The following is a 120,564-nucleotide window of genomic DNA, read 5'->3' on the forward strand; positions in this document are numbered from 1 at the left end:
GCGAGGGAAATGCCATTTCGGTTACGAGGAACTGAAGTTTCTCGGTCACGTCGTGAGCGCGGCAGGTGTTTGGCCCGATCCCGAGAAGACTGCTGCCGTAGCTGCTTTTCCAGCTCCAACAGACAAGAAAAGTGTCAGACGATTTTTGGGCTTGTGCGCATATTATCGACGCTTCATTGAAAATTTTTCGAAGATTGCAGAGCCGCTATTTCGCCTTACGCGTGACGACGCGCCATTCCGCTGGGCTGATGAACAACAGACCGCCTTTGCCGAGCTACAACGTCGATTGTCTTCTCCTCCCGTGCTCGGTCATTTCGATGAGGACGCTGACACAGAAGTACGCACTGACGCCAGCAATATCAGTCTCGGAGCTATCCTGGTGCAAAGGCAAGACGGGACTGAACGAGTTATAGCCTACGCGAGCCGCACTCTGTCACGCGCCGAGTACAATTATTCCACCACAGAGAAGGAGTGCCTCGCGGTCATTTGGGCTACTACAAAGTTTAGGCCGTATCTCTATGGGCGGCCATTTAAAGTTGTGACCGATCATCACTCTTTGTGCTGGTTGGCCACCCTCTGAGACCCTTCTGGACGATTAGCACGTTGGAGTCTGCGACTCCAGGAATGTAACATCACCATCGTATACAAGTCTAGCCTCATATTAGGCGACTTCAACGCGGCGCACGAGGCGTGGGGGTACGTCAGACATACGAAAAAGGGAACAACCTTGTACAACGTCATACAACACCACCAACTTACGATAGTGACGGATCCGACATATCCAACGAGAGTAGGCAACAGCACGGCCCGCGACACCTGTGCCGATCTTGCGCTCGCGTCCAGACTTCACAGAACGTCGAGTGGGAAAACACTAACGAGACGCTAGGGAGCGACCACTTCATACTCGACATCTCGGTACACCTGGGAACTTCCCAAGGAGAAAGATACGCTCCACCAAAATCACGGACTGGGCAAACTTCTGCAGCGAAAGAGAAACTCAAGAATCCCAAGCGATAACCGATCTAGAGGCCTGGATTAGAGAACTGCAGGAATCGGTAGCCAAACACTCCAAGGAGGTTGCACTCACCACGGACAATCCGGCAGTGGATCCGCGCCTCTTACACATGTGGGAAGCGCGCCACAGTCTGCTTAGAAGATGGCGAAGGCAACGGCACAACCGTAAGCTAAAAATACGCATCGCGAAACTAACGGACGAGGCAGAGCGCTACGCAGAGCAACTTGCACGACAGAACTGGGACCAGTTCTGTAACTCCCTCCAAGGAACGCTGGCCACTGCGAAGACGTGGACCATACTCAGACACCTCCTAGATCCGACCCAGAGCAAGAGAGAAAGCAAGCACACGATGAGCCGAGTACTACACAACTTCGGAGGCACAGACGATCAGCTATTGTGTGCCTTACAAAGCAGATATATTGGCCAGCCGATACTTGGTGCAAAGCCAGCGGCTGACTACGCCGGACTGGAAAACAGCGAGCTCGACCGGAACATAACGCGTTCCGAGCTGACACAAGCGATCGCAAGACTCACTCGAAACACCACTCCTGGCAAGGACGGAATCACCAACAAGTTGCTACGTAACCTGGACGATTCAACCGTGCAGGCAATACTGGAACTCTTAAATGCACACTGGAGCAGAGGGACCTTACCCCCGGAATTCAAGCATGCGGAGATTACACTGATACCAAAGCCAGGAAAAACGCCCTGCCTGGAGAACCTAAGACCCATTTCGCTTACGTCTTGCCTCGGTAAATTGATGGAACGTGTTATCTTAGACAGGCTACAGACGCATCTCGAAGAACGTCAACTGATGCCGAACACGATGTTTGGTTTTCGGCCCAACTTGTCAACGCAAGACCTGCTTCTGCAGCTCAAAGAGGAAGTACTGACTGCAGCAACGCCGTGCTGCCCAAAAGCAATTCTCGCACTAGACCTAAAGGGAGCCTTTGACAACGTGGGGCACGAAGCCATACTATCCAATCTCAGTGACACGAATTGCGGCCGACGAACGTACAGCTACGTGAGGGCTTTTCTCACTGATCGCACAGCCACAATAGGGCTGGGAAATGTGAGGTCACAGCGAACAGACACACCTAACAGATGAACGCCACAAGGAGCAGTGCTGTCACCGACACTTTTCAATGTGGCCATGATGAAACTCCCAGGCCTACTCGAGAAAATACCGGGGATCAGACATGCCTTGTATGCAGACGACATCACGATATGGACGGTCGGAGGGTCCATAGGAGAACAACAAGAGGCATTACAGGAGGCAGTAGACGTCGTAGCAAGCTATGCGGAGACATGCAGACTGCAATGCGCGCCGGAGAAGTCGGAGCTCCTCATAATCGAGAAGCGCTCACGAGGACGATCAACAGCCCCGGCACCAACCATCCACCTGCGAATAGGTCCTAGAGAGATTACCAAGGTAGACAGACTTCGGATCCTCGGCTTACACTTACAAAAGGACGGGGGCGGAGGATACGCCATACAGAAGCTACAACACACGACCACGCAGATCTTGCGCATGATTCAACGAATCACTAGCAGGAAGAGGGGACTCAAGGAACAGGACCTAATTCGATTAGTGCAGGCTCTGATTGTGGGCCGCATTGCGTACTCGGCACCATATTTAAATTTAAGGAACGCGGAAGTGGAGGTACTCGACCGGCTGATACGCAAGGCGTATAAGCAAGCGCTCGGACTCCCACCCGGAACGGCTACTTTTCGCCTCGAGGAGACAGGGGTGTACAACAACGCACGGGAAATCATAGAGGCCCACCTGGTAAGCCAGAAGGAAAGACTACTACGCACAATAGCGGGACGCTGCGTCTTGGAACGTCTTGGATATTCCGTACGGAAGACCAGCGCACTGACCAAAATCCCAACACGAATACAAGAAACTATGTACGTCTCACCGATTCCCAGGAACATGCACCCAAACTTCCACATCGGACGGAGACAAGCCCGAGCGCAGGCGCTCGCGAGAAAGTATGGAAACCACCCCAATGTCTTGTACATAGACGCGGCCAGCACTGCAAGAAGCACCGCATTCGTCACCAGCGTAGTCGACAATCACGGGACCGAAATAAATGCATCGTCGGTTTCCAGAGTGAGCGCTGCGGAGGCAGAGGAACTAGCGATAGCGTTAGCCATCACGACGAGACCGCAGTGGGATTGCGTCATAGTTCTGACGGACTCTCAGACGGCATGCAGAAATTACTCCAGGGCCAAAATTTCCAGGGCTGCACATCGCATTCTGAATGGAGCGCACCAGCTGCCACCATACATACAAATCGTGTGGACTCCGGGGCATGAGTCCTTACGCGGCAATCAGCAGGCACACGCCTACGCCCGAGCGCATGCACACCGGGAGCCGCGAGATAACCGCGCCGAGCAGTTCCAACCAGAGCCCATACCATTAACCTACACTCACATCCTACAACACTATCGCCTTTCACGAAGAACACTACCCCCACCTGATAATTCTCTGACGCGAGAGGAGGCCGTAATATGGCGAAAACTCCAAACAAACACATATCCACATTTGAGTCTTTACCACGCCATACACCCTGCGCTGTATTCCTATAAATGTCCACACTGTGATCAATGTGCAACACTTTACCACATGGTATGGGCTTGCGCAAACACACCACAGCTAACACCCATAACACACCCCACCACACGGCAATGGGAGGCAGCGCTGTCCAGCTCCGACTCGACGGACCAGCTCAACCTGGTCAACCGAGCGAGAAGGGCAGCTAAGGCCGCTGGACTCCTGGACTGAGGGGACCACCCACTGCAGAGCGAGGGAGCTACCTACGCTCGCGTGCTCTTTTCATTAAAGTTTATTCTCTCTCTCTCTCTCTCTTTCTCTCTACAAGTCAGGCAGAAAACATGAAGATGCTGACACGCTATCACGAGCACCTGTTGGATCCCAGAATTCTGACGAGGAAGATGACAGCGCCTTCCTGGGAGTCCTCAGCGGGCCGGATCTGCTCGCTAAACAGCGATCGAACACTGCGTTAAGACCCATCATCGATCACTTAGAAGGCGGCATCGCGTCCATTCCTCGCTCTATTTCGCGACGGTTGTCGTCATTTTGCCTACGAGAGGGCATCTTATACAAAAGAAACACAGATGCTGGCGACAAACCACATCTTCTAGTAGTGCCAGTAGTGCCTCAAGCCCTTCGCGACGACATTCTATTAGCCTGCCACGACGAGCCGACATCTGGTCACTTGGGCTACTCAAGGACTCTGGACAGGGTACGACAACTGTACTACTGGCCTAGACTGACTGCTTGCGTCAAACGCTACGTCAAAAGATGTCGTGAATGCCAGCGCCGCAAGTCACCCCCCTTCAAGCCTGCAGGCCTTCTACAACCTATCGCCACCACGGACCTGAGCACTCGAGGGTTGGACCCTCCCACGTTTAACCGTGCGTGGCTTAGCCGTGTCCGGGGGAAAGAGGATCCTGGGGGTTGAGCCGATCCCGGGTGTTCGGACCTTTATGGCCCCCCGGCGGAGGCAACACACCCCTTTGGCCTCGGCTTCACGTAGACGGCACCCCCGGACTGACCCACCCGGGGGAAATCCGTAGTTGCCTTTTCCTGTCTCTCTCTCCAATCTTCGTCTTTCTCTCTCGCCTCTTCATCTCTCCTGTCTTCTACTCACTTCCATATTACTTCCGATCTTCTTGGCAGCGAGGGTTAACCCTGTGTGAGTAACCAACCTAGGTTATTTCATATTCGGTTATAGTTGTGACGTACAGCTGGCGTCTGCGGGACCTGTGTTTACAGGCCCTGCAGCGTCCTCTTGTTGGGCTCCATGGTGGGTGGCTGGCGTTGCTGCCGAAAATTCCATATATCCTTATGGCTAGTTCCTTCCCATCACTCCCTGATCGCCGTCTGAAACGAGGGCGCACCAAGACGTGTTCCAGTTCTTTGGACATCAAAAACAAAACTTTCCACGATTCCATGTAATTCACTCGGAAAAAGCAGGAAAACAAGTACGAACAATCTCCCCTTTTCTAGTCTCTAAATCCCTTACTGATGCTCTTGGGCCAGGTTATAAGGCATCGAGGATGGCCAGTGGTGATCTCCTCTTGGAGCTCCATGATCAGAAGCAATATGAAAAGCTGCCTAATCTAGTCTCCTTTGGGGACATCCAAATAACTGTAACCCCGCACCGCACCATGAACACCACCGGTGGCGTTGTCTCAGACGACGATTTGTTGGAACTCACTGAAGCTGAACTCTTGGAGGGCTTCAGTGAACAGAATGTTATCAACGTTAAGCGAATTAAGATGAGGCGTGACGGAAAAGAAATCCAGACCAAGCACCTGATACTCACTTTCAATTCAAGTGTTCTGCCCGAGTCCATCGAGGCCGGGTACATCAAACTTCGTGTGAGGCCATACGTGCCAAATCCTCTGAGATGTTTTAAGTGCCAGCGATTTGGGCACAGTTCACAGAACTGCCGAGGGCGGCAAACTTGTGCGAAATGCAGTAATCATGAACATAACTCTGAATCCTGTGAAAACTCTCTTCACTGTGCGAACTGTAATTTGGAGCATGCCGCGTACTCGCGGTCCTGCCCATGGTGGAAGAAAGAAAAGGAAATTGTTACAATTAAAGTAAAACAAGACATTTCATTTAAGGAGGCACGTCGGCAGGTGTCCTACCTGCCAAAAACCAGCTTCGCCGAAGTGGTGCGTCAGGGGGCTGCACCACAACGGCCTTCGGCGGCTGCCTGGCACACGCGTAGTGAGCCAGCGGTGACGCCATCCGCCCCCTTGGCGGGTGCAGCCAGTACTGCTCCGCCATCCAAAGAGGGCCCATCAACCTCCGGGCTGGTGGGCTCCAAGGCCCCGTCTTTCGAGGCGAGGCTTTCAAGGCAACCACATCGCTCGAAAGAGCGCGTGTCCAGCGCCTCGCAAGAGGCCATGGACACAACACCGAGCGTGAGGGCGCAGTCAGCGCCTAAGGAGCGGCGCGATTCCATCGACCGCTCCAAAAAAGAAAAATCTCGTGTCACGGCGCCTGGAAAGGGCCCGTGAGCTAACTCTATATTCTTGAACACACAGCATAAAAATCTATCAAAACGAACACACAAATCCTACAATGGAATGTGAGAGGACTTCTCCGTAATCTCGATGATATCACAGAACTCCTCCATAAATATACGCCAAAAGTGCTGTGTGTTCAGGAAACACATTTAAAACCTACACAAACAAACTTCCTCAGACAATATGCTATATTCCGTAAAGACCGTGATGATGCTGTTGCCTCGTCCGGAGGTGTAGCAATAATTGCAGATCAATGTGTTGCATGCCAGAATCTCTCTCTTCAGACACCACTGGAGGCGGTGTCTGTGCGAGCAATACTTTTCAACAGGTCGGTAACAATCTGTTGTATTTACGTACCGCCAAACTATAAACTCGGCAAAACGGAATTTTACGCGCTAATTGACCAGCTCCCGGAACCATACATAATTGCCGGTGATTTTAATGCCCACAGCACTCTGTGGGGAGACTCCCGGTGTGACGCCCGTGGTCGGCTTATAGAGAACTTTTTATTAACCTCTGGTGCGTGTCTCTTTAACAAAAAAAAGCCCACCTATTATAACCTCCACCATAATTCATTTTCTTCTATAGATCTAGCGATTGGCTCTGCTACCCTCCTGCCTTATATAGAATGGAATGTCATTAAGAATCCATTTAGCAGCGACCACTTCCCTGTGACGTTGACCTTGATAGAGGAACATGACAGTCCTCCCCACGCGCCCCGTTGGAAAATAAAATCAGCTGACTGGAAAGGTTTTAAAGAGTCAACCTACTTATCACCAGATTTTATCAACGATTTTAGTATTGACGACGCAGTAGCATATTTTACTAGTTTTATACTCCACGCAGCTGAAAAATTCATTCCACAAACAAAAGGCCTCTCATGTAAAAGACGGGTTCCCTGGTGGAATGACGAGTGCAGGCTGGCACGAAAGAAACAGAACAAAGCCTGGGGCGCACTGCGTCGCTCCTCGACTGCGGAAAATCTTATGGAATTCAAACTGGCAAAATCCCAGGGACGGCGTACGCGGCATCAGGCAAGGAGGGCTAGCTGGGAGAGGTTCCTCTGTGGCATAACATCCTACACCCAAGAGTCCAAAGTATGGAATGGCCTAAGAAAGCTAAAGGGGCAGGAAATCCACCCATTGCCTTTAGTTGACGACCAAGGGAATACCTTGGAAGACCAGGCCAACGCTCTGGGCGAGCACTTCGAGCGTGTGTCAAGCTCCATGCATTACTCAGAAGCATTCATAAAATATAAACAAGTAGCTGAACTTAAGTCACTGGATCGTAAATGCCGACCGAATGAACCATACAACCGTCCATTTAATATTGCCGAGCTGAGAGCTGCCTTGAGCGTATGCAGGAGCTCTACACCGGGAGCTGATAGAATCATGTATGACATGATCAAAAACTTACACACTGACACGCAGATGACACTTCTGGGCCTTTTCAACTCTATCTGGGCTGCCGGATACATCCCATCCTCATGGAAGCAAGCTATTGTTATTCCAGTTTTGAAGCTGGGTAAAGACCCTTCCTTGGCGGCAAGTTACCGCCCGATAGCTCTCACAAGCTGCCTGTGTAAGCTTTTTGAAAAAATGATTAATGGCCGACTTATACATTTCCTTGAACTGAACAATATGCTTGATCCCTATCAGTGTGGCTTCAGAGAAGGGCGGTCCACAACTGATCATCTTGTGCGAATTGAAGGACATATCCGTGATGCATTTCTACACAAACAGTTTTTCTTGTCGACATTTCTTGATATGGAAAAGGCGTACGACACAACTTGGCGTTACGGAATTTTACGAGACTTGTCGGGAATGGGCATCCGTGGAAATATGCTAAACGTAATATAAAGCTATTTGTCTAAACGTACCTTCCGTGTGAAAATCGGCAATGTTCTATCACGTGAATTCATACAGGAAACTGGTGTACCCCAAGGAGGTGTGCTCAGCTGCACACTGTTTATCGTGAAGATGAACACGCTTCGTGCTTCACTACCGCCAGCTATTTTTTATTCTGTCTACGTAGACGACATACAAATAGGTTTCAAATCCTGCAACCTCACAGTCTGTGAGAGACAAGTACAACAGGGCTTGAACAAAGTGTCCAAGTGGGCAGACGAAAACGGATTCAAGGTGAACCCCCACAAAAGCTCTTGTGTTCTTTTCACCAGGAAGAAAGGGCTTGTTGCAGATCCCACTATCGAAATGTATGGACAACGAATACCTGTCAACAAAGAGCACAAGTTCCTAGGCATCATACTTGATTCTAAACTTACTTTCATTCCACATATAAAATATCTCAAGGTGAAATGTCTAAAAACAATGAACTTACTAAAAATTCTATCTCACACATCCTGGGGTAGTGACAGGAAGTGTTTAATGAATCTTCACAAGAGTCTCATTTCATCACGACTGGACTACGGTAGCGTGGTATATCACTCTGCCGCCCCTAGTGCGCTGAAGATGCTGGATCCCGTCCACCATCAAGGTGGACGCCTGGCCACTGGCGCTTTCAGAACAAGTCCCATTGAAAGTTTATACGTCGAATCAAATGAGTGGTCACTCCATCTGCAGAGAACATACACTAGCCTCACATATTTCCTTAAAGTCCGCTCTAATCATCAGCATCCATGTTTTAATACCGTTAACGATATGACGTGTGCTACACTTTTTGGTAATCGTCCCTCTATAAGACAGCCTTTCTCACTGCGTGTCAGGGAGCTTAGCGAAGAAATGGATATCCCAATTCACGAACATCGCTTAATGCATTCAGCCAAGCTGTTACCACCTTGGGAGTGGCAGGTGGTAGCATGTGATATGTCGTTTGTAGAGGTTACAAAGCACGCTTCAGAGGTTGAAATCCGAATGCATTTCCTAGAATTATAGTCCAAGTACCCGTGCGCAGAATTTTACACAGACGCTTCTAAATCACATGCCGGAGTATCCTATGCAGCCGTTGGCCCGTCCTTCTCGGAATCCGGCGTGCTTCACCAAGAAACACCCCGCAGGGGCGTCTGCGTCAGCAGGCGTTTGGTGTGTTGCGACACCACGGACCCGAGCACACGAGGGTTGGACCCTCCCGCGTCTAACCGTGCGCGGCTTAGCCGTGTCCGGGGAAAGGGGGATCCTGGGGGTTGAGCCAACGCTGAGTGTTTGGACCTTTAAGGCTCCTCGGCGGAGGCAACACACCCCTTTGGCCTCGGCTTCACGTAGACGGCACCCCCGGACTGACCCACCCGGGGGAAATCGGTAGTTGCCTTTTCCTGTCTCTCTCTCCAATCTTCGTCTTTCTCTCTCGCCTTTTTATCTTTCCTGTCGTCTACTCTCTTCTATATTACTTCCGACCTTCTTGGCAGCGAGGGTTAACCCTGTGTGAGGAGCCAACCTAGGTTACTTCATATTCGGTTATAGTGGTGACTTACAGTTGGCGTCCGCAGGACTTGTTTTCTATAAGACCTGTGGCGTCCCCTTGTTGGGCTCCATGGTGGGCGGCTGGCGTTACTGCCGAAAACTGCAAATTTGGATGGATAGATCCTTTCCCAAACTCCCTGATCGCCCTCAGAAACGAGGGCGCACCGAAGAAGTATTTAAATTTTTTGGCCGTAACACCGAGAACTTCCCCCGCTATCAAGTAATTCACTGTGAGAAACCAGGAAAGACAACGAGAATGATCTCGCCTTTCCTCGTTTCCAAATGTCTAACTCAGACAATTGGCCCAGGCTATCAGGCATCCAGACTAGCAAGTGGGGACCTTCTTTTGGAACTTCACGACAAAAAGCAACATGAAAAACTATCTAACCTAGTGTCTCTTGGGGACATACCCGTTTCAGTGACCCCACACCGCACCATGAACACCATCCGCGGTGTAGTTTCCGATGTTGATCTCATGGAGCTTACCGAGATTGAACTTCTGGAAGAATGGAAAGAACAGAATGTAATCAACGTAAAACGGATCAGAATGAGGCGTGATGGTAAAGAAATTGACACTAAGCATCTAATACTCACATTCGGTTCCAGTGTGCTGCCAGAAACCATCGAGGCAGGTTACATTAAAATCAGAGTAAGGCCGTACATCCCCAACCCTCTCCGTTGCTTCAAATGCCAAAGATTTGGCCACAGTTCACAGAACTGCCGAGGCCGTCAGACTTGTGCGAAATGCAGTGCGAACGAACACCTCTCTGAATCATGTGAAAACTCTCTCCACTGTGTAAACTGTGATGGGGAGCACGCCGCATACTCGCGGTCGTGCCCTACCTGGAAAAGAGAAAAAGAAATTGTATCAATCAAAGTAAAGGAGAACATATCATTCAAGGAGGCACGTAGGCGGGTATCATACCTGCCCAAAAACACCTTTGCCGATGTGACGCGTCAGGGGGCAGCGACACAACGGTTTCCGGCGGCTGTCCGGCTCACACGCAGTGAGCCGCCAGCGACGCCATCCGCCCCCTCGGCGGCTGCAGCTCAGGCTGCTCCGCCATCTCAGAACACGGGGCCATCGACCTCAGGGCTGGTGGCCTCCAAGGTCTCGTCCCTCGAGACGAGGCCTTCACGTCAAACTAACCGCTCGCAAGAGCGCGTGTCCAGCGCCTCGCAAGATGCGATGGACACAACAACCGGCCAGACGGCGCCACCAGCGCCTAAGGAGCGGCGAGAATCTCTCGACCGCTCCAGAAAAGAAAAATCTCGTATCACGGCGCCTGCAAAGGGCCCCGTGAGCTAATCCTCACCTCTTAAACACACAGCACAAACACATCTGTCATTATGGAGACACAAATACTTCAGTGGAATGTCAGAGGACTTCTTCACAACCTCGACGACATTACAGAACTCCTACACAAACATAATCCTAAGTTGCTGTGTGTTCGAGAGACACATCTGAAACCTACAAACACAAACTTCCTTCGTCAATACACCATCTTCCGAAAAGACCGTAACGAGGCTAACGCCTCCGGCGGTGTAGCAATAGTTGCCGACAAGTCCGTAGCTTGTCGACACGTCGCCCTTCGGACGCCCCTTGAGGCAGTGTCTGTTCGGGCTATCCTATTTAACAAATTGGTCACGGTAGGTTCTATTTACATACCCCCAAATCATCACCTCGAGAAAACAGACTTTTATAATCTTATCTATCAACTTCCCGAGCCCTACATACTCGTGGGAGATTTTAACGCCCACAATACATTGTGGGGAGACTCACGATGCGACGCGAGAGGCCGTTTGGTAGAAAACTTTTTAGTAAACTCCGGTGCATGCCTCTTTAATAAGAAGGAGCCAACATATTATAATCCTCACCACAATTCCTATTCATCGATAGACTTGGCGATTGGATCTGCTTCCCTATTTCCTGACTTAGAATGGAATGTAATCAAAAACCCATTCGGAAGTGACCACTTTCCATTAACTCTAAGCCTAGTAACGCAAGGTGACTCCCCTCCACATGTACCTAGATGGAAACTAGCCTCTGCTGATTGGAAACGTTTTAAGGAATCGACTTTTATATCCCGTGATTTTATCAGCGAATTTAGTATAGATGACGCGACAGCGTATTTTACCGATTTTATCATCGAGGCAGCAAAGAAGTTCATTCCACAATCAAGCGGTCGCTCATCCCGAAGACGAGTTCCATGGTGGAATGATGAGTGCAAGGAGGCGCGTAAAAAACAAAATAAAGCGTGGGGCATACTTCGCCGATTCCCAACTGCAGAAAATTTGATGGAATTTAAAAACATAAAATCACAAGGAAGGCGAACGCGACGGCAAGCTAAAAGGGCAAGCTGGGAGAAGTTCCTGTCCGGCATCAATTCATACACACAGGAGGCAAAAGTATGGAGCGGACTAAGGAGGCTTAAGGGACAACAAGTTCATCCGTTGCCCGTGGTGGATAAAGAAGGAAACACGTTGGAAGACCAGGCCAACGCACTTGGTCAACACTTCGAGCATGTGTCTAGCTCCACCCACTACTCAGCGAGCTTCCTGAAGTGCAAAACAATAGAAGAATGTAAGCCACTAAACCGAAAATGCAGCCCAAATAACCCTTATAATCGTCCTTTTGGCGTTGCCGAACTTAAAGCTGCCTTGTCAGCATGTCAGAGCTCTGCACCGGGTCCGGATCTAATCATGTACGATATGATTAAGCACTTGCACCCCGACACGCAAATCACACTACTCACACTTCTTAATACTATCTGGGCCGCTGGGTATCTGCCAGCTAAATGGAAAGAAGCTATTGTCATCCCAATTTTAAAGCACGGTAATGATACATCATTGGTGACCAGCTACCGGCCTATAGCACTTACGAGCTGCCTTTGCAAACTTTTTGAGAAAATGATCAATCGCCGTCTTGTACATTTCTTAGAGTCTAACAAAATGCTTGACCCATTTCAATGTGGCTTTAGGGAAGGCCGATCTACAACCGACCACCTCGTTCGCATCGAAGCAAACATCCGTGATGCTTTTGTACACAATCAGTATTTCTTGTCTATATTTCTCGATATGGCAAAGGCGTACGATACGACATGGCGGTACGGTATCTTACGAGACCTGTCCCATATGGGCATTCGAGGTAATATGCTTAGCACTATAGAAAGCTACCTGTCTAACCGTACTTTTCGAGTCAGAATTGGCAACGTATTGTCCCGCCCATTTACACAAGAAACTGGTGTACCTCAAGGAGGGGTGCTCAGTTGCACGCTGTTCATTGTTAAGATGACCTCGCTCCGTGCATCACTACCTCCAGCAATCATCTATTCTGTCTATGTAGACGATGTGCAATTAGGCTTTAAATCCTGTAACCTCGCAGTTTGTGAACGACAGATACAGCAAGGCCTAAACAAAGTGTCTAAATGGGCAGACGAAAACGGATTTAACCTTAACCCCCAGAAAAGTTCCTGTGTCCTTTTCACAAGAAAGCGAGGACTAGTCCCCGATCCCAGTATCGAAGTGTCTGGGCAACGAATACCTGTGAACAAGGAGCACAAGTTTTTAGGTATTGCACTTGATGCAAAACTGACCTTCATTCCGCACATCAAATATCTGAAGGCAAAATGCCTAAAAACAATGAACTTAATGAAAATTCTCTCTCATTCAACATGGGGAAGTGATAGGAAGTGCCTAATTAACCTCTATAAGAGCCTTGTTCGATCACGTTTGGATTATGGTGCCATGGTATACCACTCAGCCGCGCCAAGCGCGCTAAAAATACTGGATCCCGTCCACCATCTGGGTATCCGATTAGCCACAGGCGCCTTCAGAACAAGCCCTATTGAGAGTCTATACGTAGAATCAAATGAGTGGTCCCTTCACCTACAAAGAACATACACCAGTTTCACATATTTCTTCAAAGTACAGTCTAACCCTCGACATCCTTGCTACAAACATCTTAACGATATGGCATCTGCTGCACTATTCCATAATCGACCCTCAGTGAGAGAGCCTTTCTCAATGCGGGTCAGAAAACTTTTCGATGAAATGAATGTCCCAATCCTCGAAAATTGCCTGATGGCTCCAGTAGAGCTGTTGCCGCCGTGGCAATGGCAAATCGTTGAATGCGACACATCATTTGTAGATGTAACAAAACACGCCCCAGAGGCGCACATACATATGCACTTTCGAGAGCTTCAGTCGAAGTACACCTGCCCAGAGTTTTACACGGATGCGTCGAAATCACAAGGCGGCGTCTCTTACGCGGCTGTTGGCCCATCGTTTTCTGAATCTGACGTTTTACATCCTGAAACCAGTATCTTCACGGCAGAGGCCTATGCCTTACTGTCGGCTACTAAACACATCAAGAAAGCCAAGCTCCCAAAGGCCATTATATTCACAGATTCCTTAAGTGTCGTGAAATCTTTGAAATCTCTACGAAAACAGAAAAATCCTGTTATTAATAACATCTATTCATTACTCTGCAATATGTATGCTTCTAATCAACACGTTGTAATATGTTGGGTGCCTGGGCACAGGTATATAGAGGGTAACGAGCTTGCCGACAAAATGGCAACTTCCATAGCAACAAAACCTAGCAATTTTTCCATACCCGTTCCTGCCACAGACTTAAAGCCATTTCTACGCAAAAAACTCAGAAACTATTGGCAACACTTATTGGATGAACAAACACTGAACAAACTCCATGTAATTAAGCCCCTTTTGGGCAACTGGCCATCATTAACAAAGTCACGACACACTGAAGTTCTCTTTTGCCGCCTTAGAATAGGACATACATATGGTACACATTCATATATTTTAACTGGTGCTGAACCTCCCCTCTGTGGCAGATGTGGGGAAAGGCTGACCGTACTCCACGTCTTACTGGAGTGTCGGGAAGCCGAAACAGAGAGAAGGAAACATTTCCCTGTAGCATACCACTATCATATCCCTCTTCATCCTACGATGTTTATTGGTGAAGAACCTCTTTTTAACGCCAAAGCAGTTCTCCGTTTCTTGAACGATGTTGTACTACACGTTATTAGCCCAATAAGTTCATAGCGCATCCTCTCTCCAGAGGATGCTGCTGTGATAGTTTATTTTTATAGCACGTGCCTTCAGGCCCTTGTGTTTCAAGGGCTTTGTTTAGGCAATTGTGCTTCTGGCCAATTCTTGCATCTGTTATATTTTGTAAATCGTATCATTCTCCCTCAATGCATTCTTCATTTTCATAGCACACCTCATTAGCCATTGCCATGATCTTAATACATGTATGTTTTACGCACTTTACAGCGACTATTTTAGGCCTCTTTACAGCCACGCCTCATCTATTTCTCAGAATTCATCGCTCCACTGCAAACTCACAAACACTGGCATGGCGCTCTTTGGCCATACTTGGCCCTTGCGCCATTAAACACCATACATCATCATCATCATCACCAAGAAACAAGTATCTTTACGGCTGAGGCCTACGCAATATTGTCAGCTGTAAAGCATATAAAGAAATCAAAACTTCAAAAAACTATTATATTTACAGACTCTCAAAGCGTCGTAAAAGCCTTGAAGTCACCCTGTAAACAGAAAAACCCTATTCTCATTGAGCTCTATTCTGTTCTTTGTAGAGCATACGCAGCTAACCAACATGTCATTATATGCTGGGTGCCTGGGCATCGAGGCATCGAGGGCAATGTTCTTGCCGACCAAATGGCCACATCAGTCACAACACCCGCCTAACCCTACAGCTGCTGTTCCTGCAACAGATTTGAACCTTTCTTGCGAAAGAAACTGCGAAGCCACTGGCAACGCTTGTGGGGCGCAGAAACAAGTAATAAGCTTCATTTGATTAAGCCACAGTTAGGTTACTGGCCCTCCGTAACACAAACACGACGAACTGATGTCCTATTCTGTCGTCTCAGAATAGGACACACCTACGGCACCCACAATTTTTTATTGAATGGTCATGATCCTCCAACCTGTGGTAGATGTGGCGACAGGCTCACCGTCCTCCACGTCCTCCTGGAGTGTCGGGAAGCCGAAAGAGAAAGAAAGAAACACTTTCCTCTAGCATATCGCTATTGTGTCCCTCTGCATCCCGCCATGTTTCTTGGTAAAGAACCACTCTTTAACACCAAAGCAGTCCTCGCATACTTGAAAGATGATGTGCTACATGTTATTAGCCCAGTAAGTTCGTAGCGCATCCTCTCTCAAGAGGATGTTGCTGTGATAGTGTTTTTACAGCACATGCCTACAAGCTCTTGTGTCTCAAGGGCTCTGTTTAGGCACTTGTGCTTCTGGCCAATTCTTGTACCTTTAATCTTATTGCGATAGCAATTATATGGACACTCCAAAGCAGATTTCTGCCGTCGGCGTCGCCGTCGCCGTTGCCGTCGCCGTCGCCGTCGCCGTGAGGTTCCGTATGACGTCAATGGAGATGAAATCGTCGCCGCGCGCCGCCGAACGCTGTATGTGCAAGTGAACGGATGCGAGGGACGCGCGCTTTCACGGGGAGTGAACGCACGGCGGAAAACAAACGCGCGTTCTGTGCCGTGCTCCCTTAAGGGCTGCAGAAGTAGGCGTCTCTTTCCTCCTTTACAATCACCATATATGTAGAGCAAACGCGCCTTCTTCTGACGCACGAAAGGCCGTAGGGGGGGGGGGGGGGGGGGGGCAGGGAAGGGAGGCGACGTTTAGCTTCGGCACCAAGTGCCTATTTATATCAGAGGCTCCGGCAACAGTCAACAACGCCGCACGCATTTTGTGCGAACGCGGGCAAAACGCCGACGGCGTCGACAACAGTGCTGTGTGTTGCCGGTGCTGCTGCATGTCCAAGTTTGTACAGTGGATAAAACTACTATCCTTACTCCGTATAGCTCTCTACTGAGTTGCTATCGCAATTGATGCTTCGCCTTTCGGGTGAAACTGCGACAATTTTTTGTAACTCGTATCATTCTTTCGCAATGCATTGTTCATGTCCATAGTACACATAATCACTCATTGCCATAATCTTATTACTTATAAGTTTTACGCACTTTACAGCGACTGATTTTAGGCCCCTTTACAGCCATGCCACATCTAATGTTCATGTAATTGACTATTCATATACCACTAACAAGTCATTACCATCGTCTTGGCGCTCTTTGGCCACATCTGGTCCTTGCGCCAATAAACCACAATAATAATAATCATCATCATCATCTACAACCTATCGACCCTCCGCGTACGCCGTTTGATCAAGTTGGAATGGTCCTTCTTGGACCATTTCCCTTGTCTTTCTCCGGCAATAAGTGGATCATTGTCGCAACCGATTACTTGACGCGTTACGCTGAGACGAAGACGGGACAGCATCTGAGGTTGCCCAGTTTTTATGCATCACATTGTGCTCCGGCATGGCGCACCGTCATTCATAATCACTGACCGAGGCACGGCATTTACGGCGAAGCTCCTGGACGACATCTTCAAGTTGAGTTACACGAGTCATCGAAAGGCTACTGCATACCACCCTCAGACTAACGGCTTGACCGAAAGACTAAACAAAACACTGGCAGACATGATATCTATGTACGTGGATGTGCAGCACAAAACATGGGACGAAATCCCGCCGTACGTAACCTTTGCGTACAACACTGCCACGCAGGAAACTACACGGTTCACGCCGTTTCGCCTCGTTTATGGTCGAGATGTTCAAACTATGCTCGACGCCATGATTCCGTATGACGACATCGATCAGCTCGACCAGTTAGCTCCTGACGTCGAGGAGTACATTCAGCGCGCCGAGGAAGCACGTCAACTGACCCGTGTGCACATAAGACAGCAGCAGTGTACAGATGCAATAAGGTACAATCTCCACCATCGACAAGTTACCTATGAGCCCGGTGACCAAGTTTGGGTTTGGACCCCCATTAGACGGCGAGGCCTCAGCGAGAAACTCCTGAGCAAGTACTTCGGACCGTACACAGTGCTAAGGCGTGTCAGCGACGTGAACTATGAAGTGATTCCTGACGGAGACCTGCCATCGTCCAAGCGCCGATTACCACGTGCAGAGATTGTACATGTCGTCCGCCTCAAGCCGTATTTTATACGGTGATGTTCATATAGTGTACTGGTGAACAAACTTTTCTTTTTGCTGTAGTCGCGTCGTCCTCCGAAGAACTGCGAAGCGATTTTCTTTTCCGCGACCACAGAACGCATTTTTTGCCTCGTGTGCTTGTCCGTATGTGGGCTAGCGCGTTTACATTTTTTGTGTGTGTCTGTCTTACCTAATTTGTGTACTTTCCGTGTACGTCTTGTGTTTGAGCATCGAGTCGATGCTTCATTGGGAGGGGGAATAATGCCACCTGGTGTTTTGAGCCCGCAAACAATCATCATTGGGTGCCCAGCAAGAACGGAGAAGACGACGAAGTCGAAGATCCCGCGCCAGCTGGAGAACCGTTCCTTCGTGTCTGGCATTCTTCGTGTCTGGCTACTCGTACTGTTGCTTACGCTTGCCTTAGCGCGTGACAATATGGTGCTTCTTCTAAAAGCGGGGCGAAATATGCATTCCAAGCTTTCCGATTATGAATTCAGTCAGGATTAGTGTGTTTTGCTCTTTGTTCTTTATTCGGCAAATATTTTGAAGCAGTGGCTTGTCAGTTTCTGACTCAGTGAAGTTCATCGGTGCCGCCACTATCTGATTATTTTCTGCCTAATCACTCGCTGGTGTGCTCAGTTCCGAATCCGATAGATTTGTTCTTGCTGCGCACAAAGCTTGAAACGTAGCTGTTTTGTACATTGTAATACCTTGTAGCAAATATATATTACAGCTAGTAACTTGCTTAATCTTGTGGACCGTCACGAAACATTCAGCTTCGACCATTGGTGCGCCATAGGTGTAGTCCGTCATTTATTGCGTCTATACAGTGCGCATATATTCAACTGTGCGTCCATTCGCTTATTCTTGATACGTCGGCGATAGAGTGGGCGTAAGTTTTCCTGCCATTTGGACAGATGTGTATAGATAACGTGCGTGAAACTTACTATGACAGGAAGCGGCGCCACTCCCTTTGTCATTGTTTAACGAGTGGTACTCACTCTTGCCGACGTTCTGGGGATGAAGCCCTTTCTTTGAAGGTTAGCGATACAAGGCTGGCGGATGAGCAAATTTATGTATCCTCGAGGAAATCCGTACATCACGAAGTGCCGGTAACACGTTCGGACAGTTGCAGCAGCGGTCCGCGAACTTCGCCACACAGATTCATTCTATTGCTTAACATGCCAGTCACTATTTTTTGCAGCCAACTACTGCACACGTCTTCAATCCACATTATTCAATCTAGCAAGATTGGAGCACAGTGTGGTAGGGAAAACTCAGTTGCATTTCCGACAGCTGATAGCACAGAAGCAAGGTAGAAGCGGTAATGGTTTCGTATTCGTGCGCGGTCGCTGAGGAGAGGTATGGCGCGCCGCCGTGAGCGCCATCTCGTTTCTCTTAAACAAACTGCTCCGCGAAAAGGGTCAATAGTTCTAAAGTTCATGTGATGTTTTGTTTACTTATTAATTAGACCAAAAAAAACGCGGAAGCATTGATATCAGTTATTTCTGCCACAATTTTTGGGGCATACGAATATATTCTTTTATGAAAACATACATATTTTAATGGACAGTGCATAGCGTTCAATAATTCGCTTGCAGCATCTAATATACAATGGAATTGGCAATGCAGTTATTATTCATGCATTTGATCCCTCGACAAATTCTATAAGGAGGAGGCCGCGCTGCAGCCTGAGCCCTCCTCCCCCCCCCCCTCCCCCAACAAAATTGCTGGCTACGCCACTGTTGTGAGGGTAATCTTTTACGACATTACGTTAAAACAAAAGAACATGAGGTTGTTCGAATTCAGAAGGGCGAAGCTTACACAGATCCACGTACTACACATCATGCCAATACTGGATGAAGCTCTGTGTCGGCGCCGTGCGCCAACACTAGCGCCACATTTTCCTCTAGTATATTTATTATGAAACTCTGCAACAGGGGAGCCTCATCGAAAGCGGGAATATGTTCAAAATGGCAGCCTAGCGTACGCGATGCTGCTAATAAGCATGTCACCATAACCCCGTAGGCTAGTTACTACACTTAACGATCTTATGAGGCATATCCAATGATTTAATGGCGAAGACGGCGTCCAAAGCGGGAACCAAGAAAAACGACAAGCTATGAAGCGAGATCAAGCATATATAACTCCTGCTCCCGACCCTTCTCAGCCCCATGAACATCAGCAATGACCACTGCCTTTTATCGACGAACTGTGAAGCAGGAACCCGAACGGGACAAGAAAGTGCTGATAAGCCATGTAACTGCTACGCAACCATACCAAAGTACATTCGATCTTCGAGTAAGAAATACTCCTGAATAGAATATGTTACTGGGCTAGTTGGTTCATTCTTGCGTGGAATAATAAGTGCATACTTTGGATGTGTCAGTGAGACAGCGCCTGTCCCTTGTCAGTCTCACTGTACCGTCTAACGTTTGCGCTTATTATCCCACGCAAGCAGACTCCTCCGTTGATTCGTGCCTTCAAAAAATGCTCCGCCGTCAGCAGCAGCAACTCATGGAGAATCTTCTCGCCGCAAAGGGATATCAGAGATGATAAAGCGTGATCCATTTGTTGGGGGAAAGCTCAAGCAAGAATACTTTGATCCAATTCTACAGTCGTTGTCATACATTCGTCGTCAACTCATTGCCCTCATGAAGTCATCGTCACGCTGCCGTCATTATACCATCGTCATCCCATTGTCATTACGCCATCGTCGTCATACCGCCTTTGTCATGGCCGACCCTGGCGAGCGAGTGTCATAGCAAAGGGGGCCGATCTCGGAGACAGTGTGAGTCGCACATCGCCAAAGCGATGGAAATCTCAAAATGACTACTACAGATTCCAAATAAAGGTGTCATCAGCAATACGCTGTGTCACTACTTGGCTTGAATGCTAATCGAATCAATGTCGGCAGTCATCGTGAGATGGGCTGTGCGCCGGAATTTCGTTTTATACATATACATTTACGAAGTCTGAACAAAACTACAGTAAAACAGTGGAGGCAGTGGCGGTTGTGCTAGCGATTAGGCATCTTTTTTTTTTTCGAACTAGTCACTGGCCATCAGGCGCTTACCCATTTGCTGAATATTTCTCAACCAAAAGGGGGAGTTGCTGGTTGGATTAGTGAAATTGAGCTGTTTGACTCTGAAGTGCCACACAGCAGTGGACAAGAGTTGTCGTGTGCTGACGCACTTTCCTAGCTCCCCATTATGAGTAGCTGTGGTGAAGAAGGACGTTTGAAGTCGTTGGAAATGTGGAAAAGCACAGAGCTGTTGCTGTACATACAGTCGAACGCCTCTGGAATGAACGGCTCTGCAACGAAATGACCTGTATAATGATGCATTCATTATGTCCAGGGGGAATTCCTATCTTTCATATGTATTGTGAACGCCTCTAAAACAACGACCACTACAACGAATTTGCCTGTACAACGAAGGGATTTAGGCTGATTTGTTGATCTCAGCGAAGGCAACAGTGATGAAGCGCCTGTAAACGAACACAAAATTGTAATGTAAAGAGAGGCGATAGTGGCATTTAACCATCTGCAGTTCTACCTTGCGTCGCTCCCGCGTTTGCCGCGGAGCATGCCGTGCACCTCGGCGCAATCAGATCGGCTGCAGTCGTACATTCCGTTAGACGAAGTGGCAAAAAAATCGACTTACTTCACTAAGTCGCTGGAATTTATGTTACATGAAGGCTTTCCTCTTGTTGCTTAGCCGGGTCTACTGCGAGCGGAACAATGCGCGATCTTTACAACGAAGTAACCTATATAGCGAAAGATTTTGGTGGTCTCAAGCACTTCGATGTAAAGCCCGTTTGACTGCAATCGGAAAGTTCCAGCTACGCTGGTTATAAATGTTCTTGAGCTATACTATAACACGATGGTTTCTGGCGATCCTACTATAAATTGGGGAGAAGATTTACATGGGCCAGAATGAAGGAAGATAGCGATGATCACATCAGCTTTTTCCATGAATGTCAACTCAACAAGGCCAAGTATAAGCAAAAGGCAAGCTGGCTGACATTTTCTTAGAACGATAGAAAGTTGGTATGGATTCATATTAGAAAAAAAAAGTTACGCGTATAGGCACGGGCGCAAGAAGAGGAAAACGAACCGGGCGTTGTCTGCGTTGTCTGTTTCCCTATTTTTGTATTAGTGTATACAAGCCAAACTTTTTCCTAACATGAATGACGTTGCCACCTCATTCAAATTTGCCATTTGAGACAGACCATGTTGACTTCATCGAGCTAAAGAAAAAAAAAGCGAAATTGTAAAGAAAACCCAGCATTTTCTGGTGTCCATTGCTCAATGCTCCAGGATCGTAGCTGCAAAGCCACGAAGGGATAATGCTCAAACTAACCCTTCTGAATATAGACATAATTATAGACAGTACCATAGACAGTACCTGACAATGGGTCTGTATTCAAGAACCACGCACTTATACAGCGGGCACAAGAAAGGAACATTACAGTCAAGTTTGCAACCCCATACCATCCATCAGCCAATGGGCTCGCAGAACGGGTCATACCAAAAAATAAAGCAATATACAAGCACGTACACAGTATTCAGAGGGGGTGGAAGTGTTGTCTACAAGCAGTAATGTCGCACCACTACAGCTGTCATACGAGTGCGTTGGGACGCGATACTCCAGCTTCGGTCAGCCGGCGTACCTGCCTTCATACCGCATACTGTCTTACAGAGAAGCTTGAGTAGATCAAGAAAAGTGGAGAGAAGCAAACGAAGCCTAGGGAGGCGCGTAAGCGATCATTTGACTAGCATCATAGCGATTTCATTCTAGCACGGAAATATTTTCGCGATCCCAGCACGAAATTTACGGGGCCATTTAAACTAATGAAAACAGCTACAAAAGACCGAATACTCTAGACCATCGTCTACATGACAGCAAACGGTGCAATGGTATTGGCAGCCATCATCAATGCGATTCCTTATGTCAAGCGGAGGGTTCAAGCCCAGGGGAGTGTAGTGAGCCAAAAACAAAGAATTGGTTCATTGAGAATGGGGGCAGGCGAGCCCTATTTTCTTCCCTAGTGTGCCCGAATGGTGGCTCCTATAGACGCCCTGCTTGGCGCCAACAGTTACCAAGCGCTTCAGTGGACTGATGAGGCTGCTCAAGCTTTCACATGTTTTTCACAAGTGTCAAGTCCGCCCTCGCCGCCACCACGCTTCTCAGACACCCAAAACCTGGCGCACCTACCGCCATCATGACTGACACTTCCAACACCACTGTCGGCTCCGTTCTGCAGCAGTTCATCAGCGATGCGTCGCAGCCACTCGCTTTCTTCTCCAAGAAGCCGAAGCCTGCGCAGACCCACTACAGCGTGTTTGGCCGCGAGTTACTCGCTGTGCGCCACTTTCGTCATTTTCTGGAGGGCCGCCCATATACATACAGCCTTTACAGACCACAAGCCCCTTGTGCACGCCACGAGCAGCTCCACGGCCTTTTACACACCACGAGAGAGCGCCGTCCCCTTTCCTACATCTCCTAATTTACAACCACATTCCGCCACGTCAAAGCCACTGACAACATCCCAGTCAATGTCCTGAGTGGGGTTGAGGCAGTTTTAACGCGATCGTTAAGGGCCCCGTGTCGCAGAAAATCTGGAATCGGCGTCCGTTGTGGAAAGAATCATCCTCAACCACCCCGAACTGCGCAGGCGCTCCACGTGGCGCAAGGTGTTAGCGGAGAAAATTATCCCGAACCACCCCGACCGCGCAGGCCCTCCACGTGGTGCAGGGTTTTGGTGAACAGATTGAATTTCTCACAGTGCAATCCGTCAGAAAAAATGGTAAAGTACGACTTAACCACAACCTACAGACATGGTGGCGTCGGATTGTAATTTGAATGTACGAGAAAACATGATTCTGTTACGAGGGAACTCATACACAAACCCCTTTTTCAGCATTTCTACAAATCCAACCCGGCGTGCTCGGGTAATATATTTGTGAAAATGCTATCCAGATGGCGCTCGCATCCTCGGTAGGTCAAGGGATTTTACGGCAGGTCAAATTGGGACTTCGCCTGCCTAATCCGTTTTGGACACGCGCGCGCGTCGGCGCAATAGTAAAGAATTGGTAAAATAATAAAAAAGGTTTCACATTTTAATATAAGACGACTTATATTGCCCTTCAAAAAACGTCTTCCCTTTTTCTCTTTAAAAGTGAAGCCGACTTTAAGGGGATCGGTGTAACTTGGTCTTTGTGAGCTGACTTTCCCACGTTCTGTGTTGCGGTGGAGCTCACTGAAACAAAAATGCGATGCCCTATAACGCTATCGCGTTCCACTCTTAAAGGCTAAGCTTAAGCGTCCCCCAATTTTTTTCAACCAACTGGAAGAGCCTTTTGTTATCGAAGTCGATCCACTTGCCAGTCACCAGCACAGCGACGTTGAACTTCGTGGCCTCCGGAGCTCGTCAACATCCCTGCGATTAGAGGACGTCTTTCTGACTCCAGGTGGTACACTTGTTGTCTGCGACACTTCTACCTGGACTGTTCATTCAGGCATTACTTTCCCGACGTCTGTAAGAGAGGGTCCCCAATCTGTCGCATCCTGGAATCCGCGCTACGCAAAAATTTCTTCCCAGTCGCTTTGTATGGCCTCGGCTAAACACACAAGTTTGTGTTTGGGTTCCCTGCTGCTGCTTACCGTGTCAACGCTCCAAGATTCAGCGCCACCTCGTACCTCATCCAAGTCTTTTCTTCCACCGGATGCCTGTTTTCATACTGTGCACTTAGACCTTGGCGCCCACAGTTGCCTTTGTGTCCACATGGATTGTCCGGTTCTGCTGCCTATCAACGATTGTTACGGATCGCGGTTGGCAGTTCGATTCTGTCCTTTACCAAGAGCTGCTAATGCTTCTGGGAACTACGCGACTCTGGGGAGCTTTGTAGCAACAGCAACACTGGCGTCGCAGGAATAAAATAGACGCTCGCATTCTGACGAGCGCGGGTGCGGCGCTCGGCACGCGCCAGCACCGGCTAGCGTTCGGCAGAGACGTCGCTGCTGACGTGTCCTGTCGGCTCTCTTCGGAGGCCTGTCGAGACCTACGGGTTTGCACTGTCGCCCGTCACCACAATATTGTTACGTAAAGTGGTCGTCTTCTGACGCGCCACTCCTGGTTGCGCCGTAACATAACCGGCGCGTTTGCAGACAGGGGTTATGTTACGGGGCAACCAAGAGTGACGCCAGTCAGAAGACGACGATTTGACGTATAGAGGTGGAATCGGTCTCTACAGCCATCTTGTTTATGTATCGTTGTCTATCTTGTAAATATTGTAAATACATATTTGTGGGACTTCCGCATCGCAACAATATCAAGGAATAAGTAATCACAGTATTTTGCTTAAAAATTGATGAATGAGTCTATTTCACTTCATTCGGAACAGCTTCATTTGGCTGATGTTAAATGCGGTTTAATGAGGCATTAAGACTTACTGCGCTCGTTAAGAATAAATATACATGAAAAAAGGCGGCACCCATACAGCAATATGGCACTAGAGTAGGCGAAGCTCTTTAATAAAAATTCAGAGCCCTTCCCCTGTCGAGAAAATGGGGGTAATCGAAGCTTGTACAAGACGACGCTATCGCGGGCGTTCCGCTTCGTTTGCCCTAAACTCAGGGTCGGCGGCTCTTCGCTGACGTTTGGCCTCACCATCGCGCTCCCGCAACTCGGCGTCCCCGGCTCTTCGCTGACTTTGCGCCTGGGCTTCGAAAGCTCTCACGCTAGAATCGGCACGTCGACGACGAGCCCTTTCCCGAGCGAGTCCGCGGCGCCGTTGCTCAAACGCAATCTGCTCCTCGGCGGAACGCACCACGCTAGGCCGTCCCATCCATCGCCGAAACTGATCCGAGGCGAGGGAAGCTAAGCGGAGTGCGCGTTAACCCCCTTTCCTTCTCTCTTCCTCCCCGCAACACACTAAACTCTGTCTGGTCGCGCGCGTCACGTGATCCAGCGCCGGCGCATCTTTCCCCGCGCCTGCTTTACTCGGGAGCGGCCGGGTTTTCTTCCTTTCTTGTCCGTGGCTCATACCCGCAATCCAATGCGGATATGCACCACGCGTGATTTATTATTGCGAAAGCAATTATATGGACACTTCAACCGGATTTCTGCCGTCGGCGTCGCCGTGAGGTTCCGTATAGATTCCAAGGGCGAATCGTCGCCGCGCGCCGTATGCGCGAGCGAAAGCGCGCGGGGTACGCGCTCTATCACGGAGGGCGAACTCCCCCGCGACCGTCGCCCAAAAGGCCGTGGGGGTATGGGAGGGAGGGAGGGAGGGAGGGAGGCGGGGCGGCGCTGTGCTCCGGCACCAAAGGCGTATCTTGCCACTCAATCTCCCACGCGAAAGCAAGAAACGGGAAGAGGGGGGGGGGGGGCAGCTTCTCTTCTGCCAACCAATTCTCCTTTGCCCGGCGGTGCCGGTCGCCCGCACGGTCTCTTATCTCCCCACGGCTCTGACCTTTGTATGTGCTGTGCATTCGACACTCAGTTTCCGTTGAAGCGATAGACCGCGCGAATCTGCGCTTGCTGCCAGCGTTTTAACAGTCGTTGGCTGCGGTCATTCCGTGTGATCTATTCATGTTTGCTTGGGCGCGCTGACACCACGATTGTTAATTCAGTTAGTAAGCCAATGTGTCCAAGTTTATGCAGCCAATAAAACTACTATCCCTACTCCGAATAGCTCTCTACTAATTTGCTATCGCAATCGATGCTTCGGGCGAAACTGCGACATTTTTTTTTTCATTCTCTATTTCTTCCTTTCTTTTCTTGCTTGTCCCTGGCTCGTACCCGCATATCCCTGGCTCATACCCGCATATCCAATGCGGGTATGCGCCACCCGTGATTTTATTATCGTTAATCGTGACGTAACTGACACGCATGTGCTGTTATTGATGGCATGACCTATCAGTCATGTTAGTCACACATTCGTACCCTTTCATACCAATTTTGGTAGATACCAAGTGAACGAGACGCGAGTTTTCGACAGGTTTTCCATAGGGTTTTAGCGTGACACCACCACCGCCGCCGCCAACACTTGTGAGGCAATACAAGCTTCGCTTGAAAAACTGAAGAGCTTCTCTTAGCGGTACGTCTTGCGTAACACTCCAACTGAATGCGATAAATGAAATTACACACACAGGACATACTACCGACACATGACGCACGCAAAACAGCCAGCCTGCGTAGACTACAGTGGACTTGTGTTAATTTTATCCGGCTAATTCGATTTTTCGGTTAATTCGATCGCGAGCGAAGATCCCGACCTGCGCCCATCCATCCTATGGGCCCAAAGTATCGTTATTTCGATCCAAAAATTGGACTTCGCCGGATACTTTGAAATTGACCAGTCAGTACGCACGCGCCTGACCCCTAGAGGTGCCCCGATAGCGACCCCTGTAGCGGCAGCCTCTGTCTCGGTGGAGCTTAGGGGACAGTGAATGCGTTGAACACGTCATCTCTAGTCAAAAACGCTTATTTTCGGCCCTCCCTAAAAATATCTGCAAGCAATAACCGTAGCTAAAAATGTGTGGTTACGGTATTTCCCTAATTCTAACGCGCGCCTTTCTTTTTAAGTAAATTGGGCTGAAAATTGCAAGCGCGGTGCTATCGGACACAAAACCGAAACCGCCTTCGCAACGGTTGTATGCTTTACTGCATGACACAGATGTATGGCGGTGTAGCTGAACTTAAAAAACCGTGTGGCGCAACTGGCTTTAGGAAACCACTGCCACTGTGCAAAAAATTTTTTAGCCAGACAGTCGGTGCGCGTTAGATTTCAACGTCTTTTAGGAGCTTTAATGTCATTCCTACGTTTGTTTTCTACGTTGTATACATAGAAAGTGGGCGCGCATTCGATTCGGGGGCGTGTTAGAATAGTGCAAATATTGCCCAATGTATCAGTGGTGTGTTGCGTTTTTCAAGCAAAGCTTGTATTGCCTCACAAGTGTCGGCGGTGGTGGTGGTGCTGGTAGTAGTGGTGGTGTCACGCTAAAACCCTATCGAAAACCTATCGAAATCTCGCATCTCGTTCACTTGGTGGATACCAAAATTGGGGTAAGAATGTATGGCTAACATGGGTGATAGGTCATGATATTAATAAGAGCATTGTTGTCAGTTACGTCACGATTAACGATAATAAAATCACGCGTGGCGCATGCCCGCATTGGATATGCGGGTACGAGATAGGTACAAGAGGGTAGGAAAGAAAATCACGTGTGGCGCATACTCGCATTGGATATGCGGGTATGAGCCACGGTCAAGAAAAGAAAGAGAAGGAAAGAAAACCCGGCTGCCCCTAAGCAGATGCGGGGAAAGCTGCGCCGGATCACGTGACGCCCGCGACCAGTGAGGGTCGTTTGGTGTGTTGCGGGGAGGGAAAGGGGTTTGGTGCGCGCTCCGGCGGGCTTCCCTCGCCTCAGATCAGTTTTGGCATCCGGATGGGGTGGCCTCACGTGGTGCGTTCCGCCGAGGAGCAGGCTATATTTGAGCAACGGCGCCGCGGACTCACTAGGGAAAGGGCTCGTCGTCGACGTGCCGATTCTAGCGTGAGGGCTTCCAAAGCCCAGGCGAAACGTCAGCGAAGAGCCGCGGACCCCGAGTTACGGGATCGCGATGTTGAGGCCAAACATCAGCGAAGAGCCGCCGACCCTAAATTTAGGGCAAACGAAGCGTAACGCCTGCGACTGCGTCGTCTTGCCACAAGCTTCGCTTACCCCTATTTTCTCGACAGGGGAAGGGCTCTGAATTTTTATTCGTCTTATTTATTTCGACCTGCCGGATAATTCAGTCAATTTCGTCGGTCCCGTCAGGGTCAAATTAAAGTATTGCATCGAGACCAATGTACCGCAGAAAACGTATAAGCGCTTCGGTAGCGCGGGGCGTACAGGGGGCACTACACTAGCCCATAGACCGAGTGCATTCCTGAGCTCAATGCGCGATGCCTAAGCCACATTCAATTCAGAGCTCAGAAAGATGATTTGAAATGTGAATAGGCTGCAATTGTGTATAAGTTTGCTACATTCTCTAGTACATCACATGCAGTGCACAATGGTAATCGTAACCATTTTCGTGTAAGAACTATTCAGTATTGGCTACGTTCAGACGAATACGATGCAGATCTGCACGGTCACGCCTCTCAAGGTTGCACGGCATGCGGGAATCGCACATTGGGGTGTATGTGCAAACAGGTGTGTACTGCTGCTCTGTATCGGTCCACTAGCATGTTGAGAGCACAAGGGAAAAGGAGGCACTAAATAGGCATATGGCACTGAATGTGGTCGTTTCATAACACTACAATGGAACTGTCTCTTCTATAAAAAGGTATTGTGATTTGCTCTTTGTTTTTAAGCTGTACCATAAGCGCAGTCAGCGTGTGTATTGTCCACTTTGCCTCAGTGGCCCTCACTGAAGCATAGTTGTACTGCAGGGGCTGCTCTAGCCCCGGCAGTACAATGCTGTGCAGCCACTCACAGGCCTTAGTGCACACACACTTTATAAAGTTCATAATCTGGCCACTAGCGCACGACAGCTTTAGGAAAAATACTAAGTAAAATACTTCAGGAAAAATATAGATGTTCGGCCATAAAGGTGGCCGAGCTATATGCTAGCTCCTTCAAGATGTAGTGGAAAGCATCATGCAGCAGTGGGGAAAGCTCCATCGCAGTGGAAGGATGAGGCTGAACCCTTTAAATCGAGTGGTGGCACATGCCATGCCACCTAGCCGTGACTTGTGTGCTTAACGTTCTGTGGCTCCGCCTAGCGGAAACTATTAGTACCAGTTGATAGAACCCACACAGCTAAAGCTGATGAACCAGGTGCCACAGAGCCGTCAATGTAGATATGATGTCGTCGTTCATAGCAACACGAGATGTGTTGAGTGAAATACTTTTGTTGGCTCAGAGTTTTTGATTTGCTCTTTATGCCTGGAACAGTGGCAATGTATCACTAACATAAAAAGCCAAACTTCGACACTGGGGACACAGTGTATTGTACACAAGGATCGGCCAGAGCACTCCAGAGCGCTCGAATGCGACGAGCGTAATGCGCCCCAAGTACACACAAACTCGCCCAAAACACCGCTCTTTTCTAAACTGTGATAGAGTTGCGCCACCTAACGACGCCATTCGACAACCCAGCCTGTGCGGTCTCGTGCAGGCTCGACCGTGCAAAGTCTGCCAAGGAGCGCCTGCTAGTGGCCGATCTATTTGCCCTCGACGTCGCATTGGAAGCCATGAGGGCAAGTTTGTTGCAGGACCCCACCGAGCCACCGCTGCGACTGAAGTCGCTCGAGAGACTGACCGAGGTGCAGACGTTCTACGTCAGCTACTGCAGTCACTTCTGCGGAGAGCCCCGCGGCCTAGTGATGTGCAACCTGGCCAGGAACGGCTCTGAATTCGGCAGCGCATTCGGCTGCCGGCCGAGACCGCAGACGGGGCCGACTTGTCTGTTTGTGTAGACGGGCAAGTCGTGGAACGTACAACGCAGCTGGGTGTCTGATGTCGATAAGTCAAGTGCGCCTTCACTTAAAAGGCTCTCGTGCACCCTTCAGATGTACTTGACTATTTACCGAAGAAAACGGGGAGTTGACGCATGTGAATCATCCGAAATACATCAATGCACAGTGCAGCGTAAAAAGGCACTTTGTTTGGATTTACCTAATATGTAGCCAATCATGAAATTATGCTTCAAACATAACTTAGGTACTTCGATTTGTTGCGATCGCGATAAGAACATTGCAAAATAATAAACAGCATTCTGCTTCATTGAGGCTTACGAGTCCAAAACGCTTAAATTGCATAAGAGTAATTAAGCATAGCATAGCCAGCCTGCAGTAGACAGATACGTAGTAATATTATTACTGGTTTAAATTTGATGTTATTTTAAGTTTAATGGTAGTGCATTTCTTTCTGGCATGTCTTACCGTGCTTTATTAGAGCACCGTAAAAATACGGAACACGAGCGGAGCGTGTGTTTTTTACCAATACACTGAAGTTTGGAGCAGTTATTTTTCGTTAGAATGCTTACGAATTCGTTCGCCTTGCAATTACACCAGCACACAGCGGAACGACCGTCCGAGCTTTCGTCGTCTTTTTTTTAAAGGTGGTGGCCAAGCTGCAGCAAAGTGTTCCCTGCTATCGCACGCAATGTGAACCCATTGGACCTAACATGAAAATAACAGAAAACAAGTGTTTTGAGTCCACTACAGTTAGAGCATATAGGAGCAACAGTGAGCTTTGGTTGAAATGGCGGTAAAAGTAAAAAAAAGAACAAGGTCACACGCAGGCGCACTGCTTTTACAAGGCGTTTTACAGCATTGTTACACATGGCTAAGTTACTGCATTTAAAGCTCAGCGCTAAAGCTTATATGGAACGAAAGACACAAAACAACGGACAATGCGCTGACTTTCCATTCACAGATTTTATTAGGTAGAAGTTCATGTAGGTCGCATGCTAATCACACGACTCACTAGGACAGGAAGCAAGATTGGCATAACACTCGAGTCCACTGGCAGCAAACAGCGGCACTTTCACTGAAGCAGCATCCAACCAACGTTGTATACGTCGTCTTCTATAATGCCAATATTCCGAAATTGGGCATCCGCTATGGTGATGGTGATTAAGGGTTGAGCATGTAAAACACGGTGGGAATATACAACAATACTGTGTAGAATGAATCGGATACATGGGATGCTTTTTCGATAATTAAGTTCTGCAGGGAGTCTTATACGAGAAAGCCGTCCACTTGTAACATCCTGGTAGAAAAAAGCCATCTTCACGTTTTCATATTTTTCACCCAAGACGTGCGTCTAATGGCAAATCCAGGGGCTTTGGCGAAGGGAGCAGCACTTCACCCCTATGCGAGCAAGCTAGCAGTTGGGTCGCGGGCAACGTTTATTCGAGATACCGAAGGAATATACCTTATAAGTAGACATCTCTGGCTCAACAGATTGTGCGCAGATTATGCCGGATCACGTGACGTAACGATTACTCGGCTCTGCTGCAGTATTTTACTATGAGACAATAAAGGAGCAGGAAAGGAGGAAATTGCTGCTGACTGCGTGATATGAGATATCTGTACAACCTTGAGGATGACACTTGAACAGCGGCCAGAAGGTGTGAAAAAAACAGGTGTAAAGAAAGACAAGATGTAAAAATTTGTAGAAATATGCATAATGTGTACAACAAACATGCAGATGTGTGAATTATTCAGTAGTTCGCGTGTGATGCCACTTTCGTTGATGGACGCGGTTGGCATCACAGTTCGGGCACAAAAAAAGGAATGAACCACACGGCGTTGCGGCATATCGACCAGCGGACTGCGATGGAACTTTCTGTGTTACACATTTGAGCTTTTTAATACGAAAGCATTATATGCCCCATAACGCGAAGATCCGGTGTCATTGGCGGCGGCGCAACCGAGCGATGCTACCAAAAATGGCCCACGGCGCAAAGTAAGAACATGTCAAAAAATGCTCGGACTGACGTCAAATTTCTCAGGGAGGTTCCTCCAAACAAAGCAAATAGATGGCTTTGAAAAGAAAATTTGGTACATTTCGCTCTGGGTGGGAATCAAACCCGGGCCTCCGGGGTGCGAGACAAGCATGCCTCCCCGACGTCACGGTGGTTTCACAGTTCTGGCTGACTAAAGTTGTGCCTAGTGCGTGCGTGAATGCACACGTCACGTCACAGCTATCTGGCCCATTAAAGGTTTCACCAAAGGGACTAGCACAATACTTTCGCATTCCCACACTTAAGCAGTCAAGTGTCTGCCGAATGTTTTTATTTGTCAATCATTCCGTCTGTACGTGCGCGTGCACGATCGGGGAGGTGGAGCAGTGGACACAGCCTGCGTGACAAGTTGAGTGTGTGGCGTCCACATTGACTTAGCAACTTTTCCACAATGCAATCATCCGAGAGAGACAAGCACTTCTCCCGCATATTGTTGCGCATAGTCATGCGAGCCTCCTGTGTCACTTCCAGCAGTCTCGAAATTGATTTCTCAAAAAAAATATTGGTGATGCGAAATTTCTGTTGTGCTTTTATTACTTTATTCAATAGCCGTTGACCCACAAATTATGTTACGGAGCCTCAAATAATCAGAGAGCACGACACACAATTATGTTCCCGTTCAAATGCCACCAATTCAAAAAAACGCGGGTCAAGTGCAGCGCAGCTTTGGATGCAAAAAAAAAAAAAAAAACGCAAGTCAAGTGCAGCACAGCTTTGGACTTCCAAAAAAGGAGACGTCATCGAAACCTGTTGTGGCGGTCTGGTGGTACGAGATACCACTGACGCGTCACACACACACACACACACACACACACACACACACACACACACACACACACACACACACTTGTGGCCATGCTACTAAAAAGCTGAGATCCACTCTGCACTCGACGGGAGGAGAAGGAAGACAGCAGGTCCCCTCCGCGTTTCAAAACAGAAGCAAACAATTGGAAGGACCAGTTTTTAACTTTTTCAGCGACACAGTAAGTACCAGACACGTAAGTACCAGCACGTAGCCTCTGAGGCCATGCCGAGGAGCCTCGCGTTTTAGGTCATGCGTCACTTCCAGCAAGTAGCCGTAATGGCATATCAAAAACGGTATTTTCGGTATCAAAAACAGGCAAGAACAGCGTGTAAACATAAAATTCTTTGTGAAGCTTGGCAAGACAGCCACACAGACGTGTGAGCTTCTTCGCGACGCTTACGCCAACGAGACATTATTGCGGGCGCGAGTTTTCAAGTGGCATAAGGGGTTCGTTTCGGGGAGAACGTCGGTGGAAGACGACACAAGGCAGGGGCGCCCTGCAACCTTACGGAATGAAAACAACATGGCTCGGATCAGGGAGATCGTACAGCAAGACCGCACCATTACAGTCCGCATGCTATCGGATGCTCTCGACATCAATAAGACAACATGCCTCCAAATTTTGCATGAGAACTTGGGGAAACGAAAGCTGAATGCCAGACTTGTGCCACACTCCCTCACACAGGACCAGGAGGACATGCGGGCATCAGTGAGCGCTGATTTGCTCTCCGAGGCAGAGAAGGATGCTGCATTCGTCGACAGCATCATTGCTGAAGACGAAACATGGTGTTTTCAATACGATCCTCAAACAAAGAGGCAGAGCACCGAATGGCGGTCCAGAAGCTCTCTGGCGTCGAGAAAGGTGCGGCGACAGAAGACCAAAACAAAGACGATGCTGATAGTTTTTTTTCGACGCCAGAGGTGTCATACACCACGAGTTCGTCCCACAAGGGCAGACGGTGAATCGGGAGTTTTATATCCGCGTGCTCCAACACATGCGTGATGCACTGAGACGCCGTCGCCCTGACTTATAGGCATCTGGACAATGGAGCCTTGTCCACGATAACGCAAGGCCGCACACTGCTCTCAGCGTGACAAAATTTCTCGCCAAGCACAGCATTACTGTACTTCCCCAGCCATACTTGTCTCACCTCTCCCCATGTGATTTTTTCCTGTTTCCTCGTGTGAAGGGAGCCCTAAAAGGTCACTGGATGGGGAGCGTGGAGGCCATTCACGACGCTACGACAAAGGAGCTGACAGCCCTGCCAAAATAAGCGTCTGGCAACTGTTTCCGAGACCTCTAGAAACGATGGAAGCTGTGTATAGACTGCAAGGGAGACTATTTCGAAGGGGTGCTGCACAAATGATTTCAATGTTAAACACACTTTTTTTAATGGACTCAGTCTTGGGAACTTTACGAACAAAGGTTGTATATGCAGAAATTTGCGCTTACGGGACGCCGACGCCAACAGTGGATTTTTCTGCGACGCAGGGACCTTGCTATCACGTTAATAAAGCCATTAATTTCAGAGAACATACCCGCGCAAAGGCAGATGCGTTAAATTTTGCCTACGCCATAAATCGCCCGTACACTACATAGCACATGGCGTCGCCTGCACTAACTAGTTATACCAGGTAGATGTACAGGGTGTCCCTACTATCATGCACCAAGATTTAAAGTTCAGAACTGGTTTTGGCACGTAAAACACCAGAAAGAAGAAGATTTAAGGTGGCGGTCCCACTCCGGCGGCACGCGCTCGGCATTTTAGTCATTGTTTGCGGACGCACTGTGCTTCCTGCGTTCATTGGACAAATGTGAACTTTATTGCGTTATAAAGCTTACTTTCTGCGCTTTCCAATGATACCTAGTATTATCGCCTAGCCTGAAGCGTCACCTAACGGCAGTCAAAACAGTGGGAGCAAAAAACGGCGTTTTTGCTGTACTAGTCTCCGCTGTACTGCCATTCCGACTAAACTGTTCAACATAACAAAATGAAATTTGCTGTGTCTTTAAATGAAATGTTATACAAGGTTTCTATGAAAAGAAATTGCGTGTAAAGCAATTAGAAATTATATAGGCGCCAATAAAAATGGGCAAAACTACAAAAGTTTATGAATGAATATCTTTTTTCCTTTTAAACTCAGGACAATATTTAGTGGTTTTCTAGGCTACAGTGTACTTATCATCTATGCAAAGTTGTTTTGTGTTCTAATGAACAGTTTGTGAGGTATTATTACTTACATTTGACAATTTATGACTATGCTTGGTCACGCATTACCGGCGACGGGACAAAACTATTCGAGGTGAAACTCTGAAATTTTCAATAATCAAGCAGCAAGCCCTTATCTCCATTTCTATGAAGAGAAAATTTGCTTATGTTAATTAGGGAATCTAGAGGGGAGTAGTGAATTTAGCTAATTTATCTGCTTACCAGGTCCGTGCAAATTGACATTCTTTTTCATGTAAACGCTAATTCACAACAATTGTTGCACATTACTATAACCATACAGTGTCATGCAATTACTAGCACTCACGAGTTTTACTAAGCAGTGCTTGAAACAGAAGATTTTAAATAAATAATAAATCTCACAGGCGATTTTCGGTGGTGGCGCCATCTGTGCAAAAAGATATCAATCTGTTTCACGTGAGTTCCAACGTTTGTCAAATGTGGCGCCACTAAACATTACAAAGCGGGCAAAACGCGGAGGGAATTCTTTCTCCAGGTTTGAGTGTTTGGCTCAGTCTAGTCACGGCGCCTCCCCCACTTCCTTCAAGCACACGTGTCTGCAACCACGCCTTCAATATAGTCCTACACGAGTTCACTAACTTGTGGCTGCGGGGAGAAAAAGAAAGAAAGAAAGCGCCCTGCACGGTACATCATGAGTGCATGCCAGATCGCCAGCAGGTTAGGCCATTGTGCCAAGGAGAATTGCAAATTGCCCTCGCCCCCTCTATTTTGCACGCTTGTACGACGATATCGGGAAACTTGCTTTCCCATGCGATGAGGTGCGACGTGTGTGGCAGGGTGCTGTGTTTGACTATTGTACGCGACGCCGGTGGAACGATAGCATTAGAAGCAAACAATGAGCGAGCCTTACAGACTGCAGCGAAAAGTGCTGATGGGTGCGTGACATGCTGCATTCCAAGCCACGTGCTACTAAACAAATGTCACGTGTTCAGACGCCTAGTGAAGTTTTGAAACACGTGATTACCACTAGTTGGTTTTCTCGTTGAAAGGTATATCGTATTTATCCGCGTAATCATCGCACTCGCATAGTGGTCCCACCCCCACTTACTTTTTTGAGTGATCATCGTACCTTTGAAAATCACTGTAGTGACTGCAGTTTGCTTGTTGTGGCGCATGGCAGCCGACCGAGCAGAGTTTTCCGCCATTGCATGCACAACAGTGTGCACAACAGAATACAATCTCACATGCGCGCGAAAGTCTCCGAATTCAGCACACAAAATTTGAGAGAGAGAGATAAATGAAAGCATGGACAGCGCGAGAAAGGCAGACAACACGTGCACAATTTACACTATATATAGTTCGATGACTATTATAAGAAGTACTTCTCGCAAATAATTTGTTTATGCAGTCCCTGCTTGTGTAGATCATGTGATCTTATGCCATAGGCTAATGTGAGGACTTGGTATTGAACGCCTGTGTCACGAAAACGGCTGTCGGTGAAACATGCACAACTTCTGAGGGCTGCGCGCAAGGCTGTGCGCGAGTGCTTGCGATGGCCATCGTAATCATAACGCTGGCGCGATGAGCGCTAGCAGCGGTGAGCGCGTGTGAATTTCGTAAAGCAAACGTTCTGTGCAACCGCTTCATTTACCATTCCACTGTACTGTGGCTCTGGAACTCGAATGACGTGATCTCCAAAACTATTCGCGCGGAATCTATCGGGTGCGCCACCGAACCCGTGACCGCGCGATTATGCACGTAATTTCTACCCCAATAAAGCAGGCTAGCCACGTGTACTATGCTGTCGATTTGATAGGGGCCCTGGAATAATAACTTTTGTCACCGAATCGAATACAGTCAAAGAAAAATCGAATCGAAGAATGACTATGCGATTCGAAAACCGAATTGAACAATACATCATTTGATTCGTCCAAAGTAATGAATATGCGCACACCCCTACTAGTATTTCCTTTCTGGAAAACTTATCTCCACTGTGCACCTGCAACTTAGAAATTTATAGCTGCTGTCCCATGACAGAGTTGTAACGACTACCAGGCCCGTAGCCGGGGGGGAAGGGGGGGGGGGGGAGTGAGGAGCCCTAGCCCCCCCCCCCTCCCCGCAATTTTCATCTTTACCAAACATAATTACTGCAAAATATGTGCTTTCCTCAAATAGTCAAGGCCATCAGCAAGTCTCCCCCCCCCCCCCCTCTCCCGAAAAAAATGCTTGGCTACGGGCTTGATGACTACAGTATATTTGGGGAAACAACCAAACAAGAGGACATCAGCAACTGACAGATGGCAAGCGTTGCAACAAGCCCATATAATAAAAAAAAAACATTTTATGTACGCACATACGCATATTCATCGTGTCACTGAATGGCAGTTATCAGTCCAATCATAATGCCTTGTTTTACTCCTGTGTTTACTCCTGCAGAGAATACCTTTTTGCTCCTGCAGAGGTGACACCCAAGCAGTATTAATATACTTCGGGTTGCATTGATTGCTTCGTGTTCGCTTGTCGAATTCTTCATGAATTAGAATTGCATGTTGCTTAGGCGGTAGGTGCACATGAAACGCTGATTTCACTTTTATGCGGGACGCATACTTGTGCAAAGGGGTACACAAGAAAGTGCCTCATAGGGGCATCGATATGAAGACTCGCGTGAAAGAGCGCGTTCTCAAGTTTCACACCCCATCCCACACCAAGTGAGCTAAAAGGGTGCCCGCACATGGACGAAGGAATGGGAAATTATTCTGCACCATTGCTGCCTGAGGTAATCGGGCTGCTTAGACTTGAAGTCTATTCGGCACTTGCGGCCTTCTCTGAGAAAAGAGAAAAACCAGCAAATTTTGTGGTATTGCTGCAGCACTGAGTAATATGCATCCCAAGAAGACGGCGAAATAGGATGCAGCGGAAACCGCCCCCTCTAGCAGCAAGAAAGCTAGCAAAAAGAACGGTCCTTGTCAGGACCAACCTTATTGATACCTCGGTGGAGCTTTTACACTGAATGCGTTCTTCCATTCCCGTCACTCTCTGTGTTTTGTTTTATTTCTTTATTATTTTACATGTCAGCTATGTGGACAGCTGAAAATAATGCACGCATTACGCCTACGACACAACGGGAAATCTTGTGCGGCACTGAAAGTACAAGCATGCATCGAGTTCTGCACCAGAACTAAATACTTAGCTTCTGCACATCACGTTGCGCTTCTTTGTCAATGCACCCTGTGAGGAAGAAATTCCAAACTAGTACAAAAAAATTCAGAGCCCTTCCACTACTGTGAAGATGGAAGCCCGCGAAGCTGTGACAATGGTGGGTCTGCTGTAGTGAATGTTGCTATAGTGAATTCATATATTATCATTATTGAAAACATTGAGCGTCCTCGGTATGTTCGTCAAAAATCAAGAAAACCAGCATCTTGTTTTCGCCCGGCGCGATGGTCAAGTAGTGCATTTGCTGCGCCAAGTCCGCCCACGATACGCTCCGCATCGCGGGCCCGATCTTCTGCCGAGGCGTTGGCGCGACGCCGACGAGATCTCTGCCGCTCCTGCTCTCGGAGGATCATACCCCCCTATCCAACACGGGTATGAGCCATACGTGATTTCTTTCTTACTTTCCTTCTTTCTCTCTTTCCTTGCTAATTTTGGTACATACCAAGTGAACGAGACTCCACAAAATAGTTGCCTACTTCCGGTGTACACGGACGCGGAACCTAGCATGCAACAGCTTCGCTGTAACACAGTCACTTCTATGTGCCTTCTCGGTGGGCCTCTTGCAAAAGCTGGGCCGGTATTTTGTAGCGATGCCTTTCCGGTAATAATGCCTTCTCGCGCTTATCGCGCTTTGTCAGTGGTCAGCGCGATGGTCCGCTCGCGTTATCAACGGGATCAGCCGGCCGTAAGCGGTGGATGATAAGACTGGTATAGAATAAGTCATGAGGCATCGCTACAAACTACCGGCCCTGAGCTAGTGTTCGGATGTCGGTTCCCCATGCGCGCGGTCACGAAATGCGCAGAAGCTGTCGGAGAGCAACGCCACCCCTTTCCCATCCTCGCACGGCCTTTCGCGCAACGGAAGGCGGCTTCCTCTTAGCTTCCCTCTTTTGCGGGCGTCAGATTGAGCCGTGATCGTCGGCTCCCCTCGCGCGCTTTCACTTTCTATGCTGTATGTGCGAGTGAAAGCTAAATGTTTCGTTGTTACTCTATACTAACCTTTACTCTACTCTTCTACCGCCACCTCTCCTCCGCTGCTGACCGCCGTTCAGGCGTCAGCAGAAGCCCCGTTTACATGAATGCGAAAGTGGCGCATCGCATTTCCAAGCGCATTTGGGAAAGGCGATGCGACACCGTTTACATAAGCGCAGAGAACGTAGCGCCACATGAATGACTAGAGCGGCTACAGCCGTGGAGAGAGCGCAGTGGCCACTGTCGGGTCGGTGACACGGGGCACGGTGGTATTTAGAGGCCCCCCTCGGCTCTCGCTTGTTTCTCGGTAGCGTCTTCGCGGTTGTCATCGAAGGTATTGTTAGGCGCCCTCGCCTCCGTTCTCCCCTCTCAGTAGCGTCGCCTCTCAGTAGCTTCACGGTTGTCATCGAAGGTCTTGTTAGGCGCCCTGCGTTTACATGCTCCGCGAGAGTCGACTAGCGCCCGTAAATCTACCCTCGCCTGGCGCATTGCATTACCGCTGTTTACATGAATGCGATGCGCTAGAAATGCGATGCGATGCGACACTGTCGCATTCATGTAAACGGGGCTTACGCTAGACAGTTACTGCGGTCCGTAGCAATTTCCTTCCCTTTCCTTTATTTATCTTTATAGGCAAAAAGCAACAGTGACCATTTCAAGCCTAGAGCCTTCGTTTAGCGGGTCCGCACTTTGAAAAATGCTAAAGAAATACACTTGGAAGAGAAAGAAACAAAACTTGTTGACGATCAACGACACTCAAGGTTCTGCAGTGAGCACTGGTCTGCAGGCCATCTGCCGGGACGGCTTTTGAAGCAGCGGCCTGCACTCACCTGACGGCCACGTCAAAAGTGGCAGTGGCGAACCACTAATTGCCACCATCATCGGCACTGAAGATTTTACAAAGTTTGAGCGAGCTATTGTTGAAAGTATCAGTGGGGGGAAAGCCACCACGCGCAGCAACAAAACAACAATGGGGCGAGGGACAACTCGTGAAAAGAAGGGGGGAGGGGGACTTTTCCTCAATTCGGCGAATCACCTGTCGCCGCGTCGCAAGAGGGCCATCTCGGGGCATGCTGCGGCGGTGAAGGGCAGATTTTTTTTTTTTTTTCGCTTTTTCCATGATGATGATGATGATTTATTGGCATCCCCTTTGAAACGGGGCGGGGACAAATAGTCACCTAGCCTGCTTGATTTAATCAGGTATATTATACATGTTCTTTATCCATCATTTTTGTATACCCTCTCATTATTTTTATTTTTCAAAAATTTACCTTGTACCGCTGCCTATGATTTTAAGAGATCAGGTCGTATCCATCTTTTCCCTGCTTTTTTTCCACCAGTACTCTAATCGTCTCTTGCTGATCTCTACGGCTGATCTGTTTATGTTTCCTTCCACTTTAAACCCAAGCGCTTCTGGGAGTTGCACGTTACCTACGGTTCTCGCTGGGTGGATCCCGTCGCATTCCATTAGGATGTGCTGAGTGGTCTCTGGATCTTTACTGCAGCATACACATGTCTCATCTAGTTCCGAATATTTGTTCCGATATGTTTTGGTCCTTAGGCAACCGGCTCGAGCCTCAAATAGCAAGGCACTGCCCTTTGTGTTATCGTACAAATTTTCCCTTCTAATTTCTTTCTTCTCATTCTTGTAAATCTCCATTGTCCTTTTTATTTCCATTCTTTGCATCCAATTCACGGTCTCTATTTCTCTCACTTTCTTTCTGATGACCCCTGGTTGTCTATTTACAAACATGACTGAGTGGCGTCGCCTGGTGGGAGAATCTGAACTACACGCAAGATGGCGACAGTGATACCTCCACCTTAAAGCATGCGAATACATGTACACGCGAAGTGCCTCGAGCAGCCAGTCGCGCGGCAATTTCGCGTGTATTTGCGGGCTTTTACACTCGGAAAAATACTTTGATGTAGCTCGTATTGAGCAACAGAAAGCTGCATTGCGAGTTCTTCATGTTGCTCTACAATTTACTCATTCACACTTTTCACATTATAATATTGTAATGTTAATTAAGACTGGTTTTGTAATTCCAGGCGGAATGCAAAAAAGAATAATCCGAGTATCTCCAAGCGATGGCAACACAACATTGCCTTGGTTTTATCCAGCTACATGGCATCTGCGTATCTTTAAATCTTGGTGCATGATAGTTGGGACACCCTGTGTATACTCTTAGCGTAACACATGCATACTGAACCTGGCCGCTGAGGTTCAACGGATAAACTGTGCATGGCAGTGTACCGTGATTATGGGGAGCGCCATGTCCCAGGTACAGAAGTATATATATATATATATATATATATATATATATATATATATATATATATATATATATTACACTTGTGTTAGGCAGTTTCCCCCATCTTGTGTTTGGTTTTTGTGATGGAAACTAAGTCATATTACCGTTACCGCCTGGTGATACTACCCGTGCTACATAACAGGATACACTAAGCTCTTTCTCACTCGCGTATCTATCAAGTTTTGAAATTATCACATGAGGACTTATCACATTCATTTACGGCAACCCTAACAGTACAGAGAAAGAAAATTCTACGCACCCGTGGTGAAAGCCCGATTCGGCTCTTATATAGATACTGCACTCACATGCACGCACGAAAACACACCCGTTCCATAGCTACATTCAGGCACTCGTGTTCACATGTAATGTACACTTCATCCGCAGACTTCTCTTCACACGTTACGGGTAATAAATCGAGAAATCATCCACAAGTACATATCTGTGGATAACGACACGGCTGGCAGGCAGGCCACCCTGATATCGCCAGCGCCGTATTGCAAAATGACTGGCGAGCCATTTTGCTTCAATAAATTCTACCTCCATTCCACCCAGTAAAAGTGATGTACAGCGAAGCTCTTGCCGACAATACACAAGCGCCACCACAAGGCATCGCACCGTCTAGATCTATGTAACATCCCCAAACTCCTTCGTGCCCTTTCCGTTGGTGCTTCGACGTCGCGGCGCACTATAATTTTTTAAGTCTTGCTATCATGTCGATTACCGTCACAGCACACTGTGCGCGACCAACGCAACGGACAGGGCGCCCACTCATCAAGGACACATACAATGTCTACACACATACCTCTCGCACGCACACAGCTGTGCAGGACTGCACCATATATCCTCAGCCTGGCGCAAGTGCATTATTGAACTACAGTGGAATCTCGATGATACGATCACGGCTAATACGAATTTCCGGATGATACGAATTTTTCTGTGGTCCCGGCCGAGCCCCATTACTTTGCAACGTGCTAGAGAACGGTTGTTACAAATCAATTTTCGACCTGCGTCGGTTGATACGAATAAACTCCGCCCCACCGACAGCTGCGAAAGAGAACAGCACGCAGTCACGCGCTTTCTCCCTTTCTCTTTTGGTGCGGAGGTGCGGACGCGGCACTGGACAGCGCGGAGGCCGCGAGGAGTTTGAAGCGGTGGCGCTTTTGTTGCTTTTGTGCTTTCCCTCCTTTTCCGCGTGCCATCGGCCGGGCGGAGTGGCTGCTGTGCTTCGGGCCACGTTCTTTGTGTTTGCGCCATTTTGCCTAGTCGCAGCGAGCTATGTCTACCGAGATACGATCTCGGCTGATTCGCGCGGCCGTACGCCGAGGAGCGGGAGCCTCCGTTGGTGTGTCTTCCGTCAACTGCGTTATCGGTGCCGATGGCACAGGGCGATTGTCTGTTTCGCTGCCGGAGTCACATGGTGCAAGATAGCGCGGCACGTAATCCACGGTGCGAGGTAGCGCGGCACGTTCAGTCAAGTGCTCCGCTGCTTCTCCCACTAATCGCCGTATTTTTCTTGCCGTAGGAGGCTTGCGCTTCTGTATTCCGAAGGCGTGCTTCGTCCAAAATTTCTTCTCCAACAAGCGACGATCCATCACTAACCTGGGAGCTCTCAGTAATCCGAATTCTGCGTGTCAAGTGAAGACGCCGGCGACAAAGCAGACAACTGCGGTTACCATCTTGCCCCTGTCACAGCAGCAACCAATAGAGAGACGCCTTTCAGTACGGCAGCCAATCGGAGGCCCGCTTTCATCGGAGGGCCCGTGTGACTACCTGTCGCAGACCCACACTTCTTTTGTGTTTGTGCGTTTGTTACAAGATGGCGACTACGGACGAATTGAGAAGCGAAACGACGCAACTTTGAGCTTTCGAACGATACCAAGGTGGCGGCGCTCGATGGCTGGAAATACGAGAAATGTCTCCGTGAACTGCGGTGATTTTGCACGATTTAAAGCTGTTTTCTCACCCTGCGCACTGACGAATTCATCTTTTTCGGGCACATTTAGTGCGTTTTCAGCCAAACCATTTTGATACAGCGTAGATTAGGCATTGCAGATACCGAAACGCGTGGTTTTCAAAAATCAATTTTTCTCGCGATTTTCGCGATCTGATCCCTGCGTCCCCCCTTAATTTGGCTAGTTTTAATTGCATTTTGATACGAATTTCGGCTAATACGAATATTTTTCGTGACCTCGTGAGATTCGTATCATCGAGATTCCACTGTAATTCAATTTCTCAATGTAAAGTGCGTCACCAAATTTGTAAAGTATGACTTACACACAACCTGCAGACATGATAGCATCGGACTGTAATTTGAACATATGAGAAAACATAATTCTGTTACGCAGAAACTCAAAATTACACTAGCTCTGGAGAAAATTTTTCTTTGTCGACGCGACAGTGTACATGCACGGTCGCAGAAAATTTGCTGGGGTAGCCATATGCAGCTTCGCTCTAAAACAGGACAATGTTTACAAGCGCCATAACCAAAGCTTTGTCGCCGATGCGGATTCCTCCAACGCACACAAAAGAAAATTACACGTGTGAACACGCCACGTTCCCTGAACGTAATTTCCGATAATATGGCGTCATTTCGGCATCTGTTCCAGCTCTTTAAAAGGTGGTTTTGAGGTTGCAAATTATAATAAACTTGTGAAAGAACGCACATCTTTTTGTGCAATGAAGGAGTTTGTAATGTATTAAATCCTTGACCAACTAACTTTACTGCCTTTGCATGTGCAGTCATATTGCCATTACCGCCTCGTAACAATGCCGCCTCGTGACACTACCCGTGCTACGTAAGAAGATACACTAAGCTCTTACTCGCATATCTATCAAGTTTTGAAATTATCACATGTGGACTTATCACATTCATTCTTAGCGAGAAAATCTATAATTTTGCCCGTTTCAGAGTACAATTTCCTAGAAAAATTACTAGCAGGAACTCTGGGGATGAGATCATTCAGCTGTCATTGTGATGATTCGCGTTTGTGGTTTCACACTTTCTTCGTGGCGTTATTTGTTACGCTTTACCTTACTATATTTCGGAAAAAATTCTAAGCACACAAAGGCATTGTTTATTCGAACATGCATAATCATTACAAATACCTGCACACACAATGCAGTGTTTTCTTGAAAATGGTGCATTCGCAAAATCATAAAGCCATTGAAAGCTAGAAGGACAAATTGTGGGCAAACCCCATGTACTAACCCATGCTGCCAAACCGCCACACTCGTAGTTCTTGTAGGCTATAGCAACAGAGTTCCCACGAGTAATTTTACAGCGAAGCTGCTACAGGCCAAGTTCCAGGAGATTGCGTCCGGCAACGGAAGTAGATAGACTGAATTTTGATCAACTATTTCAGACGTGTCACACCACCATGTGGCGTCGTATGAAAACGTCGGGATGGCGGCATTTTTAAACTTCAGGATCATAAAAACTTCTGCACCACACCACGCATTTCGCAGGAACTTATGTTTGCTTCATTACGTGATGTAGCTCAACCTGGCAGCCACGTGAGCGCATCAGTGGTACGTAGTACGCGCGTTGGTATTTGCGTATCTGTAAGTTATAGTCTCTCCTATATCGTGTGTGTGCATCGCCCCAAAGCGTAGCGCCACCTTGTGGTGCCTACAGAAACCTCTGGTGGTTTCGCGGAGAAAAGGGAATGGGCACAGTAGCGGTGCAAAGAGACTGCCGACGATGAGCGAGCCGCGAACGCCAAGCGTGCTGCCCGCCAGGACCGCGAGGTTGAAAGAAATCCCAACCGTCCACGTGGCCCCGATCCCGCAAATTTGGAACGTTTCACCGCAGCAACGGCCAATCACCATGACGCTGTGTAGCTTCGCTGGTCATCCACCTTCACAGAGTGGAATGGCACTGAATTTTTTTGTCGAAACCTCCATGCTTCAACTACACATAGACTATAAGTACGAAGAATGGCTGCGAATGTGTCGATTATAGGAGCTGCAGTCGGAAAACGCCATCGGGCACAGGTGACACGCATATGGCTTTTCTCCCGTGTGAATCCGCTTGTGTCGCACGAAATTGGACTTATGCCACGTCTGGTACGAACACTGGCGGCAGATGAGCGGCTCGTCTCTCTTCTGGAACTGAATCCCCTGCTTGATTCTGCCACCGGCACTCCGCAAGCTCGAATGGGAACGCCTCCAAGAAAGGTACGTACTGCCCGCTGCCACAGCATCTGCAAATTGATAAGGCACAGGATTAATAAGGCACAGGATAAGGTGCAGATAACCGAAAAAAGTTCGGTTATCTGCAGAAATAACCGAACTTTTTTCTTAAGCAACGCCTTATTCTGCGCTAGTTCATCGTGGCTCTGACGAATACGTGGGTGTAAGACACACGTGACGCTTTATGTGCGTGTTCTAAAGTTATTGGCCTAACCGGTCCACTCTGCTACACTTTATAGATATGTGACATACTTCCCTGTCTCTCTCATCACCATTATTTCATCGACAAGCATTAAACCCCCCCGAGACATTGCAGCGTCGACGCTTCACACTGTGCATCTGCCTAAATTGCGCGGGATTACGCGTTGCATAGGATTAAAATTAAGACAGCTGTACGCATCGCATTTGAACGTGCGGAATTATCCGCTTCACGAAAGCTTTGCTTCACAGATTTCAAGATGTGCATTGGACCTTCGTAATTTCTATTTCCACCTTATACCACTGTCCTGGTTTTTCTTCGCGATGCTGACATATTCGTAGAATTTTAGCCTGGTATTATACGAAGCACCGTGTACGGAAGACCGGAGAAGTTGGCGGCACGATAATGGTGATTTATATTGTCATCCCCTTCGAAGTGGGGCGGCGACAGTCAGCTAGTCTGCATGAACTATTGCAGCCTAGCATTTTGCGTCTACTTTATATTCTTTCTCTTCATTAAAACCCATATACCTATACGATAAAGTTACTATGCCTGTAACGGCTCTACTTCCATCAATCTTTTCCCAACTTTTTTCACCCTAATTCTCTAAAAGCATCTTGCTTACCTCGACTGCTGACCAGTTAACGCTCTCTAAAGATCTGAACCCCAGCTCTTCTGGAAGGTAAACATTCTATACAGTTCTAGCTAGGTGAATATCTTGGAATGCCATTACAATGTGCACAGTCGTCTCCGTTTTATTTTATTTTTTTCTGCAGCTGACACATGCCTCATCATGTTGCGAATATTTACTCCTGTGAGTGTTCGTTCTCAGGCTGCCAGATTGGAACTCAAATATGAAGGCACTGTCCTTTCTGTTATCATGCAAATTTTCTTTTCAGATTTCTTGCTCTCCGTTTTTGCAAGTTGCCTTGTTCCATCCTTTGCACTTAATTTACAGTCTCTCTTTCACTTTCTTTTTAATGACTCTGGGTTGTCTATTTACACATTCACTTTGTACCTCGGTCCATAACTTTTCCTACCTTTTTCTCCGCTCCGTGTTCACGTTTTCGAGATAGAGATACTTGTGCATTTATTACTATTGCAGTGACGGCTTATGTACTTACTTAGTTGGCTGAGTAAGGGCATCGCTAGCATAATGAGATAAGAACAGTCACGCAAAGAAATAAAACACTTCTAACGCGTTTCAGTAGATAAAAATTCCATAAGGTATCGCTACCAGCACTGTCGCTCCGTCTACAGCTCGCTTTAGATATTTTGTAAATAGCATACCAATAGAATAAAGCTCTCTAATGTGCTGAGTGACATGCAGTTGTCATTTTCGCTCTAGGTCTTCCTCGACTGAATAAGTATCCTATTAAATCCGCATAAACACTGCTCAGGTATTTGAGACCCACACTGCTGAAATACGAAAGACACCAAAATAAAATTGTAGTCTATAACAAGTGTAAACAACTTATCCTTTATAAATCGCCTTGTTTAATGAGCACTGCAGCAGTCTTTCAATGGTGAAAAATTGTTAAGCAACTATCAAAGAGACATTAACATAGAGAATAGATTATGCTTCGAATATAAATGAAGCATTTATCGCATTCAAACGGCATTTATGCAAGCCTTCGTGTTCAAGTTGCCTCATCCTCAAGTAGTCGTGGCAAGCCAGAAACAAGATTACTTTGTACAATTGGTGCGGGTTGTTTGACCATATTCTGTCCTTTGCGTGAAGCACTAAGGGCGATGTTGAAAAAGACCTGTTTCAACTAAGAATAGCATTATTTGCACACTATTCGATGTAAGCGGTACTAGTGAGTCTATTTAGAATGCCCCAGAATTCAAATGTCTTCTTGCGCGAAAGAAAGTATCAGGAAAAAACTTGCAACGCGAAACTTTGCCATCTTTCATAATTATGCTATAGTCAGTGATAAGAGCGCACAAAATAGCTACTTCCATAAAGGAGTTATGCGCCCAACATTCGTCTCTCCACACTGCAAGAACAGAGGGAGGACCACCAATGACACCAATGAGCGCACCAGCGCCCAGAAGATGTGGCACGACAGGCCGAATGGCCGCTTTCATCCCGTTACAAGTGGCATCATTCGTGTGTACTCCACGAAGAAAGTGCTCACCCATGACATCGACACAAATCATCAAACCAGCAAATCCCCATTCGTTGGCGCACATATCCATGTTCCATTTCAATAGAACTCGCTGCTGCATTTGTGACGTGTCAGCAACTCCCCAGAGGAAACGCGGGTGCTAGTGTGTGCGTACGTCGACAGCATGGCTGTTCAGCCCGCATAAAAATGATGGGGTAGTTTGTTTCGTTTGTTTGTTTATCGATAAACATTTTCAGTTTCGTGCTTCCAAGAACAAAAGGCGCTCACCACACCTGACTAGGTGTGGTGAGTGCATTCCTGACCTTATGCTTCCCACACATGAAGAGAACAGCAGCAAACAGTACATATATACAGAATATTCTAGCCTGCGCATTATACAAGAACACTCAGAATTCATTTGGTGTCAACAAGAGAGAACACACGAACTTTCCAAGATTTTCAACATTCTGGACCTTGCAAATGCTTCCGTCAACATTTTTGAGGCTCACATTTATCGCAAGATAGTCACATGGTGGGAATTATAATTATATAGTTCATAATTTCTACCATTCTTTGTTTTCAAAATATTTCAAAAAAATTTATTGCTTAGAATGTGCAAATATACTACGCATAATGGAAGAGGTGCTGTGAAATTTTAAAAATTGCCTGTGGCAGATAGCACAATGCTACCTCTTGTTATTAATTACTCGGTGAGTCGGCCATTACTTCTACAAAAATTGAAATACTTAATTGAATAGTTAACAAAATTACGTTAACTTATTGATTACTTGATTTACGGCACATATTTCAATCTACGAATTATAGCTAGCGAATACGCAAGGCATATCAACTTAGAACAAATTCTCAGGACTACGCCAGGTTCAAAATATTAATGTTCAAGGTGTCCGACGGAATGCATTAGCATTCCACTTACTTTTGTGCTTCAATGCAAAAACGGCGCTTTCTTAAAAAAGTAAGTGGAACAACAGTGCAGTGTTACTGCAAGTTTGATGGCGTATATCTCGATACAGGTGCCATCCTCAGAATTCCCATTCTATGTCGATATGCCTTGCATACTCACTAGCTACAATTCGTATATTGTATGTGTCATAAAGTAATTAATTAAACGTTAATAATCTAATTATGTTATTTAATTAAACATTTCAATTTTTCGTGGGAGTAATGGCCATCTCATCAAGTAATTAAGAACAAGGTTGCCATCTTGTGCCATCTGCCACAGGCAATCTTTTAAATTTTGGTGCAGCTACAGAACACACCTGTATGTCATGAGAGTACTCAAGAAAAAGAAGTTTCTTTGAGGTAACAACTTAAAAAAGCAACACACACCCACTATATTATCCAAAAAGGAAACAACTGAATCAGTTGCCACACTGCTTACGTTTGTGAAGGAGACAAAACAATTTTTTTTTTCAGAAAAATGTGCGAACGTCAAGACAATTGTCACTTCTTATGGACGGTGACTGCAGATGCTGACAGATATTTGAGCTTTTGGCACCAAAGAACTTCATTGCTACATGCCTGCCTGGAAAAGCTGTTGGCAAACTTTCACTGGTAATAAAACAGAAAAGACGCTCGCCTGAACTTAACATGAATGAGCAAACTTAATTCCCAGTAATACAAAAAGCTTTTCACAGTGGCACAATGGTTTTTCCATCGAAGCTGCGCAGCGTGGCATTGCGTGCCAGCCCTGAAAGAGAAAGGAGAAAGAAAAATGTAAACAAACGAAACCATTGCAGACGCTAAAGTTAAATGACGTGACGATGGCATCAAGTTTACTCGCGTAAGGCAGCTCGTGTGGTTCGTCTGGCTACGCTTATCATTAAACCAGTGCAGTGTGCCCAAAGCTACGGGTCACTAGAGCCAATAAGAAACATTAACATGCTGGGTGTGTTGAACAATGCACAAACGCTTTCCACAAATCTGTGCCTGAGTAATCCTTCCGTGATCTTTCCGATTAACCTGTCTGACATATAAGAGGATTAGCCACAGCAAAAGGCGAAGCCCTTCTTGCAGATATGTTTTTTTTTTTTTAGCTGCACCAATTTTTTAAGAATTTCCTAGGGCAGATAGCACAATTATAACCCTTGTTCTGAATTACTTGTTCAGTCAGCCATTACTTCTACGAAAAATCTGAATGCTTTGTTGAAGAAATGACATAATAATCTAATTTACCTTTTAATTAATTACTTTATGGCACATATTTCAATCTACGAATTGTAGCTAGTGAGTATGCAAGGCATATCGACTTAGAAAGAATGCTGAGGATGGCACCGGTTTCGAGATATGCGCCGTCAAACTTGCAGTAAACATTCACTGCTGTTTCACTTACTTTTTTTTTAAGAAAGCACTGTTTTATGCATTGAAGCACAAAAGTGAGTGGAACACCAATGCATTTCGTCGGACCCTTTAAAGGTTCATATTTCGAAACTGGTGTAGTCCTGAGAATTCATGACAGAAATCAAGGGCGTCCAGAATAGCGCCCCTGGTTCATTCTCTGAACTGGCTCATTCGACTTGCAGCTTTCGCAGCACGAGCCGAAGTTGTTCACCGGGAGCAAAGGTTTGAGGCATTCTAAGAAAGTAGTTCAGAACCTGTAAGAGTGATTGCAAAAACAAAAACAGCGGTAAACACGACAAACAATGTGACCACGGGACTTGCTGAAACTTGCAACTTGAATTTATGGCAGTAGAAAGACAAAAAACTTAGGAGACGCTTAGGCTTTGCTTTTAAGAGTAGAATGCAATAGCATTAAAGCACAAAATACAATTACAGCCCAAATTGCAGCAAGCATTCGATCACACATTATCGATCATGAATGACCAATTGCTACCGATCAGTAATCACCAATTAAAAATAAATCACGAATTACTGCTATACTCATGTATACTGAATCATGGGACACTTCTCCATTTTCACAATCACATCAACTCAAATTAGGTGAAGCATACAAATACATAACACCTGTAATTAAGGTACTAATTACCATACACACTCATTAACAGTACCAGATACTCCAACCACAACCTTCGCATTGATACACCACACATACACATGCATCCAGTCGTTTAAGTTCAATGAAACACCACACACCTTTACTTCAATTCAATTACCTCATTCTAATTAGCATACTCACAATTACCATGTATGCGTCAGTACGTTTCTCTTGACACTTTTACAAGTCAGAACAAGTCTACATCACACATACACACACATTCATTTGTTTAAATACAATGAACCACCTAACACTAGCATTCACTTTAGTCTATTGGCCCCCTATTCTGAATTACCGTACTCATAATTACCATGCACCCAACAATACATTTCTCCAAGACTTTACTAAGTCAAAGACCACAAAGCATTTACTACGACCCCCTCTGACACGCTTGAACCAAAGAGCTTTCGCGGCCTTTTTGCATTCCGAAGGTCCCGAATTCGAGTTCCACCTAAACCTCTTTCAACCCAGCTAAATGACTTTCCTTTGGTTACAGGAACCTCCCTGAGAAACTTGGCATCAATGAGAACATTCTTTGACCTGTTCTTAAATGTTTACTTCCATCGGTATTTTTTGCTCACGTCCAACGCACGTCAACGCATGGTTACTCAATTTTTGCGTAATGGGGCTCTTAAAGCTTTCACTTTAATACAACCTCCGGCAGGCCTCCTGGCACATGCGCAAGCAACCATCGCGAATAAAAAACAAACATTGCTTAATCTATTTACAATCGCACAGTGCGGATAAGGAAACTCATTTTTTTATCAGTGAGGCTCAGAGAAATGTCACTAGCGCAAGTGTTGTTCTGCGTAATGTTCTGGAAGGCCTCCGACCAGCTTGGCTGACGTACGCTTTCCCACAAGGTGAACGAACGCAGTAGATTATTTATGTGACGCAAGGGCACAAATTTGACAACGTATTTCGCACCGCATGAGCCACTTTTTCGACCTCGCTGGCTAATGCAGCTACACAACCCCCTTTGTTTTTGCGGAGCCGAGAACAGAGTGCGCATACCTTATCAGCGCTCGCCATTTTCTTAATGTTGCGCGGCACACAAAAAACATTCTGGGGCTTACCAGGATATGATTATGAGGCACGCCGTAGAGGAGGTATCCGGGATAATTTTGACCTCCTGGGGTTCTTTAACGTGCACCCAATGCACGGGCGTTCTTGCATTTCGTCGCCATCAAAACGCGGCTGCCGTGGCCGGGACATCCCCCTCCGTCAGGCTTAGCAGCGCAACACCAAAGACACTACACCAGCATGACTGGTTATGCGACAACTTCTGCATAAATGGCAAACCTACCATTTTTATTTTAACTGCTGTCGCCTGTGGTCCCCCCTTCATTTGCTTATTCATTTTCTTTTCCCCCTCCGCGACAACTCCAGCTGTTTCAGCAGGGCCCCGGCAACTGTTTGTTATGTGCTCTGGAAAATCAGTCGACCTTAGTCTTCCTGCCTGCTTTTGGAAACTGGCCGGAATTGTGTGAAAACAGCTATTCTGCAGCCCATCCTAGAAACACAGCCTGACTATGCCCCTCTTTGTTAGTTTTGAGTGGCACGAGATGTCTGACTAGAGCTCCTTCCTTCACCGCGCTGCACACAACCAGCAAAACGTGTGCATATGCATTGAAAGCTAGTTCTTACAGTTAGTTAGACCAGAATAACTAAGCCGGGCATCAGAACTCTCGTTCTGTAGACATTAGAGTCCGGTCTCAAGATGCACGAAACAAGGCCCGGCCCATGGGCACCCGCCCCATTGGTTTGTCAAGCTGCGCTGGTAGTTTTGGGCACGATCGGTCGAATTCCGACCGCACAAGCAACTGAAGCAGCTCGCTTCTTCCCTGTGTCCCTTCCGTTGTAACCATGTGACACCAAAGGCACCCTCCGTGAGCAGCAACAAATGAGTCAAGCATTCCAGGACAATAAAGAGCGCCCATGGTTGATTCGTCGGCTCATTTCCTGAGTTATGGTCAGGCAAAGCACCCATTAAAGCAGGGGTTCCCAAATTGAGTTCCGCAAACAGCATCTTATGGTTCCGCGAATCCAAACGAATCTGACGCCATCCCTCCTTCGATGAGTTTTTACATTAGAGTTCAATTTAACAATTAAACCCATCAGAATATTGGTGGGGAAAGGAGGGGGGGGGGGGGGCAGGATATCCGCGGCACTCTGGGAAGGCAGGTGAGGTTTCCACAGGTCTGATAGTTTGGAACCCCTGCATTAAAGAATGACTATTTTTCTACTTCTCTATGCAACTTGACTTGAACGACACCACCATAAGGCACTAAAAGCCCATGAAGCAAAAAAAAAGGCTTCATTGGAAAATTACCTTCAAAGAAATTACCTGTATTTAACTGTCAATTTATTATTAATAATCACTCAATCAATCACTCAATCAAACTTTTATTTCTCCATGAGACATACTGGGATGAGGGGGAAAAAAAAGCTGCAAATTTCAGCTCTTATAAGGCTCCGGTCCTTTACAGAGTTCGACAACAACTGAGCCGTGATAAATGACGAAATATTATAAACGATCGCTTTATGGTTCAATTTACTACAAAACTTATACTGCCAATGAAAAGGCAAATGAATGTGGAAAGACAACTTTCTTACACTGACACAGATGTTCAATGATGCTGCCAGGCGTTGTCTCCTGTGCTACAGCTAAGACACCAAAACTGTAAATGCCACAGCCTACTAAAGTGTCGTCGCAATTCTGATCACACGCACGTGCATGCATGCATCTCATACAGGTCAGCGATTAGACGGACCGACCGCATCCTGGCTAGTCATGGCTACACGCTTAAACTAACAGTGCCAAGGATAGCTCACAGGATCTCAATGCAGCAAACTCACCAACTGGACTTTCAAAATGCGTGATTAAATGTTCACCCCACTTCTTGCTGAGGTGTCCTACAAGGTTCTCAATGAGGATGGCGAGCCTGTGCGTTTATGTTGGACGACAGGCGACATATCGGTGGCTGACTGCTCAGCCGCCGATATGTCACTGCAGACACTGACTGCTCTTAGAGCGACACTAGAAAGATACACACACGTCTGGTTAAGACATTCCTTCAAACCTCTATTTTCTTTAATTTCGCATTATTACATTTATTTTATTACAATACAAAATGAAACCCAGTCTCTCGTTTTAATTTCGCACCGAAACCCTAGTCAGGTAGCCAGTGTGATGTCACAGATTTGAAAGCATTCTTTCCGTACTGGGGATGTTTCAAGAACTTTTACTCAACCACAACACTCCTATGTTCAGCCTGTGGCTCTTATAAAATAGAATGTAGCGCATGTTTACCAATAAAAATATTAGCTAGACCCAAGCAGACACCGTCAAGCTGGTGCGGGAAATTCACGGTGTAGTCGCCACCGGTCCTTAGTTTTTGTGCCTTTTCCGGCTTAGCAAGCCTCCTCTTGAGCCGAGAATGATATTTTCAGTATTGCACAAGGACAGCGTACTAGTGCAGCTCGGAGTACATTCTCTGTAGTGTCCAGAAGAATTTCAAAGGTTGGAACTTCTTGCCTTCGAATATATATTAATACATATTCGGCTCCGGCCTTCGTTAATTACACTCAGACCATTGCTTACGGTCAGTAGGGTTGGAATTATCCCCAGAAAATAACAAATTACAACTGAATAAAAGCCAAGTTGGCTTGGCTGCCTGTCTGATCTCACGGAGCAAATCCGAGGGAAGTGCCACAACGCTGTGCAGACAGCAGAGTCCCCTTCGTGCACCATACTTCATTGAAGACAACCATAATGGAACGTATCGCATCAGACACTGCAAGTTGTGTTGTGAAGAATCTTGGAATTTTCTCACGTATGTTGCAACAATCTTTACTTGACGTATTTCAACAGCTGCCCCACGTGTTTATGGATTTCTCTAGTAGATAAGTAGAAAACGCGGTGTTAAGTACGACGGAAGAGCCACGTCGCTAAAGAAATACACGTGCATTCCACACGAGTAACCTGGTATTTTGTACAAGATGTGAGAGCAACAGAGCGAGAAGGACCAACGGTGTGAGCTGGTTAAAACACGACAGCATAGTGTACGATAATGCTTCAAAATTTCTCTTGCTATACAGTCGAACCCACTTATAACAATAATCAAGTACCAAGAAAATTCCATTGTTATAACCGGGTTGCATGAAAAAATATATATATAGGGGAATGGCAGAGCTGTAGTGAGAAAACTACAATGGCGGGGAGGCCAGTGCCCCTCCCCACCACCTTCATCCATCCGGCTGCTAATTGTGTTGACTTGTTTAACTGCTTAACTCTGCTTCCTGCATGCTCTGATCGCTTGCAACAAGTCGTGGCTCTCGACGTTCAAGAATGGCACTGCTATAGTCATCATCATCAGCATATATTTATGTCCACTGCAGGACGAAGGCCTCTCCCTGCGATCTCCGACCGGTTATCCATCCTATGCGTTACATGGTCTGCCCAGCTCCATTTTTTCCTCTCAATGTCCACTAGAATATCGGCTATCCCCATTTTCTCTCTGATCCACACCGCTCTCTTTTTGTCTCTTAACATTAGGCCTACCATTTTCCGTTCCATCACTCTTTGTGTGGTCCTTAAATTGTTCTCGAGCCCTGGCTGTGGTGAAACACGTTTCTAGTCTGAGTTTTGCGTCGATTCGCACTTTTTTTTTTTGCCCTGTTGCGAGTGCGAAAAGGCTCGTCACTTCTCACAGACCACGCTGCGAGCTGGCCGCAGCCTAGTTGAACGCAAATGGGCTCTCCGTGTGCCGTGGGACGTAATGCTGGAAGCAGAAGGAATCGGCGATGCCTCAAAAAAGCGTCACCGTCATTAATGCAGCATCGTGAGCTGCCACGAGCAAGAAGGCCTTAATCCCAACTTCAGATTCTACCGTTTTCCTTCAAGGCCTCACGAAGCGGAGCGTCGGGCGCGATGGGTAACTTTATTATCCAACTACGAGCAGCACAGGTTTAAGAGTTAAATGTGCTCATCTTTGACCTCAAGCCAGCACGTTGAGGCAGTGCAGCAAGGCAGTATTGATTACAGCACATCAATGTTCGAGCGCTGTCATTAAAAGCTACATCAAGCGAGCAGCACACGAGCTTGCACTGCAGCTCGATTCGCACATAGTACGTTACTGCGAGCTCATATGCATTGCATCAGTTATTTATCAGTTGCTAAAGGGACAGATGGCTGCTACTACAGCGCAGGCATAACTACTTGTCTAGCGGCATGCAGTCAACAAAGATTGCAGGAGCCCCGCCGTTTCGCGGCATGCTGAAAGACTGCTGCCATCGCAGCGCGTACGATCGTGCGCTCGAGCAGTTCGTACATCGCGACATGCTAAAAGACCGCTGCCGTCGCGGCGCATACCGTCGTGCGCTCGAATAGTTCCGTACACATGATGTCTGCTTATCGCTGCGGTGAATTAATTTATAGCAAGCATTTCCTTGCGTTTGTGCGCCTGAATCTAGCAGCATGCAAACCTTACCTGAAGTTCAACTTCATACACGACTCGCTTCACTTGCGATGGACACCACGTTAAAACTTCGCCGCTTATTTCTTGAACGGCATACACCCATTCGGCGTTGCACAATTTCTTGCCTTTTCGCAGCGTGCCACCGCTGAAAAAATATTCGGCGCCCGATATTCGCTGCAGGCCGTAGTACAGCACAACCGAAAGTGGTGGCTCCATATTGTAAATGTGCTTTCCGAAGCAGACAACCAAGCTTGGTACTACCCAGTTCAGGACAGAGGGCGCTCTTTAGCACCATTTTCGCAGCGCCCCCTGGGCAAAACAGGAGCCCCATCGGCACGATCATAGATGGCGACTACGCAGTTTTTTAGGCACGTGGATGACGTGCGTACCGAATCCAAACGAAACTACTGTTTGCCGCAACCGCTGCGGAAGAAATCATGGCTGCTATCGACGCGATCATGGATGGCAACTACACAGTCATGAAAGCACGCGGCCAACGCGGTACTATGCGTGGCGGTAAATGCAAGAACAAAGGCTTTAAATGCACAAATAGGCACGAAGCATTCCGGCATTGCTGTCATTCCAGTACGATATTCACTGATGACTATGGCAATGCGAACTCCGTCGCTTCGTTTCGGTGGACGCTAATGCCGTTTAGGCTCTGTTGCGTCGCAGATTTGCAGCCCAGCATTATCAGCGCAGTTGGCGTGGTCCATTTGTGTTTCAGAGGGTGGCGCGGCGTAGAGCTATGGGCGCAGCCCATTCCTGTTCAGAGGGGTGGAACGGAAACAAGACAGAGGCGTGCGAGGCTGGCGGTGCGGAGAAGGATGAAAAACAGCACGCAGCAGCGTGAAACGGCTCAAATTTCTTTTTTTCTTTTCAATGAGCGCGCATTCCACTCCCTTTCGGCTCGACACCCAGTAGCCAGACTTCATCATTATGACCAATAACACGGCATGGGGGCATTGTAGTAAGCGGGTTATTTCACCATAGAAAACATACAAAAGTTGACGGTGCAGCAGCTTCTCATTGTTACAACCGATTTTGTTATAAGTGGGTTAGACTGTATTTACACTGCGGCAAAGGAGCATTTTAACAACCTTTTTGCAGCAATAGGAATGGCACAAGGGCTCGTTTCAATTGGCTAGCTTATACACTCACCACAACCATTCATTAAAAGTTCCTCCCCCACCCCCCGTTTTTAATAGAATTTGCCGTCTGCTGCTGGTTCTTTGTAATTCCATAATGGCTTGGCACAAGGGTGAAACATTATTATTCATTCGCACGGATAACAAATGAAGGTCCAGAGAATACAAACTTATCTAGGCTCTCTTGTACGGAATAAATGTGAACACGTACTCATGACGTGTGGAGAGCTTTGATTTGTGCATGGATTAAATCAAGTGAAGTTCACAATAGGTTCACTGGCAGCTGGATTCTCCTTGTTGTCGCCTGCAATTAACACTGGCACTAGAACAAAGTTTAGAGAGACAAGAGTGTAGCAATGCGCACAAAAATTTTCTTGATTACGTCATGACCCGCGACTCACGCGTATTCGACCAGGCTTTCTGGGGTCAGCAACGCACTACTACAGAGAGTCGGGATTTCGCAATGGTGTGGTTCCGAAAGCCGCCATGCAGACACAACATGTCTGATATGTTAGAGTGGACTGAGCCGTGGTGCAGCCTATAGTCGGTGACAGCGTAAAAATGCAATGGCTAATAGACCAACTCAAAGCGAGTGTATAAATGCGCAAGCCGATTCCGTTCACCCACGAGCTTTTTTTCAAGTATCTGCATCGCTCGGGGTTCATGTTTTCGAGCGTGGCGCCACATAGGACAGGCGCAGTGTGGTTTTGTATGCGGAACGGGTACTGAATTCTTAGGTTGGTCACCGTGTATAGATATAAATTAGAATAAACAGAACAATTCTACTGTAAATAAATGTGGGTCATCAAGAATTATCACACAAAACACGTCCTTGTTTCATTATCGCCACACGTAACAATATCATGGGCCTACAGGGACACTACAAAAGCATCACAAAATCAATCTGGGGTGGTAAATTATTCTTTGAACTATTTCTGTTTGTTGAGCAGCAAAAGATTGATTATTACGACTCCGGAAAACGAAGGCTCCAAAGTGTCCTTTTTCTTTATATCCAGGCCTAAACCTCACTGGAAGTACGTCAGTCTGACTTCACGGATGCCGTTCTGCAGTAGCACAAAGAATAAGTTCTAAGGTAGATGAAAACGAACACATGTGGGCGAATAGTACAGCTTCCCAGGTTTAAGCACTCACTGACAAGTCGATCAGCCAATAGTGAAAACAAATGTCGACGCAACAGTACGCTGTATAAGCACACCCACTCACCGTAACGTGGCACAGATGTCCAGCAAGTGCTTGAAACAGTTGCCTAAAAACACACAGCTGCAGTTCGTCATGACAAATCACCAAATCTTGGTCGACGGTCATCAATAATGTGTGAGGAGGTGGCAGCATCGCAGAGCTCCTCGTCAGACCATCGAGGCCGCCACATACATGGCCGTGGAGAATGCAGCGTCTAAGCTTCTCCTGCCCTTTCATGATAAGATGGCACTCTCTCGAAGCAGGGCACATCTTCACGTGTGTATTGGTGAGCTCCACTTACAAACGCGTGGGCGGGCGCAAATTCAGTGTTTCCAACGATGCATCATTGAAATCCGCAGTACCATATTTCAGCTCTCTACTTTGCTACTCACTCGAAAAGTCTTTTTTCGCCTGAGTGCTGGCTGCCACAGTGAGGCTCATCTTGGTCAAGATATTCACCCTATGTGGTAGGCGCAGGCGCTAAAAATCTGAGAACCGCTGAGCGGACGCATGCGACGAGGTACATCTCTCGCCGGGTTGCCCGTCTGTTGTCTCACAAATCGTGTCTCCCACATGGCGATGTCTAATACGGGCCGCATCTGAATGACCCAGGCAGAGCACTTGTTTCATCGATGTGTACCCGCAAGTGACGAGTGTAGGCGCTGGGATCCGAAAATGACACCTGGCAAAGCTGGCACGCGTAGGGTTTCTCTCCCGTGTGAGTCCGAATGTGTCTTTCTAGGTGGGACTTATAATACGTCCTGTACGGGCAGTAGTCGCAGCTGTGCGGACGAACTCCGGTCCGTTTAGTATTGTACCTCTGCCCAATGGCCTTCCTCGAGTTCCACATCAGAGCTGTCACAGAAGCTTGGGTGCTGCGTGCTGTTGCCGCATCTGCATTTGATAGGGGAGAGAATTATTAGCGTGTGCACACTGTACACCGTTTGTAGCTGTGCTTGTTAGCGCCATGCCAATTTGTGGCTCTTAGCTGTCTCCGACGCAATCATAGTGCCTAGCTCTAAAAAAACAGTGTCCTTAGCAAAGTCGCCAGTAATGACGTAGCCGAAAGTTTTTTTTTTTTTTCCGGGGGGAGGGGGGGGGGGCTGGTAAGGCCACATACCAACACAAATTTTGAGAGGGGGGGATGGGGGCTGCCCGGTGTGCGACCCCCCTGGCTACGCCACTGGTTGCCAGGGCCCAAAGTGAAATAGTAGCCATGAAAGTAGCCGAAAAGTAGGTAGCCTAGATTACGAATGAGTAAAGTCGCCATGCTGCGACTAAATGACCACTAGAGTGCACAATGATGCTGGTCAATGCTGGCATGAAAGACGACTTCAGTTGCTCACTCTAGTGCGAATGTACATTTTGAACTCAGAGACACAGATACTTGGTATGGCGGAAGGTGCAGCTGATCAGTAGCTCTGATTAAGGCCAAAGCTAGCTATAATCTGAAGGCTAAAGTGCAAACCATTTGCTATCATTAACTGTCCGCTATACGCATACGCACTAAGAATTGCCGGCAATATTCTGAAAATTTACATTGCTACTCTGATTAGCCAAAAGTATCTAAGGAATCAACAACATCAATGTTGCTAAAGATATGATCCAAAAGTTGCCAATATGGTGCAATGTAGCCGTGCCCAACTTTATGCACTTAAGGAACAACATATAAGATACAAAAATGCAAATGACCGAAAATACACGAGACAAACAATTATGAATATGAAAGTGATCTTCAGGTATAGCAAAGTGTACACAAAATCAACACCACATGAAAAAAAAGGGAGCAAGAGACATTTGCGCACAACTGGAACGGCACGAAGACAAACATTATCATCAGGAGATTACGATCATGCACATTACGCAAGAAGAGCGATTCTCAACATTCTCTCACCAGCACAGGCACAGGAGCACTAAATAATCAACTATTCGTCTGAATAAGCACTGCTCCAACCATGTGTAGAGTGACATCATCCTGACAGCAAACAATCTTCGGAGCAATCTTCAGCAACAGTCTTGCAACCGAGTGGCTCTTGGCGTCCAAGAGAATGCGCTGGATGTTATCGTCAAGCAAGTCCTTCTTACAGGAGCAGCTGTGGTGTGTTATTCAAGAGCAGTGTTATCTGATGAAGGGCGTTGCTGTACCCCACACAGCGGAGACAATGTCGAGCTACTTCGCTTGACAATACTTCCGTTAGCACTCAACTACGCTCTGTGTTTAGACACACATTTGCGATAAAAAATGCCTGGATACACAATGATGGTGGCGTAGACCGTCACGTTTACATGCACTCGCGGCATGTTAAACACATCCAGTATTTACTAAATAATGTCTCTTTTTCGTTACAACCCAGAAATACTACTATCTACAAATCACAAATGATGTTCGTTACAAAATACAATGGCAACTGCTAGTCTGAGCTCAATATGGTTTCGGAAAACCTGAGAGTTTCACCCGAAGGGTGTAACACTGACAGTGATAGCAAGCTTCAGCGCTGGGCCTGCACTTCTCGGATGGTGTTCCGATTATACCTGAATGCAACTACATGCGAATGCGATATACACGGATGCAACATACGCGGGTGGCGCCAAATTTCTGTTAAAGGCGTTAAGTGTAGAACCGTGTAGGGCCTGTAATGGCACCACATAGATGCCATTGGCCACCCATAAAGAGTGGCACCAGTGAAATTACATCAATTTCAGATTTAGAACACTAATATTAATTGTTTTGCAATTTTTAACACTCTGACAAGATTCAGGATAAAAGGCGTGTGCTGTGAGTGAAAGGTTTCGTGACTTTTGTCTGTGCACTGTAATTCTAAAAAATTTGAAGGAATAATTCAGTCAAGTGCATAAGACCTCGTTTGAGCAACTTTGGTGGTTGAATAGTATAGGGGCTGCACCTTGCATATACGGTATAAACATAACATATACATAAATATATATCGAACATCATGGCGACGCTGACGGCGAAAATTTACCCGGAGAATCTATATAATTGGTATCGCAATGAAGCAGAAAGCTGTCAGGGATTTATAATTTGGAAAGTTGAGGTGTTAACGCTAAACAGGGACAAAAAGTTGTGTTCTTCTCGTTCACTGTGCTTTCAACGCCTAACTTGCCAAACCATGAACCGATGTCGTTGGTACAATTTCACACAATGTAGAAAAACTACTTTTGCAAAAGCAGGGCAGGCTCCCACACAAAGCTTAATGCAAGGCAGGATTCGTAGCTGTTTCCACTAATAATCAAGTATTTTAAAAGACTTGAAAGGTCCTCACAAAGCATTCTGAAAGACCAAAGCACCAGCACAGCTTCAAAGGAATACACAATTTTTTTTTTTTACAATGAGCAGCTGTTTTCCGTGTACAAAGACGAGAGACGGCGGTAGACTTGGGTAGCCAACAGGTGCTACCACAGAGCTACTAAAAGGACAGGACTTTTGGTTTTACACCAACTTTGTGGCCTGAATTTTAAACGAAGTCTGCTAAGCTTGTCAGAAAACAAATGGGAGGACTTTTTATGCATCTGACGAAACTTGAGAATTTTGAAGGCCTGGAAAATGGCTTGCAAATGCTTGAGAGCTTCCAATAGTTTCAAGGACAGCTACGAAAGCCCGCGAACGCCACAACAAAACTTCGGCGCGTGCCGAAGATCTACGCTAAGCAAAAAGTGGTCCACATAAGCGTATAGCGCATCTTTTCAAAACTCCCTGGAGTCTCGTGCTGTCATCCATGTCGGCTCTACAGTGCCAATGTACCGTCTTCCAGCATGTATCCTGAAAATGAAACAGAAGTCATATTACATGGAGCAACAATGTATAATATTACACGGAGCATATTGCATGGGGAAATAAAACCTGCAGCGAGCACGACGAGCTTCATGATATGCGGCCGCAAACGCAAAGGTAGCATACTTTAGCGGATTCAACGGGGGTGGGGGGTGGCAACTGCGGCTCGTAGCATGACGCTTTCTTATTACATTTAATTATCTTTTTATTACAATCAGCCGGCTTACCCTTTACATGAATGGGCAGGACAGTGACAATAAAATTTTAAATATTCTCTAACAGGACCAGGGGATGAGCAGAAGCACCCCACAAAAATCTCCCCCAGTAAAATGCACAATTACGGTATGCTTTCCTAGGCGCTATTATGCTCAAGGTTGATGGAGACCAAGTACAGCGTAAAAGCGGTAAGAAGTACCGGGCATCATTGCGCAGGCTAGAAAGGTACGCATGCTCTCTGAGCGGGATGGTGATAAGCTTCTTAGGTCATGAGCCTATTCAAGTACTCCATGGGAAAAAACTGCTCATCTTGACTGAACCCTACCCCAACCCAATTGAACCGTTGGGCAGTGCGCGCTCCAGGCGCCCCAATATGGGTGGGAGCACTCTCTTCTCCAGGCATTTTAACTCGTTCAAGTATCTCACACGCCCTTACATGAGGTGAGCCCGTCAACTCTACCGCAAAGGCGACGCCCTACGCAACACTGCATGACGGAGGCCTATATAATAAAACCCGTCAATGGGTTCAGGAAGCTGGGATCACCACCACGACCGGGGACCCAGGTAGTCTCCAACAGGGAAGACACAGGCTTAGTCATTCAGAAATAATGTTTCTCTTTACCAGCAGGATACCTTGAGGCATACCTAGCGTCATGGGATGTTTCCTGTAAAATTCATTGTGATTAGCTGTAAATAAAAATTAGCTCACACCCAGAGCATACGGCATGCTGGGCGCGATGGGATCTCCTCACACATGGACTTCATACGGAACATCACGGCGACGCCGACCGTGAAAATTTCCTTGAGGTGCCTCTTTAATTGCTTTTGCAACAAAAGTCCAGGTTACCCTTACTCAATGGAAAACGTAAACTTTGGAAAAGTTGTAGCGTTTAAAGTGTACGCTCCGGGCAGTGCCCACACTTTAATCACCTTTGATACGTTTTTAATTTGGTCACCGATTGAAGCAAGCAGAGCCTTTCCTACAAAAATTAATAGAGGTAACTTTGGCGCTGCAATCATTCGATTTGCATAGTGGTAACAAGCCTGCCGTAAAATGGATGCGCTAGCAGCAAAAATGAGGCGGTAAAACGTTCCACTATTATTTGAAAAATAAAATCTCCCAGAAACCACTTCAGGATGACCATCGACGTTAATGCAATTAGCATTGAAGCAATGTAGCGACAAAACATTTTGCCACTGCCAAAGCAAGTAATGTATGAGGCGTGTACGTAGCATGGCTCCACTTACACTCTTTCCTCTGAGGGAGCCTATTCCCTATGGACCTTTAAAACCTTCTTGATGATTTATTGGCATCCCTTTTGAAACGAAGCGGTGACAAATAGTCACCTAACCTGCTTGAGTTAATCAGGTATGCTATACACGCTTTTCATTCTAACATTTTTGTATACATCTCCTTAATCTTTTCTTCCTCTAAACTTCTCTACCTTGTACCACCACCTATGCCTGTAATGGATCCCGTCGTATCAATCACTTCCCTGCTTTTTTTTCCACCAATACTCTAGACGTCTCTTGCTTATCTCGACTGGTGACTAGTTGATGCTTCCATCCATTTTAATCCGAGTGCTTCTGGAAGGTGTACATTACCTACGGGTCTCACTGGGTGAATCCCTTCATATTCCATTAGAATGTGCTGAATTGTATCTGGATCTTTGCTGCAACATACACATGCCTCATCTAATGGACCTTTTTCTAGTAAGGGACCCCTCTAGCGGCCGCCACTTCAACTAAATTTGACGGGCAAAACACACGCTCCCGCCGCTTCTCGCCTCTACGCAGAGCATGGTAGCGTTTGACCAAGCAGTCTCTCGCGACGGCCATCTTTGCGCGACGGCGCATATTTGCTCACGAGTAATATTAACACATTTTACATTTACCGACACGACGGCAACATGCTAATGCAACGTGCAGGCCACTTGTAACCAAGATTTGAGAGATGCGCCTGCCTTTATTCTTCAGCAGCTTGGTCAGTGCTTTGAATCAAGTGGTGAAGGCATGTGTGAGCGTCAAACACGCCATGACAGGACTTTCTTCAGGATAAACTCGACCGTCGTTTGGAGAGGCTCGACTTGGAGGAGGCGGTCAACATACGCATGCACCTACGTGCTTGCCCTCAAGAGTGGTCATGCAAGCAGCTCACCATGATGAACAAACAACGTGCAAAACTTCTGCACATGTACTGCGAGTGTACTGCAGGGCAAGTGTTGTTTTATCTCGAGATATGTATCGTATATGGCATGGTAGTGGGGACTAAGTAGACTCAACACAGTAGAGGGGGTTAAGCAGAAGGGAAGTGGACGCAACACGTTGTTTTGTCAGGTGCGTAAAGCTTCATTTGCCTGCAAAAAGTAAGACTCGCGAGTTTTGTATAATGCGACACCGTGAGTGTGTCGCTTTGGCCTCGCACAATGCATTCTGTGCATTCTATCGGCTGTGTGGCGAGATTCTTTTTTTCGTTTGGCCCCACGTAACCGTACAGCTATTTCCACCTGCATGCGGTAACACGTTCTTAAGCCAATGGTAATATCCGTGCGGTATACATACCCGTACATTAAAACATCGCCGTGACTTCCAAGTCAGTCGTAGGGCGAGATGTGCAATAATCACAATGCTAGTGTCATGCTGTTACCAGAACGGAGGCTTAATTTTTGCCTCACTCAGCAAAAATCGCGTGATAACTCACTGATAACATGAGGATTTTTTTTTTTTAATTTGACCGTGCACTCCACTCCAGTCACCATTTCACGCCGGTTTGTGCAATCGACAGTACAGCAAGTGCCCGGCATGAGATTCGTTGCAAACGCTGCACCTATCGCTCGAGCGATAGGCATAGACCCTTTAATAGAAAACAGCCGCACAAACCATCCCAGAGTGGTTTATCCTCCCCCGGCGCATTCTACCACACATCTTCACTCATTTTTTGTGAAGACAGCACGGGACTGGAACCATCTGCCTACAACTGCCGTGCACCACTCCGATCCACATCAATTCAGGGCAACACTGGAATCATTCTTTCAATGCAATTAAAACCCATCCCTCATGTAATACCCCAACTGGGGCCTTTGAGGTATAATAAATGAAATGAAATGAAATGAGCGTTAGTTCACGGAGTTGTTTTCATAGACAAAAGTGCTTGCAGTCTTTCCCACTAACTACTAAGTGTTTCCTTTAACCAATATCCTCGCCCAGAACACGAGAAAAATTATTGTTCAGTCCCTCAAGCTCAGGAAATTGCTGCGGATCATGCAAGGGTTCAAGCACTCACTTCGCACACCTGCCCTGCGATAATGGCGGCGCGGCGTGGAATGCAGCTGGGGCGAGGGTACGCGCATGTGCATAGCTGAATTGGAAAACGGTCCATTGTGAATATTTGCTGCTCCACCATGTTTTTGTTTTTGGGAAAACAGCTTTTGTTATGCTCTGGACACCCTACGCTATCAGCAGCGCTACCCCGAAATCCGCGCGTGGCGTGCGTCTGAATATACGATGCGGGATTCGATTCCGCCTAACACCGGAGGAAGCTTCAAGGATTTATTTTTCTTGAAGAGTTGCATTTACCCGGTGACACATACCCAAGTTGGCATGAAAGAGGTTGATTACAAACATATTGCCGCATGTCTAGTGCAGCAATGATGACGACTTAACAAGCATATCGGCATTTATGAAAAACACAGAGCAAGAAGAAGAAGAAGCAGCGACTAGCGCGCGGTATTAAAAAACTGTCCGTTCTTGTTACTGCCTCTACCGACAAGTGTGTTTCGTTTGTCCCTCGAGCTTCCGACGTCGCGACAATATATACCGCAAACTTGGTGAAGTTCCTAATGGATTCTAAACGCATAAAATTTTGTTCGAACGGGTTTTATGGGATTAAATGAACTTGAACACGCCCTGGCAGACATCTGTGCAGGTTTTAATAGACCCTTTGAAAGTTATACTGAACCAGATCAGACTATTCTGGCGCTAAAACATTTTCATAAAGCACGCTTCTGTCGGCAGGATCATGCAAGAACAGACAACTTCAGCACAAAGATGGGCTCGAAGACGAACTGCTCCCTGGCCGTATTTGGTCTCTGTGATCAGGCCGTGTAGTTGGGTAAACAGTCAACATGCGCTTACCGCTGCCCTTGGAATGTATACCAATCATTACTTACCTACGAAACCAACGCTTCGAGGCTAAAAAGAAACATGAGAAGTAAAGGGCAGCTCACTCAATTAACGATGGAAACGGAAATTATCAGCTTAGCTTTCAGAGGCAAAAAGATGACTCAGTGGATCTCTATCTAGGGCAACTGGGTGTCGACAATATTTATGGTTCTGATCACAGGAAAAACGTGGGGCAGCACAGATCGTGCAATGCATAAAGCAGTTAAATATCCTATTATTAGAGAGAGAGAGGGTGAAAGTTCCATGCTAGCTGGAAAAATTGTAGCAACAGAGTTTGAAATGAAATAGGTGACAATGACGAAAAGAATTGGGCAGTGTGATGAGATGAGGAAACTTGCAGTATGATAAGGATTGGTTAGGTTGGAGTCGATTGACGCAAGACAAGGACAACTGAAAATCGCCGGGAAATGCATTCGCCCTGCAGTCGACACGAAATAGAATAATGATTATTGTCGCACATTAACTTGTCTTTATGCATCACTGTACTGCACACTACACGTGACTGCTTTGAAAATACTATGACGTACTCATCACAGAAAGAAGACCGAGTGCACGCGGAGCGGACTGATGGTCAGACAGGCAAGTTGATGGACAGGCGAGTGAGTGGACAGACAAGAGGTGCTGGCAGGTGGTCTGGAGGGTGGATGAACAAGTACAGGTAGGCAGCCATATACACAGCTGGACGTAAGGACGGACTGACGAACGGGATGGTGGGCTGTCTAGTGAACTGACAGACACTTACGAACAGACACAATGAAGACGGCAACTCGGTGGACAGACAGAAGAATGGATCGTGGGCAAGCAAACGGACGCACGAGCAGGCAGGCAAGTGGACAAGGGTGCGGTGGGTTGCCCGCACACGGACTTAATTAAGTACGTGCAAGTAAGCAGTCCGACTTATGGAGAGACATGGACGAAAAGACGTGGGCTGGTGGGTAGATAGATGATGAATGAAGGAGTGGGAGGGCGAGCGACAGCACAGAAGCACAGGCAGGCGAGCGAACAGACAAGCAGGCAGGCGCTGGGACGGACCGACGAACGGCTGAAGAATGAGTAGAAGGACACACAGAAGGCTGGGCATGCAAGAGTGAACATAGCCGGGTGGACAAACGAACGAACAGAAGGACAGACGCACAAGTGTGCTGGTGGGCGGGAGGATGCACATATGGATAGACGGGCAGGCGGACGAACAGACATGCAGGACAGGTAGACAGAAGAGCTTGCGGACGGATGTACTGCAAGGACAAACGAGCAGGCTGGACAGACGAGATGTTGCGTTGGACAGCAGGCAGATGTGTAGATGTACGTGGGGGAATGGTGCTGCCGCGTTGTATTGCAGACAGGTGTCGCCTTACTGAAAAGAAGCAACAGTTGTATTCGAGATAACAATGTTCTAAAGAACCTGGCAAGTCATTGGGAAATCATAATGTCCCTTACCATAATCCTGTTTGTTTCTAGATGGTTTACATAAAAACAAACAGGATTATGGTACAGAGCATATGGGACTTCCCAAAATATTTCCTATATTTTTATGAGTGATACCACACAACATATGCACTCCTTAACATCACAACTACATCTTTGGTCACAGTTAAATATATCTAAAAATGCACATAAGCTCAGTTTCCATTCAAAACAGTCACTAGGGAGCACTACGGGCCGACATGTCTTACGTGTAGGTCGATGAGACGTTGGCGCAGTAAGGCAGTCGCAGCATCTACTCAGCAAGGACGGGTCTGGTGCAGGACGGGTCTTGCAAGATGACTACGATATTCCTGGCCCCTTATGTGCAATGCGGTCGGTGCACCTTCTTTGTTTTTATATAGTATGCACGCTGTATGCTCCGAATAAACTCTAGCTGTGAGTTAGTAACATGTCTTCTGTCTATTTCACTGTCCCACCTAATGCGCGTGCTTTTGTTAAACCTGCAAAGACAATCTTGTTTGGGTTAGATTCTGGGGTTTTGCATGCCAAAAACACAATCTGATTATGAGGCACGCCACAGTGGGGGACTTCACATTAATTTTGACCACCAGGGGATCTTTAACATGCTCCCAATGCACGGGACACGGCTGTTTTTGCATTTCACCCCCATCAAAACTGGGACTTCATCCCGCGACCTCGTGCTTAGCAGCGCAACACTGATGTCATTGCTTTGCCGCCCTTTGTAGGAAGTGGGAACTGGTCAAACTGCTTGAGTACAGCTTTTACTCCCACTATCCTTCATGTATAACACATGAGAATAAACATTCAATTCAATACTCGAGGAAAGCCGTGCACCGCGAGGGGCCGGCAACACAGGCAGTCCGGTCCTTATGTAGCAGTCGTCCGTGAAATTGGCCACACAGATTCATTCCATTCCTTGATATGCCAGTCACTATTGTTGCAGCCAACCACTGCACACATATTCCCTCTACCATTCCACATTTTGCAGCGTGAATAGAGCACGGTGCGTTAGCGAACATCCATTTGCATTTCCGACAGCTGGACCGCACAATAGCACGGCAGACGCGGTGATGGTTTGGTATTTGTGCGCTTTCGCTGAGGCAATTTGCGGCGCGCCACCGAAAGTGCCATCTCATTCCTCTACAGCAAACAGCTCCGCGGAAAGAGTCTATAAAACAAGGTGCACATAGGTATGTCTACGCTTACGCGAGCTCGTTGGATGTTCCGTCCGCAAAAGTATGGCGTTGAGTTCTCCTGTCAAAGCAGTATCACGAGCTAAGTTTCGATGAACAACAGAAGTGCTGCTGCCTGCATCATGCAGCACTGTTACCATCCTTGCGAAGATGCATTTGACTGACATTGGCGCAGATTTCTCCTTCAAAACTAAATCCCTTTTTCTTTGTTCTCCATGGCGCCGCGACTCGTGGAAACACTAGTTTGGTTTTGTGTCACTTCATGCTTGGCTGTTGCCAACGTGCATGCAACGTGGTCCCTTTTATTGTTCTTCTAATGGTTACTGTTAAGCCTGATGTCAAGCTTTCTGACAAATGTGCCAAAAATCCAGTTGAGCTTTCATTAGCGTCATGGCCCAGTTAAATATGTAAAAACAATCACTCACATTCAGTTCCAATTAGGAACAGTCTCACCGGGCAGGGCTACTTGTCGACGCATCCCGCGTGTAGGTCGATGAGACGTTGGCAAGAGAAAGCAGTATTCCTATATCTCGACAACGAAGAGACTGGCACAGGAACGGCTGTCCCCGTCGACATCACTTGAAGGTGGACGAAGCAGTGCTTGAGTTCACGTGATGCCTTGAGCTCCGACTCGTGGTCCTTGTCAAGCTTGGTCAGCATCCAGGCCTAAGGGACTGCAGGTCCCGGCGGTCTTACGAGCGCCTAAGATGAAACAGTGACGCCTGTGGCCACGTGAAGTCCTCCCCTCCAAAGAGTAGATTTCACCAGGCAGGTCATCCCTCGGGCCGGGTCACCGACCGTGCTGTTGAGTGATTTCTCCCAGTGTCGTCCATGTCACTAGAACGCCACCACGTGGCAGCTCATGCGCACTGTCTTCCTTTTCTTCTTTCCGTTCTGCCCAGGCACCTTCAATCGTTGTGGCCTGATTTCACACGTGAACGAAGAATGTGTCACCCTCGCCATCGTGGACGACCTGCGTCACATTACACACATCTGTTCTTGCAGTGCACATCATGCTTATCGTAACAAAGCGAAATGCAAATGGCGTACACATTTCCTTCTAGCGCTAACAGATCTATCACATCACCTTTTCCCCAATAATACTACTGTCTTCTCTTCCATATTGTCATGCATACATCGTTTTAATTTTGCCTGTGAGAACTTTCACTGTTGTGTAGTTATCGTTCTGTGGGCAGAGCGCGCTTACTGCACTCAGAACTTCGTGAGCGTTATCGCACATTCGATAGCGACACTGGACTGTCCAGTCAGATTGTACGAGCGGCGCCAGTAGTGTTTTACAGTGTCTGCCCTACGTGAAGCCCAGCGATTCTCCAACGTACAGTGACGCATGCATAAAAGGTGGACGAACATGGCCAGTGGGATAAGATTCCCCGACCACTCATAGTACTCGCGCTATCACTGTCGCTTTAGCGTCACCTTGCTATCTGGGCACAAGTTCATCTTATGAAAAGTTGGATTTGGTATTCGTTCCTTTTGGTAGCGTTTCCATTTGTTCCCAGTCACTACACCGTGGCAATATACCCTTTGTGAAGTAATCTAGCTCACTTTGGTTGCTTTTAAATCTTAGTGCTCTCTAGATATATCCGCTTGTTTCGTCTATTTGGTGCTGCACAGCATTAAACTGCATTAAAATGTGCTCAATTGTCTCCCTGGCTTCCAAACAACAATAAATATTTTTTTTTCTGGAATTTGCAGCAATCCCTGATACTAAAAGGCAAGATGCTCCCCTTGAAACTACACGACAGGAGGTGTACATGACAATTACGATGATAAGCCTCAAACATGACACATGCCCACAGCAGAGAATGCGCCGTGAATAAGGTGGTTGATGAAAAACATTGAAAGCATCGATAGCGTCAATGCCAACAGCGACGTCGCAGTGACAACGCCATGTGGTTTACAAAGTAGCTGACAGGATTCACAGCCGCCAAGTGCCCTATATAGCAGCACTAGATGTACAGGGAAAATGAAATCGCTCAAATTTCGTAGGTGGCACTCAAGGAGCTTACACGTGAATTTTGCTAGAGTGAATGGGGCGCTCTTCAGCTGAAGCCATACGCCGCCATCTTGTCATGGGCAGAAAGGACGCTGGCCGGCTGTGCAGGTAGCGTGTTGACTTGCGGAGTTCCGAAGAAAAAAAATGTGTAATCACTAATGTAAAGCAAAGAATGAGAATGCTATCGTTGTGCGTCACCTTGCGGATGTGCAAATAGATCGAAGAAAGAGTACAGGATTACTTTTCACTTGTAAGTACCCAAATTTGTTCAACACAATGCACGTTACATTCACCCACAGCTGCTCGATTATTTAATAGTTAAGCGGCCATGTTTTAGCTTTACCTTCTCTTCTCTCTCGCCAACGCTATATATTTCTTCGACATATTTCCGAAATATGCTGAGGTGCGAAGTTGGTGGAAGCTAGCCGTGCGACGAGAAGAGTGGGAGCCAAAAGACGGAGACCAATATTATTGTGCTCCGTCCATTGACTGCGGAGTGCTTCTATCGAACAGGACGAACAGTTCGGCTACGACCTGGAAGCTTGCGAATAGGGTTTACTGCATTCCCTAAGCACCTGCAGAAGCCAATGAGTGTCACTGCCTCTTACTAAGTATTAGCACGTGTGTTCTATGCATGCTGAAAGTGATGCAACTCCAAACGAGCTCGCAGAAGGCACTACGTGCTCATTTTTGTTACCTGCTCAACGCCGTCTTTGTTGCTCTTGCACGAATTGGTGTCTTCATGGCAGTAACGTTTTCGCCAGCTATACCATATACCATATCATGCCACCTATACCATATATGGAAACAAAGCGCTGCATGAGCGGAGGCCTGTCTGCGGCGGCTGCTGTGAATCGTGCCCACGCGTTACCCACGCGATGCATCTCGCGATTGCCTCGCAAGTACAACTCTGGGCCGTCCAGCTGGCTGAAGGTGCCGCCAGGGCCCAAGGGCTTCTGACCGCCGTTTAGGAAGGGATCTGGTCCCCAAATCGCTGGACCTAATAAAATTATTACTCTCTCTCTCTTCCGATTAGCGAGGCAGTCGCGGCACACTTCGCTCCATTTGCAACATGCCGCACGAGACAGATTCTCAGCACCAGCCAATATATTGCGAAATGAAAACACGCATAGAGCTGCACTCAAATTTCACATTAGGGAGTATCCTAATCGTCGGTGAGCTTTTTAATCATTTTTAACAGCTTGGCCAACGTTAGCTGGGACACCCTACAAACGCCTTGGCTAGAGAATGCCATGGCCAGGTACCCAAATTAAACGCACGTTCAAGTATCCAGGTACCAATAAATGAAATGTCCTCATTACCTGAGAGTCACGAGAAGCCATAAGGGATGAGCACAAAGATAAGGAATCAGTAATTATCACGGCTGATGTACTTGACAAACTTAATTTGTGTACAGCCAGCACAACTACCATGAATTCGGCCAGAAAGGTGGGTATAGAATATGGCAGCCGAAGAGAAAACGTCCAGTCAAGAATTGGGCCAAATATACCCACACCTGACTTTTCTTCACATTACGAAGCATCTGTCGCAATTACAATGTTTGTTTTAAGGCTTTGTAAATTATCTTGTAATATACCGTCCAGAATACAATGAAGAAGTAATTTTGCATTAATAGGAAAAATGTCATTAAAATGTATATTAGTAGTAACAGAGCTGTTTGCTTGCATTATTGCTTGCTCCCTATGCCACGGCGCATACCCACTACAGGGGATTGGCCAAGTAGCCGGCGGTTAGATGAGTGGGTCAGGGGGAGAAAACTTAGGGAAAAAGTATTGTGAGGGAATAGTTTAAATTCAAACTTATGTTAGACATTTTTTTTCTGATAGGAAAATGTGTGCTTTTTGAAAGGAGAGCAAGCTAGAAGGTAATAAATTTTTCTCAGTTTAATTGCAATTTTCTAAATTAATAAATAACAAATCAGTAAATTAACGTAAATTGGAATTTTGTAAGATAATAAACAGATCAGTAAATTAACTACATATTCTCCTTGTGTCACCAAGCAACTCGCATACAGCGCTGCATACGTTCCTGTGGCTAAAACCCAATGTAGATGCCCGAAAGGATAGAATGTTTTCTGTGTTTAAAGCAATGCCTAATTTTTGGAATGGAATTTCGAAGTATTTCCTTCTCTGGATTCTGAATCGGCGGCAGGTTAATAAAAAATGATCAATGGTTTTAGGTTCTATGCAGAAATGACACAGAGGGGATGGGACATCGCCAGGTCAGACCTGTGTGGATAAAAATTTAGGCATGGAATACAGCATCGTAATTTTGTGAGGCAGATTTCCAATTTACGTGTGGGACACCATTGATTGTTTCAAGGGTAAAGCTAATGGTTTAAGTCTGTTATTCGGAATGTCAGTTTTGCAGAGTACTTCAAAAAAGTTTTCTAAACCTAGCCGCAGTGATATAAGCAGAATTCGGCGGAACATACATGACTGTTCCATGTAGCGATGAACGTGCAAGTGTGTCGGCCATTTCATTTAAAAACAAACCACGGTGACCTGGTACCCATACCAAGCACACCAAACTTAAGGTCGAAGGGATTAATGTTTCTAGTTCATTCAAAACTGTACTGTCCGAGGATGAGGTGAGTGCTGTGCACACTAATAACGAATCGGTCACCATCACAGCTGTTGAAGAATTCACAGGAAGCTTTCGAATAGCTAAATTGCTAATAATTCTGCTTGAAATATAGGTGTAAAATCAGGAATTCACACTGAATACCACCGGGATAGCTGTTGCCTCCATTTATTTCACCTTCGTCTTCCTTTTCTTTTCTCCCGAGGCTCTTGCGTTTCATCTATCCAAAGGCTCATACCGCTTTGCCCTAGTTTCTTTTGTTAACCCCTCCTGGGCAATACTTGAAATCGCTTCCAATAAAACACATTGAACCGAGCCACGTTCAGCGATATACCAAATAGTATTCAATGTTCCTTTCTGGGTGGTGTGTTTGTCACAGAGTAGGGATAATAAAATTTGGCACTTCAATCTCTTTCGCCTTTCCGAACAAGAATTAGGTGGTTACTTGAATGTCTCAGATGTCTGGGTGATGTCTCTTGTGGAAATTTCTCTTCATTCATTTGCAGTACCTCTGCTCCTGGGTTTTTGTTTTCCTCTCCTCAGCAATACTGAAGTTTTCTAAAATCCCTAGTTCACAGTATGCCTGCAGAATAGGGGTTTCTCCTGAAGAAGGGAACAGTGGACTGTATCCCAAGCCACTGGTGTAGGACCGATTGTGATGTTCTATAGCTGCCTCTAAAGAGCATTTCCATCCACCAGGGAAAATATACATCCTGATCACTGTTTTACATCTCACATAGCACGCTCTGTTAAACCACTGGCTGCAGGATGGTATGGCGCACAGACCTTAATCGAAATACTGTGGTCTCGAGCCCATTGTGATAATTTTTTTACCATTGAACACTGGACCGTTGTCACATACAATCGTCCTGGTCATCGTAAACATCTATTCAAGGAGAGCGTTGACGCTGCTTCCATATTCTTTTCCTGCTCGAGCCGCGACCATCCTGGCGGATTCATCTATGACCAGAAGGAAAGCTTGCGTTTTTCTGACTGTTTATTTTTAGCTAGGCGAAATCCAGGTGTATTACTTCAAAGGGCACGTTCAAGTGGCAACGTGTTATCATGGCATCCGTAGAATGTTTATATTTCACTTTCTTACTTTGACAAATATGGCATGAACAAACGTACTGACTGATGTCTTCCTTCAAGTGACGCCGTATAAAAGGGGGCGCCCTGCGACACTTTTTAGCATGATAAATAAATCTACTAGACGCGAGAGAATTTTTCCGTGAACATGTGAGTCAAATATTACTCAATTCCATGCAGCGGGGAATGTATAATGCCTCTGTAAAGATCAGTCGTGCTTTCCTACAGCTCCGCCAAGCCACCGACACTGCACATGATTGTGCCACGGCGCCCTCATGCTGCTATTGGCTAGATGTATGAAAACGTCATGAGCAATATTAACTTTATCAATGCGCACATAAGTGTCTGCAGCGGTAACAATGACTTAATAAAAAATACCAGCTACCACTGTGCTCAGAGTTATTTATTTTTACAAAAAGAAGAAAAATAAACAGGACGAGTGCCCACACAAATGTTCAGCTTTGTACTTCTAGTATTCGGAGGCCATCGTCTGCTCCATTTGTGCCACCTCCTTCGCAACGCGAGATCATGGCGTCGTTGCAGCTTCGGTTAAGGTGCCTATATAAAACACGTTTAGCTGAGCGCATTGGCGTAGCCAGGGGAGGGGGGAGTAGAACCCCCTCCCCCCCTTCCTCACGGAACAGAGTTTCAAGAGGTACCCCCTCCTTCACAAGTTTTCGAAACACGGGATCCGAATAAAATTTACATTTCATCGCAGCCTAGGCACAGGTCCTTCAACTGAAAGGTAGAATTGATACGTTTCCGCACATTCATCACATCCCTGACATACATTTCACACTATGTGGTGAAGTCGCGAGAAAATTTAACGTATTCTCCTTTTCCGTGCTCTGAAATATTCTGAGGGCGGCTGTACGTGGGCTCCAAAAGAGTGGCATGAATGAAAGGGAAAGCTTGAATGTCAAAGCAAGGCGAGGGCTAGTGGCGGTCCGGAGGAGGGGGAAGAGCGAGTTGTCATGAGGGCGGTACCCTCCCCCAGCACAGAACATTGCAGCCTCTACCTCATTCCCGATCATGTTAAACATAACTGCTGAGGAGGGACCAGCGCTAAAAAGTCCACACACAGATAAAGATGGGACGAGCGTGTGCATAAAACTTGGGGGCATTGTTGCTCCCCACCAGGCCTTCATGTCGTCAAACAGCTTCTCATTTCTGGTACTTGACCGAATCGTTGACCACGCTGCGCGGAAGAAAAGCATTCCAAAAATAATGCGACTTCCTTGTCTAGGAAATGCGTAATAAGCTACCCCATCTTTCTTTTTTCTTTTTTTGTCTTTCTCTTGTCTCTGACTTTCATTATGTTAATAAACTTGAGAAGAGCTTGCTTTTAGGCTAGTTTGTACACGCTATTAGGAATGAAAACATGGCAATAAACGGGACAAGCATGGAGAAAAGAAACAAAACAGGAGAGGCCCTGACGTCACGTTTTTGAAGCCGGAAGTAGAGTGTACTAGATTGGGGGAGTGGGTCCAGCGGAGGACACGGCAAGCAGAGAGGGTAAAGCTAAAATCGCGGAAATTTGCAGTGGCGCTGCTATCGCCTTCTGAAGCTCCGGCCAATCCAGTGCCTTTGCAGACCGACGGACTGGCGGCGGTGACGGCGGCGCTGAGCTGTCGTTGTGGCTCGACACGCCATTTGTATGGGTGTACCGTGCGCGCGCGAACGTGGCTGCCATGGCGTTCAGGAGAAGGCGACGGTGGCGCCACCTGGATTTTCAATAAAAAATGCCTCAGCGCAGAGCCTTCGTTGGACCCACTCCCCCAATCTAGTACACTCTACCGGAAGTGCAGCCATATTGGTGTGCCATCTCCCTTTCTGCAGCTCGCCGAAACAGATGGGCGCGAACTTTGAACTTGCATTGCTACGAGCCGCCGGACGTTTGTGCTGACGACGCGCATCAAAACAAAGTTTATGAAAATTCTGTAGCAGTTTTAGTTATGCACATGCGCTATTGTGTTTTTCCGTGGCACGTTGAAGAAAACGACTGAGACCCGCGCCATGATTGCTTTAGTGTATCTGTTGCTGGTTGACACTCACACTCACAGACCCAAAATACAACTTTCAAGCTAACACACCACACTCCAAAGTCAGCTTTTCTCGCGAAAAAAGGTGCTGCGAGAAAGACACTGGCGGAAAAATGTTGTCTCACTTTTCAGAGACCGAGAGGAGTAGCGAAAGCTGCAGGAGCACGGTTGCTATGGCAACGTTGACATTTGGGGTACCCATTTCAGTGCTTCTTTGCGAACAACAGCACGTGACTTCCGCCACGCTTTCTCCAATACGTCCGTGCTGGGCGGAGCCTCTCCTGGGTTTTCTTCCTCCATGGGGACAAAAAATACCTACAGATCGCTGATTTGCACACGGCAAAATATATCAAGGACGGAGGTGCTGGGCCTCGGAAGCTGAGAAACCACCACAACAAACAGGTGGGAGGCCGGGTAAGTGAATGGCCTTGAAGTCTACGCAGAAACAGAAATGTAGGAATGCTAGGAGCCACCAATGCTCAACAATGCGGTGAATGTTGAAGAGCACGACAGTGACTGACGAAAAAGAATTTTAAGAAGGGGAGTTGGTTGATGGATACGAGGAGTGGGACACACACACACACGCACACACACACACACATAAAGGCATCCACACGCATATAAAAGCGTCAAGAATGAAGTTGGTGGATAATTATGGAGATAGAGCGTCTCGTCACTAGCCCGATCGCTTAACACCAGACAGGCCGTGGCCAGTCGCCTAGCTGATGCGCACCTATCCCGTCCTAACACGTGCTGCTTGGCCAAATTTTACTGCGAGCTAAGATTGCCATAATTTTCACAAAGGCTTCTAAACAGGAAGCAGCCCTGCTTCGGACTGTCTGACTCATCAATTCCCGAGGGTGATCAAATAACAATATGCGTCGCGTGATGACTTGCCATGATCGCAAGTTACCTCCAAACATCTCTTCAAACAAGTCGGACAGAAGGTCACCAAAAGTGAGTGAAACTTGCATCATATGATACTATTGAAGTTCTAGCACAAAGCTTCGTTCCTCTAGTTTTAAATATAAATTGTATAGCATGCCCACAATGCCAAAAGCGCGATTCAGTGATAGGAACTTGCAAAACAGTACCCACCCTCTTCCTTACGAAGCCATACCACACACTAGAAGATCTGGGCTGCAACAACCTGGCCTGCAAACAAGAAGACACACAGATAGTGCGCTGTCTTGTTTTTGTTTGGCCCCAGTCTTTAGCGTTGTTTGTTTTTCTACGTCGTGTACCAGCTATAGGTCATCAACATAAATTATATAAATGCATCAATTCGTAAGCAATATTTTATATTTTTTTATTATCATCATTTTTAAACATAACATAAGGATGATAGTATAATTTGATGAGAAGTAGCTGCACGCCTTAGCAATGAAAAACTTTTGTCAGAAGTTAAAATGTTTCGGCAACGCAAAAACGTGCATCCTCGTTGTTAAAGCATTCTTGTCCGGGGAGTGCTAGTAGTTTGTCTTTGCGTGGTGTACAACCTCCATATATATATATATATATATATATATATATATATATATATATAGAGAGAGAGAGAGAGAGAGAGAGGTGAAGGAGGGGGAGGAGTGGTGGTTGCCGGCGAAAAGTGGTGGTTGCCGGCGATTGTTATATGTCGGATTTTATCAGCAGTCTAGACAAAGCATCTGCAACAGTGAAAGGGGGTCCAGGGTCGTGGGAGATGGTGAAGTAAAACTGCAAGTTATTCACCCATCTGGCGATATGTCCTTTAGCTTGGGTAACCTTCAAGGGACGAGTGAGGGCCTGGTGATCGGTGAACAAAGTGAACTTCATACCTCCTAGGTACTTATGGAAGTACTACACTGCTTTGAGAACTGTAAGTGCTTCCTTTTCAGTAGTTGTGTAATTAACTTCAGCTTCAGACGGCTTGAGGGTGTAGCCGTACTAACCTACTACGATGTCACTTTTCACAGCCGGATCCTAGGGACCCTACCTGCAACTGCTGTGTTATGCATGTAGGCTCCCTACCGGATCCTTCCGACAATTTCTGATACAAGGCTGCACCTGTCCCATAGTGTGAGGCATCGGCATTCAGTCCGAAGGGCAAATTGAAGTCTGATATGCGCAGAATAGGGTCAGCAGAGATGTTGCGCCCAGATCGCAGCAAACTCTCTCACATTCGTTGTTCCACTCAAATGAAACTTCTTTCTGTGTTAGGCGCGTGAGGCGTCTAGTTTTCACAGAAGTCTTTTATAAAAGGTCCAAAAAGCACACGCAATGAGTGGATGTCATATGGTTTTACCAGTTGAGACAGACTCTTCCGTGCTTCTTGTAGTCGAAGAACTCTTCCAAAAAACACAACTTTTCTTTGAAAGAAGGCACTTTTCCTAAAATTAACTTTGAGGTGTGCCATGCTCAAGGCATTTAATACGTGAGAAAGGTGGTCCTGATGCCTAGCCTCTGTTTTGGAGAAGACGATAACATCATCTAAGTACACATTGCTAAATACACATAAGAAAATCTTCAGAATGTCACTCATAATCTTCTGGAATCATGCTGGCGAATTCTTCCAGCCAAAAGAAAGCCGGTTATACCCAAATAGGTTGAAGGGTGTGATAAAGGCTGGGTACATTTTTCTCTCTTCAGTTAGCAGGATCTGCCAGAGACACCTATGCAGGTCAATAGATGAAACATGTCGACAACCGCCTGCCTCATCTATAATCGCGTGCATCTACAGCATGGGAAATGGTATAAGTTCTGTCTGACAATTTAGAACCCTGTAGTCAATGCACAGTCTGAAAGTCCCATCTTCCATTGGTGCAACTGTTACGGGAGAGGCGAAAGGTAATGCCAAAGGTTGGATTATATCTGCGCCTAGCATCTCCTGTAATTCTTTATTCAGCCATATCTTTCATTCTCTTGAAATGTTATAAGGTGGTTTGCAGATGACGGTCTTGTCAGTAAGATCAAAAGGGGCCTTGTGTGACTTCATCAGTTGTGGGTAGCTTCCAATGTATATGAGTTCAGGATAGTTAAGTAGTTGCAGTATCCTCCGTGCACTTTACGACTCGTTGGATCTCTTGTATAACCTGCTGTGCCTCGTCCCGTGGCAGTCCTTCGACTAAAGGCACATGGTCCCAGTATACGTTAATGCAGTTTCTTTGTATCTGGTCTGGACAGCAGAAAGTCATAAGTAGCATCCTCTATCGCCAATACTTCACTCTCTATTGTATGGCCCTGGAACTGGATGTTAAATGAGGCCCACTGGTCATGCAATGCCACTTTTGCATCGCAACCTTCTACCCGTAGCAATCTTTCACTACGTAAGCAACTTTCACCTACCAGCTTGGCACTTATTGTAGACACAGAAACACCACTGTCTACCAAAGCCATCATATGTATGTCTCCCCACTTTGACTGGAATGTGAAGTAGGCTTGAGCGAGTTAGGTAAACATCGTGGCCATTGAATCAGACTGATCACTCTTGTTTATCAGTTGTTTTTTTTTTTTGGCCGGCGAAAGCTCTTGCGCATCGTTGTCGATGTTGTTCACTACGACCTGCGAGAGCACGCCAACCCAAGTTGTCTGTGCGGCTTGCACGGTGGCTCGGTTCTCATCGAACAGCTTGACCACTCCGCATCGGGCTGTCTGAATCAAGTGCTTGAGTTGGTAGTTATTTTTTCCGCTGAAGTAGATGGCATGTCCTGAAGGCACTCCAGAAGCCCGTCTATAGTTTTAAGTGATCGTACTTGCACTTGCTTCAGGATTTCAGCGTGCAGTCCATGCATTATTAGGGCTACTGCGGCAGAAGATGGAAGCATAGGACTCAACCAGCTTTAAAAGGCAGCATTTCTCAAAAAAAAAAGAAAAAAGTACACGACAAGCAAACACTGCTTGATTTTTAAATTAAGCACAATGCCCCATTTTTGTGGAGGTTGCTTCATACGTCATCAAGAATTTTTTTCCTTCCATTCATATCAAGAGTTGTCAGCTCCTTCAATAATGTGCAGCTAGTACCACTTCCGTGCAACAGCTCTCAAGTAAGTACGCATGTTGTCAATCTAGTCCTCATCAGAGTACCACTTGGCCTTCCCAGCAGTATATTTATAGGATTCAAGCCAACTTCCTGGACATTGGGTTCTACAAGTTTAGTCACAGACTTCTCAGCGCTTAGAGAGCTTATTCCATGTCATCAGTTCGTTCTATTGCACAAAACTGTTCTTGCTGTAGCTGGACACTTTCAAAACGAGATGCACCTCTTCTGTCGAAGACCATGATCCAGACTGCTTTCGCCGCAGTCGGTGTTCATCAAAAGTTTCCAGATACAAGTTCACTTTCACAGCACACTTCCAATGTAGTTCAGTACAGTCCATGGAAGCCTTCTCCAAAATTACGTTCAGGAGTTCTGGTGAGCTCAGTTCGTGAAGTAGTTCCACCGGTCGGCTAGTCCATCTCGAGCTCGGTAGCTCGAAAAGACTATCTCATTCTCGACGGAAGGTGTTCTCAGGGGAAAATGTCACCCACATGTAGGAGTATAATCCTGTCGGCTGCGTCAAAATAATGTAGGGTTCCCAGTTAAAAGAGCACAATACAATTACAGTTTTGCTGTGTAAGGAGGTCTATCTTGTCTCCATTTATTCCTACTTGGTTTCTTCCCTCCCCCGGCTCTTGCGCTTCTTCATCTTCTATTCAAAGGCTCATACAATTTCAAGTTAGAAGGAATTCCTAAGGTGCAATTTTTACTTCACGTGGTCAATATTACATCACCTTCATGCTGGAGCAGCAACGTCGCACCTCAAATCAGACTTATCTTTAGGCTACGCGGTGCTAAACGGGAAAACGGAGTGCACTCGCCGTAAAGAAACATGGCGACAGACACGAGCGCGTTTTTTGAATATGTAGATAAAAAAGAAAAAAAAACTTCTCAAAAGTGATTGTTTTACGTGGTATTATAAATAAAAACAAACTTAATGTATTTTTTCTCAACAAGAACGTCATTTATTTTACTATGAGGTGTCGCAAAGTCAATGCCGGTCAAGACGAATACCTAGCCAATCCAGAACATGGCGGCGTGCGACGAAGCTGCGTATACGATAATTTTGTTCATTATTGTGCTGTTTCGCTTCTCCCTGAACACAAATTATTTTGTGTTTAGCTGTTCAACAACTAAAACGAACTTCTGTGTCCTTTTTTTATGCATTGCATTCTGTACCATTCAAACCGCTGGCGGCGAGGCTACGCACTCGACCAGCAAAGTGCGTTTCGTGAACGCACTCCGACCGGAGTGCACTCTTCTGCGAGTGACACTCCACTTGCGCCGAGAACTGGAGTACATTTTCTGAGACATAGGTAGTTATTTACGTTAAATAATATTGATTGCCATGTGCGACTAAATGCTTGGCTTATTTTTTGCTATCTCTGAAATTAGCATCCATGTTATTACAACTTACACGGACAATGTCTGCATGAATTCAGCGCTAGGCGTTATTTTACACATGCCAGCTAAACATGAGACATTGCGCCACAATTTTCTTTGCGCCAGTGGTTCTCAAATGGGGCTCCCCGAAGCCATTTTTGGGGGACCGCGAATCCCACGCCTGCAAAATAGGGGTGTGCGAATATTATAAAAGTTCGAATATTATTGAGTATGATACTTTTAATACTCGATACGAAAAATAATTCGAAAATGTTCGAATATTCAGTTGGATCCGAATAGACGAATCAAATCGAATATATTGCTGGCTGTGCGGGAGCAAACAAGGTACTTAGCATTTATTTCTATCTAATCTAAGAATACCGGGGTGATATTGTGCTGAAGTTTGTGATAATTGCGTGCTGCTGGCTAAATTTCGTCTGAAGAGCACACTTAGCCACTAAACGACTAACCTTTGTGGTAAAGCCAGCCTATCAGTACCAAGGGGCATGGGTTTGCGCCACCCCCAATTCTGAGCTTATTGCTTGACGGCAAGTGCGATGAGTGATGACTGGTACAGGGTGAAATGCCTCAGAGTTTACAGGGACTTGATGTGATATAATAAGGCACAGGCTGGCAAGGATAACTAGTGGGAAATACAAAATTTTCTAAGTTAACACAGGCCACATATACACAATATATCAGTATAACCGCTTACTAGTCTAGTTTTGCAACATTGACAATGTAATTGCAGTGTTCGGACATATCAAATCAACCCAACTTGAGAATAAATGCATGTGCATATTATTATTCGATATTTGGTTCGATATTCAAAGCTTAAGTATTCATATTTGATTCGTATTCGAAACCCCTACAAAAAAGAAAAACACTTTCGCATTCTTTTTAGCCTTGACTCATTCCCAGTTCCGAGACCTGCTCCCAGAACTCTGACAGCAATCCACACAAGATAATAAAAAAATATAAGATGTCACAAGGTTCATTGGCAATTTTTTTCGTCGAAAATAAAATAACCCTTTGACCCGACACGTCCCGCCCCATCACTGCAAGGGGTCCCCCATCACTTCCACTTCCATGGCTGAGAACCACTGCTTTAAGCTTTTCTTTTGTGCTGATGGTCACACATGGCTATGTTGCAGTTCGGTTGCTTTTAATGGGGCACATTTTTTTTCCCTTAAATAATTAGCAGTCAACTCACTCGTTCGAGCTGTTTTTATTAGCATCTGCTGGCCGTGTCCAAAATAGTGCAACTGACTGAGTGGGCCACAAGAGATCCACAAAAGACCACAAGACCACTCTTTGCAAGACTTTTCACATTCAGCAAAAAAAAAAAAAAACTTAGGAAGGCGTTTGTCTCTAAAGGGTACCTCAGGTTCAGTACCTCAGGTTATGTATACTGTGGGTTAATTCAAGCTGCCTTTATTTCAGACGGCGAAAATGCCACTCTTACGATACTGCACCATGGATTACAGATGTCAATATTAAGAAATGCAAACCGTTTTGAAGCGATGAGGGTTAAATCGCCAAGGTTATCAAAGGGCGCTTTGTACACCAGCACCTTACAGAGAGCACATGCAGAAGATTGCAATCGACAAATAACTTTGTTAAATTGGTCAATCGTCCTATACAAGAGACAGCACCCACAATTACCAGCAAAGTACTAAAGCCAGTGTGCAGTTATTAAACAACTAAAGCCCGAAAGCCCTGATATGCATTTCCGTCACGACTTTTTAAAATATCTAGTCAGGTGGGAAGAGCCATGACTGATCTATAAAAACACTTAAGTCATGATGGCCATCAGCGCACTACACAACCAAATGACAAAAAAGCCATGAAGGTAATGGGGACACAGCGCTTTCTTCCAAATTAATTTTATTGGACAACAGTAGGCTAATATACGCAGAAAACATGAACAAACAACAAACAACAAAAACCCAATGAAGCTTTTCACCGTGACACATGCACTAAAAAACATGTGGGGGAAGGAATCCAAAAGGTGATGTCACCCAAACACACCCTGACCACTCCCGTCTCTAGACCGCGCCAAATATGAAAGTTCTTTATTGGAAAGGTGAACAGAAGGCATGCTCACGCAAACATGGCCGGAGGGCACCAATCTCCTCAGACTCTAATATTTCCGTCACTCTCCGATCCGGACTTTGTGCAAGGACCAAGCTGTTTTCAAAGACAGGCCTACAACCGCGATCCCGCACATGAATACCAAGACGGCCGGACACAGTTGTCTGAACCAAAACTCTATGGTCCGAGCACCGTAAGTGTGCTCACAGAGCCTGTCGTTCTGACAACTTACCATCTGGCCTAAATACCTCTTGCCATATGACAAGGGGATAGGCGATTAGGTACTTTGATTGATTTGATAGCGTAATTTGATCACCATCATGGCTGGACAGTTCCAGGGAGCAAGCACGATTGCAAGATAAGACCTTCAGACACCCGCTAGCTGTATCATAAGTTAAGCATGTAAACTTTGTGACGCGTGAATAAATGCCACTTGTCTGTTTCGTTACATCCCCCATATCTGTACCCTAGTACACATACAGCCTCAGCAGTACGCACAAGACGTTTCACACACCCCACTGTGGCTGCGTCCATGATACCATAGTGTTTCCTACAATATTCACTAGAGGGAACACTGTGCTGCGATCGTTTAGCCACCACGGGAATGATGGGTAGTACATGGATTTGTCTGATCGTCGTGCTTGTGGCTTCAGACGTTCTTGTGGCTTAGTTTACTACGCGTTATCTGGGCCTAAACTGGCCTAAATTTTAAGGCAATTGATACTTTTTTTTAATAAAGAAAATAATAACTCTGCAAGCAGGCATAATCACCGTTAACTGCAGTGGTTCCGCTCGTCCATGCGCCCATGGCGTAACGGTTCCAATATCGTGCTTCTGTTCTGTGTTAGAGGTCCAGTGTTCGAATCCTGCGGTCCCGTACAATTTCAATAATGTTTATTTATTTCTTTATGACACAGAGCAGTCTTAAAAATGATCACTTTGCAAAGTCACGAGGCCATTGACAAATCCAGAAAGAAGTTTAGGCAAATCCATGTACTACTTGAACTGAATTCTACTTGGAACTTAATTTTACGTGCCATAACCACGATTTCATTATGAGGCGCACCATAATGGAGGGCTCCGGATTAATTTTGAACACGAGGGGATCTTTAACGTGCCCCTAATGCACGAGACACAGGCGTTTTTGCATTTCGCGCCCATCGAAATGCGGCCGCCGCGGCCGGGATTTGACCCCGCGACTTTAGCAGCTGTGGCGCTGCGCTTAGCAGCACAGCACCATAGCCGCTAAGCAGGCAGGGCGGCTGAACTGCCCTGCTTGAAGCTCCTGCATACACTAGCGCCACAGTCCCCTCTAGTAAATGTATGGAACTCTATGCCCGATACAGCTTACCCGACCTCTCTTTTTTTTTTTTACAGGAAGCACAGCTGGCGATTTAAGAGTAAACATCAAAGCACCTTGGACGTTCTTACTTCAGCTCGATCGTGTCACAGTTCCTGGTATTTGCAAATTTAATGGCATTTTTTACCATCCCAATGTCACAAAAAGGCGGAAACTGCACACAGAATATTGTAAAGGCATTTCCGAGCGCGCAACCGACATACACCTGTAAGACCAAATGCAATCTGCTATCTAGACGCATTGGCCAAGTTGACCATGAAAGGTCGATGGTGCCGAATTAATTATCCTGACTGCTTCTGAAAGTGACCACGTGGGTTGCAGTAACAATAGAAGCAACAGCTTTGCTTTGTTTTAGCCCATGTATCGAGGAAAATGACAACGCAGACTGCTTGTCCTGACTGTGCAGGTCATGTAGTGTTAGCCAGGTTAAGGCATGAGTAAATTCCGACTCTTAATCTACTGCCCATACTTATGAATAACGGTGAAGAAGTATTTCCGGAGATGATTTGTTGGAATCATTTCAGCTTATGGAAGACACCTTCACATATTTTTTAGCAACAACGAACTGCACGAGCACAGTTTGCCTAAGTTTGTGTTTTGCATTCGTCGTCATTTCCAAAGCTTGCATGCGCTCTGTGTGAGAAGACAACTGTTGTAGCTATAGTAAAGTTTGACGTTTTGCTGCTGTTCAAATTTTCGTTTAGAGGCTTGAACAAAGAAACGCGGTCACAAAGCAACTGAAGCTACTGAAGCAATGTCACTGCAGACAGCTTGGCTGCATTCCGGGAAAAGATGTTAGTTTATTTCGCCATAATTTCATATGATATTTTAATACTTTGTGTTTGTGATGCAATCTATGCTGTCACGCGAGAACTCACTGCTGATGCACAGTTTTAGGACCTTTGTTGCTTTTTATCCATTGTACTGGCTTTTCTGGTTATTCAACTTTCTACGTATTTATTATTTGCTGGGACAGTATCATGCTTATTCTTTCCTTGTTCTTTTGTCTCTAAGTGTTCAGTGCACAACGAATACTGACTTTCAAATTGTACCCTCTCCTACTGTAATGCCCCCTTAGGCGATATGTATGTATCTTAAATGAATAAATAAAGAAAAACAAAAGAGCAACTGTGCTCTACTACTTCACCACAGCATAGCGTGTGTTCTGGCTGTAATACTGTTACAATAAAATGTGCTCACAACTCTGCACCAGTGTTACTGAATAACTACATTTTGGTCACACCACTTTATGAAACCTGTACGTGTGTAACATGACACAAAGCCTGAAGGTTCAACCTGTCTGCATGCTGCCTCACAGAATCTCCCTATTCGCACTGCGAAAATGGTTTCGCAAGAATGATCTGCACATGATGTTTTCAGCTTGCGACATAAGTCATGAACTGTGCATAGATCCTTGGTGCCTTACAGTGACCGCTTACTCCAGTCCGTGTCGACGCTTTTGAGGTACAGATGTTTGTGCACTTTTGCTACTCATTTCAAAAAAATTTTTTTTTATCCGTGTTCCTTAGTGTTTCTTCAAAACTAATCTTGCGCTATTCCCATAAAGTGCAACAGCACAAAAGAAGTGGTCGACATGGCACATCCACCCTGGTTGTTCACCGCCACAAAAGACATTCAAAGAAGGCACTTTCCTCGAGGAATATCACCTACTAACTGTCTGGGAGCACCTCCGGGCGTGCATTCACGACCCCACTTTAATTCACTCCTCTCCTATATCAAGGTCTCTGGCCTGGATTTCGAGCTTACAGGAGATGCGTGACCAACTTAAGCCGGGAGGCCAGTATTTATTTATAATGCGATTTTAACACGACAGTGTTAAGGGCCCCGTGTCGCAGAAAATGCGACGTCGGTGTCGGTACCGAAGTAAGTATCGGCGTCCGTGGCAGAGAAATTCATCCCGAACCACCTCGACCACACAGGACCTCCTCGTGGCTCAAGGCATTATTAAAAAAAATTGAATTTCTCAAAGCAAAATCTGTCAGAAAAATCGTAAAGTACGACTTAACTACAACCAATAGACATGATAGTGTTGGATTGAAATTTGAAGGTACAAGAAAACATAATAAGGACAAGTATATATATATATATGAAGGGTGATCATTTTTTTAGTTTTCCAGGAATTTTTAGAAATTGCCTGTTGCAGACAACATAACTCTAGTCCTTGAGCTGGATTATTCAGAGAGGCGGACATTACTTGCAAGAGAAATCGAAACACATATTCAACTCAATAAAAAGGTTAATAATTAACTTAGTAATTAATTACCTAATGGCACATATTGCAATACACAAATTGTAGCCAATGGGTTTGCAAGGCATAGCCATTTGGAATGAATTTTCAGAATAACACCAGTATGGAGATATGCACCATCAAACTCGCCGTTATAACGCACTGTTCTTACACTTACTTTTTTAACAAACTGCTCTCTTATGCACTGAAGCACAAAAGTAACTGGAATGCCCGTGTATTTCGCCCCACACTTTGGGAAATAATACCTCGGCACTGGTGTCATCCTGGAGATTCACTTCAAGTGGATACATCTTGTAAACTGAACAGTTACAATTAGTAAATTGCAATATGTGCTGTAATGTTATTAATTATGAAGTTAACTTGTTCATTTATGTTAACGAGGCGCTCCGTGCTGCAACGCCCCATGCGGCCACCGGTAGCAGGCATCACTCTAGGCCATTGTACTCTCGGTACTACTGCAGTGCCTGTGCTCAGCAGTCAGCACACTAGTCACAATATTTTAGGCACTATAACCATTGTCATTATAACCATTAGTTAAGATTTACCTAGGGGAAATAGAAAGAAGGGCTAGAAAATAGTCAGTTAGGGTTTAATTCTCTCTATTAATACCGAGGCAAGCAGGATATGTATTGCCTACCAGTACTGATACATGGTGGATATTTAGGCTTGTGCTGTATGCAAATATATATATATATATATATATATATATATATATATAACGGTATAGATGAAATCAACATGACCATCATAAAGTGCAAGGAATTACCTAGAGTCAAGGTGTAGATACACCTTGGGCTATGAATATACCTATTATGGGAAGGCCTGCATGCCAGAGCAGATAAAGTAAGCACATAAAAAGAAAAGAAATGGTGTGATCGCAAAGCACAGCCCTCCCCACCCTCTGCATGTACACACACACACACTTTGGGGTCATAATAAACATGTAGCAGTTCGCAGACTGTGATACCAGATCCCAGTCTAGCATTTGCAAATGTGATCTATGCCTGGGATCGGAAACAAATTCCAGCCTTGGATTTAAGCCACCTGCAATAGCTACAAAACAGGTGCAACAGAAGAGCTTCGTTAATGTAATAATTCACTTTAGTGAAATAAACAAACAAGATGTGCCTTGAGCCGATTTCATACAGCTGCTCAAGAATGATGCATGGATTTTATTTGTTCTGGCGGTTTCAAACCACGAATAATTTAAAGAATGGCTAAGTCATTTTATTTACACTGTGATCACTCCGTGTCTGAGAAAGCTAAAGCATACTGTTCTACCTTTATGTCAATAATGCTACCTTTACCTTCCCATGCGTGCTTCAGCAGGCAGTATCAGACAAGTTGTGGAACGATCTTTGTAGCGGTGTTTGAATAGTGAAATTTCCAAATTGAATATACATTTTGGAGAGAAAAAGTGACCTCCAAATATCGAACATATTGTGACGGGGTGTCAAATAGATAGAAGCGGGACAAGATTTATAAACAGGGACTGTTGGCAGAGATTGCCAAGATGGCTGAACACGTGCAGCGTCCCCCGGCGATCGTCATCTTCTTCTTTGATGCAAGGAGGCGGCCCGTAACAATATTTTATTGCTAAGCCCCACGGCGAAATATTAAGTTTCCGTAAACCTTCCGTGGAGTACCCACGTGGCTTACTTACAGGCACATATAATGCACCTAATGTCATTCACAAATCTTCACAACGTCTGGTCGACTAAGGAGCTTGTAAATGCGAAACAGCTTCTTTCGGTTATCTAATGCACCAGGAAAATGACAGCAATGAAAAGATGGTACAGCACGTCACCAAACGCACAAGTACAGTGTTGAGTTTGTTCAAAGGAAGTGTGATACTACAGCACCACACATCCAATCAGTGCTGTTATGCCTTACATACTCGAAAGAAACGAATATTGAATTCTCTAATTGAATGTAAAGAATTCATGAATCGAATAGCAAAGACTATTCGAATAGAAAATTTCGGATATTCCCAAACCCCTACTTCTTGGCAATCAGCTCATTTCTATTGCAGTCCATTCAGGCTGGACAATCCTGAGGTGTATGCCATCTCTCGATGACTGCAATCTCAGTGCCTTAATCAACAACAAGGACACGGGCCACATGGCAGAAGTCGCTCTTGGTTCGGCCACTGGCAGCAGTGGTTAAACTTTACAAAAGAGATATGATCACTATAGTGAGTGTAACGTAAAGCGCTGTTGCATAACTGGAATGGTTTGCCGCACTTTGCAAATTGCAGATATGGACGTGGTATACTTTTCAGCACTAATGTCCATCACGGTATACGCTGCGTGGCACACTTTGCGAAGATGTGAATGTACTGTCTACGGCGAAAATAAAACTTGATTGATTGATTTGTTTAGCGAGGTTCCTGCCACGAAAATTCCAGTATAAGTCTGTGGTCGCTCAGTCCAGTATAAATCCTAACCCCTTTAAATTATCCTGTGTTCTCCACTTGTCCGGTACAAATATCTGTACGGGCATTTACTCCTTTTTTTTTTTTTTTTTCACCGAACAGTGACCCGCCATAAAATCACCTCTCCTGTAATTTGGTAAACTTGGGGAAAGGTACTGTCAGCTTCTCGAGTACCTCGAAAGAAAGGGGCTTCAATGCTCGTCCCAACTCGCGCATCGATCTGTGCATGCGACATAAGTTGTGGCTGCTGTTTGTCGAACTGCAAACGCTCCACCGTGCAGTCAAGTCCGACTCTTTGCACTATCTCGATTTCCGCAACGCGTTCGGCGTGGAGGAGAACGCACAGGACTGGGACCTACCTGCTGCCTTGCGAGTTGTTGCCGGTCGGCGGCGTGCGATCGCATCCTGTCGATGACAGCAGCACGTCGCGTTCACACGTTGAGGCAAGACGCACCACAACACGACAGTTCAATGAAATTGTCTGCAGCGGCTATGACATCTGTTACATGCACGCTGTACGTCGGGTCTCGCGATGAGAAAGGAAGATCGAATAATTCGCAGAAAGTGAATGCTAACCATCATACCGCCACAAAATAGCGGACGAACACGATGTTGATGACGGTGAGACTGGCGACTGACGTGACAGGCATCAATGAATCTTTATGCGTGAGTAAAATCACTGGTGAAATGGACGTTCGTTCGTTATGGTGTTTTCGTCATATAGTTGGCATAACATCTAATTACACTACCTTTAATTTTTATAGTGCTTCGAAGTGCAATGTTTCTAAAAACACTGAACACCTCGTTTTCATTGCGCGGTACACTACAACTCAGAAACGTGAAAAGTTGCCCCGATGTTTTTCGACGAGGTGGACTGTTTAGTACTTGACTCTGCGGGGAAATTTGGGTGGGAAATCATTGATGAAAAGATTATGTAGTAATCGGCGCGTTTATTAAGTAGTAAGCACTTCATGACCACCTACCGAAGATAGAGTGTACAGAGGGTAGTCCACTACCACTTGGTACCGTACTTCTAGCATTTCTGCTTGGGAAGGCAAGACACTTGGCTAGTTGATTCTGGTTGATACAAAACTAGAGAAAAAGACACGGACGAACGAGCACAAAACGATAAGATCCCCATCTGTGGTCTGACAAAAGTAACTTGTCCTTATGTACGTGTACTAGAATTCTAGTACGCTGTAGCCATAGTGCAACAAAACGCTTCAGAATGATCCGGCAACGTTTCGAAGTCGTGAAAAGAAAGCTTTACTGCGAGCACAGCTCTAATGGCGATAATGAAGCCGCTTCGTTTGTTTTCGTTAGTTTAAAATTTTTGCACGACCTTAAATTGCTCAAAAACGGCCATTCAAATATTATTTCATTAAAAACCACACCAACAAGTAAAATTTAAAGGGCTTACTTTCTGAAAAGTATCAAAACTTTTCTGACGGAAAAATATTAAAATTTTTGCGACAATATTAACTTAGTTTGGTGGCGCTTGATGTTATTCTAGCACATAGGGCACGCTTCCGGCAGTCATCCACACGGGATGATAGAGTGGATTCTTGCCATTGCTTTCCTGCGCTGTCTAGTAGTAGTGTAGCGACTGTAGGCGCAGCGAGTGTCGGAGATTTCGCCGTTTGTCTCACGGTTTCACTTTCTGCTTCGCCGCATCGTTTCCTCGCCGTGACACCGCCGTGCGGGGCGAACGATGGACGACGAGCTGGAGGGCGAAGTCGTGCAGGAAATCTTCTGGGCACACGTGAGCCTGGTGTCGCGAGCGGCCCGCACCGAACTGCTGCCGATGGCGGACGCGGCCGCCTTCTACGTGCGCCTGTACGTGTTGCGGCCGGGCACGCTCGCCGTGTTCGTGGCGCTGCTGGCCGCGGTGCTGCTGTGCCAGTCGACGAACGACGCCTGGCTGCGGCTACTGCTGCGCCGCTTCGAGCTCCTGGGCCGGCCCGACGCCGTCAAGAAGCTGCTGATGCGCAGCCAGCCCGTCGGATCGGCCACCGAGCGTCGCTCCTGGGAGATGCAGGTCAGTCTCCATCACGTACACCACACTTCGGCGCGTTTATTTGCAAAGCGCCCCGATTCGCTGGGCCGCAGGTATCGAGAAAGGACGAGACACGCATGTTCTGATCTATGCTTTCGCTTGGGTACTCTGGACATGCAAATCAACACGAAAGCACACACAACAGTCTGATCGTTGTCGATTGAATCTACGCCGACGGTGATCTTAGGTCGTTATTTGCAGCAACCAGTGGCGACTGATGTGTGCCCTGTTGCCTTTTTATCACCTGAGGCAGACAGTGCGGAAAAGGTTATTTGCAGCAACCAGTGGCGACTGATGTGTGCCCTGTTGCCTTTTTATCACCTGAGGCGGAGAGCGCTGTGTCAGCTGGCAGTTTGGAATTACCAGGTGGATGAAAAGGAGCGCTACGGCAAACGGTTCTGGCCTACGTTGCCAGGCTACACATACTAGAATCACTTAATCATGCCCGTGATGTTCAAAATGTTTCTCGGACCGAGCTTGAAAAGTCGTATAATTAATTTAGGCATATTATGTTTTTGTTGTTGACTAGGTAAGCTACTGCTAACCATCATAGCTTAATAGTGCCATCCCTGTCACTCAGCAAGAAAATTTTGAGCCTTCACGTAAGCCACTGCTCCTGCTGCTCACAATACTAACTGCCCTGCTGTTACATTGAGTCTGTTTGTGGCGTCGTACTTTGGAAGAGTTCACGACGACAATGGCTTGAATGCTAACAGGCACTTGTTCAAAAAGCGGGGTCCTCAACCTGTCTTTTCTTGAATGCAATGTAACCTATTTTCCTTGCCTCTACCTTTTACTTTTCCACTGCTGCTGTCTTAACCACTTGGCGTGGTTAAGAGCGCGCATAATAATACTACCTGGCAGGAGTGCGGGAGAGGGGAAAAGCAATGTTATAAAGTATGCCTTCTTTGGGATCTGTTAGGTAGACCTTTTTATAAGAACTCCCCGGGCATTGCCACAATACCATCTGGAGCTCCGGGACGTCTCCACAATACCCTCTGGACTGCTGTAATTACACGTTAGCCCCCTGCGAAACATTTGCAGAAGCTGCAGCACTTACTCTGTACTCACAAGCAACAGCTCAGAAAGGAGAATGGGTAGAAGAATCACAAAAACTCTTCACCTGTGGCAGCTCACATACATGAGAGGAGCGGGGAAGAGGGGAAAGGCGACGTCAGAAAGTGTGCTTTGTCAGGGGTGTCTTCAATGAAGTAAATGCTACCACTAGGCATGCCAACACTTGCGGACAAACTGGAGAAATGTAAATTCAAGGTATGTTCGGTTCTTCCTATTTCTGAAAAATAAAGACCATACAAGTTTGTCCATGTGGAGGACTGACACAGGGCATGCGGACGCAAAGCAGCATTAAAACACCCCAGCCAGAAGATGGCACTACCCAAGCGGCTGCCCAGCAAACCAACACTTCTGCCATGATGCGATGCATTGTGTGAGGCAATGACAGTGCCAACCTTCTCACTGGCTACGAAAAATGGCACACAACAATGCCTGAACACATCTTGCTGTGTGTTCTATGTACTACGTAGGCAAACACAAGTGGGGCACTCAAGGTAACATTTAACATGACCTCCCAGTTCTTGTATTGCAGCAACCACTGATCAACTTACATTTGTCGTCAACATCACCACCAATTATCGTGAATCAGCACAAACAGCACAGAAAGCTTCGCTTACACCGGTTCCCACAGTGCGTAGGATGCGCACGATTTATGGACAGAAACTCTCCCAGCCTGTCACCTTGCATGTTTTGACGGAATGTTTTATAGGTGGTTGTATACATATTACACGCATATTTTAACAAACATGGTTGCGTTAACTCGTGCTACAGTTGCATCAGCCCATCTCTTGAGGAAGGCTGTATGATATATTCAAGCCTGCCATATGGGTTCAGCTCTACAAGTCTTTGATAACCTTACAGGAGCACTGACTGGCACAACGATCAGCACAGTGTCACAGAAAGCATCTGCAAACGTATGGATGGTACGCGCATGGGCGTGCAGAGCGTTCTCCTGTCTAAGCGTCGAGTGGAGTAGCCTTGCAAGTGATGCTTGGGCATGACGCTTAAGACCTTCGCTACTTTCACAGTTGTACGCCATGACGCAACACTGACGATGATGCCAGTCTGCGCTGTTGCGAGATTTTTAGAAAATTGGAGAGCTGTACCTGTTGATGCAAGCAAGGTTTGCAATACTCGTAAAAAGTTGTCTCATTGTCTATACAGTGCCAACAGACCTCGTCCTGTAGTGGTCTTCATTCAAGCTTACAGTGTTAAGAAAACAAATTTTTTGATGTTTTTCTGTCATAAAAATATGGGAAGCCTATACTCCATTTCATACATAACAGGCAACACTGTGGAGGCCAAAGAACTTTACCTCACTGTTCGCAATAGTGACCAGAAAATAGTGTGTCACATATGGAGGAAAGATATAGGTACACGTCGTGTAATTTGACGTTAACGTTAGATGTCGTGCTTTCTTCACGTTGCAACATATGGCTCAATTATTACTCGGAAGGCGTTGCAGATCTCAACCAATTTACCATTGAACAAGCTGAGTGGCCCATTTATTAATGGCCACAGCGCACCACTAGCCCTCTCGACCAGCACATAGTAATGTCGCATACTGGAAGCACAGAGCTGCACAAATAATATGCGATTACACATAACTTGGCATCCACAAGGTCTAAAGTATTAAGTAATTATTCTGTAAAAGACATCTGCACTGCAAAACACTTGGAGTGAGGCTTCTATGACCGCAGTACTCGCGTAGCTTCCGCAGTGTTTCCTGCTAAGTATGAAGCAGAGTATAGATTCAAGAAGCTGCATTTAGTACTGCAGAACAGCATCATAGCCTTTTGCTAGAGTGTAGAGCTGCACAAACATTCAAAACTTTTGAATAACGAATCGAATATTATCCTATTCGATTCAGTTCTCGAATTGAATAGTGTCACTGTTATAGTAGGTAATCGAATCGAATAGTCACCATTCGGAAATGCGAATGCTTTCCAAATACTTTACGTGGCGGTCTGTACACAATCAAGCATAAAATTGAAGCAAAAATGCTGTAACTTTCATTCCATCCACAGTGGACATAACATACTAGAGCATGCTGCGTCGCTCAGAAAGATACTTTTACTGTTAGACACAATCATTCGCAATAAAATATTCTTTAGACGTAGCATTTGGCAGTTGCTATTGTTTAGCACTATTTATAAATGCAGCACCTGTGTCCTCTCATCTTATTAAATCAGAATAGCTTTCATTGCAACATACTTTATACAATAGCAGCACCATCTGCTGCGACCATTTGAACTGAAGAAATCTTTTTTTTTTTTTTTTTTTTTCACTCTGCCATTGCCACAGGTGACATGCATGTTTGATTTGGTCATGAAGGTACACATAGACATTGTTGGCTTACAATATTACCTTTATGTACTTTATATGATAATGCACGATCGCTTATGCTCTGAGGAGCCATGAGTTATGAACAGTCTGCTTAGTTGTTCCTAATGCTTTCTTCTGGCATTTAAAAAAGCAGGCTTTATAATATGCAGTTTAATGACATAAACTTTTCATTGTTTTGAATATCGGGATGCATGATGGCACTTAGAGGTGGCACTTGCATGTGCCACCTCTAATATGTCATGTCTAAGTGCTTTTGGAACGATAACTTCGATAGTTAGTAGGAACGATGCTCTGCCAGTAGCCAGGTGGTAAAGGCGATACAGCAATCCTTTTTCTTCTATAAATTCGTAGCTGTGGCCCTTTGTTGGTGAGAAGGCTGTACATTATTCGCAAACTATTCGAAAATGATTCGATGTATTTGATTTGAATTACTTCTTGGAACACTATTCAATTCGTATTCCATTTGGTCTCAAAAACTGCTATTCACGCACCCCTACTAGAGCGCTGCAGCGCAGTAGTTGCATGACACTGGCTTTTCCTTGGCTTAGTCGCAAATTCTTAGTCAGCAGAGCCTGAAAGGCTCAGTCATGCTTGTTCAAAACATTTAGTATAAAAAGCAGCATGTAATATATCTGAATCAGAACAGTCTTAATATAATCCCTGAGGGTGTGAACAGTATACAATTTTTTCTTTCTAAGAAGCTCTTTCGAGTTGGGTTTGGGTTTAGCAAGAAGCTCAGCAGTCTTCCGCAGTATATCCGTTTCATAATTTGCAAGTGCGCTTCTCTGCATTGCACATTTGTCCAACTAATGGAAGCATCGGTCATAGTTTAACTGGAGTGCAAGCTGCACATGCTGGGGCTTCTTTAGCACACAGTTGCATAATGGGAGCCACATTTACATTTTCCATGTCATAAGACAAGCAAACTGCGCTTGTATGTGCCGATTGCAAAAATTATTACACCACTGTTAATGTAGCTAACTGCCTTGTGGGAAAACAAGCTTGAAAGCTATATAAAGAGTTCATTGGTGCCACTTCCAGGACAATGGCAACAGCCTTAATAGCAGTACTGACATATTTCTACATAACCCTAGAACATATAACCCTAGAAAAGCTTACTGGCAAGCCTCTGAGTGCCCAAAGGAATTTATTGCGATAGCTTTTCTACGGCCAATTTCAGTTTCGTTTCCCAAGAGGTTGCCATGTCGTGACGTGAGGACGCAGAATGCAGTCACGTGGGAGCAGGGCATTGCGACATTTTTTTTTACACTCACTCTGGCTCGCTCGGTCACCTCCTATGGTGCTACTTGTTGCGAGGGCCAGTGTAGCAGCACAGCAGACGTCAGCGAGCAGAAGCGTCTCAGAACATTGCGGTATCCTGCACCCACCTGACTGCCTTCTGCCACCATGACATCACGAAACGTTCAAGGGTGCAGGGGAAGAACACAAGCACACCAACATGTGAACCAGGAAGTTTGGCAAACTGCAGAATAGGGGGAGTGTCCAAACGGCACTTAGGGGCTTGCAAATCCCTCACGCAATGCGAACTCGTGCCAGGCAGAATGATTACAATAAAAAACAAACGAACCAGTGGCTGTGTGCTGTGGGTTCGCATGATCGTGGTAGTACAGCTTGTATGTGCAGGCAGTCAGCTTTTAAAAATGCTTTCCAACTTTATGACACTTCGTGAAAGCACTGCTAGTGTGACAATGAAACAGTGGAGCACCATGTTGGCTGCACAACATCTAATGCTACGCAAACCCGGAGGCAGCGGTTTTGGCTTACTGCAGCTCTTGTCGCTTACTGTCAGGGAAGCTGTACATCATGTTCATATTATTAAACCATCTTCAAAAGTAGAGTTCGTTCCACCGCATAAAATTTTGAAAGTTGTGGTTGTCGCCTAGCGAACAGAAAACCAACGAATGGCATTTGCACACTAAGGCAACAGAGTGCGCAGACAAGTGCCAGAAAAACCATTGGTGACACTTTGTAGCATCATTCATGCATGAACACTTTCTGCATCAGCAAGTGCTGATAGTCCAGTATCTGGCACAGAATGATTGAAGTATCCACCTTGAATTAAACAGTTCTGGTGTCTGCTGCATAAGACCCATGCGCCCCTAGACCTAGAGCAAACACCAAAGTGTTAGCAGCGGCGATAGCAGCACTGCAACATGGCACCCATTGGCAGAACAACTGCCGTTGTAGTGAGAGCACACCTGTCAGCGCACATACAAACACTGATGTAGACAAAACTTGTGCGCTAAACTACAGCTGAAGGATTATTGCTGCAGAACAGGTGTTTATGGACATGCTACATCAAATGCACGTGCAGCTGCAATGGTGGGAAGGGACCGAGGGAGCACATGAAAGAGATAAGACCTTAAAGCAACAAACTGAGCAACAAGAGGCCTAAAGAATGCACCTGTTTTGATGTCGCATGTACTTAAACACCTGTCTTGCAGCAATAAACATTTAGTTGCAGGTCAGCATTTGTGTTTGTCTCTATCGGTGTGCGCACATGTGAGTATAGGTGTGCTGTCTCTAGGGCAATGGCCAAACTACAAGGACATGGCAACTAAGTGAGGCAGGATCAGAAGAAGTGCTCTATTCGCCTGCTCACACTCAATATGGTGCATCTTGGGATAGAAATGATGCCGTCATGCCCACTTTCAAGGGTTCCACAGCATCTTAGTTTGACATGAATAATGATTGAAGTTCTTTGTAGACAGAAATCTTTTGTAGGCATTTTCCCCTACAAATGTGAGATTGACTTGACTGTTTCCTCCATACTGTGAGTACTTTTGTGGTGACTGAGATCCTAGCTTTTTCTCCCTGCGCATCCGTGCTGACTTGTTCAGTAAATGTGTTGCACAGGTTAGCAGCTGCAACTGACATGGAAACCTTCTTCCTTCTGCAGGCAAAGCACGCAGGCGTGTTTGCAATGCAGGGGCGCAGGCCACGCATGGAGGACCGTTTCTGCATTCTCAGCGATGAGCAGCACGATCTTCATCTTTATGGAGTCTTCGATGGTCATGGCGGTGAGGTAAGTTGACAGTGTTGGCTAGGGGGGGGGGGCTTCAATTACAGCAGCTGCTATCATAGCCTAAGGTCCCCTGCAATATGAGTGAGATACAGTCAAACCTTGATGCAGTGAAACTGAATACAGCAAATTCATCATCATCATCAGCCTATATTTTATGTCCACTGCAGGACGAAGGCCTCTCCCTGTGATCTCCAATTGCCCCTGTCTTGCGCTAGCATATTCCAATTTGCGCTTGCAAATTTCCTAACTTCATCATCCCATCTGGTTTTCTGCTGACCTCGACTTCCCTTCCCTTCTCTTGGTATCCATTCTGTAACCCTAATGGTCCACCGGTTATCCATCCTACGCATTACATGGCCTGCCCAGCTCCATTTCTTCCGCTTAATTCCAACTAAAATATCGGCTATCCCCATTTGTTCTCTGATCCACACCGCTTTCTTCCTGTCTCTTAACGTTAGTCCTAAGATTTTTCGTTCCATCGCTCTTTGTGCGGTCCTTAGCTTGTTCTCGAGCTTCTTTGTTAACCTCCAAGTTTCTGCCCCATATGATAGCACCGGTAGAATGCAATGATTGTACACTTTTCTTTTCAACGACAGTGGTAAGCTCTTAGTCAAGATTTGGCAATGCCTGCCGTATGCACTCCAACCCAATTTTATTCTTCTGTATACTTCTTTCTCGTGATCAGGGTCAGGGATATACAGCAAATTATATTGAAGTAAATGTAGAATGCTTCTCACCTATATCAGCTTGTAAGAATACAGTCGAATCCACTTATACCAGTATTAAAGTCCCTGGAAAATTCCATTGTTATAACTGATAATTGTTATAACTAGGTTGCAAAAAAAAAAAAAACGGAGGGCGCAGACATCCAAATAATTTAATTAGACAAAGAAGTGCAGTTAAACCCACTTATAACATTATCAGTTTCAACAATTGCTTGGATGTAACAATGAGCAGCTGCGGCACCGTGCATTTTTGTGTGTGTTCTATGGCACAATAAACCACTTAGTATATAATGTTCCCATGCTGTATTGTTGGTTATAAAAAGTAAATCTAGCTACTGGGTGTCTGCACTAAAAAAAGAAGGAATGCGAAATCCTGGTTGAGAAACAAAATTTGAGCCCCCGCCTGGCCGCTTCCGCTTGCATGCCGCATACCTTTGCGGCATTGCCAGCATTGCACGCCTCTCTTCTGTCTCCCTTCCACCCCTACGAAACAAGAGTCGAGACCACCGATGAGCATCAGTGAGGTGGCCATCGTTGTAGTCAACTCTTGTTTCGGAGGGGTGGAAGGGAGATGGAAGAGAGGCACACAAGGCTGGCAATGCAGCAAAAGATTTCGCGTTACTTTTTCTTCCGACATAGACACCCTGTGGCCTGATTGAATTGCTATAACAAGTAACGCGACATGTCAACATTGTAGTAAGGGGTTTGTTTTACCATAGAACTCGCACAAAATTTCATGGTGCCCTGGCTGCCTTGTTGTCTGATATATTGTTAAGACCAGTATTTTAAGTGGTGCTTGACTGTATGTGCTTATAATGATACTTTCCTGTCTGATGCAGTTTCACTTTAATGAGATTCGACGTATTTATCTTAAAGGGCCCCTCACCAACCCCTGTTCGAAATTTTGGTTATACCCAGGGACATGGTGGTGTTTCATATTGGTTCTTATTAGCGGTCATTATGTTGTGCATGTAAAAACATAAATAAATAATTAAAAAAAACTGTCTTGCTTAATATCGCATATAATGACCTGGAAGCAGTACTTCCACATACATGGAGAGTGAAACCATTGCCTCATGTTTCTTGTCATAAACACAACGGTGGAGACCTAACAAGTAGTAGGTTGGCATGCTGATACTGCACCTTGTATTTTCATTGACGTCATCTCGTGGTTTTCGAAACACCCTTCATGGGTACCTTTCATCATCTGTTATGACATAGTAACCGCAGATGCGTTGTTAAAGGATACAGTGGTCGCCGAGCGTTGTTGATATTTAAAAAAAATAATTTTTTTTTGATTTATTGGCACCAGAGTTTTTTTGTTTGTTTTTATCTCTCTTGGAGAAAAGCTTGTTTCTTTAACTTGTTTTTCTTATCTTGTATGTTTTGTAGGAACACAGCCTTTACCAGGGATGTTGCAAAGGCAACGTTCTATATTTGTCTGTCTTTTCAAGCTTCTATGTGAAATAGAAAAATGCACCAAGGCACATCAAAGTTACAAAACCTTTCCGATTTAGGCTGTGTTTTTTCAAAATTTTTCAAAATTTCGTTTCTTTTGTGCATAAGAAATGCATAGAAGTTATTCACATTTAAGTGTACTAAAATGAGCAAGGAATGGTTTTCTACCCAACTTTTTTAGTTTGCAGTGAATTCGAACATGAAGGCAGAAAGTATTGTAATAAGGAGTAACAGGACGCCCGTTGTACCACCATCAATTTTTTTATTTTTTTTTAATGTGCCGGGAGCGCTTTTTGGTAATAGGAGTTTTTGTTATGTGCAATTTGAGTATGCTTACATGACATTAAAAAAGACAAAATAAAAAATATTGAGCGGACAGGCATGTTCGATCTTGCATGGAATCACCCTACTCACTCACTAACATTCACAGCCACACAATTCATTCTTAGTGGCGCTCACTAAAGCTCATATTTGCATCGACTCCCATTCATCAGCACTCCCTCACATACATGCCGCACTTCGATGGAGGCAAAATGCAGAAACGCCCATGTGCTTCCGTTGTAGTGCACATTAAAAAACCCCAGGTGGTCAAAATTAATCCGGAGCCCTCCACTACGGCGTGCCTCATAATCAGAACTGGTTTTGGCACGTAAAACCCCAGAATGAAGAAAAAGAAGAATACATACTATATCACTCACACTTGCTGACAGTCACTCACATGCCTACTCGCATTCACACACACTCACTGTCACTGACTTTTGTTCATAGTCACGTTAACCCGCACATCTGCTCACATCTTTCATTAACTCTGTATCACGCGTATGGAATGAGGGAGTAAGAGTCAGTTTACTTGAGAGTGAGTACACTGACCTATGGTGTAGCACTATACGCTGATGATGACAGACCACACTCTTAAAAATGTTTGCACCCTTTGGGGTGTCCCACAACAATAATCGTCATCTGCCTTGCTTGTGTTTGCTTTCTTTAACGCTGCGAGCCCGGTCCTTCCAGGTCACGAACGGCATGTGCATTATCAGGGTGACATAGCATTCTCAACAGGAAAGTAGCGAGAGCGCGGAGTTTTCAAGAAAGGAAACGAAAGCAGTGCAGATTACGATTATTGTTGTGGGACAAGATACACCCCAAAGGGTGCAAACTTTTTTAAAAGTGCAGGGAGAAGCACCATGAAGAACGGGTCAGTGACATGTGCAAACCCTTGTGATGCTGCAGGTGGCATCAGACTTTGCTGAGCAGCGCCTGTTTCCCTCACTGATGCCGAAGCTTGTGGAGGCTGTGCAGCGGCAGCAAGCCGGAGGTAGCGGCGAGACAGTGGAGCAACTGCTGTCAGAATTCTCGCAGCTGCTCACCGATGAGATCCTGCAGTTGGACACCGACCTCCTGGTCATCCTGAAGAATCGGCATGACCTCTCAGGTTTGTATTGTTGTTAACGGCTGTCTGCATTTGCATATTGGCTCTTGTGACGAGTTTCTGACACAGTGCTTCTAAATAGCACTTTTCGGACGCTCAGTCGTGGCATTCCTTTCATGCATCGAAGAATGCACCTTTCACAGCAGTCTGCAGTACACCGCAAAAGAACGACTTGCAGTAGTCGCGGGAACCATTCTGAGGCGGCACTTCAAGACTCCGGAGCAAGCATGTGACAAGCGGGCACGATACATGTCGTGGGAGGGCAGCTTGCACAATAGTTTTGGAACCGCTATCACGGACCACAATGAGGCAGCAGCACTTCGAAACTCGAGCACGTGGCGAGCATGAACGACACACCGTGGAAGGATGCCTAGCCAAAACTTAGTAACGGTAGGGGAGGGCCTTTGCCAGTCGGGCCTCCTTTCTCCGCGATTGGTCTCCTCTCTCCTTCCATTCTCTGTTCTATGTCTGGTGTCTTTCGCCCCTGAATCACATGCAGGTAATCCTACTTCAGTTAGCGACAAAAACACGGGCAATTTGTAATCTTTTGAACATCCCATGAGATGTCAAAGCGCTGAATGAAACCTGTGTTGTTATTAAAAATCCGCGTAGGCCTCCTGCTGTGCTCGTTCTTTGCCTGTCTTGACAATAGCAGCAGCCACACATAAAGTGGGTGGAGGAGGGTATTTACTTCGTGCACAAGGGCATTGAAATTTTTCTACTAATCTATCATTTGTTTGGTAAGCTGCCTTTGCCCCCCTACACATAGGGATTTTGACTTCATGCGTGCGGTATGCGACCAAGGTGCACTCATTGTCGGAGGGAAAGAAGGATTTCCACTGCATGGACATGCGCAAGCCTTTAGGGCCATTACAGGCCTGATTGCATGGTCGTTAAAAAGTAATCAGGATAAGTTTGTGAAAGAAGCAGCAGCATGAGGGCACGACCCGTGCGTCAAAACTGCTGCAAAGCTTTTTCGCTGAAGTGGGGTGCTCACCCTCTTTTTCTTTTTTTTTCGCAAACACGGATCTGACACAGACACACGCATGTGCAGATCTGATATAACCTGCATTCCTCTTTTTTTCCATGTGCCTTTTCTCTTTGCGTACTTTGGAACAGTTTAGAAAGGTCTTATCATATGCACCGTCTACCCGAATGCATAAGTTCCTTCACTCCACTGACGCAGATGCACTTTGCACGGCTTGTCCCAGAGGCAGGCATTTCACATAGTCTGCATTTTGTTAGCAGAATGCAGCGAAGAGTAGGCGAGACGAGTCTTTCACCGAATACTGTCCCTGACCGATATTCCTAACTCTGCTGCGGCTGGATAATAAATAGACGGTAATGTAATAGTAGCAGAGTTAAGAGAAATAGTGTTACCGTTCAGCAAAGAAACTTCACAAGAAGTAAGCTTTAGTATAGCATGATAGCGTACTTTCCGTGAGGGACGCTATTCAACTATCTACTTTAAACTTTGCACACCATCTACACATAAGTAATTTTATCTATTCGCCAAGCCTTGCGTGTGCGTCCAAAAAAGTGTGAAAGGCAGCACAATGACAGCCAGGAGCGTATTGTATTTGTACTTTCCATGTCTGATAATCCACGGCGAAATCACAAGCCTGTTGTCCTTGGCCTCCAAGATATCCTGATCTCAAAGGTCATATGCCATCGTGCCTATTTCTCGACTTCACCGACTGGTGGCGCAGCCATCCCGTAAGTTTCTTTCATTAGGCTTCAACACATTCGAAACGACAAGTGATCTCGAAAGATCGGCAAGGTTAATCATAATACTCTATCGTCGAAGTGGCCTGAGACTATGGAAAGCCGTTTACACTGTCATTTCTCATTTGCTACGAATGAAATGAATTCTACAGAAGGGACGCCAGGTTCAGTTTGAAGCAGGCGGTCGGGAGGACCGCCACCATGTTTATACGTAAGCTTACACAAAGACAGTAACGTTAAATCTGAGAAATAGTGTGCATACGCTAATTGCTATGGGTCGTTTGGCATTCTAAGCATGTACACTTCGATCCCGCTAAGCCCGCTAAACTAAAACTGTCTGATGTCGAAATTACAGGCAGTGCAAAATAACGGATTTGCTAGAATGTCTTTATTCAACAAGTGGATCTACTAAAACTTAACACGTTGCTGTGTGCATATACGCCTGCATGCAATGTGTTCAGCCTGTATTTCGGTCATGGTTGTGCTACATGTTAGGTGAAAGTACGATCAATACATGTACCAAACCAGCCTCCCACGTCAACAGTTCGATGGCGGTCAGACAACAGGCGCATGATCGCGGGTCTTTTTGCAGCAGTTCCCGCAAGGGCACCTTGAGTATCAAGGTGATGGTGCTTGGCGCCACCACGGACCCTTAGCCCCCATACCGAAGCTGTCATCCGCACCGTGGCGAAAGGTTTTGAGGTGAAGGGTAGAAACCATGAATGGTGGCGGTCGGGGCCATGGTCAAGCTCCGGCCGATGGGCTCTTCGTCTGTGTACCAGGCGACGAGCCCCGGGACCTTCCTGTGAATAAGACGGTGAAACACAGGTGACATTCTAGGAACCGTCGGCATATCCATATCGCATGAGTACTTTTTCTTCCAAAAAACCCGATCGGTCCCTGAAAAGGGGCCGCACCGAAGACATGTTAGACAAAACTCGAACTCAATGTGATCACTTCACACGCTTCCTGATTATACACTCTCTTGTAGACAATGACTCTGTTGCTGCAATGTCCGTTTTTGTTATCGCTAGGACCCTTGAGAAGCTGATAGGCAAAAACTATGAAGCAAAGAAACTGTCATCCGGTGATCTTCTTGTTGAAGTGTCAAAGAAAGATCATTCCGACATCCTCCTCAAGCAAAAGCAGTTCGCCCACTTACAGGTGTCCGTTACCCCCCATCGCAGTTCAAGGCGTCATATCAGAACGTGATCTGATCCGCGAAACAGACTCTGACCTCCTCGATGGCTTCAGAGATCAAGGTGTCATCGCCCTACGCCGCATCACCATAAGGCGAAACGGTGAAGATGTAGTGACACCCCATATCGTCTTGACGTTTAATCGTTCCCGTCTACCAGACGCTGTGAAAGCAGAGTTTATTCACTGCAAAGTCCGCCCCTATGTCCCAAACCCGAGAAGATGCTTCAAGTGCCAGAAGTACGGACACGGATCCAACACATGTCGCGGAAAACTCACCTGTGCAAAGTGTGGTGCTCACGAGCATCCAACCGAAAGTTGCAGTGCCACTCAAACAGAATGTCCCAACTGTCATGGGCCGCACGCTGCGTACTCGCGAACCTGTGAAATCTTCCAAAATGAGAAAAAAATAATTCAAATCAAGGTAACTGAAAACATAACATTCCCTGAAGCCCGGAAGAAGCTCTCGCTACTCTCCGCAAGATCCTACGTTGACGCAGCGCGCCGGGGGGCCGGGCGGCGTCTAGTTACGGTGGGCACGCAGTACAGCTTTGCTGATGCGCGCCTTTCTCGGCCCCCCAGCAAGCAGCCATCGGCTGCACCAACCTTCCAAGTTCCAGAGGTCAACTTCTCACACTCCTCTGGAACAACACAGACAACTGAGAGGGAGTCTACCCTTCTTGACAAACCCTCATCCGCTTCCGAGTCTCCGCCGGAAGCAATGGAAGTGACCCCGGGATCCTCGGTGTCTCCGACGCTGAGAGAGTCCCCCAAAGAGAGGCGGAGTTTTCTAGACCGCCTCAAACAGAAAAAACATCCGCCAGTCAAGCCGCCTAACAAAGGCGGTGACACTTGAATAACTCGTCCCCTTATCACTCGCAAAAATGGCTGCTGAGAGCATTATACACTGGAACTGCCGAGGGCTACTCAGGAATCTGGATGACATATATGAAATACTTGCACAATACCAACCAAACATACTTTGCCTCCAGGAAACACACTTAAACCCAACACGCACAAACTTTCTCAAAGAATATGCAGTATACCGGAAAGACAGGCAAGGCACTGCCGACTCATCGGGTGGCGTCGCTATTGTTGTGCAGAACACAATTCCCTGTCAGCGTATCACACTACTTACTGATTTAGAGGCAGTGGCAATACGGGCTCTAACTTTTGGTAGAATAATAACTGTATGCTCCCTATATATTCCTCCGGACCATCACCTATCCGTCCAAGAATTTGAAAAACTTATTGACCAGCTCCCGGATCCATTCATGTTGGTTGGAGATTTCAATGCACACCACCCACTATGGGGATGTTCAAGAGTTGATTCCCGAGGTGCACTAATCGAAAAATTTCTATTGTCCTCCGGTTCCTGTATATTTAATAAAAAAGACCCAACATATTTTAATTTAGCACACAACTCATACACAGCAATAGACCTTGCTATTGGCTCTCCGGTGCTCTTGGCAACCACTGAGTGGGCTGTTATCGATAATCTGTACGGAAGCGACCATTTTCCTGTTTGCTTAAAACACACAGGAAACATAAATATGGTTGTAAATAATCATAGGAAATTTAAAGAACAGGCTGCTGATTGGAAGAAGTTCCGAGAACTCTCAAAACTGCCCAGTTCTCCAATCGTAGACCTAGGGATAGACGAATTACAATCCATGATCACTCTGCATATTATAGAAGCCGCACAGAAGTCAATCCCACAGACATCAAATAAGACACAAAACAAACGTAGGCCATGGTGGAATGCGGAGTGCAAGAATGCCCGTGAGAACCAAAACAAAGCATGGTCGAAATTCCGCAGGTATCCTACAGTTAACAATTTAACAGACTTCAAGCGTGCTAAAGCAAATGGCAGGCGTATCCGACGTGCATCCAAACGGGAAAGCTGGCAGTCATTCCTCTCATCTGTAAACTCCTACACAGATACACATAAAGTGTACAACAGACTTAGAGCACTTCAAGGGCGCAGTGCTCACCCAGTGCCTCTGGTCAGCACTGCTGGTGATACACCGGAACACCAAGCAGATGCAATAGGTCAACATTTTGAATATATTTTCAGCTCAGCACATTATACAGACTCCTTCATGCGACACAAGCTAGCGGAGGAGCGGAAACCTATCCGTGATAAAAGGCCATCCACAGGAGGGTACAATAGCCCTTTCACTATGGAGGAATTGAAGGCGGCTCTGGGAACATGTGGCAACTCAGCAGCAGGCCCAGACAGGATTACTTATGGCATGCTCAAGCACATACATGAACACACCCTTATAAGCATCCTCTTTCTGTTTAATAAGATATGGTCCTTTGGGCGCCTACCCAAAGCCTGGAAAGAGGCTGTTATCATACCAATCCTCAAACAAGGAAAGGAAGCCACGCTTGCAGCAAGTTACAGGCCCATTGCCTTGACTAGTTGCTTGTGCAAGGTGTTTGAAAAAATGATAAACCGCCGCCTCGTTTATTTCCTTGAATATAACGGCCTTCTTGACCAACGTCAAGCTGGATTCAGGCCTGGTCGGTCGACAACTGACCAGCTTGTAGCATTTGAATCTTATGTCAGGGATGCCTTTATCCACAAACAACATTGTCTTTCTGTATTCTTTGACCTGGAAAAAGCTTATGACACGACCTGGCGTTATGGCATTCTCCGTGATCTGCATTCTCTTGGAGTCTCGGGAAACATGCTCAATACTATAGAAAGCTACCTCTCCGAACGCACCTTCGTGGTTCGTCTTGGAAATGCTCTATCGAAGCGGTTCATACAGGAGAATGGCGTTCCCCAAGGTGGCGTTCTCAGCTGCACGCTTTTCATAGTTAAAATGAACTCTCTAAGAAGTGTGTTGCCCAAAACTATCTCTTACTCTGTTTACGTTGACGATGTCCAGATCAGTTTCAAATCCTGCAACTTGGCCATCTGTGAACGGCAAATTCAGTTGGGGGTAAATAAACTCTCAAGCTGGGCAGACGAAAATGGGTTTAAATTCAACTGTGGCAAAACCGTCTGTTTACCTTTTTCTCAGCAGCGTGGCATTAGGCCAGACCCCAACATCACACTGAACGGGCAGACCATAGCCGTTAAACAAGATCACAAATTCCTAGGCGTTGTGGTAGATAAAAAGCTCCCCTTTGTTCCACATATCAAGCAGTTGCGATTGAAATGCTTGAAAGCATTGAACTTACTAAAGATCCTTTCCCATCAGTCATGGGGTACAGACCGTGACTGTCTGCTAAACCTTCTGAATAGCGTTGTCCTATCACGTATTGACTATGGCTCGGTAGTGTACGAATCAGCATCAAAGTCTGCGCTAAAGATGCTTGACCCCGTGTACCACCTTGGGCTCCGTCTGGCCACTGGTGCTTTCAGAACTAGCCCAATAGCCAGCCTGTATGTTGAGGCGAACAGATGGTCACTGGAACGACGAAGGCAGTACACAAGCATAGTGTATGCCACTAAGGTGCTCTCTCATGCAGAGCATCCATCTGGTGAACTCTTGCAGGACACAAGCAACACCCAGTTGTTCTTGAGACGACCATCAGCAACGCCACCATATCCCGTTAGAGTCGCGTCACACATTGAAAGCCTGCAGATACCGGCCTCCAACCTCCAGGTGGTGTCCCACAAAGACGCCATTGCGCCCTGGGAAATACACGCTGTTCACTGTGATATGTCATTTCTTGAGGTGGGCAAACATGGGAATCCGCTCGCAATAAATCAGCACTTTATGTACTTGCAGGCAAAATACAGGTGTGCAGAGTATTACACTGACGCCTCTAAGTCTTCAGCTGTCGCATGTGCCGCACATGGCCCACAATTCTCCGAATCGAAAACAATGAACGAACATACAAGCATATTTACTGCAGAATGCTGTGGCATCCTCCTAGCCGTAAAGCACATCCTACAGAATAAACAACCAGCCTCCATCATATATACAGACTCCCTCAGTGCAGTGACTGCGTTGTCATCCGGTAAAAAGCATAAAAATCCAATAACTAATTTCCTTCTAAAATGTCTCATGTCGGCTCACAAATCTAAACTTAAAATCACACTGTGCTGGGTACCGGGGCACTGCAACATAGCTGGAAATGAGGTAGCTGACAGACTTGCGCAGTCAGCTGCTCTCCGTAATTCTATTGACATAGATAATATACCCTACGAGGACCTCAGGCCACAGATTAGAAACAGAATCCGTAGGCAATGGCAAGAAGAATGGGATGGAGCAACTGAAAACAAACTGCACACAATAAAGCCATTAATAGGAAGATATGCTACCGAGAAACGCGACAGACATAAAGAGGTTGCACTATGCAGGCTTAGAATAGGACACACACATGCAACACATTCACATCTGCTAAACAGTTCTCCAGCACCGCACTGTCCAAAATGTGGTGATCGACTGTCCGTCATCCATGTTCTCATCATGTGCAAGAGGCTAGAACCAGATAGGAGACGTCACTTCCCAGAACTGTACAGAAACCAAATACCTCCGCACCCGTCCTTCTTTCTCGGCGACTACCAAATGTTTTCATTAAAAAGAGTTTTTAAGTTTTTAGCGAGTGTAGGCTTCCTACGTGCGATTTCATATTTCCATTGAACTCAGCCTTGTCTCATTCCTGAGGAAATGGCTGAGATTTTTTATCTCACATGTCAGGCGCTCCGCACTCCTTGCCCTGACAAGGACTGTTGCTGAGGCTGCCTGACCTTGTAAATGTCATGCGCTTTGCCCATAATCATCAAATGTAATCATTACTCAATTATTTTAGGCCCTATACACCACTGTTTTTTATCCTTATCTTTTACTGCTTACTAACCTGAGTCGACCATCAACCTTGTGTTTGGCGCTCTTTGGCCTCAGTTGCCCTTGCGCCATAAAAATCTACCACTAACTAACTAACTTTTTGCAGCAGTTATTGTCCGACACTTCTCTTGCTTCATTGGCGCATACGTCGAGGGCAAAATTGGCATTGCTTTAAGCTTCTTAGAAATCCTGAGCGAAAAACATCGACCTATAAAGTCGCCCAAGACATAAAACAAATGTGGGAGATGCACCAAACGCATACACACGTGTGTCTTGGCCTTGGCTTGGCTTGTACCACGATCGGGGTGCAGTTGACTTCGCTAGTTTCGGTTTCAATGAGGTGCTGGCAACGGGCCTACAAAAACGTTGTTCTTTTTGCTTGCCTCAGTGGCCGAATTAGCACGCAGTCGTGCAGTGTTGTTCTCGCAAGGGTTCAGCACTCAGCTACCAGAGTGCTTGCTGTCTTTGTGATCGCCAGGTGCTCACCTTTACGCGCTCACTGAGAATCTTCTCTGCAAGGCAAAAAATTAACTGCTCAGAAAACTGAAGTTTACTTCTCAAGCTGCTTTGTAGATGGCAGAGCAAGTCCATAAGGGAACCAGGAGCCTTGAAATTGGGCGAGGAGCTCATGAATCACTTGTGACCAAAGTTCAGTAGGTGTGGTAAGGGAAGAGTGAAGAGCTTCAGGGTGGGCCACTACCACACACAAAACTCTTGTTCCCAATGGCCTCACCAAGTATTTCATAGAAAGAAAGGTGACGACAGAGCTGCCTGTCATTTATGGAACATGTCCGACCGATTGCCTCAGCTGGGGGATCTTTTTGACCTCTATTTGTAGCGGCAAGTAAAGAATGCTGGAGTGCATTGTGAAGGTCTCGCTCATCATTCATTCGCACTGTAGCGAAGCAGCCTGGACACTAAACATCAAGTAAGGGATGGCAATAAAGACATTTGGGATGATTGTGCATCATCGATGACTTTATCTGAAACCATATCCAGGTAGTCTAAATTAATGCAAAGCCTCCCCCCCCCCCCCCCCCCAATACAGTGTCTCATTACCTGCATTTCACTTTGGGGCATTATACCCCCAAAATTTTCTTGTCACGTTGCTGCAGTGATAACAGTATTTATTTGAATTTGCAAGAGCCTGTGCTGGGGGGGGGGGGGGGGGGCACATTTTTCAGGCCAGATTCTAAAACAGAGTGTGAATGAGATATTGGTAAAGCATTGAAGAGTTTTATTAAGGCTAGGATTTTTTTATCAGCATCACTTTTCAATTCCACTGGCAAGAAAATTGCACAAAGTGGTTTTAAACTATAGTAGCATGCACTAAAGGCTTGGTATGCCAGAAAAATAGACAGTATGCGAAATCAAGAGACCTGCAAGAAACAATACGGACACGCTGGCTTCACATTGTATAATATGTTATGACTTTCCTTTATGTTTAAGCATATTCTGCATCAAACTTGTCTCTGTGATTTGTCTCTTATTATTTATGTATGTTATCAATGTATTTTGAAATTGTGCTGTTGGTGTACATCTTTTTGTGTGCACTGGTGTACCTACTGTGTGTAAGTAAAGTCTTGCAAGTTGCACACCATCTGCTCTGTCAAACTTCTGAGGAAGGGGTGGTCAAGCTGTCCCTCACCGCATCTTTCTTTTTTTTTTTTTGCTTTCCAACTCGCATCATGTACATGGGTGTAGTTGTTGGTGAGAGAAAAGCCAACTCAACTTTCTTGCTCTTGGCTTTCTTTCAGGCTCAACGCTGCTGGTGGCACTGGTGCATGGCCATCACTTGGTGGTAGCCAATGTGGGTGACTCTCGGGGCGTGCTGGCTGACCGGCGGGGACAGGCCCTGCCTCTGTCGTTTGACCACAAGCCGCAGCAGGTTGGTTAATTTGACGGAGCAATTGTTTGTGGTTTTCCTCAGTCGGGGATGACAGTACCACAACCGTAATCTCTTATACCCCTGATATTCAGGCACATTATATTCCTTTGGACTATGGGACATCTATTCAATAGGCGGTCATGCAGGAAAACTTACACCAAAGGAATACCGTATTTACTCTATTCTAACGCGCCCTCGATTGTAACGCGCACCCGTTTTCCGTTTTCGTCGAAGCACTCATCCTTGGAATGTCACACCAGGTAATGGATGCGTGTCGTTTCGCACAAGCGCGAGGCATTGGACACGAAGAGTGAGCATCACGATGGCGTCGTAGCGTCGTATAGTGCTACAGTAGAACCCCGCTGTTACTTTCCCGGGTGCTGCATTTTCCCGGCTGTTAGTCGTTTTCGGCCAGTCCCGGCACAGCTCCCATAGAACCCAATGCATTGGTAACCCCGCTATTGCGTCGCAACTGTGGGACCGTTCCCACCTCATATGTTGTGAACTGCCACCCCGCGCCGGCCCGAGCGGCCATTTTGACTTTTCATGTCGCTTGGCTTGGTGGCTTGACGATGGCATTGGCCGCCCAAAGTGCCGGGGGCGACAACTATGACATATTTTCGGTTTCCACCAGCAAAAGTATGACCCTTTAGATCCGTATTTGCTATATAAAGATGGTGTCTATGAAGCGTTGTGGCCCTAAAATTGGTTTTGGCTCATAGATGTTCCGTATAAAGCCCAAGGGCGATAACGCAATCGCCTCGCGCCGTATGCTGTATGTGCGAGTGAAAACGTGCAAGGGGAGCCGACGACCGCATCTAAATCTCGCGCGCGCAAGAAAGAAAAGCAGGGAGGCAGCACGCCTTCTTCCATTGCGCTCGAGGCACCAGCGAGGGAGCGAGGGGGGAGAGATAGTGGGCAGCGTTGTACTGTACTCTGGCATCAACTGCGTACTGCGCGGTGGCGCGCAGTTGCGCGGGCCGTATCTTGAAAGCGATCTGTGTTGGGGAGAGTCTAGGCAGTGTAGGTGCATCGGTGGCTCATAGCTTTGTGCGTGCTGTGTGTTCTCGGCACTCAGTTTGCGTTGAAGTGATAGACAACAGCACGAAGTTCACTTCGCTCGCTTCTGCAGTGGCGCTTCTACACGCCGCCAGCATTTGACAGCGTGTGTCCGCACTCATCGAGTGTGATGTGTCACAGCTGTGTCTGCCAGCGCGTCGGCAACGTCCACTGGAAAAGGAGAGTGCCGGTTGGGGGGCTAGGCCAGCTGCATGCAAGCGGCAGGATCAGGTTTGAATGAAGGGAGGGGGAAAGGTCACGCCCGCGGCGGCAAGATTGCCGGGTCGAGGGATGCAGGCCCACCTCGCACACACTCGCAAGCACGCACACGTGTGCTCGCTTCGAATTCCGTCGCAGCGGAGAAGGTGCTTCTGGATGCTACTCGCGCAAAAATGACAAAATTTGGGGCGAAATCTCTAGGTTGTCGGCGGTGAAAATTAGTTATTTCGAGGGGGTCTCCCGCTGCCACTTCGTTACGTAGAGGTCTCAAATACATGTGCTTCTATGGAGTAACGGCAGGGAATAGAAAAACTTCGTTATATCCAGGAATTTGTCATATGGAGGTTCGTTATAACCAGGTTTAACTGTACTTAATATATTACAACTGCAACCTGTGGGTGCAAATTTAAGGCAAATCACATATTACTTGAGTGCTTGAATTCGTGGTTCTAGTATAGGCGATGTGCAATGTTCTGGTTGCAAGTGCAGGTGATGGCGCTGTAGCCACTGGTCGCTGAAACATGTCACTCCGCTTGTTTGGTGGTAAATAGGTTCAGATCTGCTAAGCCTTTCATGAAATAAATATGTCGCATTTCGCAACGTAAAAGTATGACACACGTGATACATTCGACTGATTCCTACCGTGCTCCAGCTTGGTTTCGAACGATGCGAAGGCCTCTCGACATTGGAGCCAGCGAAAGCATGCCCCAGTCAAACGTGCTAGCGGCTGCCAGAGCAGTTGGAGTAGCCACGTGATCAAGTTTCTGTTGGAGCTCGAAGATGAGAGTGCCTCCGAGCGCTGTCAGCTAGAGCACGGCGCTCTGAACGAACCAGGCGAATGTGTTCTGTTGCGGGCCAGGGTTTGGTAAACCTTCAACAGCGTCTGCTTAGAGCTCAAACCAGGTTGACCATCAGAGAGGGTCCGGCAGGGAAAGCGAGGCGATGTAAAAACAAATAACACAAGTTCAATACATAGTTACGGGTGAGCGGTGTGCTCCAAAGGAAACATACTAGAAACGTTCAGCGTGCATGCTCCTACATGCTACGGCAAAGCAAAAGTGTTCTCCACATGGCAAGCTTGCTGACTTTCTTATACCCTCCACCATCCGAGCATTCTCCCTCTCTCGTGCCCCCGCTGCAGGGGGCCTTGTTAGGACACGTCAGGGCAAACCAGACGTAGTGAGAGTTGGTGGTCGTAGTGGGTTGAACGTCCCCAGCGGGGTTGAGTTGCCGTCTAAATTGAGTTGTTGCTGGTTGCAAGGCGGCAAGGCAGGTTTCGCACATTCCTCGGACCCACACAACGGACACGTCTGTTCATGTTGACGAGCGACATCGTTAGGCACAATGTTTCCCTTGCGTTTGCACGTGTTCTGGGCATGGCCGCTCAAAGTGAATCGAAACAGTTCCAAGCCCTCGATTTGAGCCAGCCGAATGGAAACCACACCGCGAGAGCACTGAAGAGCGGCCAGTCGAGTGTACTATTCATGCAAATTTTGATGCTTGAAATACGAGTGGATGCATCATGAAACGCCCCAAATTCTTTACACTGAAACTTCAAGAAAAGAACTGTTAAAATTGTGCAAATGCTACTGCCAAATGAATGAGCAGCGTGTTTTGGCATTTTTTCCGAATCTTGTTTAAGTCGACCCACCTGATAATTCAATCAATATTGTAGGTCCCATCAGGTTCAAATTAATGGAAGTTAACTGTATATAGTACTACTAATTTATAACCATTTTAGTCAAAGTGAAATTTCATTGCATTTGACCTGTAATGTCCTTATAATCTTTTTTTTTTTTTTTTTTACAATTGTTGTAGAGCTTGTCACACCATGCAGACGGAACTAAATTTCTGGGCCCTGGGTGTAGAATGGTTGGAGGTTTGGAAGAGACAAATGAGGGGAGGGGGTGGGGGTCACAGTGCCACCATGCCTTTATAGCTTGGATCAGAGGAGTTGTAATGAATAGGGTTGTTCTGAAAGCAAGGTGGGTCTTCATTGAAACATGGAGTTGGTGTGGTTGGCACCATGTTCACTGACACGCCACCGTTACAAGGATCAGGGTCAGGGAAATACTGCACTGGAAGAGCAGCACCTTGACTGATCAGGCAGAGGGCCAGCGCCGTCCATCCTGCCGAAGGCATAAAACAGCCCTCAGTAGTCGCGATTGTGATGACAGGCAGCGGTTGCTGTGCTAGGACACTGGGTCATCACATTTTAAAGGCAAAAAAGGGACGACAAAACACTTGTGCTCGACAAACAGCAGTATTGACAAAGGCAGAGCTAGACTGTCGCCAAGTCCAGCAGTGCAAACCACCGTGTTCCAAAGCCCCGGGATTTCGGCGCCCTGCTTGCTTGCGCACATCATAGCTGATTGTGTTTCATGTTGTCATCGGCAGAGCTGCCGTTGTTTTATACGAGGCAATGGCACATTTGGTCTTTTACTGACTAGCAAATGGCCACGGCTGTCTGGGATAGCGAATGCCGGTAACATACACGTCATAACTTTGCAATTGTATGACAAACATTGCTTGGAATGTGCTGTTGCGAAGGCTTGTTTGTGGGCTTGTAGACGATGTTGCGCTGGTAATGGAGCACCGCATTCTGTGTTTATCTTGGGCATTTGCTGTATGCATCAACAGTCGCATCTTGGCTCTCATTCATAATACAATTTTGCATGAATTTCAATTGTGCATGATACTGTCCATGCTTGAAGAGAGATTTCATTAAAGCTGGTCTGAAGGAATGAAAGATGCCGTGCTAATAGTAGGACGAAAAATTGGCAGGACAGGATTGCAAGTTGTCACATTTCTTTCTTTAATGCCTTGTTTGATGTTCCCATGCAGCTGAAGGAGCACAAGCGCATTCGTGAAGCTGGTGGCTTCATCACCTTCAACGGCGTGTGGCGGGTCGCCGGAGTGTTGGCAACGTCCCGTGCACTGGGTGACTACCCGCTCAAAGAGCGTCGTCTGCTTGTTGCCCAGCCTGACGTGCTCACCTTCGACTTGTCTGGAGGGAACGGAGGAGGCGCTGCCTGTGCCGTGCTGGCCTCGGACGGCCTCTGGGACGCGCTGAGCAATGAACAGGCAGCGTTGCTGGCACTGCAGCACCTCGACGAACACCTCTGCGGGGCTCGGGAACTGGTCGTGCGAGCATTCAATGCCGGCTCCCTAGATAACATCACAGCACTCATCGTGGACTTGCGCAGCCGGGCAGTGGCAAACACTACAGTCAGTGAGTGATTTCTCTGTGGTACACACGCCGTCACGCACCGTCTGCTGCACACCAGTGGCCCTCCTGTCGGCAGTGTTGGCCTGTTGCAGCTTCAGGCTTTTTGCACTTGGAGTAGCCCTTGTCCAGACACCGTCTATGGGAACTCATCTCGGCAAGCCAGTGAGCAACAGGAGCTGTAATCTCTGTTGACTTTGTAATGTGTTTGTGCTGTCTTGTAGCACCTTTTTTCCTTTTTTTTTATTTAAGTTGAAGCATGCTGAACCACTCCTCTCCTTACTTGTTTGCTGTTCGTTGTTTGCAGTGACAGTTGTTGGCTTTTACCAACTAGTAGAGTATTATTCCGCTGTTGATGATTGCAGCACTATTGTACATAGTATTTATTTGTTCTGTACATAGTTCTTGGCGCTGGAAGCAGTTTGTCTGATGTGTTTGTAATTGCAGTGTCATGCGGCACAGCCTCCACAAACTCCCATGTCACACTGTCAAGTTCGTCGGCCACTGAATCTGCATGTTTTCGTGTTAGCAGAAATGTTGATGCTTGAAGTTGAGCAAGCAGAAACGAGTTATATGGCTCGATGTGTTTCTCACTTCTTGATAGTTTCTATAGACGTTATGACTGCCACAGTCCCTTTCTCAGGCAGAAAATTTTGTGTCCAAGCCAACCTGCTCTTTCATAAAGCTTCTCTTGAGGTTTCAGTGCCAGTGCTGTGGTGTCCTTTGGCCGTGCCTTATTTGCACTCTTTCAATTTCTTCAGTATAACAAGCCAACTCGCCTAGCAGCATACATCGTTAAAGGAGTTACTGCCACATGCCTTAAAAGCCGTAGAAGCTCTCCAGCTTCTGCAGCTTTCTGTGCTTTTACCTTTCCACATTTGACATGCTCCTTGCACATAAAAAAGATTACACATAGCAAGTGTGAAGGTTTGGAAATGCTCATAAGGTAGTTTAATTTGTTGCTTAAGTTGCTCCAGAAGTACTGGCCTTGCATCATTGACATAATGGGGATGTCATGACACAGGAAAATTAGGTGACGTCATGTAGCAATGAGGCTGGGCATGAAGACGTAACTAAATAAAATTAGATCTGGGCCTGTGTCTACTGGCTGTGCTTATGCATGGCTGCCCCAGCAATTGCATAAACGAAGCGAGCCAATGTCACATCACGGCAGGAGCTGGGTACTGAAGCAGACACTGGTTCATAGAAACAAATATATTTGTAAATTAGTGACGGCACTCTGACGGCTTGCTGGTATGTTTTCAAAGGTTTACTGGGTTTGGAAGTTCACCCAATGCGCTAGAAAAAAAAAATGTCACAGTTTCGCCCTAAGGGCGAAGCAATGAATGCGATAGCAACACAGCAATGCTATACGAAGTAAGGTGAGCGGCTTTGGTAGCAATATGAATTGTAGTAAACATGAGCTGATTAAGTAAGCAGGTGTGCTGCGCCGTAAGTAGACCGACATGAAGAGAGACTCGATGACCACGAGAAGGCGCCTGTGAAACGGTGGTGTTGATGAGAAGCGCTTCCCGTGGGCAGCGCGTGCGAAGGGACACACCTGTAGCGCTGCACTGCCGATCCGGGCAGCATTGCATGTGTAGCGTGCGTTGGAGAATGTGGCCCGACTATTACTAACTGAATGAACAAGCGTGGTGTGAGTGCGCACAAACAAACATGAATAGATCACACTGAATGACTGCAGACAACGACTGTCAAAACGCTGGCAGCAAGCAGCGGGCGAAGGTCCGTGCGGTCTATCGCTTCAACGGAAACTGAGCGGCGAATGCACGGCGCATAGAGGTCAGAGCCGTGTGGAGATAAGCGACGGTGTGAGCGAGCAACGAGCGCGGTTGCTGGCAGAGTAGAAGTGCACCCCCCCCCCCCCAGCTCCTTCCGGCGCTGGCTTCCCGCTTCCTTGCTTGCGCGTGGGAGATTGAGTGCGTTCGCTCTCCGTGATAGCGCGCGTCCCCGCACGCTTCCGCTCGGGCATACGGCGGGCGGCGAAGATTTTATCTATAGGGAACCTCACGGCGACGGCGGCGACGACGACGACACCGACGGCAGAAATCCGGTTGAAGTGTCCATATAATTGCTATCGCAATAAAAAGTCACATCATCTCACCCTACGGGCAACCATGGTGGGATGCGAAAGCATCGCCGGGGGTGCGCATCGAGTTTCCGTTTCGTTTCACTTGGCAACACAACCCAATGAAAGTTAGTGATAGAATGTATTGAGAAGAGAGGAGACGTTTGGTACGGGGTTGTTGCGTCTTTATTTAGAGATCGTACGTGATTCCTAGCGTCGGTGCGCGCGGTATCTTGAAGACGATGGCTTTGTGGGTGGTGAAGTGTAGCGTCAATGGGTCTTGCTGCAGAGGGTCGAGTTTGAAATTTGCGAAGACGAGGTCTATGCACGTTCCCTTGATGGTGATGGTTGTGTTTACTTTCGGCTTCCCTGGCCCGAAGTTCGGGGTCCGCTTGCCGACGCTGACGTTTACGTTCGGCTTCCCGAGCCTTCCTCTGCTCTGCAGCGGTGCCGCTGCCACGGCAACTAGCACCGACGTTGACGTTGTTCATGGTGTTTCGCACATCGTTGCACAGAGAGAGACTGACGGAAGCACAGCGAACGCGCGCTTTATACTGTGCCGCGACACTTGCACTGCCTACCGGCGTACCCTTAGAGAGAGAGTGAGAGAGAGTTAAATGCAATGATTTGCTGCACCGCACCTGTGGTGGAGAGGGGGAGAGGGGAGGAGGAGAATGCGCAGTTGTTAGAGACACTGCACGGGGTTCCAAACTGGTCCTTGAGGAAGTGGCGCTTGAAGTACTGCTTGGCTCCCACGTACTGGTGGTAAGGGGAATGCCACTCGTAACACATATTGCAACATAGTGCCACAAATAACCACCTCCCAAAGCATGCTAAACACATTCTTGGATAGCAACTGGGGTTGGATCTTCATAAAATTATAACTCGTATTTCTTTTACTGGGGAAGAAACTTCCATATTCACGCCAGCCTGCTTTTTTGTGATATTCTTTCTTAAATCCAATTTTCTATTCATCTCATATTCTTCTTTTTGTCACTGTGCCCCTGTGAGGTGCATATTGCCTTGGGTCGTCATCGCAGTTGTGTAGGCCTCTTGAGTCATGATTTTGGGGGGGGGGGGGTGCATGAGACACGTTGTGAGGCGTCTAGGATGCTAGTCTGTCAGCCGATGTTGGCTCAATG

General features: G+C 46.5%; 2 protein-coding genes and 1 long non-coding RNA gene across 3 annotated transcripts in view; 2 read left to right on the forward strand and 1 right to left on the reverse strand.

Moving 5' to 3' along the window:
• LOC119440214 (neprilysin-1-like) overlaps positions 1-30,053 on the forward strand; it is a 75,304-nt gene extending 45,251 nt beyond the window's left edge. Inside the window, exon 5 of the mRNA XM_049662814.1 lies at positions 29,753-30,053. Coding sequence (XP_049518771.1) covers positions 29,753-30,053 — 301 coding nt within the window. The remainder of the gene's footprint in view (positions 1-29,752) is intronic.
• A 23,458-nt stretch (positions 30,054-53,511) lies between these two features.
• LOC125943086 (uncharacterized) lies at positions 53,512-91,853 on the reverse strand. The gene is made up of 3 exons (XR_007465540.1): positions 91,434-91,853; positions 70,196-70,743; positions 53,512-59,837 (listed from the first exon to the last, which is right to left on the reverse strand). It is a non-coding gene; the product is annotated as an uncharacterized LOC125943086 (long non-coding RNA).
• Positions 91,854-92,552: 699 nt separating this feature from the next.
• LOC119441604 (protein phosphatase 1L) lies at positions 92,553-119,202 on the forward strand. The gene is made up of 5 exons (XM_037706211.2): positions 92,553-93,112; positions 99,471-99,596; positions 103,010-103,211; positions 112,699-112,829; positions 116,952-119,202. Exons 1-5 carry the CDS (start codon positions 92,786-92,788, stop codon positions 117,345-117,347), a joined length of 1,182 nt encoding a protein of 393 aa, XP_037562139.1. The 5' UTR covers positions 92,553-92,785; the 3' UTR covers positions 117,348-119,202.
• Positions 119,203-120,564: the final 1,362 nt, after the last annotated feature.

Source organism: Dermacentor silvarum, chromosome 2 (assembly GCF_013339745.2).
Source record: "Dermacentor silvarum isolate Dsil-2018 chromosome 2, BIME_Dsil_1.4, whole genome shotgun sequence".
In the NCBI taxonomy this organism is placed as follows: Eukaryota; Metazoa; Arthropoda; class Arachnida; order Ixodida; family Ixodidae; genus Dermacentor; species Dermacentor silvarum.

What these genes read in the sequence shown, in the direction of transcription:
- LOC119441604 (XM_037706211.2), top strand. Translation starts at nt 92,786, where the DNA reads ATGGACGACGAGCTGGAGGGCGAAGTCGTGCAGGAAATCTTCTGGGCA. An exon ending in GTCGCTCCTGGGAGATGCAG is followed by an intron (nt 93,113 to 99,470) that starts GTCAGTCTCCAT and finishes TTCCTTCTGCAG; the next exon opens with GCAAAGCACGCAGGCGTGTT. An exon ending in TCGATGGTCATGGCGGTGAG is followed by an intron (nt 99,597 to 103,009) that starts GTAAGTTGACAG and finishes GTGATGCTGCAG; the next exon opens with GTGGCATCAGACTTTGCTGA.